The 144179-nt window shown below is 40.0% G+C and overlaps 1 protein-coding gene across 1 annotated transcript; it reads right to left on the reverse strand.

Moving 5' to 3' along the window:
• Window positions 1–836: 836 nt before the first annotated feature.
• On the reverse strand, window positions 837–69426 carry PELI1 (pellino E3 ubiquitin protein ligase 1). Its single transcript, XM_081315357.1, has 7 exons — window positions 69040–69426; window positions 18462–18603; window positions 16456–16585; window positions 12714–12815; window positions 4874–5071; window positions 4568–4756; window positions 837–2738 (listed from the first exon to the last, which is right to left on the reverse strand). Exons 2-7 carry the CDS (start codon window positions 18530–18532, stop codon window positions 2172–2174), a joined length of 1257 nt encoding a protein of 418 aa, XP_081171483.1. The 5' UTR covers window positions 18533–18603; window positions 69040–69426; the 3' UTR covers window positions 837–2171.
• Window positions 69427–144179: the final 74753 nt, after the last annotated feature.

Raw genomic sequence — 144179 nt, forward strand, 5'->3', positions numbered from 1 at the left:
GGCTTAATTAGCTGATTAGAGTGGGACACTTTGAGCCTAGAATATTGCACCTTTTCACAATATTCTAATTTTCTAAGATTGTGGATTTGGGGTTTTCATGAGCTGTACGCCATAATCATCACAATTATGACAAATCACGGCTTAAACTATCTTGCTTTGCATGTAATGAGTCTATCTCATATATTAGTTTCCCCTTTTAAGTTGCATTACTGAAATAAATGAACTTTTGCACGATATTCTAATTTTTCGAGTTTCACCTGTAGTTAAAGGGGAACTAAGAAGCCCCATTCCTCATTTGGGATATTTTCCATTATGTTCTGTTATGTTCAGCTTAGTATTTAACTTATTATAGGGTTTGGAATTCAGATACCAAAAAGGATTTTTGCTTCCTTTTATAGAAGTAAAGTGGTTTATTCTTCAGCAGGGAATATCCATGTCTCTCAAAGTACTCCGTAAGTTTGGTGTTAATATTGCTTTGCAATTATTTAAAAGGAATAGACATTAAGCAAATAAGCTTATAATTTTTATTCTGCTGGCATAATAGCCAGCCTTGTGAAAAGAAAAATTCAAGAAACCTCATATATTTGTTCTGATAGTGTTTCACTGCTATCAGTCATTTATGTAGAACACTAATGGTTTACGTTTCTTTAATCATGTGAATATTGGGATTATTCAACAAGAAGACAAACAAAAATGTGATGGGGTTTTAGCAGCTCCTGGTACCTTACTAGTGCTGCATTGGCTTAAAATGTGTATATTATAACATGGCTGTCCAACCGTTTGGTTTGCCTGGGCCACACTGAGTGAAGAAAATTGTCTCGGGCCATATATAAAATATATCTTTTAGTTAACATATACAAATATTGCTAAAAATCATATGATAAATGTTTACAATCTTGTGGGGCTATATGCGGCCCGCAGGTTGGACTTGCCTGCATTATAACTTGTGATGGATTATGTCATAAACAATGTGGCTTCCTTTATAAAATTTACTTCCTCACCTGGAATCAGACCCACTGAACAGAATACAACTTGCTTCTAAATCTGTACCTACCTTTATTTATATCAATTTATATTTTATTTACATCCTAATCCCAGGACTTTAGGAAGTTTGCAAAATATCAACAAAACACATTACACTGGTCAGCTACCAATATAATGTACAGAAGCTGACTATATATATACTTTTCCTAATATTGCAGAAAAACAACAACCTCAGATGCCTTGGTTATTTTTTTTTATTATTTAAATAAACATAAACCCTTCTGAGTTGAAAAAAGGCAAAACAAAAACTAAAAGCAAAACGAACACAGAATATTTAACACAGAGGGGGGAAAAATAACTTCATTGAGGGTAAATTGCATATTCCAAGTATCAGGTAAATGTTATATGACCAGGTGTTACATTTCCATCAGACAGAGAAAAAGAAACACCAAAGTGTTTATCTGTATTATCTGATTTTTTAAAAAGCATATAAAAGCAATATGCTTTTGATTGATTTTTATAACTTCCTGCTTAGCCACCAGCTCAATAGTGTTCTAGACTTTTACAAAATAAAGCTCCTTCACCATGTCCCCTTCTAACTTTTCTCACCAAGAACTAAGCTACACATCCCATCAATGGATGTAACAACACTACCCTGCTACTCTATCCAAATCCTCTAGGATAATTACTCATAGTAAAGATAAATATAAAAAGGAGTTAATATACAGATTGCTCTATTTTACATGTTTGCATCCAAGCTGTAAACATATGTCCTTCTGAACTGATCACTTTTACCCTCAGATATGTACTTACCAAAAAAAAAGAGAGAGAGATTGTTTAGATATTAAAGGCATGTTATTCAAAACGTTACAATGAAGGCAAATAATTTTTATCAATTCCATCTCAAAAGAACAACAACAAGAAAAAAAAAGATGAGCTGGAACTACCTCCCATTTGTCCTACTTACCCGTCACCAGTCTTTTCTACATAGCAACTTCTTTCATTATCTACAGAGGAACTTAACCACTGAAATGATGGTGATAATATTAATAAAAGTATTCTTCATCTCAAAGTAAACTGTCAAAGCCCAGAGAAGAAATAGAGTTGATTTTAAGACAACAGTTCATTTGAAATCAGAATTCCTTAATTTACGCATTTATATGCAGTCCTTGAATAACACGTGTACATTAATCAAGAGGTCCTTGGAAAATAAGTCTTATGTAGCCTTGTTCACCAGAAAGCTGATGTGCACAGAATGGACATGCTGCATGAAAAGTGTGGGTACCATGAGGAAGAGGGATTTGAGACCAATAGGCTGTTGTCTTTTCTGAGCACACATGTCCACATGGGCTGAATGCATGAGTTGGAGGCCCTGCATCCACATAAAATCCAGCCTCACATCCAAGCCAGAGAGGCACATATGGACCAACAGACCGGCACATTGGACATTCCCGATCCTTGCCATCTCTCTCTTCTTTATTTCCCCAGTTATGGTATCCATGCACATGGCCACAGTTCAGATAAACCCAGGGTTGTTTTTCATCAACAACATCTTTCCTCTTCATGCTGGGAAAGGCTAATGTGTTAAAGCCCACAGGGCATTGAGGCCGGGCTGCATTGATTTCCTGCCTGAGAGCTTCCAAGTGCTTCACTGTTGGAGTGCGTGAAAGTCCTTCTGCTGTACGCCACAAAAGTGTGGCTCCACAGAGATCAATCAGTGAACCGTCCTGAAGTTGGTTGGTTTCATTTTCAACCTGGAATATTAATATAGAATCCATGAAATATGCAGAGCTTTAAATCAAAACAATCTTATTTCAAAAATCCACTGATTTTGTTCTTATGTGCCTTTTACATAGGAAATGAATAGTGGATGTCTAACACGTCTAAAGAAGGGACACGGTGGCTCAGTGGGTTAGGACGCTGAGCTTGTCGATCAGAAGGTCGGCAGTTTGGCGGGTCGAATCCCGAGTGCCACGTAGCAGAGTGAGCGCCTGTTACTCGTCCCAGCTTCTGCCAACCTAGCAGTTCGAAAGCACGTAAAAAGGCAAGTAGAAAAATAGGGACCACTACGGCGGGAAGGTAACAGTGTTCCGTGCGCCTTTGGCGTCTAGTCATTCTGGCCACATGACCACGGAGACGTCCTCGGACAAGCGCTGGCTCTTCGGCTTTGAAACGGAGATGAGCACTGGCCCCTAGAGTTGGAAACGATTAGCACGCATGTGCGGGGGGACCTTTACTTTTATAACATGTCTAATAGTGGAGAAACCAGGTAACAGAACTGAAACCATTAAAATAGCTAGAAACTTCCCTGCAGAGGTCTATACTTAAGAGAGTAAGGGAATAATTACACGAGGGACCCTCCATGAATGAAATTAATAAGCTGCATTTCATAGTAGTGAATGCTCCAGCTATCAGTTTAGTTCTCAATGGGTTCCATATCCCATTCCTTATTTGTCAGAATTCTACAGTGTGATTACAGCAGCATACAACATTAACAAATAAGCCGTTCCTCCTTAGGCATGAAAAGTGTAGGCTTGTGAGAACTCAGTCCTGTTGCTGGCTTGAACAGACAAAACGGGACATCTGTCAGCAATCCAGCTTTTCACATGCAAGCCATCATTCTCCCTGGGCTCCACATCATTGTTAAAATGAGACCATGTGGCCTGTCTAAGCAGAATAGTACCAATCAATATAAGGCTCTGGTTCAATGCATGCAAAGTCAGTCTGCCATAGGGAGCATCACATGGAGGAGTAGAAACTCCCATCACCAATAATCCAGTTTGGGAAGATGGTATTGCCTGAAACTGGAGGCTGTGGTAAAACAAAGGCACGCTAAAAGAATGAAATAAAATTCTAAATTATGCTTCTTGGTTCAGGCTGTCTTCCAGTACACAAGGAAGAAATGAGAAGGGGAAGAGAAGCCACAAAGAGCCAAAGATGCAATTCTCATCCCCCAATGCATTTCTTACCAACCCCCACCCTTACCCCAACTTTGCCTGGGATCCTGACACTCCGTGCAAGACAGCAACACCCTTCTTGTAACTCTCTGCTCCTGGGATCCTTGAAGGGAGTGGATCAGCAAAAGGTAAGGGCTTTTGGAGATTCTCTGCAAGCAAGCATGCTGTACTACCCTCCATTTCCAGTCTCCACTGTCTTCATTGCTCATTCTTTTTCCTGGAGACACCACTCCTCTTCATCACCATTATGCTGGATGCACATATGGTAGGTGCATTTGGGAAAGCCTCCTGCACAGTGCCAGCACCTGCACAGCCCAAAGGAAGCATTTCTCCACACCACCAGCGAGAACACAATGCACTTCCCCTATGTGCAAATCTCACTCAGCCAACAGGGAAAAGGCAAAGTAACCCTTCCCAACCAAGCTAACCACTTCAGTGTAGCTTATAACTCCTGTGCTGAACTAATAAAGGAGGAGGATTCACATCACATCTGGAACAAAGTACTTTAAATAATCCATCTTTGTAGGGTCAAGTTGAAAAAGTCTCCCCTGCTTCTCCAATTTGTTCACCATCTCCCAGGGAGTCATCAAGGCCTGCTTGAGAACCTTGGTCCTTCTTAGACTTACCATTTTGCCCCTCTGCTGAGCAGATCTTGTCTCGCGAAGACTGAACACATTCCCACATACAGATATCTCCCTCCACACCCCTGGCTTTGAGTCTTCGGTGAACCCATTCCGTGGATGCATAACAAGGACTCCGTTCGTGGTTAATCCATCCATTTGTCCATCAGGTGTTTTCCACTTGGCAGCTTTTTCCTAGAGGGAGATAACAAATGTCTAAAAACTGCTTTGTAGTTACTAATATTTGAAGTTTGGAAAGCAAACTGAAAAGTTACATTTGCCTTGAGCAGTAGAGGGAGACAAGCCCCTTACCCCTAGAAAGATATTTTTGGAGGAGTCAAAGCCGGCAGCATATATTCTTGCTGTGAAAGGTGGGTTTCGTTCACATATTATCCTGCAGGCAAACCTTGAGATGGTGCTTTGAACAGACTGAGTCTCTGAATTGCTCGGGCTTCCAGGAACAGTATCCGTTACTACAAAATCTATAGGACTTTCTGTGGATCTCCCAATCTAGCAAAAATAAAGAGAATTTAGATTTGGTTATTAAAGTAATTAAAATATTTGTATCAAGCCAGAATTTAATCTTTCATATACACACTTATCGCAAACATCCAATATTCTGAAAACTACCCATCTGTTATTTTAGCATTAAGAACCAGTTAAAAGAATGCAAAAAATTAATTCTTTCACCCAGTATTCACTGGAGCATTCTTGCATTCCTCAGAGTAAAAAGTAAAATTGATAGAACTTTTCTTTTGCAGCACAACTGGGTGAGGTGATTGTTTTCATAAAATTTCTCATCATTTTTGGATTTGTTTATAGATTTTATATACATCTGCATTCCTAAAAGGGCTCTAAATAGAGTTTATAGAGGCCTCTACTCTGTTTGGCTGAAAACTTTAAGCACTGTTAGTTTTCAAAATATGTTAATGTGATCCAAGACTAATCCACAATAATTTCAGTTGCAAACCGCAATTTTCAATATATGACGGAACAAAATAAATGAACATGCTGTCCTCCAGATGTGTTGAAGTAAAATTTCCAGCCCACAGAGCATAGATCATCATGGGTAAGGAGTGTGGGGGCTGTACTCTAACACAGTGACATCAAGCTCAAATATAAATGGGGGCCATTACATAAAGTTCCTGAAGACCAGTAGTGGGATTCAGCCAGTTCGCACCACTTCAGCAGAACTGGTAGCTAATTTTTTGTTGCCCAGGCCCAGAATGGACTTCCGGAAGCGGCATCTAGACAGAGAACTGGTTGTTCACATATTTGAATCCCACCACAGCTGCAGACCATATGCTGACTTAGAAAACCAAATTTATATATTTCTTTTTATTAATACATCAACATATAAACATCAGATAGGAACTAGATATAGTTAATATGTAAAAAAGAAACAATACAAGTTTGACAGTTTTTTCAATGTGTGTGTATCTCTACCACCGAACTCTGAGGTTCCTCCCAGCTTCCTATTGCCAAATTATCACAAAACCCATCTCCACACCTTATACTCCTACTTATCCCCTCTAATTGTGCATGGAAAATATTACTTTTTTGCAGCTTTTCTCAATTTTGGACTCCTGGCAACTGTTCTCTCCACTTTTCTTGGCAGCACTTTTCAGAAATGACTTGGCAGGTTTTTTCCTCCTCTACTGGTTAGAGAATTGATTGCCTCAAAGTCACCCAGCTGGCTTTGTGCCCAAGGTAGGACTAACTTCACTGTCTTCTGGTTTCTAGTCTGACACCTTAACCACTACACCAACTGGCTCCACACATACATCTTTCAAGATTATAATATAAACTCACTAGTCACTGGTAGCTGCAATCCATAATTTTGTAAACATTTCAATTTCTTTCTTTTCTTGAATTTGGTATCGTAAGAAAATAAAAAAAAGCAAGGCATTACCTAAAAAGCATTTAGATTGCCCCCTCTATTTCAATTCCCTCATTCTTTCTTCTCTGCATGTATTCGGAAATTATATAAGGAGGAGACGGGGCCTAGAAGCGTCGGAGACGGGGCCTAGAGAGCCGTTGGAGGTCCAGCCGATCCGAATCCGACCGGTTGCGACAAAGAACCCACATTAGGTCTTATCTCGCAGCGATGAGGGCGGCGAGGTCTAATTACTTCTCCGCCCTCATCGTGTCCGCAGATAATCGCCCGGCCGCCCTGTTTAGGGTGACCCGCTCCCTCCTTAATCAGGAGGTGAGGGAGGAACCCTTGCAGGGTCGTGCTGAGGAATTTAGTCAACATCTGTTGGATAAAATCGCTCGGATTCGGACGGGTCTGGACTCCAACTGGGCAGAGTCTGACGATCAGGACACGGGCGGTCTTGTTGATGTTATCTGGGAGGAGTTTGATTCTGTGACCCCTGAGGAAGTGGACAGGATTATGGGGAGGTTGAGCTCCACCACATGTTTATTGGACCCGTGCCCTTCCTGGCTGGTTTATGCAGCTCGGGAGGGGACACGAGGCTGGTTCCAGGCGGTTATATCTGCTTCCTTGAGTGAGGGTAATTTCCCCGCCGTCTTGAAGGAGGCGGTGGTGAGACCTCTCCTCAAGAAGCCTGCCTTGGACCCAGCTGTGTTAAATAACTTCCGTCCGGTCTCCAACCTTCGCTTTCTTGCGAAGGTTGTTGAGAGTGTGGTGGCGCATCAGCTCCCTCTGGTCCTGGATGAAGCGGATTATCTAGACCCGTGCCAATCGGGTTTCAGGCCCGGGTACAGCACGGAGACGGCATTGGTCGCTCTGGTGAATGATCTCTGGAGGGCTCGGGACAGGGGATATTCCTCTGTCCTAGTCCTATTAGACCTCTCGGCGGCTTTCGATACCATCGACCATGGTATCCTGCTGCTGCGTCTCAGGGGACTGGGAGTGGGAGGCACAGTTCTTCGATGGTTCTCCTCCTATCTCCTGGGACGTTCGCAGTCGGTGTTGGCAGGAGGGCAGAGGTCGACCCCAAGGTCTCTCATTTGTGGAGTTCCTCAGGGGTCGGTCCTCTCGCCTCTCCTGTTCAACATCTACACGAAACTGCTGGGTGAGATCATTCGTGGTTTTGGAGTTGGGTATCATCAGTACGCTGATGATACCCAGCTTTTCATTTCGACCCTAAACCACCCCAGTGATGCCCTCGACGTGATGTCCCGTTGCCTGGAGGCGGTTCAGGTCTGGATGGGGAGGAAAAGACTTCAGCTCAACCCTGACAAGACTGAGTGGCTGTGCATTCCGGCATCCCGGGATATTCAGAATATTCCACCTCTCTCTATGGGGGGTGAGTTTTTACCCCCCGTAGATAGGGCTCGCAACTTGGGAGTCCTCCTAGATTCGCGGCTCACTCTGGAAGATCATATAGTAGCTGTGACTAGGGGGGCTTTCGCCCAGGTTCGCCTGGTGCACCAGTTGCGGCCCTATCTAGACCGGGATGCCCTGTGTACGGTCACTCATGTGCTCGTGACCTCTCGTCTGGACTACTGCAATGCTCTCTACATGGGGCTTCCCTTGAAGACCACTCGGAGGCTCCAGCTGGTACAGAATGCAGCCGCGAGAGTTGTCTTGGGAGTCTCCCGGTACTCCCATGTTACACCTTTGCTCCGCGAGCTGCATTGGTTGCCAGTTGTCTTCCGGGTGAGATTCAAGGTTTTGGTAATGGTTTTTAAGGCCCTACATGGCATGGGTCCGGAGTACCTCGGGGACCACCTGCTGCCGGTGTCAACTTCCCTCCGCCCTGTGCGTTCCCACAGAGAGGGCCTCCTCAGGATGCCTCCGGTCAGAGAATGTCGGCTGGTGGCCCCCAGGGGGAGGGCCTTCTCTGTGGGCGCTCCGGCTTTATGGAATCAGCTGCCGGTCGAGCTCCAGACCTTCGCTCCTTCCGACGCGGTCTGAAGACCCATCTATTTGAACAAGCCGGCCTGGCCTGATGGGGATATGTTGGGGTTTTAATGGGGATTTTTATATTGTTATCGATTGTTTTAGCTGGGCTACTATTTAATTCTTTTTAATTTTTGTATCCTGTATTTTTTATATGTGCCCTGTTCACCGCCCTGAGTCCTTTGGGAGAAGGGCGGTATACAAATATAATAATAATAATAATAATAATAATAATAATAATAATAATAATAATAATAATACAACAACAACAACAACAACAACAACAACAACTTTATTTTTTTAATAAAGTGGACAACAATCACGGTCATATCAATAGATATTAATTAAACCTTTTTTTGGAGGCTGGATTAAAATAAATTTCAACCTGTTTTGGAGGGACTTATGAAAGGACAAGAGGGTCAGGGCTAACCGAACCTCAGATGGAATGATGATCCTATTTCACAGCAGAAAAATCCCTCCTCCTGGCCCATGTCAGCTGACACTCCTGCCCCTCTTGTTGGACCAGGTGGGATGGTAGAAACAACCTGAGAGAGATTGCCCGGTAAGTAACCTGGTCCTAAGCCATAAAGGTATCTACCAACACCTTGAATTACACTCAGAAGCACACTTTACCAGTTTTGGAAGGTTTTTTTTAAAAATTGCAAGTAGAAGGGAAATGTCTGCAGGAAAACAAATTCAGAGAGCCTCAAGGAGCCCACAGAATTCAACCTGTTTTGCAGAGGCAGGTCCAGAGCAGGCCAGTTACCACTGCAGGGCTTCCTGCCTGCAGTCCTGGTGAAAAAACACAAGCTCACTGCCTAGTTTAATAACTCCAGCAGCACTGCTGCAGCGAAACTGAGAGGGAACTCGTATCACATTGAGCTTTGGGTCATCTGTGCTGTGGCAGCAGCAAGCAATCGCCAGGGCTCCAGCTAAACTGAGGCAACAAAACCTATGCAGAACTCTAAGTTCACTTTATATAAAAAAAAGGTTTTATGGTGGTTGGTGACTAAATTTATTATTAGGTAAAGGTAAAGGTTCTCCCGCACATGCGTGCTAGTTGTTTCTGACTCTAGGGGCCGGTGCTCATCTCCGTTTCAAAGCCGAAGAGCCAGCGCTTGTCTGAGGATGTCTCCGTGGTCATGTGGCCGGCATGACTAGACGCCAAAGGCGCACGGAACGCTGTTACCTTCCCACCGCAGTGGTCCCTATTTTTCGACTTGCATTTTTACGTGCTTTTGAACTGCTAGGTTGGCAGAAGCTGGGACGAGTAACAGGCGCTCACTCTGTTATGCGGCACTTGGGATTCAACCCGCCAAACTGCTGACCTTCTGATTGACAAGCTCAGCGTCCTAACCCACTGAGCCACCGCGTCCCTATAAATTTATTATTTAGTTTTAAAATGTAATACTAAGTATGTTTTGCTTTATTTTGTTAAATATTGCCCAAATACATTTTAATCTGGCTTGCACCCCACTCAGAAGAGCTGTGAGCCACATGTGGCCTTTGAATGTTTGATACCTCTGGCCTAACACACTACCTTATCAAATTCAATATATTTGGAATTTAAAATTACCTCATTGCACCACTATTCTTTAGATCAACGGTGTCAAACTGCCGGCCCGCGGGCTGGACACGTCATCCAGAAGCCGCGCCCACCCCATTGCCAGCAATGGCAAAAACGTCCCGATATGTTGCGTGACATCATGTGACGTCTCGAGTTTGACATCTCTGCTTTAGATAGTATACACAGAGAACATATGCACACTATATAATGCAAGGTAAAAACAACCTTTCTGACTAAAAACAACAGCCTAAGAATAGCTTATTTTTCTTGGCTAAACTCAGAAAAACTCCACGTGATAAGGGAACTATCACTTTTCAATCCAAAACCAAATCATGTGCCTTCAAAGAGAGATCACAAGAATGAAGCAAAGCAGAACTTATTTCAGTGTAACTAATTCAGTTCTTGTGAATTAAAGCTAACTTATGTCCTTATTCCATTGTTAGTGTTGTTGCCAATAAGTTGTTTAAATAGTCTAATATAATTAATAACTTGAAAGGAACAAGGGGGCATTCTTTATAATTCACAAGGACTTGAATTAACTATACTGTTTGTAAACTGTTGCCTTTCACTTTCACGATCACCAAGAAGAAGTTGGAAATATTAGACTATTAGAACTATTAGAAATATTAACTATTAGAACTTTTGGGTAAGTTCTCTGCTATAAAATTCAGCTCTTACCTGCATAGCCTCAGCAATACAATCAAAAAGATTCAAGTGGATATTTGTTTTTAGTAAATATATTGCTTTGGGTTGTGTTACATGGCTTGCTTACATTGCTCAAGTTCCTTACGCATAAAAAATGACTATGCTTAGTCAAGTAAAGCTAAGTAAAGTCCTCCTTTTGCTACTATTCTATATGCAAGGATTTTTTTTAAACCATGGGAATAGATGAATATGTTGAAGGCTGAAGCGATCGATTTCAGGAAAATGTTTACCAGTTTATACTTTACATGGTATATTTTATTAAGCAATGGTATACAGTACTTCAAAACTAAACACTGAGCACAAGAAAATGTGTTTATAACATTAAGTTAGATGGAGTTAGTAAACAGCTAATTCCTAAATAACGTATCTTTACACTAGGGGCCTTCATAGCTGACAAAATTAGGAACCTCTGCAGATTCTTGCCATGACAGTACAATCTAAGATGACTCTATACTTTACTAAAACACAGCTAATTTTCTGGAAACTGATTTTAAAAGACTGTTTAAATGTAAATTGCAACATCTGGGAAAGTATGGGGGGGGGGAAGCACTAGAAAGAGAAAGTAATAAAGAATGTAATAAAGAATCCAAAAGAAATAATATGCATGAGGAATGTATTATGTGAATATATTATGTGAAAACTATTAATCAAATTTTGGATCAGAGATATGTTTTATCCAACTAGAACAATGTTGGAGTCTATTATTTAAAATCTAGTAATATATATATATATTTTCTAGTATATATATCTAGTAATATATATATATGTTTTCTGAGGTTTTTGCGGGTGTTTGTATGTGGATCTTTGGTTATTCGGGTTTTTCCCCACGTAAAATTGAAGGTGTAGGAGCAACGTTTCGACGGAATCCCATCCGTCATCCTCAGGCTGGTGGCTTCAGCTTCCTTCTTCTGGGAGAAGCATGTGGTAGTGGCTGTTTGTTCCTCTTTTTTAAACTGCCAGAGGGGGTGTGTTCTGTGGGTGGAGGTGTGCTCTGATTGGGTGGGGAATTAGGTGTGTTCTGATTGGGTGGGAGTGTGTTTTGAATGGTGGGTGTGTTCTGATTGGGTGGGGGTGTGTTTTGAGTGGATGGGCTGGTCTCAGCTGCAAGCCTTAGACCTGAGCTGGTGAGTTGTGCTGCTTTTGTTCGGCTTCGTGTTTGTGGTGGTGCCATGTTTTTATAGTGGGTGTCAGTTTGCTTATTGTGTGGTTTGGAGGGGTTTAAAGTGGCTGATGTTGCAGCTGTAGTTAGGTTTCTGTTTTGTGGTTGTGCCTCATTATCATTGTGGGTTCGGATTTGCTTTTTGAATGGTTGTGTGGTGGTGATGTCATGTGATGTTATCATGAGTTTGGGTCTGGTATCATTCTTGGTGGTTGGGACTCGTCTGTCAATCAAGGCGGGTTTCCAAATGGCTGGTAGGCAAGAGGTATCATCTCGTTTGTTCATGCTGTGGGGGCGTTTTTCTATCTCAATGGCTTCTCTGATTATTCTGTTGTTAAAATGTTCAATTTTGGCGATAGTTTTGGTTTTTTTAAAATCAATTTCATGTCCCGTGGCTTCAAAGTGTTGGACCAGGGATGAAGTTTGTTCTCCCTTTCTCACTCAGATATATATATTTAGACAGCAAGTTGCTACTTGTTGTAGGGCTAAAGTTTACTCCGAGTTGAGTATGTTAACAGAAAATGTAGACGGAGCATAGATAAAGAAGATCAAAACAAGAGTTCTCAAAAATGTTTTACTAGGTGGATGTTTGTAATAAAAATGATCAGGAAGCACTTCCTTCCTGTTTCTACCAGCCATTCCTAATCTTAAATCCCCAGATCTTTTTACTCTAGTTCAGGGGAATAGAGTTGTGGAAGTTTTATCAGTGGCCCGAACAATGAAGTAAAACTCTTTATTTCCTATTAGTATAACCACAATGTTATGTTTCCAATATACATTTGTGCAGTTTTATCCACATTATTCATCAATTTATAGGATTCCCAGTACACAAATACTTTACATACAGTACCTGAAACATATCAGTGTTGCTGTCATGGGTATACTCAACCACCACTGTTTGCACTCGAGACAAGGTATAAGATATACTGTGCTGGTCCTTGTTGCTTATTGCCTAGTAAAAAGGGAAAAGGGGCTATTTCAGCAATAAAAATCCATAAAATATATTGATTAGTAAAACATTACAGTAGAGTACAGTCCTACTAGGTGAAATAATTCATGATTTGGCATGGTAAATTTACTCCTATCTGATCTACTTCCCCTAGTTAAGATACACCTGAACATATTATTTCACTCCATAAAATAAAATAAAATCTTTATTTTATTAGTAATTATTTATTATTTATAGTAATCCTTTAATTACTATAAAAATCCACACACACACACACACACACACACACACACAATCTCTCTCCCCCCCCTCTCTCCATCCAACTGTGATATTTAAGAAGATGCACTGTGATATTTAAGAAGATGCACAATCAGGGAGTTGTGGCAGCTTCTTGGAAGAAAACTTTTAAGGATCATCTTCTCTCACAGCTAACCCTCAGCTTTTTATGGCTGCTATTCTTTTGTAATGTAACAAAACCAGTCATTCTTTGCATGACTCACTCCCTCACTTTTCCGTCATAAAGGCAGCTGTTCTGAGCAATTCTGCTAAGCATGTTATGGTTGTTACTAATGCCATCTAGCCTAAGTATTTTGGTCTCTCCCCATTTCTCATGCTGTGAAGCAGTCACTCATAAATTGTTGCCCTGCAATATGACTATCATCAATCTCACTCCTGCCACATGGCCACTAGCTGTGATATTATTCACTACATTATTGCCACCCACTTCTGGCAAGTCAAGCACATATTGGTTATTTTGAAGTTCACAGTATTGACAGCCCAAAGCAAATTGAGTTCAGTCTTCTGCATTATAACCCTTCATTTTGCTGATTTTGAATCACTGACTATGGTATCCTGAGAAGCCCATACATCATGCCAAAACTTAATGTGATAGGCACCTGTTTTTAAACTTAATGTATAGTGTGCAAACTATCCAAGGAAGGATCATGTTTTGCAAATCACAGAGGAATTTACAAAGTGTGCAATGTGTGCAATTCTCATGTACCAAAATCCTTACAAGGCTCAACAACCTATGTATAGCCGGAAGGCACCAAATTGAGGAAAACCAATGAAGGGTATCAGGATTCAGACTCCAAAGTAAGTTCCCTGAAAACCATGGATCATGAAATAAATTACAATGAGCATATTTTATTCAGCTATGGAGGAAATGCTATGGCATTACCATCTCCAAACAGAATTCTGTGACATAAACAAAGGAAAGTGAATTACAAACAGGTTGCATGCCATTTACATGTATTCTTGTGCTTTGAGTGCCAGCTCTTTCAGAAGCTGCTATAAAGACCCTTTATTATTTCTCAGTCCAGAACCATATGCAAAGCTTGGATTTGAAATTAGTATTACTGGCCTCTTGTTATGCTTACTGAAACTCAGAACTTACTGATGCTAATTATGTGCAGGTGTGTCACTTCAAAACAATGAACTGTAGAGAAACTTTTTTTTAATGCATGACTGATGTATTCAAGAAAACAGTCCCAACTGGTCCCATTTAATATTTCACAATAGAACATATGTTGCTATGAGATAAGCCCATTAGTCATGGCTACTATTAGCCATATGTTGGCCTAGACACATTGAATGATTAAGATCCTCAAGGCATTCAAATGTCACAAAAATGAGGCACAAAAAGATGAGGCCCTGAACATGATGGGTCAACACTGCCTCTCAGAACACTGGGGTAAAAAGAAGGTTTTAAAGTTAAACAGCTTTTTAAAAATGTGATCAATACATTAATTAGACCAGGGGTGGGGCCGGGTGGGTATGGCCAGGGTGGGCGTAGCCTACTGGGTGGGCGTGGCTAGAGTGTGTATGGCCTACTGGGTGGGCGTGGCCAGCTCTACATCGTTCGCATCAAGGGTGCCTATGGGGGCCTGGGCTGGAGTGGGACAGATCTGAGGGTCTCTGGCAGAAGGAGGGTCTCTGGGCCAGGGCCAAGGCAGTGGAGGCCGTTCCCTCACTGTTTCCAGGATGGCTTCGCGGGCCGGATCCGGCCCCTAGGCCTTGTGTTTGACATGTCTGAATTAGACAAAAAAGGTGTTATTATAAAATAAAGAGAATGGAAATTCCCTCAAAGTGGGGAAAGAGCTACTACACAGATATAGCTATCTGACAGCCTCAAGCTGTATAACTTGGGCTGTGGCAGATATCTTGATTCATCTATAGGTGGTCAGATGCCACCACAGATTCATCTATAGCTGGTCACTGCCATTATGAGTTCAAGCTTATAGTCTGAAAAATGCAGTAAGAAGATGGGGTCTTTTGCCAGTAAACTCTTCTCCTTTCGCAAATGGCATTGAGCTTTTCTTTGAAGAGTTGCCCCATCCAAAATGTCTTCTCCTCTTACCACTAATACTGTACTCATATTGTTGGAGTCCCATTATAGTATACCATAGATTAGTATTCATGCCTCTTTTATGATTATGGGATGGCATAAACACTTAGGATAAATAAATAAGAAACAAGATAAAGGAATAAAGTTATATGGGAAATACGACACAAATCTTTACTTAGTTTAAACATCACTATCCAAAATAATAATCTTCATTCCTGATTTCAGCAGCCAAGGCTAATAAAAGTGAGCCCTTGTATATGCAAAGGTTACTTCCAAGTACAACCAATATGACGTTTACATACTGTATTCATATATATGAAGGTTTTTCTTAATAACGGGATATTTCTTATCTACATATGAAATAATTCTAATTACTGAACTATTCTAGTTTGCAGACATGATCGTATTTATTATTTATTACCTACACTGGCCTTCAAGACTTACACACTTCTCCCTCCCCTATTCACGTACAGTCTGACATCCCTCATGTAATATTTAGACATGGCATGCAAAACCTAAACTGCTTAATAAAGTATGCTGTATTACAAGAAGCTATCTTAATAAGCCATGGCTTAAAACTGTTTAACCACTGCTTTTGAGGTTGAACAATATGATAAACCATACTCAACAAAAGTTAAATTGCTCTTCGTGAAGAAAAGGAAGCAAAGAAACGGGCAGGAATTAGGCATAATTTAATCACAATAAACAGAAAGGTACAGTGAAATTAAAATGCAATATGTACTCGGTCAGCAGTTAAAAATGGGCTTACTTGCTATCAGCATTCCAGAAGTTTGATCACAGTCTGCCTATCAACCCCAGCATCAGAAAAGACAGAGAGAACTGTTTAAAGACAGTGTTTCTTAATCTTAGCAACTTTAAGATGTGTGGCTTTCTGGGAGTTGAAGTCCACATATCTTAAAGTTGCTAAGGTAGAAAAACACTGGTTTAAGATGACCTAGTTCTGGTCTCGGCAATTTTCCAAAGAATACTCTTTTCCTAAGAGTAAACTCTGCCTGTTCTACAATATTAGGCAGGGTACACAATTAAAGATGAATTTCTATTACCGGTAACTCACTGCACTTAGCAATTATATATCCATTTATCCATCATCATCCGACCACAACATCTTCACCCCAAACAACCATCCACGATCAGCTTCAACATAATGTCTGCCTGATACCATCTTAAATCACACACAATACAATTTCATTGATAGAAACTGCTGTTAATTTAGAGTGGTAGATGAAGAAAAAAAAAGTCTGCTATTACTGATGGTACCTCATTAATCAAGCTTACCTTGGCTGCCTGAGGTGTACAGGCAATATGCACTGTACTAGGTTTCACCCCATTTGCTTTAGGTCTTTTAAATAAAGCAAACCTGCTTTTTCTTCTTCCTCTATCTCCATTTGGCAGGGAGCCATTATATCTGTAGAAAACAGTGCAGGAAGAATTAGAGAGATGGGAGGGTTATCAGGTGATAAAGGCTCTGAATTAATTTGTACATAATGCTGCAAAACTGAAGATTTTAGAAATAAAGTATAACTTTCTAAATATTTTAAAATATTACTGCAGTATGCATGATACTTTTTGAACATGTCCATAATGGATGGTAAGAACACATGTCTCTAAAGAAAAATCAAGCAAACTACAAAATGTCAGAAGTGCATAGATCAATTTAAGAGCCAAATATGAAAATGATACAGCACTTTGTATTGCAGAATTACAATTATATTTTCCTATTTAGCAACCAACTTATGAAATATTTGCTAAAAGCCTTGTCAGAAATAGATTGCTTTGATGGTTCACATCCAATGACATTATTATAAAAATTTCTGGGCCAATAAACACTTTTCAAGTTACATACTTTACATGAGTAATTTGTTAAATCTACTAAATATAAAGTCTTATGCATTCCTAAAACATATCATAAACAGGTTCAGAATGAATGCCAAAATCACATATTTGCCTAATGTAATAGGAATGCTGTATCATTTTCAATTAGTTTTCATTCATTATATATCCTGTATAATTTGTAGAATGGGGGAAATTGAGCCACTGTTTCATTTTACCTTTATTTAAAGAATAAAGGTAAACTGCTGACAGGCAGTTTAGCCACAATCTATTGTATTACTAGTATACCAATGGTATAAATACCATTCTAAAGTTAAGCCTTAATGATTTCATGGGGAAAAAACTTAAAACCTGCACTCAAATTTCTCTTAGTGAAATTTGATAAAGCTTAGAAATGTTTGGCTGCATCACATCCAACTCAAAACACTATGTGGGTATGACCTAAACTTAATGCCTCTGATGCTAATGTTGGAACATTTCAGACTGATGCTAATGTGAGTCTGAAATCAGGATGCTAAAACAAGCTGCACCTCAAAGAACTGCCATGTTTTAGAGCAGGGGTGTCAAACTCAATTTCATTGAGGGCCGCATCAGCATTGCGGTTGCCCTCATGAGGCCGGGTGGGTGTGGCCTGGGTGGGCGTGGCCTACTGGGTGGGCGTGGCTAGTGTGTGAATGGCCTACTGGGTGGGCGTGGCCAGCTCTACATCGTTCACATCAAGGGTGCCTATGGGGGCCTGGGCAGGAGTGGGACAGATCTGAGGGTCTCTGGCAGAAGGAGGGTCTCTGGGCCAGGGCCAAGGCAGTGGGGGCCGTTCCTTCACTGTTTCCAGGATGGCTTCGCGGGCCGCATGAAACCACTTCACGGGCCAGATCTGGCCCCCGGGCCTTGTGTTTCACATGTCTGGTATAGGGGGTACCTTGCTCAATAGTAGTAACTGTGAGAGGGATCTCAGAGTCCTAGTGGACAATCACTTAAATATGAGCCAGCAGTGTGCTGCAGCTGCCAAAAAAGCCAACACACTGCTATGCTGCATTAACAGAAGAATGGAATCAAGATCACGCGAAGTATTAATACCACTTTACAATGCCTTGGTAAGGCCACACTTGGAATACTGCATCCGGTTTTGGTCACCACAATGTAAAAAAGATGTTGAGACTCTAGAAAGAGTGCAGAGAAGAGCAACAAAGATGCTCTTGTGTTTAACATGTCTGTTTTAGAGAATCACACTCCAAGGCAACAAAGAAAATCAGAAAAAACACTTTGGTTTGCAGGATTAACTAAAACTGTTGTTTTAGAGCAGGGGTGTCAAACATGCAAAACATCACATGACGTGTCGCAATGTATCGTGACTTTTTTCCATTACCAGCAATGAGGTGGATGCGGTTTCATCATGATGCATCTGGCCTGCAGGCCGGCAGTTTTAGAAGTTCTGATGTCAGAATACTTACCCCAACACAATCAGTTCACCATATTTCACTGGTGCTTTTGATGGATGATTTTCTTGATCAGGCGAAAACATGAGCCTAGTTAGATCCCTTTTCTCAAATTCCACTTCTCTAATCAAGAATCTTGGCACACTTTTGTCATTTCCTAAACAAAAAGAAGAAACATGATCTTAGATTCTTAGATTCCGGTATTATGTAAACAAAATCCACAAGCTAATACGACCTATACAAATTTCAGATGAGATTCCTAAAGTATTTTGTGTTTTTAAATAAGTTAGAAGTGTCTTTGTGTTAATGTTATCACTTGCTAGATACAGGGATCGCACTATATAGCTACATACAGTTGAAATGACAACTCTTCCTAATTTGCTTCAAGTGACAAGATGGTTTGAATTAGTATACCAGGAATCCTTGACTTATCATTCATTCAGCAACTGTTCAAAGTTATGATAGTGCTCAGTGAATGGACTTATAAACTGCATCCAAATTTACAGGTCGTTGCAGCATCTCTGTGGTCCTGTGATCAGAATTTGGGCATTTGGGGGCTTCGGCACCTCTGGACACATGGAGGCAAACTCCGTCTTCAGCATCGGATTTCATCCCACTGGGGGACCCTGGAAAGGGTCTAAAGTCGCCCTGTAGGGGTGACGAGCAAGGAGGGGATCCCTGCTTGTTCGCAGGAGGGCGGCAGCCCTTCCACTTGATCTGGGGCAGCTCTCCAAACTGGCAGGAGAAAGACCGGCCATAGCAATATGGCTTGTCATTAAGCTGCTGACACCTGAAGTCAAAATTACTACCAAGCACCTTTAAAGCAACACGGATGAAACTGAGTGAGATCTGATCTTCTCTTTAAGACTCTAAATATCTTTCCTGCAAAAGCTGCTCTAAGTACTTTTCCCCCGTGAGGAGAGAGGGAAGGGAATTCCTGCCCCACCCTCTAAGAACAGCGGTGACTGACTACACAGGGGAAACAAAGCAATTATAAAAACAACTTTAATCTAATTGGATGCATATACTTTCAAAATTTGGGGATTAAAAAGTTTTCATAAAAGTTTTCTTATTCCTATTTCTATTGGGTACGTTGATTTTTATCTAAAAAGAAAAGAAATAAACTTTGAAAAACTATTATAAAAACGGGGAACTTAAAAAAGTTTTAAATGGCATCAGTGGCATCTTGTGGCAAAGTTTGGTATTATAACTTGTTATTGCCGAAAAGAGACTTGGCTTGAAGCCCAGACTTTAGATAAAACTTTTTCGACTTGATACCACTTGTGAGAAACTCAGCTGTAAAGAGAACTTCTGGGCGGCATAACTGGCCTGCTTGAACTATGAATGTAAACCTTACTGACTTTCAGAGTTATATGTGGGGAATTGCCTTTCTATCTCTTTATTTGAGGAACATTGGTTATTTTATGAGATGATGAAACACCTTGGACTATAAAATCTTACTTGACAAATGACTTCTACTATAAAGACTACCTATAAACATGTGAAATAGAGGTCCCATACCTAGTTATAAAATTATTTTTAACGTCTGATTTTAAAGTCCTCAACTTAACACATTATTAAGAGAATATGGATGAAAACCAGGAAAAGATCCTTTCCATGTTGAAAGCAATACATGAAACCCTTCTTTCAACTTGTGACAAAATAAGACCCAATATAAAAGAACAAGATGCCAGCTTAGATACACAAACTCAAATTTTGAGTACAATCAAAGAACTAACAATGCAGAAGATAACAAAAGAAGTGGAACAATCAAATATTAAGACAGAGGACTCAATTGACCAACTAATACAGTTAATGGAAAATCCAGAAAAAGGAGTGACAACACTGAAAATGGAAAAGACTTTCTATATAAATCAGAAGAAATTTGAAAAAGAAGAACAGACTGAATGGAAGATAAACATATCAGGACAATCATGGGGAACTGGAATAATAGGGAGATGATTTAATGAATACAAATAGGCTAGTCCTTCCCCCAAAATGGCAACTAAATGGTCTCTTATTTCAAATAATATATATATAATAATAGAGGGAGATCTATTTGATGATCTAAAAGCACTAACATGGAAGGCTAGTTGGCAAAGCAAGAAAGCCAGAATAAGGCTGAAGAAAATTGGGGTTTTGATTTATTAGAGGGGATTTCATATTACTAATTAGAGGGTTAAATGGAGAAGTTCAGATAAGGGGAATTTTGGTCACTAAATTTAAAATATTTGGAAACTAGTTGAAAATAAGGATTTTGTTTAATATTTAAAAATTAGACCCAAAAGAAAAAAAATTACTATGAATATGTTTGATTTATTGATTAATACAGACAATATAATGGTTTTTATTTATTAAAGGGGATATTGTATTATTAATTAGATGATTTAATATGGTGGGGAAATAGATAACGTTTAGGAAATAGAACCAAGTATATTCAAATAGATAAGATGTGTATTTTGAATACTAGATTCTATTATGAATTGAGATAAGGGAAACTTTGGTTACCTAAAGCCTGGAAATTATAAATATCAAATGTTAAATCTGAATATTGATGGGAAACTAAAAACTGGGGAAAAAACCAATAACAGGACATTGACTGTCTATAAAGATTGGATGTAAAAGTAATTAAGATATGTATAAGCTAAAAATTTATTGATAAATGTAATAATGATGTATTTACTTAGTTGATATAATAAGAACTGTATTAGCTTAAATATGAGATAGTAGATATTAAGGGAAAAAGAGAGGAAATATTTGATGTTGTAACTTGAGATTTGTACTAAAGATTTTTTTTATGTTATTGAACTATTGATTAACCCAGCCACCATGTTGCTTTTTAAATACTTAAATGTAAAATTGGAAAATTGATAAAATATTATTTTAAAAAACAGTTTTTACTTTGGCATGAATTCAGTATGCATTTTTCTGCTCTCATGTATTTAGAACTAGTTCTCTAAATCACATCATTAAGTTTGAATAAGTAGTTTTACTCTTTTGCTCTGAAACTAAAATCTGTGTACAGTAAAAGCCTGGGAAGCGGAAGGCAGTCTTTTGACATAAATGCATACCATCTGATTCACATGTGTGGTCACAGATTTACACCCCACTTTTCCTCCAAAAGTTTTACAACTGAAGTCAGCCCAAGTCTGAATTGTTACAATCTGTTTTACTGTTGGCTCAAAGAGAAACAAACATTTCAGCCATTATTTTATCTTATCATATAGATCTATACACACCTGTAAATTGATTGCATATGACTTTCTATGTCCATAAACAATCAGACCCTCCCCCCACCCCACCCCGATATTTTAAAACCAGATCGTAACCATTAGAACAGCAGGTTAAAGACAGATTTTACAGCCTTACATACCATAGTGCCCTCAAAGTGGTAAAGTCAAACATTTAAGATTGAGAGAATGACCACTGCTGCAAAAGCAAACAAAAAAATTGTTACGAAAGTGCCACTCAATTTCATAGTGGAATGGGGAAGTCAACTCACATTAATACCATAGCAAGAAAAATTTAGATAAATTGATCCAAACATTACTATAATCTGTTGCAAGCTACTGAAACTTTAAGGACTGGTTGATTTCCCCCCCCCCCCCCAAAATAGTTTTCTGATAGTATTGCAAGTCAGGTTTTCTTCACTTTGAGAGCCCAAAAGTTAGGTATGCAAATATTTTTTTTTAAAAAATGTCCCATGACTTATTTTGCTGACTACATGCAAAAATGCTGACCATTACATAGCATTGAAAAAATGGTAGTTTTCATTAAAATCAAGCAGGGACAAAGAGCTTGGTTTCTGAATCCAGCAGACTTTGGGCACGTGAATGAGAGGCTAGGAAGGAATCTATTATAAATTTCCCCAATGTAGGGTTCTCTAGGTATGCTGAGTTTCAAATCCCATCATTTTCAGTCAGTGTGGTCTCAACCTTCTAAATTATTATTATTTATTTATTAATTTAAGTTGGGGGGGAGCCACTTCTACAAGAACAGAACTACCAAGAATACAAACAGCATACAATACACTCAGATGGTAAGACAGCAAGCAGCATTGCATTTCTCATTTTATGCATGTTCCCTTGTTTACTTGGGTTCAGACATCTTTTTTCTGATATAATGGCTCTACGTGTATATAAACTACTCTGACCTATTCTTTATGGAAAGAAAGGACAGTGTGCAAACAGTAGAACCCGATTTCCATAAATTATACCTCACTATTTCAAAGTAATCAGTATATAAGAGCCTTATGCTAGGGCAGGGGTAGGCAACCTTGGCTCTTTTATGACTCGTGGACTTCAACTCCCAGAATTCCTGAGCCAGCCATGCTGAGGGGAAAGGGAGAGGTTTCCAAGCTGAGCCATGCTGGCTCAGGAATTCTGGGAGTTGAAGTCCACAAGTCATAAAAGAGCCAAGGTTGCCTACCCCTGTGCTAGGGCAATGGTTCGGGGAGCTTACAGCCATATTTGGTTTATAATACAACTTGCTCTAAATATTAAAGTTGGCCTTAACTTCAGGAAATTGGGCAAGTAACTAGGACAAAAAGCAAAACAAACTGTGTTTTAAGAAAAGCCACAGAACACTTTCCAGTTATGAAAGAGCAACAGCTGATCCTCTTCTGAGGAAACTACACATCATCATACATATTATATGTGATGTTCTTGACTTCCCACACACAGATTTTCAAAATTACAAATCTTTTTTGCACAGAAAGGCTATTTTAAATTTGTTAGCATGATTATTATCATCTACCAGTGAATTTTATTTTTGTATCAGAATATTATGGCTACGTGCTATGCTTCAATTCCACCCCACCCCCAGATTAACAATGTCTTTGAACAGTCATGCAAAATATTCTATACAACAATTATTACCAAATGAGAACAAATTACGTAAGGCTCTCTCAAAGAAACGTAAAAGTTCTTTTGGATCCTAAGTCCTGCAAATATAGCTAGATCCCTCTAGAAAGATCAGCGTACATGAAGGCAACAGTCTTCCTTTGTTGTATTTCCCCAGTATGTGAGCATGTGGACAATAATAATGAGCTAGTCTAATCCTTTGACCAACTGACTCATTATAGCTACACGTTGCATCTTGATATTATCCTTCTACTTATTTTCTTGAATAAATGTGAGTTCTTTATAATTCTACAGAATAGTCCTCTTTTTCAGAATATATGGATAATTGGGACTGGAACCTCCATCACTAAGTGATGCTTAGTTAAGAGAGTTGTGCTTGATTTTATGGCCTTTTTGCCATAGCCAGGAAGTGAGTTGTTAAACAATTCCAGCTTCCCCGTTGATTTGTCAGAAACCTTCCGGGAAGGTTGTAAATAGTGTTCATGTGACTCTGTGACGCTGCAACTATCATAAATGTATATTGGTTGCAAAATGCCCAAATTCTGATTACATGACTGTGAAGACGCTGCAGGAGTGGCGTGTTTGTAAGTCACTTTTTTCAGCACTGTCCTAGCTTTGAACAGTTGCTAAATGAATGGTCATAAGTCTAGCTCTATCTGTATCATGTGAATGACATTCATATAATGATATTGGTTAATTTATGAAGTTACCATTCAAATGGATTCATTCTTTCCCTGATGTGCTATCGAATGTGTTATGTGATCTTATGCATCACCAAATTTAGCCCCGTGCGTTTCTATTTGGGAATCAATCTCACTAAAACAAGGGTTTTAATTTGCCCCTTGAAAACAATGGTTCAAATTTGGAATGCTCTGCAATAATAATTCATTGGAAAGAATTCATTTAAGTTTCCTAACAATCTCCTTCAAAAAATAGTTACATCATCATACATCAACAGCATGATAGCAAGAGTAGGCACAAATGTATTTTTCCATTATTTTCCATAGTTCTTTCAGTCCTTGGTTAAGGATAGCAAGCAAGCCCCTTTGGTTTTTTGGGATCCTTTTGGTCTTTTTGATTATAAGGCTGGTCTTCCTGCCAGCTGTATTCCCTTTTCTTTGATATATATAGCTTTCTTTTAAATTCTTTTTTTAACTGTATCCAGCATCATTGGAGTTGGGTGGTCATGAAACTTAATAATTAAATTAAAATCTGATTAAAAACATACTACCTATGAGAAATAATAGTGGGTGGGGTGGGGGGGAGCAAGACATATTGTGATGATTGGATTTGAGAAAGTTAGATGTTACAGTGGAGAGAAACTGAAAATGGAGCTGCACGTTAGTTCTGGGATAAAACAAAAGTCAGAAAGGAAATTACCAATTACGTGTCTTTTTTCTTCATAAGTTATACACATTTTCTAACAGATCTAACAACATGGATTTGGTGTGATGCGATTTTTACTGACATTACAAGAAGAGTCCTAAAGAATGTTAAAAATGAATAGTAAGAGCGTTTGAATTGTTCATTTAAAGCAATCATGAAAAATTCTAAGCATTCAACTTAGCAATACATCGTAAACAATAATGGCTTCAGTTTAAATTTTATTTATTTAGGCTGAATCCAGATTTTCTCAATGCCAGAAGTACTCAGAACCACTGAAGTATATTTTTCAAAGATCCTGGAGCACTGGGGAACTACCAGAGGACTGTAAAAGAGCTGAAGTAGTTCCCATCTTCAAAAAAGTAAAAAAAAAATGGATTCAGGAAACTACAGACCTATCAACCTGACCTCAATACCTGGGAAGATTCTGGAAAAAATAATCAAAGAACAAATCAGCGAACACCTAGAGACAAGCAAAGTCATTACCAAAAGCCAACATCTTTGTTAAAAACATATCATGCCAGACAAATCTTATTGCATTCTTTGACCAGGTGACAAAATTAGTGGACCAGAGAATGCTGTGGATATAATTTACTTGGACTTCAGTAAGGCATTTGATAAAGTAGACCACAACCTATTACTTGATAAGATAGAAAAATGTCGGTTAGACAGCATCAGATGGACTCGTAGCTGGCTGACTGGCCATACTCAACTGCATCTACATGGAGAGAAGTATGTAGTGGGGTGCTCCAGGGCTCTGTTCTGGGCCCAGTGCTCTTCAACACCTTCATCAACGATTTGGATGAGGGGATAGATGGGGAACTCATCAAATTTGCAGATGACACCAAGCTGGCAGGAATAGCCAACACTCAGGAAGATAGGCTTAAGATAGAGGAGGATCTGAACAAACTGGACACTGGGCGCTATCTAACAAAATGAAATTCAATGGTGAAAAAAGTAAGGTTCTACATTTAGGCAAGAAAAACCAAATGCACAGGTATAGTATAGGTGGTACCTTGCTTAATAGTAGCAACTGTGAGATGGATCTCGGAGTCCTAGTGGACAATCACTTGAATATGAGCCAGCAATGTGCTGCAGCTGCCAAAAAAGCCAACACAGTGCTAGGCTGCATTAACAGAAGGATGGAATCAAGATCACGTGAAGTATTAATACCACTTTACAATGCCTTGGTAAATACTGGAATACTGCATCCAGTTTTGGCCACCACAATGTAAAAATGATGCTGAGACTCTAGAAAGAGTGCAGAGAAGAGCAACAAAGATGATTAGGGGACTGGAGGCTAAAACATATAAGGAACGGTTGCTGGATTTGGGTATTTCTAGTTTAACAAAGAGAAGGACGAGGGGGGTCATGACAGCAGTCTTCCAATATCTCAGGGGCTGCCACAAAGAAGAGAGAGTCAAGCTATTCTCCAAAACAGGGGTCCCCAACCCCCAGTCCGCAGACTGGTACCGGTCCACGGCCAGTTAGGAACCGGTCTGCACAGCTGGAGGCATACGGTGAGTCTGCAGGGGTCTGGGCAGGGGTGGGAGAGTGGCAGAGCAGAAGCCGTCTAGCTCAGCGCAAAGGTTCTGCAGCGGCTACACTTGCAACTGGCTTGAAACTTCTGAGCTCAGCGTCCTTCCTCTTCTTCCTCCTCCTGCTTCTTGTGCTCTCTCTTCTTCTGCCTCCTCCTCCTCCTCCTCCTCTTCCTGCTACTTCGTGCTACTTCAAGACAAGTTTGCAAGGCAAGCGCGCACCAGCCCAGCTTGTAACTGGGGGCTTCCCCAAAATTTTGTGGGAGGGGGATCCCCCTAAGGTATGTTTTTGTGAGGGTGCTTTAACAGGATGCAAATAGGGGCAAGGAAAAGCTACCTTTCACTTTAAACACTGTGTCTTCAAGGGAATCTCTCCTTTGCACCTTTTCTAAAACTGCTGAGGTTTTTTTGCTTTTGTTTTGATGGTGCTCCAGGTGCCTCATGTTTTGGCAATTTCCTGCTTGCTTTTCGTGATTTAATTTGGTGTGTGTGTGTGTGTTCACACTCAAGCAGCTCTCAAGTTTGTGGCTTGCAATGGGGGAGGGGGGGAGAAGCTACATTTCTCCTTAAGCACCGTGTCTCCAAGGGAATCCCTCTCTCATCTGCACCTTTTCCAAGGCTGTTGGGCTTGCGCAGTGCCCTCCCTCCTTCCCTCCCTCTCTCATTCTCTTTCTCTCTTTGAATGGTTTTCTCAGCACTTCCTCAGCATGCTGGGTCTTTGGTTTGTTTTGCTGGAAGGCTGAGTTTAGGATTGCCTCTTTTCCTTCCTTCTTAGAAGCAGAAAGTCAGTGAACTAATCTAATACAATGTAATAATAATAGAAATAAAGTGTATTATTTATTTGTTTGTTTAGAAAATTTAGAATATAATGAATCATCCTGAAACCTCCCCCCTACGGGAAAAATTGTCTTCCATGAAACCGGTTCCTGGTGCCAAAAAGGTTGGGGACCTCTGCTCCAAAGCACCTGAAGGCAGGACAAGAAGCAACAGATGGACGCTAGTCAAGGAGAGAAGCAACCTAGAACTAAGGAGAAATTTCCTGACAGTTAGAACAATTAACCAGTGGAATAACCTGCCTCCAGAAGCTGTGAATGCTTCAACACTGGAAGTTTTAAAGAAGAGACTGGACAGCCATTTGTCCGAAATGGTATAGGGTTTCCTGTCTGAGCAGGGGGTTGGACTAGATGACCTCCAAGGTCCCTTCCAACTACTTCTTCTTCTTCTTCTTCTTCTTCTTCTTCTTCTTCTTCTTCTTCTTCTTCTTCTTCTTCTTCTTCTTCTTATTCTTATTATTCATCGCACAGCCAGATGTTCAGACTGGATTTGGCATTTTTGTCTACCTATTGAGTCCTTACCAAGGACCTGGGATAGGCAGATGTGGATGTTTGATGGTATCACAGATATCGTCGCAGGATGGAAGCAGTTCCTAGTAAGGCTGCCTTTTGCAATTGACTAATGGTGAATTTGTCAACGCTAATGGTGTTCAAGTGGTGCTCCAATTGTTTTGGGATTGCACCCAAGGCGCCTATTACTATTGGTACTACCCTTGCTTGCCTTTGTCACAGTCTTTCTATTTCTATTATATTATTATTATAATAATAATAATAATAATAATAATAATAATAATAATAATAATAATAATAATAATAATAATAATATAATGCATTTCAGTTATTTGTTTTTAAAAAGAATAGTGAAGGTATGTATTCAGTTCATTTCTATGCAATGAATTGTCTAATTTCTCTGCTTTCTTTTGTGGTGATGCTGTGCATATTAGAATCTACACAAGACCTCATCTGCCTAAATTATAGGTTCACGGACAGATTCACAATTTTTTTTAGTACATTCTAATTTAATTTGTAATTTAAGAAAGGCATTTTACATATTGTAATTTTTCTTTATGGTGCAGTGGTTAGAATGCAGTATTGCAGGCAAACTCTGTCCATAGCCTGGAGTTCGATCCTGAGGGGGCTTATGGTTGTCTCAGCCTTCTATCCTTCTGTGGTCAGTAAAATGAGGACCCAGATTATTATGAATAATATGCTGACATTATAAACTGTCCAGGGAGTGCTGTAATAGCACTATGAGGTGATACATAAGTCTAAGTGATATTGCTATTACATAAAATATGCCTTATATACAGTACTTTATAATGTATACAGAAAAAAAGATCCTGTGGGATTTTTGGTTTTTTTTGCTATAATTTTCAAGCTTCTGCATACACATGAGCAAATATGATTACACAATTATTCAAGAATAATAATGGCCCTTTTGCTCCCATTACCCTAAAGGCACAATTATTAATGACATATCTCATTTAAGATATTAACACTGTGGCTTCTAAGGTTTCTTCCTCCTTCAGCCCAGACAGCCTCTTTTGAAAAAAGCCTTTTCTTTCAGAAATGAAACTCCCACAGATTTCCATACACCCGTTCCATTCTCCTGCTCTTGTTCCTGAAACAAATACATTCTAGTGCAGAGGTGTCAAACTGCCGGCCCACAGGCCGGATGCATCACCAGGGAACCGCTCCCACCCCATTGCCAGCAATGGGGAAAAAGCTCCGATACGTTGCGCGACATCACAGGACGTTACAAGTTTGACATGTCTGTTCTAGAGTTTCCCTAACTCCAGAACAGAATCTATGTCATACATGCACGTGTGTGCTTAGTTTCTTCAAGCAATCTGTTCGTATTTGCTTTCATCTTTTTCATAAGAGCTAAACTTTAACTAGTTTAGTGTTCCTGTCATACTCGCTCATAGTTTCATCTTGTCTTGGTCATTCGTATACAGCAATTTTCTAGCACATATTTTTTTTATCCATCTAATATTGCGCCTCCCCAATTCTTACAAGAAAGGAAGATTACATGGAAATGATTTCAGCTTCTAAGAATAGGTAATGGATACATGCCCTCCCACCATGATTTTTTTTTAAAAAAAACCTGATGCACATGTCTAATATTGTTCTACTTTTCATAAAATTAAAGATACTGTTAAGAAAATGTACTTGGATCTTCTGGCTAAGAACAAACGAGTAAAATATTCCAAATGACAGCATAACTTTTAAAAACATCAACTGATATTACAAAAATCAACGAGGAAATACGTTTCAAACATTTTCTCAACTCCTGTTTTAAAAGTTCTTCGGCAGTTCCGAGAAATCTCCCCCTCCCCCGGAAAAAAAAGTATACGGCTGTAATCCTAGAAATTATTTAAAATTCATAGCAATGTTAATGGGGTTTACTTGCCACCATTATTCAGTTTCTTAGAAAACAATCTAGAACACCTGCGGCCGGCGTCAACTTCCCTCCGTCCAGTGCGCTCCCACAGAGAGGGCCTCCTCAGGGTGCCTCCGATCAAAGAATGTTGATTGGTGGCCCCCAGGGGGAGGGCGTTCTCTGTGGGCACGCCAGACCTATGGAACCGCTTGCCGGTTGAGCTCCGGACGGCCCCCGACCTTCGCTCCTTCCGGCGCGATCTCAAAACCTTCCTTTTTGAACAAGCCGGCCTGGCCTGATGGGATGGGGTTGGGTTTTATAAATCGGTCTTAACTTTTAATGTGTATTAATTTATTTACGGGCATTGCTGTTTAATTACTTTTTAATTTTTGTATCCTGTTTTTTATTATGTATTGCCCTGTTCACCGCCCTGAGTCCTTCGGGAGAAGGGTGGTATACAAATTAAACAAACAACCAAACAACCAAACAAATAAATAAATAAATAAACAGAGGTCCCCAACTGAGTCCGCAGCCTGTGGGGAACTGAGCCACACAAGCAGAGAGGGTGAGGGTGGAGCGCTCCATTTATGCAAGAGGTCTGTGCCCACATGAAATCATCCCCTCCCCCACCATCACTGTTGCTGCTGGTCCACAGAGCCAGCAAGGTTGGGGACCACTGATTTAGAACACAAATTAGAAAGATGAAATCTGCTCCTGTGCTCATAAACCTTTTATAATCAGTAATGTTCTTAATTTGCCCAGGATCTTTGAGCAAATTACAGAAAACCCTCTTGTGCTGAGAAACCTATTTGAGTATCTTTGGCCCTTCCTATTATGTTCCTGCATATCCCCTATATAAAATATTCCTGTTGTGCCAATGAAAAAAATGGAGTGGAAGGGGAAGTCAGGCATTTTAAAAATAATGAAAGAGAGAGATAAAATCTACACAATTCTCAGCTATGTTCCAGGCAGCTCCAGTCAGTCTTTCTTTGTGTCTTTTACTTTAGCCGATGGGCTTATACATGATGACTTGAAAAGGAAACCAGTCTGATTTAAGCTGGATAAACACTTGGACGTTAGATTTTGCTTAGCTTGATCAAAGCTAGATATCTTGCTTGCCTTCCTAAAATTAATCTCAGATTCCAAAAAGGGAAAGGAGGAAGCAGAGGTTGTAGAATGCAAGTTTCCTAAAGACATAGCTTGTCAGGATTAAAATGCTAGAGAGTGTCTTCTATTTCCTTGTCAGTTTGTGTTATATAACTGTACCAATACACACTACTTGATTTAGCATTTGACACCAGGGGTGTCAAACTCAATTTCATTGAGGGCCGCATCAGCATTGCGGTTGTCCTCAGGGGGCCGGGTGGGTATGACCTGGGTGGGCGTGGCCTACTGGGTGGGTGTGGCTAGAGTGCGCATGGCCAGCTCTACATCATTCGCATCAAGGGTGCCTATGGGGGCCTGGGCAGGAGTGGGACAGATCTGAGGGTCTCTGGCAGAAGGAGGGTCTCTGGGCCAGGGCCAAGGCAGTGGGAGCCGTTCCCTCACTGTTTCCAGGATGGCTTCGCGGGCCACATGAAACCACTTCGCGGGCCGGATCTGGCCCCCGGGCCTTGTGTTTGACATGTCTGTACTAGACAAATGAGCTTTCTTCACTTCCCACATCATCAATGACTCTCTCATGCAGTAGATATTTTTTAAAAGGCAGCAGAAGCACCTCAGGCATTGTGAACCACAGAAATGTAGCATTCATCCATTTCAATAAATATATACATACCTAGTTATCAGAAGCTATGTGTAGGTCCACACTTCATTACTGAGAAACACTTGACTTTAAGAAACTATCCTAAGTGTTCCTGGTTTTGTGGGCTGAATGTCCAGTTTCTATACATCTGATTCTGTACATAGAAGCACACAGAGGAGACTTACATGTGTAGAAAGAAGAGTTGATCAGTGAACTATAGTTCTAAAAGTGTGTGTAGTGGGGTGCCCCAGGGCTTTGTTCTGGGCCCAGTGCTATTCAACATCTTCATCAATGATTTGGATGAGGGAATAGATGGGGAACTCATCAAATTTGCAGACGACACCAAGCTGGCAGGAATAGCCAACACTCAGGAAGATAGACTTAAGATAGAGGAGGATCTGAACAAACTGGACACTGGGCACTATCTAACAAAATGAAATACAATGGTGAAAAAGTAAGGTTCTACATTTAGGCAAGAAAAACCAAATGTACAGGTATAGTATAGGGCAGGGGTGTCAAACTCAATTTCATTGAGGACCGCACCAGCATTGCGGTTGCCCTCATGAGGCCGGGTGGGCGTGGCCTGGGTGGGCATGGCCTACTGGGTAGGCGTGGCTAGTGTGTGAATGGCCTACTGGGTGGGCATGGCCAGCTCTACATCATTCGCATCAAGGGTGCCAATGGGGGCCTGGGCAGGAGTGGGACAGATCTGAGGGTCTCTGGCAGAAGGAGGGTCCCTGGGCCAGGGCCAAGGCAGTGGGGGCCGTTCCCTCACTGTTTCCAGGATGGCTTCGCGGGCCGCATGAAACCACTTCACGGGCCAGATCTGGCCCCTGGGCCTTGTGTTTGACATGTCTGGTATAGGGGGTACCTTGCTCAATAGTAGTAACTGTGAGAGGGATCTCAGAGTCCTAGTGGACAATCACTTAAATATGAGCCAGCAGTGTGCTGCAGCTGCCAAAAAAGCCAACACACTGCTATGCTACATTAACGGAAGGATGGAATCAAGATCACGCGAAGTATTAATACCATTTTACAATGCCTTGGTAAGGCCACACTTGGAATACTGCATCCGGTTTTGGTCACCACAATGTAAAAAAGATGTTGAGACTCTAGAAAGAGTGCAGAGAAGAGCAACAAAGATGATTAGGCGACTGGAGGCTAAAACATAAAAGGAACGGTTGCTGGAATTGGGTATGTCTAGTTTAATGAAGAGAAGGGCGAGGGGTGACATGATAGCAGTGTTCCAATATCTCAGGGGCTGCCACAAAGAAGAGGGAGTCAAGCTATTCTCCAAAGCACCTGAAGGCAGGACAAGAAGTGACGGATGGAAACTAACCAAAGAGAGAAGCAACCTAGAACTAAGCGGAAAATTCCTGACAGTTAGAACAATTAACCAGTGGAACAACCTGCCTCCAGAAGCTGTGAATGCTCCAACACTGAAAGGTTTTAAGAAGAGATTGGACAGCCATTTGTCTGAAATGGTATAGGGTTTCCTGCCTGAGCAGGGGGTGGACTAGATGACCTCCAAGGTCCATTCCAAATTTATTATTATATCTTCATAAAAAGAGATATACTAGGAGACCGGCTTTTCCCAATCTTGCATCTTCTGATGCCAGTAGGTAAACTAATGAAGCAAAGCAAAAGTTGTCTTGAACCTACTACCAGTATAAATAGAATTGGAAATTGGTCCTCAGCATTGAATAATACTATTTTTTCAGATACCATTAAAATGGTGGAGTTGCATTAAGATAGCTACACATCTACAGAAATGTAAAAAAAGAAAAATTTTGAAAACCTTCTTGAATGCATTTGGGTTAATATAAAAGGAAAAAGCAATGATATTGTCACAGCAAAATAGCACTAAAAGAAAGAAAGAGATCCAAAAAGAAGCCACCAACCACAGTTGCATAAGACAAATATAAGAATTAAAAAAGGAACACATAACTAAGGCAGAATTATCAGCATAGGCAAAGATGAAGTCAGGAAAGCCAAGGCTCAGAGTGAACTAAGACTTGCAATACATGTCAAAAATAATAAAGTTTCTTTCAACATGTAAAAAAGAAGAAAGTCAAGAAAACAATTAGTCCACTAATGGGAGACGATGGCAAGGAAGTGACAGGCAGCAGGGAGAAAGCAACAGTGCTTGCTTCATTCTTTGCGTCTATCTTCACACAAAGTAAAAAGCAGCCCAAACTACCAAAAGCAGAACCCTAAAAGACAGACTAGGAATACAAGCCAAAATAGGCAAGAAAAACACCTGTCCACTCAAGATGAGTTCAAATCTCAAGGACCAGATGGATTACATCCCAGAGTTCTGAAGGAGCTGGCAGACATGATATTGCAGGGGTGTCAAACTCAATTTCATTGAGGGCCGCATCAGCATTGCGGTTGCCCTCAGGGGGCCGGGTGGGTATGGCCTGGGTGGGCGTGGCCTACTGGCTGGGCGTGGCTAGAGTGCATATGGCCTACTGGGTGGACGTGGCCAACTCTACATCGTTCGCATCAAGGGTGCCTATGGGGGCCTGGGCAGGAGTGGGACAGATCTGAGGGTCTCTGGCAGAAGGAGGGTCTCTGGGCCAGGGCCAAGGCAGTGGGGGCCGTTCCCTCACTGTTTCCAGGATGGCTTCACGGGCTGCATGAAACCACTTCGCGGGCCGGATCTGGCCCCCGGGCCTTGTGTTTGACATGTCTGTGATATTGGAACCAATGCACCATATCTTTCAAAGAACCTGGAACACTGGGAAACTACCAGAAGACTGGAAAAGAGCCAATATGTTCCCATCTTCAAAAAGGGGGGGGAATGGATCCAGGAAATTACAGACCAATCAGCCTGACATCAGACATCAGCCTGACATGAGAAAGATAATCAAGCAATGGATCTACAAACACTTAAAAGCAAGCAAAGCTACTACTAGAAGCTAACATGGATTTTATCACAACCAGATCACACCAAACAAATCTTATTGCATTCTTTGACAAAGTGACTAAATTAGTGGACCAGAGAAATGCTGTGGATATTGCATACTTGGATTTCAGTAAGGCATCTGACAAAGTAGACCACAACCTACTTCTTGGTAAGACAGAAAAATGTGGGATAGACAGCATCCACACCAGATAGGTTCATAGCTAGTTGACAAACCACATCGTGTAGTCTCAACGAAACTACATCTACATGGAAGAAAGGAAGCAGTGGGGTACCCCAAGCTTCTGTCATAGGCCCAGTACTCTTCAACATCTCCATAAATGATTTATATGAAAAGCTAAGTGTGAATAACTAACACTTTAGAAGATTGGTAAAGAGAGAAGAATCTTGTCACACTTGAACACTGAGTCCTATCCAACAAAATTCAATTCAGTAAGGTTTCAACATTTTGGCGAGAAAATTAAATGCACGGGGGTAGAATAAGTGGCCCCTGGCTCAACAGCAGTAGTTGTGAGAGGGTCTAGGAGTCCTAGTGAACAACCAATTAAGTAGTCCCACCAGTGTGCTACAGCTGCCAAAAAAGCCAATGCAGTCCCAAGTATCAAGATTACATTAAGTATCAGTACGGATTTATACTGCCTTGTTAAGATCACACTTGGAATATTGCATCCAGTTCTGATCACCATGATACAAAAAAGATGCTGAGACTCTAGAAAGAGCAACAAAGATGACCAGGGGACTGGAGGCTAAAACATATGATCAATAGCTGCAGGAATTGGGTATGTTTAGTATAACAAAGAGAAGGACTAAGTGTGATATGATAGAAATCTTCCAATATTCGAGAGGCTGTCACAAAGAAGAGAGGACAACCTGTTCTCCAAAACATCTGAGGATAAGGTAAGAAATAACAGAGAACCAACCTAGAACTATGGAGAAATTTCCTGACAGTGAGAACAATTAATCAGGGGAACGGCTTGCCTTCAAAAGTTGTGGGTGCTCCATCACTGGAGGTTTTTAAGAAGAGACTGGACAGCCTTTTGTTTGGAATGGTATAGGGTCTCCTGTATGGGCAAGGGGTTGGACTAGAAGACCTTCAAGGACCCTTCCAACTCTTGTTATTCTGTATGGTTGGGTCTCAGGTAGTTCCAGCGCCAAACAGTGGTCTCTAAATCCATAGGATTCAAAGCTGAATGTAGAGGAGATAATTTTGAAAGCATGTAAGGCTCAATCTTACACTACACTTTAAAGCATTATGCATCAATCTCTTTACTTGGCATTGAATCAAGCATCAGGGAAACAGAATTGTTGCTACTTCTGTAACCTTAGACATTTGTTGCTGATTCCTTTTGAAGCCTTGAGGAATCATTATGTTTTTATCTAGAATAATTCTGAACTCCATGTCCTTTATTTTTCTTTTTGCCTTTTGTTCCAGTCCCATCCCATTAATATTAAGAAAAAATTAGGACCATTCAATAAGCTCTACCCTTGGTCTTTAAGTCAAGTTCAGCCAGGTTTAACAAGATGTCATTTTTTACTGTGGGCACAACGACACACATCAAAAATGAAATTTAGTTGCCTGCTCGCAAAGTGAACACATACATGACACACACCTAAACATACTATATACATCATATACGTACTATATACAACAACTGTATCTGACCAGCTATATAAATACATAGTGAGGGCAGAAAAAAGGCTGCTAATTTTAAGTATAAGCGTAGAAATATAAGAAGAATTCTACATTAATTACCACTAATTCAGTGGTCAAAAGCCTTATCATCCTTCTCAAAATACTCAATACTTTCCCCCAAAGCAGAACTAAATGATCTAAATCACAATGGAAGTAACTATTGACTATTTACAATTGATGTACTATAGTTGATCAAAACAGTAGAGAAACAAACTAAAATAGATATGTGACTTGATATATTTGATTTAAATAGAACACCCACAGGCAATAAAATAATGCTTTCAAAATGAACCTTTTTGAGAATTAGAAAGAAAGTTTGCATTCACCAGTGTGGCAGAAAGGTAACTGAAGAGCTAAAATATATTTTATTTCAGAAATAATGTTAAGAAGTTTTACAACAATTCAAAAGGCAAAGAATGAAAGCTGAAAACAGCAGTAAGTAAAACTGCTGGTACAGAACTTTCCCTCTGACTGTTTTTAAGAAAACGTTTTATACAGAAGCATTTTTCATTGCAAAACAAAACATGGACTGATTTATTTTGACCATTCACATTAAAATTCATGCAAATTTCCAAAAGACTGAATCTTGTTCGCTTGGAAGTATGAGGTCCTACTGTTGCCGAAATTTTTTAAAATCATTTCCAAGGTTCTTGAATAAGAAGTTGAGCTTGTGACACGGAATGCCTTATGAAAACAGAAAATGTTTCAGAGGAGCTCAATAGGCTAGACCAGAGGTCCCCAACCTCGGCAACTTTAAGACTTGTGGACTTCAACTCCCAGAATTCCTCAACCAGCTTGGCTGACTGAGGAATTCTGGGAGTTAAAGTCCACAAGTCTTAAAGTTGCCAAGGTTGGAGACCCCTGGGCAAGACTAATTCCATGAAGGTCAGTTCTATGGTCCTACATACTCCAAATGCACTGCTTAAACCTACAGGAAGTTTTTATATGCCACCATCAAACTATTATGTTCATATAGCAACTGAATGGCATGCTGTTCAGCTGTCATCAGAAGCAGGAATTAGTGAAGTTTTTGAAACAGACAAATCTGTGTTCCTACTGCCAGAAGACTGAGTCAAGCATGCCTCATTTCTAATATGCAGTAAAGTAAAAACTTAAAGGACTATTTTTATTGACAAAAATCGAACAGAACCTAAGGTCACACTATGACTTTATCAGGAGAATAAAGCCACTGTTCTTTAACTTACTTATGTAAAGTTTTTATTATGTTTTCTGGACTGCAAGGACTGTAAGAACATTGGAAATAATATCTGAGGGGTGGCAAAAAAAAACTTGGGGGAGGGGGAATGGAAAAGATTTCAGAAGAACACACATGAAAAAGCATACTCTGTGAGCTAATGCACCTGCTCTAAAGTTAAATACAATTTTCAGAATTGTTACCATATGACAAAATGGATACTGATGTAATTAAAATTACTGTGAAAATAGGGCAAAATGTGAAAGGAAAGGAAAGGAAAAAGGAAAGGAAAGGAAAGGAAAGGAAAGGAAAGGAAAGGAAAGGAAAGGAAAAGAAAGGACGCATGGGATAAAAATTGTAAGTGAAAAGCTCCAAAACTCAAAGAAAAAAGAAGCAAAGGGGCACATTTTTGAAATTCTAATCTAACAACACTGGATGATGAATCAACCCGTGGGGGTGGGGTGGGGAGGATATGTGCCAAAATATGACTTTGCCTAAGCATCAAGTGACGCGGTGGCTCAGTGGGTTAGGACGCTGAGCTTGTCGATCAGAAGGTCGGCAGTTTGGTGGGTCGAATCCCAAGTGCCACATAACAGTGAGCGCCTGTTACTCGTCCCAGCTTCTGCCAACCTAGCAGTTCGAAAGCACGTAAAAAATGCAAGTAGAAAAATAGGGACCACTATGGTGGGAAGGTAACAGCGTTCCGTGCACCTTTGGCGTCTAGTCATGCCGGCCACATGACCACGGAGACGTCCTCGGACAAGCGCTGGCTCTTTGGCTTTGAAACGGAGATGAGCACCGGCCCCTAGAGTCGGAAACAACTAGCACGCATGTGCGGGGGAACCTTTACCTTTACTTTACGCATCAAGATGTCTACTGCAGGTTCTGAATGAATGCAACAATGAGATAAACTGTGAGCACCCACAGCAAGTGGACCTGCACCTATTAATAGTGATATCATCATAGAATTATTATGACTGATTCTTTGACATTTAAAAGCAAAATCAAAAAGGTAAAATCAAAGCTACTCTGATTTTCCTTTCAAGTTTTAATTCCTCCTCCTCCCCAAAGTTTTTTTTCTGTAATGAAAGGAGAAGGCTTCCAAATTATTCTGAAGCCTTGCCAAATTCCTCACCAGAGTGCTTACTGGCCATCTCCCGGTTCTTTTTACTTTGAATTCTCTGCATGTACTTACTAGCTATCACCATTTTATGTGCTGTACAATTATGAAATTAGATATCTAGAAGCATTTACTTTCTTGTTAGAGCAGCTTGAAAACTTCTTCAGGCTAGAGTCATTATGGTTTAGTATATCACAAAAATAGGCTTGGGTTAATTTCCATTAGTGCCTTCAATTCCAGCAGACTGTGCAGTTAATGATCTACCGCCAAACTAGCTTAACCAGCATTTCCAGAAAACTAACTTATATCATTTGCAAATACGTATCAAGTACCAGTCTGACATGTCTGCTGTTTCAACATTAGTCAATAAATGTACCATTATATGAGTAATGTGAAGCTCCAGTGCAAATGCTGTGGCTTCAGGGCAGTGCAAAACACAGGTTCAAATCAAATGATTGTGAACCTCACCAGGAAGCCCCAGGCAAGCCAATCTGCTTTATTCAGCACCCTTTTAAAAACAGCTACAACTGATTCCATAGTACTAATCTTTAGTGCCTCCCTTAGTACATACCCTACTATAAAGCAAATCCCCTTGTATTAACATGTCACTTGGAACACACAAGATACTTATGAATAACAGCACAGCATAAGTTATCGTTTGTCATAAAAGCCCCAATAGTCCCAGTTGGCTCCCTTTTGCTGCCTAATATATGTGTCCAATAGTTGAATTAAGGCTTATTGTCGTTCAAACTAGGTCTCAGGATGATGAATTGGATGATACATGACAGTTTTATGTATCTTAGAAATTCTACATCCCTTTTTCTGAACATTAGCCTTCCCCCCCAAGATCTTTTAATGATTAGAATATCAATTAGAACATCCAATATTTAAGAAAACACTAGGAAATTTTAGGATTCAAAATTACTTTCGCCTTCCTATAAAAAGACAGGCACATAACTTTTCCATTCTTATCAACTTCATGGCAATATCCTTCTTTAAACTGTAGGAAAATGAGAATAATCAAATTCAACTGAAGTGAAGTGAAAGAAAAAAAATTAGGAGGCATACCTTATTGCAAGTACATAACTCTGCAAGCTTTCTTATCACCCGATACTTAATGTCTAAAATAATGTCTGCTATTCAGAACAAATGCCAACCTTGCTCTCAAGGATATATTTCAAGTCAAGGAATTTGACCATCTCAGATAAACAGCTACCTAAAATTTGGGTATTTACGGTAATTTAGATAATTTATGTAGCTACCCATTTTTCATACATAAGCTGTAATAAAACTTTAGATCACGAAATGCAGAAAAAGTTAAAGTAACTGTAGCACAATAACCAATACTATACACTGTAACAGATTTACAACAGAAGTCCACCTAAAATGGGCTCAAACTAACATTCTAGTCTAACCTAGGAGAAAAGCCAGTTCTTCATGGCCTTCTAGAAAGCCATGACTGGTGGGGCCCTTCAGATCTCAGAAACACTGCCCAGAACCATTGGTTTTTGTCCTAAATTGTGGAGAATAAATCCAGTCTTTTTCCTCTGATAGTTCTTAAAGTATTGGAAGACTATTATGTGTGACCATGGGACTCTTCCACATGACTATGGGGAAGCTGCCCATAGTCTGTTTGTAGCTACTATTTGTTCAGCACTATCGTAAATTCAGCCATTGAATGAAGCACAAATAACTTGTATTAGCTTTCCCCTTTAATTATGGCTAATTATGCACATTAGCCATAAAATCATAAAAATTATTAGGGTCTGAGATAGCATTCTTCTGAATATTAGTTTATAGAAAAGGGCAAACTTCAGGAATGAATAGCTGGTTTCATGTCCTGAGAGAGGCTAGTTTGTTTGCAACAACAGGAGGGATCCCGGAACGATGCAGCAGAGTATCATAAATCCTCATTTGAACTTGATTCAGACACTTTTAGCACAACGGTATATCAGCAATATAATTGTGTTATCAAATCAATGTCAGCTCTTAGAGACTAAATATAGGTGCTCTTGACCTATGACAATTGAGACCAGAATTCTGTTGTTAAGCAAGATGGCTGTTACACCCAATTTTATTATCTTTTTGGCCACAGCTGTTAAGCAAATCACTGCAATTGTTCAGTGGATCATGCAGACGTTAGTGAATCCAATTCCCCCTCCATTGACTGCTTGTCTGAAGCAGGTTGGGGGGATTGCAGATGGTGATCACATTATTACAGGATGCTGCAACTGTTGTAAAACTGATAGCCATCCCTTTAAAAAGCAGTATTTGTTATCCTTCCCCCATACTTTTCATATTGCTTGAATCGAGGGTTACCTTAAACAATGAAAATTAAATCAGAAACTGAAATAAATGTGAGTAGCAATTTAAGGTATGTCAGCACAGAGAATGCTTACGCTTACACAACGTTGCTGGAAACCGATACTTTGGGAAGAAAAATCCTTTCGAGTCAACCTTTTTCCCATCCAGGTTTCATAACCTGTGGGCAATATACAGCCAGAAATAAACTCTTTCAATCCCCTTCTCCTCAGGGGCAAACTTGGAATGAAAAACAAAAGGCGACAGCCTTACCTGTAGGGAGATCCATGGGTGTCCTTAACGTGATCCGCTCTATGCATTCAGCCTTATCAGAAATCCCAAGAACTCACAAGTCCAAAAGAGCACAAATGATCCCTAAATGTGCACTGCACGATTCCCCACAATTCTATTTCCACCAGCTCTCTCCACCCACTTCTTCAGTATCTCTACAGAAAAATTCCCCAGCAACTGCACAGAAGGAAAGGCCTACACACCACCTGCTTCAAGACTGTTCATCAGTATGAACTCCCACTCATTCCTGAAGCCTGGAGGTTTGTGCCTCTGGTTCCTTTTGCTACTAGCTTGCAAAGCATCCTTTGGAGCAAGATGAAGAAAGGTAGCACAGCTTTCATAACGTGAAGACAAAATTCTGATGTCAATGTGTAACGGTATCCCAAATCAATAGACAGCTTCCACAGTTAATGTTATATAATGTATATACTGAATTCCCAGTCTGTTGAAAAAGGCTTCCTCACCACAGGTATAAAAGGAAAAATGGAGGTAGCACACGACTGTATTGCACGCATACAATAAACTTTTATTGTGTTTATCAGCTGACAGTAGGATCTAGCAGCACAGCAGATTCCTTCTGTCTTCATAATTTCTTTCTAGAGTCCTTAGTCTCTTTCTGGGGCTGCAGGAATCTCCACAGCAGATTTTGTAGACATGCAAGTCAGAGCAAGGAAAAGTTTGTTACAGAACAAGAGCCAAAGCTAACATGTGCACTGTTGGATGTAACCTCTGGTTTTCAAACTGTTTCAGAGGAATGTAGCTTAAGATTTGTCAAAGGGCATTAGGAGCAATTTTATTTATCTGTACACTCCAGAGATGGTAAGAGATTCCACAATCTCCCAGGTTCTAAACAAAGAACACATTCAGCCCAAACCATCCTTGTTTAGGCTTTGATATATTTTAAAGAGCTGTTGTAATGCAATTTGAAAATGTTTCTTCTGGCTCTAATTTTCTTAAAATAATTTAATAATTTAATAATTTAATTTGTATACCGCCCTTCTCCCGAAGGACTCAGGGCGGTGAACAGGGCAATACATAATAAGAAGCAGAATACAAAAATTAAAAAGTGATTAAACCATAATACCCGTAATAATTAATACATATTAAAAATTAAAATTAATAAAAATTAATTATAAAAATCCCAATCCCATCCCGTCAGACCAGGCCAGTTTGTTCAAAAAAGGTTTTGAGATCGCGCCGGAAGGAGCGAAGGTCGGGGGCCATCCGGAGCTCGACCGGTAAGCTATTCCAAAGGTCTGGCGCGCCCACAGAGAACGCTCTCCCCCTGGGGGCCACCAATCGGCATTCTTTGATCGGAGGCACCCTGAGGAGGCCCTCTCTGTGGGAGCGCACTGGACGGAGGGAAGTTGACGCCGGCCGCAGGTGTTGCCGTAGGTAATCCGGACCCATGCCATGAAGGGGCACAGACCATTAGAAAGAAAATAAAAGACTCAATAACTGGGTTCATACCTTGCACTAAGCCATGATTTGTCTAAATATGGTTTATTGAATAAATAAAAATTGACCAGATTTAGACAGCCGCGGGCTAAATCAAAACCAATTATTATGACTTAACCCAATCTTCATACCAGATCAATGGCTCTGCTCAAACATAAAGCAAAAGTATGATTTAGCATTATGTAAATGAAACTGGGCAAAATTTCTTCTACACTACTCTTCTTTTCAACAAGACGCTTACATTTTGAGGAATTACAGTTTTAGCATTATATCCAATCCTAGGAAACCAGTGAATTAAAAACTATGATTAGGTAATTAATTAACTAGTTAATTAATAACTCAATAAATCAGGTTCAAACCATTGGGTCACTGGTTGGTTTGTTTTGATAAATCATTTATCAGTTTACAAACACTTTGCTATGCTGCTTAGTTCTTCCATATGTACCTGCTTTCTACATCTCAACAAATATGTTACATTGACATTAAAGGTAAAGGTTCCCCCGCACATGCCTGCTAGTTGTTTCCAACTCTAGGGGCCGGTGCTCATCTCCGTTTCAAAGCCGAAGAGCCAGCGCTTGTCCGAGGACGTCTCCGTGGTCATGTGGCTGGCATGACTAGACGCCAAAGGCGCACGGAACGCTGTTACCTTCCCACCGGAGTGGTCCCTATTTTTCTACTTGCATTTTTACGTGCTTTCGAACTGCTAGGTTGGCAGAAGCTGGGACGAGTAACAAGCGCTCACTCTGTTACACGGCAGTCGAGATTCGACTTGCCAAACTGCCGACCATCCGATCGACAAGCTCAGCGTCCTAACCCACTGAGCCACTGCAAAACAGATTATAAAGTGAAGGAAATGCTCACACCAAAAACTTCTCAAGTAACAAACAGTACTATGCATTCTCAAATGTTTGTACTGCTGCCTACATCTAGATAATAATATGAGCATGAAATAAAATTTGACATACATTCTTACACTGTGGGTAATATACAGAATGAATATATAAAAGAAACCACCATAATACAGTTATAATAGTTCTAAATGTTAACATGCACAAGGAGGAATGTGTTTAAAAGGAGGTTTCTGAAGATATCAGGTCCCCAATCATTAAAGAGCTTTATAGGTCTAAACCAAAAATTCAGAAGCCTACTGGAAGCCAGAACAGTATCACTGCACTGAAGATGTGTGATATTGGCAGCTCTTGCATTCTGAGCCAACTTGAAAGTCAGCTGTGTGTTTAATGTAGTATGTACTGCATTATAGTTGCCGGTCTTGGACTCCATACAGTCATGGATAACCGGTGACAGTATCTCTGACTTCAGGCAAAGTGTACTAGCTAAAGTCAAACAAAAGCCCAAATAACCATTTGCTTGTCTAGCAACCATGAATCTTGGAGGGCAGACTTGTTCCTTCAGGAAGAGCATTATTTCAAAAATTTATTGACAGTGTCTCTGCCTTGAGGGATTCCAGTTACACTTGTATCTTCCCATGGAGTCCTTCACAGCTTCTAAACATGCACTCAGAACCTCCCTTACATCTCTGCCCTGGCCTTGCCTAGAGTCGAGATGTATATCTGAGTATCAACTGCATTTTGATAATACCTCACACTGAACTGGTTGATGAACATTTTTGTATTTTTAATAGTAATTTCATTAAAAATTACAAATGGACATTCCCTCATATCCCAGAGCTCTAAACCCTCTGGAGACCCCTCTCTTGCAGTCTCTTTCAAAGAGGAACTGTCTGCAGCACTTGTGGGCAATCTCAAATCATCTTCTTGTCCAGAAAGGAATTATGAAGAGCTGGTGTACTTACCACTTCTTCATTCTGCTATGCTTGGGGTGGGATGGGGCAGGGGAGAGAGTACATGCTACAGCATATTCCAAGGCAGTAACTATTGCTTTGATCTCCCCTTCCCACAACTAAAATTGCCCACTCAAAGTAAAGAAGAAGCATTGTAATGCTCTGTTGTGTGTGCAATTTGTTTGCTAGGCAAGCTCAGATATTCAATCCACATTCTCTGAGTTTGAGAGTTGGCTCTTAATTACATACCAAATCAGATTACTCCAGTCCCTCCTTCTGCTGAATATAGAAAAAAAGATTTATTCTGTTTTAAATCAGAGGCAAAGCCATTAGCTGAAGCTGGAAATGAGTAAAGTTTACCATCTCAAAGCAGCTTCCAATTAAAGTTTGGAATTTCCCAGAGTTTGGAAATCCAGGAAAACTGAAGCAAAGGAACAGATGCTATAGGTACTGTTATTTCAGAAGAAATAGGTAAGTCTAGACAGGAACTTGCATTAGGGTCTTAATTTATTCTGTGTTGTGCTAGTTTAATATTTTTATTCCTCTGAACAAATTATGAAATTAAGAATGTTACCTCAATCTTTCTTTCATTCGTCAGGCTGTGTATGGAGACAAATTTTCTATGAATGTTACTGTATTTGCTAATATTAATTTGAAACTTCTATCCATCATCATTTTAATAATTTGTAGGAAACTAGTCTAATCTTGTGCTCTGCCTGGAGCATTTTCTTTTCTGTTTCTTTTAACCAATTGCTTTACTGGCATGTGAACAGCTCTGGAACTTGTTCTCTTTCCCTTTGAATGTTTGCATTTTCATACTCTGTTTAATAAGGGTTTTATGTATTATGTTTTCTTCTGTTTAATAAGATTTGATTTGTTGATCTCTGGTGATATTGCTCTATAGCCCAAGGAAGCAAGGAAGGGTTGAAACATTTAGTCACATACCTCTATGCTGCACTGTTGGGGGCTTACACTACTGAAATGTTATTTTTTTGGCAGCACAGATTATAAGACTTCTATAGTCAAGCTATTGATAGCTCATTTCTGTATACCCAAAAAATAAAGTTCTCATGGAGGCTTCTTTATTCAGACTTACTGAAAGGAGAAAAGGATTAAGGTGGAAAAAAAACATTTCACAAACCATTTTATTTTCCAGTTTGCTAATGTTGGAAGTTCTCAGGGTGGGCATTCTTTTAACCTATGAGAGAAGTGCCCAAAATGGGAATATTTCTCCAGCTTAGAACCTACCTTTATGTCTAGGTTATGGGATGGAGGCCATGTAAAATGTCCCTTGGAAGATAGGATGGGACAACCGGAACTACCAAGCCATTATCCCAAAGCAGGAGGAATGGTGAGGATGTGAAGATCCATAAAGGTTAGGGTTCAATCAGTCTGCTACAGTCCCTGTTCCCAACCTTTGCATCATTTAGCTCTGGTTGATGACTTAGAAGTCTAAAAGGACCAAGAGGGATGCAATCTCTCAGCCAAGTTCCAAGAAAGATCATCAACCAGAACAATTAATGATATTTCCAATCTATGATCAGAACTGAATCTTTACTACTGAAAGGGGTCGAGACAATCCTCCTCACCTAGGACGCAATTGCGTTCCTACCGCTTTCTCAACAATCTTTTCTAATCTTTTCCAGCCTTACATAAAATGACCAAAAACAAAAAAAGGCTTCTTTAGGCAGAGTACATCACCACTTCTTTCAAAGTTATTTGATTATAGCAGAAGAAATGTTTTGGACAAGAAAAAAAGACCCCTTGCTTCTGTCTTAGATGACATTTGCTAGCCCATCTTCAAACAATCATCAAGAATCAATTTTTACCAAAAGGTTTATTTTTATTTGTGTTTAGATATTTTACAACACTGTAGTAATATAAATACAGAAAATCAAATACTTATAATACTAGTCTTTTCTATGGAAAGTTCCATTGGACACAAAGAAATGTATTCCAAGTAAGCCCACAGCGATAAATAATGAAATACATAAAGCATATTCTCAAGTAAAAAGCCTGGAAAGTAATTAGAGATTTGATCCCAATGGAGTTCATGCAACAAATTTAATTATTCCCTCTAATCCTTTTAATACTGATTCATGTCATCTCTGATATCGTGTACATCCAAATGGGAGGTGTCAGCAATCAGAGTAACCACGAATAGCAGAATCAATAAATAAACACAAGTAGTCCACAACTTAAGAATATTTGTTTAATGACCATTCCAAGTTACAATGGCACTGAGAAAAGTGGAACGGAATGGAATGGAATAGAATAGAATAGGACCTTGGAGGTCTTCTAGTCCAGCCCCCTGCTTAAGCAGGAGGACCTATACCATCTCAGACAAGTGACTGTCTAGCCCACAGGCCGGCAACCCACGGCTCCGGAGCCGCATGTGGCTCTTTAAGCCGTCTCCTGCGGCTCCCAGTCGCCCGGTGCGCACGCACCTCTCTGAATGGGCGGAGGTGCATGTGCACCACTCCCAATGGGAGGAGGTGCGCGTGCACCTCTTGGAACGGGCGGCGGTGGTACCGGTTTGGAGACCTGCTGCCGCCATTTGGAAAGCTGCCATGGCCTGTTTACAGAGCTACCGCCTTCGGTAGCTCTGCAAACGGGCCGCGGCAGCTTTCCAAACCAGTGGCAGCAGGTCTCCAAACGGGTTATCAGGCGGAAGTGCGCACGCACCTCTCCAAAGGTTTGGAGAGCTGCGCGCCCACCTCTCCGAACGAGCGGCAGTTTGGAGGTCCCGGGGGGTGGCTCCGGCAGCACCCGGGGTGAAGGCGGCGCCGCAACCCAGCGCCCGTCACCAGGGAGACCCATCGCCGCCGGCGTGCAGGTGCGTCCACATAAAAAAAGTGGGAGCCGCGCGCGTGCATCCACGCACGTGCATGCGCAAAAAACCAAAACATTGCACGCGGCTCCCACTTTTTTTATGTGTGATGGAACCGGTTGCCAGTGGCTCTTTTGCTTTTTCAGGTTGCCGACCCCTGGTCTAGCCTCTTCTTCAAAATCTCCAGTGATGGAGCGCCCACGATTTCTGGAGGCAAGCTGTTCCACTGGTTAATTGCCCTCACTGTCAGAAAGTTTTTCCTTAATTCCAGGTTGCTTCTCTCTTTGATCAGTTTCCAACCATTGTTTCTCATCCTTCCCTCTGGTGCTCTGGTGAATAGCGTGACTCCCTCTTCTTTGTGGCAGTCTCTCAAATACTGGAATACTGCTATTATGTCTCCCCTATTTCTTCTTTTCTTTAGACTAGCCAAACCCAAGTCCCGCAGCTGTTCTTTTTATGTTTTAGTCTCCAGGCCTTTGATCATCTTAGCTGCTCTTCTCTGCATTTTTTCCAAACTCTCAACATCTTTTTTGTGATATGGTGACCAAAATTGGCTGCAGTATTCCAGGTGTGGTTTTACTAAGGTTTTATAAAGTGGTACTAATACTTCGCGTGATCTTGATTTTATGCCTCTGTTTATACAACTCAGGATTATATTAGCTTTTTTTGGCTGCTGCTGCACAGTGCTGGCTCATAGTCAAGTGATCGTCCACTAGGACTCCAAGGTCCCTCTCATGGTTACTGTTTTTAAGCCTGGTCTTGCCCAATCTGTACTTGTACCTTTGATTTTTCCTGACTGAATGTAAAACTTTGCTTTTCTCCACAATGAAAATTATTTTGTTGGATAGGGCCCATTCTTCAAGTTTGTCAAGATCTTTTTGGATCCTGAGTTTGTCTTCTGGGGTGTTGGCTACTCCTGTCAGTTTTCGTGTCATCTGCAAATTTGATGAGTTCCCCTTCAATTCCCTCATCTAGGTCATTGATGAAGATATTGAAGAGTACTAGGCCTAAGATGGAACCTTGTGGTACCCCACTGTTTACTTCTCTGCATGTAGTTGTGGTGCTATTGAGACTACTCGTTGAGTACGGTTTGCCAGCCAGCTACAGATCCATCTGGTGGTGATGTTGTCTATTCCACCTTTTTCTAGCTTACCAAGGAGTAGGTTGTGGTCTACTTTGTCAAATGCCTTACTGAAATCTAAGTATACTACGTCCACAGCATTTCGCTGGTCTACTAGTTTAGCACTTTATCGAAGAATTAAATAAGATTCGTTTGGCATGATCTGTTTTTAACAAACCCATGCTGGTTACTAGTTATAACTTTATTTGCTTCTAGTTGTTCGCAGATCTGTTTTTTGATTATCTTTTCCAGGATCTTCCCAGGTATTTATGTTAGACTGACTGGTCTAGTTTCCTGGGACTGTTTTTTTTCTTTCTTTCTTGAATATGGGGACCACATCAGCCCTTTTCCAAAGTAACTTATGATAGGTCCTTGCACTTATGACCATTGCAGTGTTCCCTCAGTCATGTGATCACAATCTGTGCGCTTAGCAATTGGCATGTATTTACAATAGCGGCAGCATCCTGGGGTCACATGATCATCATTTATGACCTTCCTCAAGGGCTTCCAACGAACAAAATCAATGGGAAAAGAAGGATGCACTTAACATGATTTACTTAACAACTGCTGTAATTAGCTTAACAACCATGACAAAAACAGTACTAAAATATGGCCTGATTCACTTAACAACTGCCTCATTCAGCAATGAAAGTTCTGGTCCCAACTGTGGTTGTAAGTTGAGGATTACCTGTACCCTTGGAAAACACTGTCTGAAGACAAACCTTGCTCCATGGGGGGGGGGGGACCCTCTACTTTCCAATATTTATCCAATGGCCAGGAATAGAGAGTAAAAAGGGTGTGAGCGTTTTGGGGGTGGGGGGAAATCAAGCAACAAGTTTGGATTGGCATTTTTTAAGCACTGCGGGAGAAGAATGTTGGATTAGACAGGCTTTTCGGATGATGTTGTTAACAGAAACAGATGTATAAAGGATAGAACTTACTATCTGGAACTTACTATCTTACTACAATGGAAGGCACTGGGGAAGACCAAAAAAAAAAAAGGATGAAGCCTGTTCTTCCATCCAAAAATCAGAAAATTAGAATCCCTTAGCTTTAATCAAATCCCCAGGCATATCACTATTACATTCAGGGAGGAAAGTTAATTCTATTGTAGTGTGTCCTTCAAAAAGCAATCTGAGTCGAAATCCCACCTGCACTATGACATTTTGGGTATGGAAAACTTGATACTTACTACTGGAATGAGTTTGTGAAATTTGTGTATGTACAGTAAGTCTATATCACTGAGAAAGTCTATGTTCCCTCTATAGGGAAGCATGATATCTGATCTGTACTTAAATTGTAGCACATGGACGAAGTTGTTCATCCAAATAGTACAATATTCTTGTCATATGAATGACTATTTAAAGAAGTTCTACTTTTTTCCTTAAGTATAGCACTATATACTCGTGTGAATAGTAGTTGGACTTCTATGATGTGTTTTTCTGGTTTCCAGAAGACGGAATCAATATGAAATTCCATCTCCTCAAGCTAAAAGGCAGAAACTTAACTGTCCTATGTTCAGTATACTGAGTTCCTGGAAAACTGGACTGGAATTAAATTAAACAAGAAGACTATAATCTAGAACAGACGTGTCAAACACAAGGCCCGGGGGCCAGATCCGGCCTGTAAAGTGGTTTCATGCGGCCCGTGAAGCCATCCTGGAAACAGTGAGGGAACGGCCCCCACTGCCTTGGCCCTGGCCCAGAGACCCTCCTTCTGCCAGAGACCCTCAGATCTGTCCCACTCCTGCCCAGGCCCCCATAGGCACCCTTGAGGCGAACAACGTAGAGCTGGCCACGCCCACCCAGTAGGCCATACACACTCTAGCCACGCCCACCCAGTAGGCCACACCCACCCAGGCCATATCCACCAGGCCCCCTGAGGGCAACTGCAATGCTGATGCGGCCCTCAATGAAATTGAGTTTGACACCCCTGATCTAGAACCTTTGACAAGAAGATTCATTGCAGAAAATGGCCAAGAAGCCATTACAATAGAATTCCGGTAGCTGCTAGCTTTCAAACAAAAATCTTATCTATAAGGAAATCAATGTTCACATTCTTGCTCATCTTTCATCAGCCCAAGCTATGCAATGACATTTTCTTTACAGGAGGCCCAATTTCCATCTATCTCTTTGTTTTGGCATCAAATAGATCTGGTACCAGATTGTGTTCCTCCAACTATGTGGAAACTAACTCTCACACTGGGAGAAGTTGACATTTTTCAACCAATCTACTAATTGTGAAGCAGAAAAACTCATTTTGCCTGATTTCCCACTTGATAGTCTATAGGCACTTTTTCCTTTTAAAGGAAGTAGATGGTCAGAATCTTCCAAACCTTCAACCTGAGCCACCTCTGTCCTCTAGGAAGGACTGAGTCTAAGATAAGCTGAGAACCACAATCTCTTGTGCTCAGTGAAACTGGAACTGAACATGAAGTAATGTTTTTTAAAACCATTTTGTCCAGATTGACCACAATGTATACTGTATCTCTCCTGAAGGTGCCCTTAGCTTTTTAACTCTCCAAATCAAAAGTACAACCATCAAGGAAGCAGTCCTCTGTTCATGGTAATGGAGATCTTTCTAATAGTTTTGAAGTAGGGAAGTCACTGAGGCTCTGACATCATGGCAAGTCCCACGGGAAGAAACCGTGAATCACTGGAGGTGAGAGGAGCACACCCTTAAGAAAATGGTGCAGGTGAAAATACTGCCCTTTGCCCCTCAAGAGGTACAGAATCTAAACTGGCTGCCTGTCAATGCAGCAGGTTTGCCTCTATCTCCTCTTCAGGTTGTCAGCCCTTTGAGATAGGCCAATCACAAAATAAACAACCATTTGTTGTCTATTAGAACATTATTAGAACACCATTTTATTGTTATAGAGAATAACATCAGCATTTTGGAAGCCTTCTGGAATATTCCTCTACTACCCCCTCTCATACCAAACAGAATGAAGGCAGAATTATCTTTATCTTTATTTATATGTATTCCTTTATACAGCCCTGAAACCTGTAAATCTGAAAAACAAAAGTTTTTCTTTCGTAGCACTGTTCAAAATATGCACGTAGTTAACTGACAGAAATAGTTCCTTGGGATTAAGATAGACTCTATTACAAACTTGGAAGATCTGTGTTCAGGAATTGCTCAAAGAGTCTGGATGCATTGTTGCACTCTGGATTAGGATGTTTTGTCATTTCTGTAAGGAGCATGGGTGTTCCTCCCTCACGTCCACTGGTGTGATGAATCAAGCCCTCCAAGGCCAGAATGAATCACCTATCCATTGTGCATCTTACTTCGTGTTCCACTTGGATAGCACTAGAAAAAAACAGGATGTTACAGAGCAACCCTTTTGATCATGGTGCCATTACAACATTGATCTCATTTGCTCTGTAGTCTTGGGGTAAGGGGAAGAAATCCCTGTTAGTTGACTACTGTTCTAAATATGTCAACTAGAGAGGTAGTCCTTCGCCTGATTAAAATCTTGGGGGGAAAAACGCTGCTTTATCTCCCAGTTTAAAGAGAGCTTCAGAGATAGGAAAGTCTTTTCTGTGCCAATGAAGGCCTCCTGGTGAAGAATCTACTTTGTTCATGTCAGGAGTGCCCCTATGCTCTTGGTCAGATTTCTGAAAGAAGTAAACTATTACTTTGGAACTGTTAACTGCTTTTCTGATAATGGGCAACTATACTAATACTTCCGTGCTTCCGTGGACATTACCGCTGCTCAAGGGACACCCAGTTTGGGGCTCATTTCATGTCTATGTGAAGTTGCCTTTATCTACTCATGGTCACCCACTTTCAAATTGCTGGATTGGGAGGAGCTGGAGGCCGGGAACTCACCCCAAACTGTGGCAGCAATGGGTCTCAAAAACGAGTCTACCAATTGTCAACCCAGCATTCTAACCCCTACCGAGCCATCATGCTCCTTGTGGGCAACTATGAACTCTAGATAGATGTAAACCTAGCGCGCAGACCACCTATATTCTTAAACAGCCCACAACCACCACCATCCTCTTGATGAATATTCTTAGATTGTAATGGGACCTCTATGAACTGACACTAATCATTCCTGGTGAGCTTTGTTGGGTTATTCTGACTGGGTATTTAAGTAGGTTTCTGAGAAATCCCTGAAACTACGTTGTCCAACAGGATAGCTTCCACCTACAGTGCATTCAGAAAGTATTCAGACCCCCTTCAGTTTTGTCAATTTTGTAATGCTGCAGCCTGATTCTACAGTTGTTAAAATTCATGTTTTTCCTCCTTAATCTACACTCAGTACCCCATAATGACAAAATGAAAACAGAATTTGCTTTGTACCAAAAGCAATGATTGTCTCTTTCTTCCCAAAAAGAATATGAGGTTAGATTTTGATGATGGTCCACTTTCCAATTCTGAAGATTAATAAACCTATCATGACACCAGTTCCAAAAGTGACAGGTTTGGAAGCAAACAGGAGGTTCCCAGCTACTACACCTGCCACAATTTCTCTTGTTTTGGCATCTTTCTTGATATCATATCTTAGGAGCTAATTGTCAACCAACACTTCTGGGAGAAGATAATTTGAACATACCAATGGGAGTCCAGAGAAAATAGCTGCACTCTTGAACTCTCCTTTGCTCAATGAGTTCTATGAGCACCTCTGATCTTTCCAGAACTATCAATTTTGAAAGTTAGTCTCTGGATAGGTATCACCAGCTATTCCATAGTTCCATAGGTAGAAGATATAATCTGCTTTCCACTAAAGATGTCATAGGCCATTTTCTACCTTGGTTACTTGGGAAATGGAGTATGAGAACCGAACATTATCATCATAGTAAGGAAAGCTTCCTGTTGCCCCTTGGGATCCTGTAGACACATTGATAATTGGACTATTGGATGTGATCATCCAACTCTTAAGTGGAATGGTTAGTTGGTTAATTAAGGATCACATAAAATGATTAAAGTATGATAATTTGAGCCTGTCATGTATCCACTGAGAACTCTGGATTGATTTGTTTCATGATCCATTTATTTGTTTTCTTGGCTTTTCATGATATTCTCAGGAATCTTCTCCAAAACAAAATTCAAATGTGTCAATACTCTTCCTATTCTGCTTCAGCATAGTGCAGGTTATTGACGAGTTTTCCCCAATTTTAAAATCATGTTAAACTACTTCCAACTGTTTCCTTTAATGTATATTTAGCATATAGGTTGAATAAACAAGGGAAGAGATTGCAGCCTGGTTTCTCTAACTAGAAAAGATGGAGTTAATCCTTTTCCTATCACTTTGATCTCCCATGATCAAGAAATAAACTTGCTACATTCAAATCTAGTATACATGGTATTTAAGTGTACAAATTTTACTGAGAAAATATCTGAAAGCTAAAATAATATAAATATTCCCACCCCACAACTATTACCATATCATTTACCATCTTAAAGGCTGATTCACATACCAAGAGAATATAATTGAGAAGGTTGCTAATCAGGTATATAAAAACTCTATTATGGGAATATTCTGACAAGTACTTCAAATACTTCTAAAGTTAACATTTTCATAATTGTAGCCTAAACAGTATGAGTTTAGGCTCTAGAATTTTCAAGATGAGTTACTTGCATAGTGGTAGGTAAAGTGTCGCTTGAGTGCAGCTCACCTCCTGATGACTACACGGACAAGTAAATGAGATGTAAACATTACAAACATACCCATAAACATATTTCATCCAGTTTTATAAATGCATACCTTCAGTATTAGCCTCCCCCAAAAGAAATGTCAGACTAAAAATAAGTTTACAAAGTTTCACCTTCAATAAAATTCTGTAATAGATAACACTGTCTGTTAAATGTTGACATACTGCTCTGATTAGGATAATTACTCTGCCATTGGAAATGAAAAATAAAACAGAAACACTCATTTTCAGCCAAGTCATATTTGAATGTATTTAGCAGCAAGGTTTTTTTTTTACCTTCAATAAATTTTTAAGAAAAAAAAAAGAAAAGCAAATTCTAAAGGCTTAAAACAAACACAGACAAAAGCCGGTCTTAAAGTCAAGGTAATGGTCTATTAGGGACGCGGTGGCTCAGTGGGTTAGGACGCTGAGCTTGTCGATCAGAAGATTGGCAGTTTGTGCTGATGACTTGGTTGTGACAATATCCCAACCGTTACAGTCGGTTATAGACTTGATGGAAATTATAATCCAGTATGGTAAGGTTTCTGGGTTTAAGGTGAACAGTAATAAGACTAAGATATTATCCAAGAATTTATCTATGAGTGAAAGGGATATGTTATCTGAATTAACAGGTTTTGAAATAGTGAAGAAGGTTAAATATCTAGGAGTATATATTGCAGCTTCAAATGTAAAATTGTATAAGAATAATTATGAAACACTATGGTTGAAGGTACAAAGGGACTTAAATAATTGGAAAAAATTACAATTATCATTACTGGGAAGAATTGCAGTTGTTAAAATGAATGTTCTACCAAAGTTTCTCTTTTTTGTTTCAGATGATACCTATATTGAAAAAGGATGCCAACCTTGATCAATGGCAGAAGGGTATTAACGAATTTATCTGGGCGGGGGAAAAACCAAGAGTTAAATTCAAGATTTTACAAGATGCTAGGGAAAGAGGGGGACTCAAGGCGCCGAACTTGAAATTGTACTATGATGCGGTTGCCTTGACCTGGGTTAGTGATTGGCTTAATCTAACTAACAAGAGAATACTGCATCTTGAGGGATGGGATTTGGTATATGGATGGCATGCATACTTGCTTTATGATAAGAAGGTAGACAGGGCTTTTAAATCTCATATTCTTAGAAGTGCTTTATTGCGTGTCTGGAAAAAGTATTACTATAAGTTAAATTATAAAATACCGATTTGGGGAATTCCTGGACACGCGATAGAGGGTGTATCTATGGGAGTGAGTATGGATATGGTTTCTTATAAGGAACTACGTAGATTGCAAGGGAATGATTGGCAACTTAAACCAGTAGAGGAGTTAAGACAAGAAAACATAAGTTACTCTTGGTTTCAATATACCCAATTGAAAGCTAGGTGGAAGTCAGATCAAAAGGTTGGCATCACAACTACAGATCAAAATTTAGTAAAGCAAATTAGAGATTCAAATTGTGCACATATAAAGAGGATATATAATGCTTTAATTGAATTGGATTCGGAAACGGAACTGGTTAAAGACTGCATGATAAAATGGGCACAAAATATTCAGGAACCAATTTCGTTGGACACCTGGGAGATAATTTGGGTTAGAAATGTTAAATTTACCCAGGCTCAAAATCTAAGAGAAAATTTTTATAAAATGTTTTATAGATGGCATCTGGATCCCAACAAATTGTCCAACATGTATCCTAATCTACAGTCTAAATGTTGGAGGTGTGGTAGTTTAGAAGCTACCTATTTTCACACGTGGTGGACTTGTAGAAATATAAAAGCTTTTTGGATTAAAATTTGGTGGAACATTCAAAAGATTTTTAAGAGAAAGATAAAGTTTTCCCCGCAATTGTTTTTATTGGGCATTGTTGTAGATTGTGATGTTAAAGAAACTAACTTGATGTTGAACATGATAACAGCAGCAAGGTTACTGGTGGGACAATATTGGAAGAAGGATAGTTTGCCCACTGTAGAAGAATGGGTGTTTAAAGTTTCGAATCTTGCAGAAATGTCTAAGATTTCTGCTTATCTAAAGGATCATTCACAGGAAAGATATATTTCAGTTTGGAGATGGATAAATTATATTCAAAACAAATATGGGACTAAAAAGTATCATTTAGCTTATGAGTAGATTTTAGTGGGATATTGTTATTGGTATGTTGTTTGTAGTTATGTTAAAAGAGAGTTAAAGCGCATTATGAATTTGGTTAATTGTATATTATGCATAATTTTATTTAGAATATGATTACTGTAACTATAATCCTGTATTTAGCTCTGGGAAGTGGGGGGGGGGAAGTGGGTGGGTTTGGGGTGGGAGGGATTTGGGGATATATTGTAAAATTTTGTTTTTGTAAAACTCTTTAATTAAAAAGAAAAAAGAAGATTGGCAGTTTGGCGGGTCGAATCCCGAGTGCTGCGTAGCAGAGTAAGCGCCTGTTACTCGTCCCAGCTTCTGCCAACCTAGCAGTTTGAAAGCACGTAAAAATGCAAGTAGAAAAATAGGGACCACTACGGTGGGAAGGTAACAGTGTTCCGTGCGCCTTTGGCGTCTAGTCATGCCGGCCACATGACCACGGAGACGTCCTCGGACAAGCGCTGGCTCTTTGGCTTTGAAACGGAGATGAGCACCGGCCCCTAGAGTTGGAAACGACTAGCACGCATGTGCGGGGGAACCTTTACCTTTACCTTTAATGGTCTATTAACAAAACAGAAAAACCATGCCAAAACCTTCCAGAAGTTATTCAGTGATACTTCCTAGGATGCTTATATATGCTTCAGCTTTTGGGCAGCAATTGTGATTTGGTTCCTGTGATTCAACTATTGGGGCATTCTTATTATCTCCAAATGGCACTAGAGATGGCACTGACACAGCAGAGGTTTGTTAAGTTTCCAACTCTTATCTGCTAATGGAATAATAATTGTCCCTGCACAGAAAATCTGGAAAAAGCATGATTAGGAGATATTTGGGACAACAGTTCATTATATTTACAAATACCTTACTTTTGAACTTCTACCAAACGCTGAATATCTTTCCACAACATTTAGACTTGGCCCAGTCATTTCACTCAAATTTCAATAACTTCCTCTGCAAGCTTGCCTATTTCAAATCAAGATAGTTAAAACATTGCTAATTATAAATGCAAACCATTAGTATTTGGAATCCAGAGGATCACAAGATCCTCAGTGTTGGCCATGGGCAATATGAGGTGCATTTGCCTGAGAAATCAGTGGCCCCTGTTGTAGCCTATTGCATTGCGTAGAAGTCTAAGTGACACTAGTAAAGAATTCTAGTTTCCTGGGAACAGGCACCACCCTGGGGCGCCATATCTATTGCATTGGGCATAATTATTTAATTTTCTTTTAACTTTTGTACCTTGTATTTTCGATATTTATTGCCCTGTACACCGTCCTGAGTCCTTCGGGAGAAGGGCGGTATATAAATCAAATAAATATATATATATATAAATATAAATTAAGGCTCATGTTTAAAAAGAATAAAATATCAAGCCCAACTCTGTACCTACACAGTTTTCTTGACAAAGTTACTAAAATGATTCGCCATTGCCTTTTTCTGATTTTTTTTTAAAAATTAGTTCATATTATAGCAACAGCACTAGGTTCCCAGCCTATTCCCCCATCCAAGTACTAACCTAGCTGATTCCTCTTAGCTTCCAAAACCAGTGAAGGTTACTATCTGCTACCACTTGCTCAATTATAATACTGTAGATCACAGTAGTATAAGTAATCAGTAATCACAGACATTTCCACAGGAGTTTTGAATTGAAAGAGGTTTCCCCCATTTCCTTCAGAACCGTACCGATCATTCCTGCTTTTCTGCATCAAGAAAATAGTCACTTACAAGCAGAGCTGCTCAAAAGAACTAGAGTCTTTCTTTACAATAAACTTGCTTATAGGTGGCCAGCGATTGGATAGGGAGATATTTTTTGCCACCATAGCCATAAAAAAGGCCAATCCTGATCATCCCTAGAGAAACTTTCTGCTCTCAGACATCCTTTGATTGGTAGGAGAGAATGGGAAGGAATACAATCCATCAAAAAACACGGTGACTGGACACCATCAAATTTGACAGCAGAGCCTTAAAAAAACCTCAAAGTACAGGCAGTCCTCAACTTACAAGAGTTCGTTTAGTGACTGTTCAAAGTTACAACAGCACTGGAAAAAGTGACTCTCAACCATTTTTCACACTTAAAACTGTTGCAGTATCCCCACGGTTAATGATCAAAATTCAGACGCTTGGCAACTGATTCTTATTTATGATGATTGTAGTATCCCGGGGTCACACGATGACCTTTTGCAACCTTCTAACAAGCAAAGCCAACGGGGAAGCCAGATTCACTTAACAACCGTGTTACTAACTTAACAACTGCAGTGATTCACTTAACAACTGTGGCAAGAAAGATTGTAAAATGGGGCAAAACTCACTTAACAAATGTTAGCAACAGAAATTGTGGGTTCAGTTGTGGTTCTTAAGTCAAGGACTACTTGTAGTGCAAAACTGGAAGATGTGGAGAGACCTGGCCCATTGAATCGCCAAGAGTTGGACACAACTGAATGGATAAGGTCATCATCATCATCTTCACAGTATGCAGTGAGGAAGCCACAAGGCTTCTTTTTCCCATTGCCTTTCTCTCAACAATTCTGAATGGGGAGAGAGTAAAAAGGGAGATAGACGGCAGATTGCATGTGCACAGGCACACCTACCAGCCATTAACACATAGAACATATGTACCTTTAAAGGCTAAAAAGATCAATATATGTAGTCTTTTCTTGGTCTGCTCCAAATTGTTTTGGATCTGGCTATTCCTTCCCTGAAATTTTGATATGATTTCTTCTTGGATCAGCAGGTTCCCGTTAATTGCACATAAGACATAAGTCTTTGTGACTTGCTTAGGTAGGTGAATAGTGGAGGTTGAACGAAACAAAGTCCAAGATGTAAACTACAATGTACCTAGACTGAAATTCACCAATACAGAACTAATTTATAGTCATGCTTTCAATTATTCCCACCCCCCATTCTCTTAGATAAGCAGTTGTCTTGCCTGTTCAATGAGCTTCCTTATTCTGATATACTTAGAAAATTATACATTTGGTGTTTTATTGAATATTCTGTCTTCAACTTCTTTATATAGATTCCCTTATAATTAACATTATGTCTCCAGAATAAAACTCTTGCCTTTTATATCCTTAACTCAAGTTTTTATAGCCTCATCAAGAGTCTTCTGACTGTAACACCAGTTAGAAAAAGTTCCATATACCCGTATATACTTGAGTATAAGCCGACTCGAGTATAAGCCGAGACCCCTAATTTTACCCCAAAAAACTGAAAAAAGTTATTGACTCGAGTATAAGCCGAGTATAAGTATAAGCTTGGCCCCTTCTTAGCAACATATCTATATTCTGTGCCACGACGAGCCGCTCGTTGACTCTGGCAGCATCCCGGAGCTGGCTCGGCCGCGGTTCGCAGGGTCCGCTCATCAGGCTGCCAGGCTTCCTGGCAGCACATCCCGCAGGGAAGGTCTGCTAGGGAGGCGGCAGTCAAGCGTTGTTTCCCTCCTCGTGCGCGCGTGTGTGTGTGTGTGTGTGAGACCTGCGGGAACGGCTGGTAGAGGTGGCGGCAGTCCGGCGTTTCCCCCCCTCATGCTGCTTGCAGGGCTGGCAGAGGTGGCGGCAGTCCAGCGTTGTTTCTCCCACTCGTGCGTGCGTGTGTGTGTCAGACCCACGGGAATGGCTGGTAGGGAAGCGGCATTCCGGCATTCCCCCCCTTCCTGTGTGTCGAGCCCACGGGGCTTGACACACAGAGAAACGCAAATGCCGGACTGCCGCCACCTTTACTAGCCATTCCTGCGGGTCTGCAGAGGTGGCGGCAGTCCAGTGTTGTTTCTCCCCCTCATGTGTGTGTGTCAGACCCGCAGGAATGGCTAGTAAAGGTGGCGGCAGTCCGGCATTTGCGTTTCTCTGTGTGTCAAGCCCCGTGGGCCCGACACACAGGAAGGGGGGGAATGCCGGAATGCCGCTTCCCTACCAGCCATTCCCGTGGGTCTGACACACACACGCACGCACGAGGGGGAGAAACAACGCTGGACTGCCGCCACCTCTACCAGCTCTGCAAGGCTCTGCCGCTCCCTTCTCTCAGCAGCCTGTTCCGAACGAAGGGACAGTTCTTTTTTTTTTGTTCACTGGAGTATAAGCCGAAGTGGATTTTTTCAGCCCAAAAAGTGGGCTGAAAAATTCGGCTTATACTCAAGTATATACGGTATTTTTAATTATGGTTCATTTAAACAAATTCTAAGTTTACTACATATATCTTTACTCATCATATTTTAGATATTGAAACATTTAAAAGGAATTTTTGAACTATTGATCTGGAACACAGCTTTTGAAAAATAAATTACGGTGTTTTGAACAACTTTCAACTTAACATCCATTTTGACTCTAGTGACATTTTCCAATAATTTCCCTGCGAAAATATCTTGTTGCTATTAAAACTAAAGAAATGTTTTTCCTTTAGTTTGTCCAAGGGCAAAATCAATATTTATAAATTGTTTATTTTTTATGGTATCATTTTATATACATTGAGCCAGCCTGCGACATTTCTCTGCCATGTTATTGACTATTCATTTTCATATGCACTGCAGAGTTCTGGAAACAAATTACATATTTTTTATTCTGGAATTTGATTACATTTCACATTATTGCCTTCCAAATTTATTATTTTACTTCAAGAAATTTTGTCAAGAACAAACTTTCTCTTTTGGGGGGGAGTAGAGTGACTAGTTTGATAGTCAAAAGGATTAATATCTTAACCTTAAGGATTAAATTAATCTTAAGGATTAATTTCTTGACCCCATTAAAATGGTAAGGTTTTTCATGATAACAGGTTAGACAATACAGTAATGTAACACCAAAATGTCATTCATAAAAGGTTTAGCATTGTCTTGGAGGAGAGTAATATATGAGGTCCCCCGAGGATCCATACTCATTTCAGTGTTATTTAACATCTTTATAAATGACCTAGAGAATGGAATAGAAGGCAAGGTCATCAGACTTACATATAATAATATTTTAAGGAATAAAAGCACAACTTAAAATGATCTTGACAAGGTTGCTCAATGGATAAAATACAATACTGTAGAGTGCTCAACTGTGACAAATATATGGCCCTATATCTGAATAGAAAAAAAATCAAAACCACAGATTGAAAGGACCTGACTTGGCAAGCAGTATATGTGAGAAGGATTTAAGAATTCTAGCATATCACCACCATGAACAAGCAGTGTGATGCAAGAACTAAACAAAGCTAATACAGTCTTGGGCTTCATTAACAAAACTTTTGGGTCCAGAACATGGGAGCAATAAATCTATTATATTTAATTATTATGCTCAATTTTGGATACCACACTTTATAGTATGGTGACTGTTAAAATAATGGAACAACGTGCCTAAACCAGGGGTGGACACCCCCTCATTGGAAGTTTTCAAATAAGGACAGGATATGTCAAAGTTGGTTAAGTGGGTGATTGAATCATGTTTTACAAGAGCCAGATCTACCTATCTATTCTATCATTTTAAAGGAGACTTTTTATCCTTAGAACAGTGCCTTTCAATCCAAGAATAGAATTTACATGACCTGGAAGAGATAGGTTCTTCTCCCCATTTTTCTACACTATTAAAGTTGTTTTACATTGTGTGTAAGAGATAGCCTTGCTTTCTTCCTATATTGCATAAAGAGGCAGAGGAACCCAGAACCCCACAGTGGCAATGTAAGCCATTCAATAAAACTGAACAAGTTCTGATTTGGATGTTTTCAGTATGTATAATACAAAACTGGTCCCAGAACTACTGAGTGCAAAATGCTTGCAGATACTGTCTGCCAAGAACCAATAATACAGCAAGTATGACTTGAAGAACAAAACAGACTTACTTACTGTTTCCATATGAAGTATTTTTCTAAAAAAGATCACAAATACAAGATAACTCCAAATGCTTTACAACTTTAGAGTTATCTATAGCTTTATGAAATCCTGTACATAAACTGCTACAGGTCTGATAAATGTGATTTTGAACAGTCACAGAGGTTATAAAAAGCTATTAAAACTTACAAGTTTACTGTTATCCTAAATTGCATAAATCAGGGGTCCCCAACCCCCCGGTCTGTGGACTGGGCCACGGCATGCCAGTAACCAGTCCGCATAAACAAGCAAAGCCCCATCGGTGGGATGCAGGCAGCGCACCAAACCACGTCCCCTCCAGTCCACAGAGAAACCTCTCTCCACAGAACCGGTCCCTGGTGCTCAAAAGGATGGGGACCTCTGGCATAAATGATCTCTAATATCACCATTCCCTCTCTTGTCCATGTGACACTACAGTAAATTTCTGTAGCCTAATGTCATTGAGATGCATAGCATTAGAATGCCTATTACCCCTGGTCAGAATACAGGCCAAATGATAGGCTTCAAGAAGAACAATATATTTAACAGGAAGTACTTCTTCTATACTGATTTATCAAACTGATTCTTACACTGAATTGCTACTTGTGTTTTTCATGCAGTTCATTGATTTATAAATATCAGTCTGTAAGCATTCAAATGCACACAAGTAACACAGCTGAGTGGTACCATAAACCTTCTTTCCCAAGTAGTTATTCTGATTTCTCACGTAGACTTAAACAATTAATCTCTTTTGTTTTCATGTGACCAGAGGTGTTCATTTGGACTAAAGGGATGAAACTGTGTTGAATGCATTCTCACAATAGAAAATTTGGGATTGCACAGCAAAGTGGAATTGAAAGCCAATGACAGTTCACATTTAATGCCATCTACTCTACATGCTTCTGAGGTTACTAGGCAAGGTTTAACGAAGAGAAGGGTGAGGGGTGACATGATAGCAGTGTTCCAATATTTCAGGGGCTGCCACAAAGAAGAGGGAGTCAAGCTATTCTCCAAAGCACCTGAAAGCAGGACAAGAAGCAACAGATGGAAACTAGTCAAGGAGAGAAGCAACCTAGAACTAAGGAGAAACTTCCAGACAATTAGAACAATTAACCAGTGGAACAACCTGCCTCCAGAGGTGGTGAATGCTCCAACACTGGAGGTTTTTAAGAAGAGACTGGACAGCCATTTGCCTGAAATGGTATAGGGTTTCCTGCCTGAGCAGGGGGTTGGACTAGATGACCTCGAAGGACCCTTCCAACTTATTATTATTATAACAACAGTTACCTTGATCCATGAAATACAACAGATTTCTGAAGCAGGCACTTTAATTACAAAAATTTCATCCTATATGCCAACATCTATTAGAGAAAACATACATTCTCATAAATCAGTTTAAAAGCAGAGAGGAACCAATGTTACAGCACATGATGGGAAATCAAAGATACATTTTTAGAATTAACAACATGCTCCAAGTGATATAGTACTGAAGTACAAAAGCTATGGCTTGTTTTGAAAGAAAACTGATTCTTTTTTAGTAAGCACACATATGTAACATGCCAAATGTTACTACAACTATGTGCTATTTCAACATACTTTCTCCTAGAACTTAACAAGTTTGAATACTCTTAGTTCAGTTTATATTGATATTAACTCTGAAATAATTGCAGCTTTTCATTCCATTAGTTTCACAACTGAAGATTTAAGTCAGCTGTACTGTAAATACTGCATTCAAGACAAGTTTGATAATTTGAAAATGTTATAACTGTTATTGGACCAATAACAGCTCATTCACACATGTAAATAATCTCCCAATACTGAAGATCAAACAAGAAATAGTAAATCACTTCAGAGTATTTGCCTAATCCCAACTAAGCAATCAGATTTTAATTCTGTTTGAATGTGGGAGGTGTAGACAGCAGACACGCCAACTTGCTAGCCTGCTTCACCTGTCAGCAGTAAGAAAAACTTCAAAGAGGAAAGGAGATGTATCCCAACATATGCAAATCAATTGAATATTTGTATCTTATCATACAATCAAAATTTACTGATTAGATCAACTAATCAAAAGAGCCTTGGTGGAGCAGTGGGCTGATGCCTCCTTAAGTAACACCAGCTGCCTGCAATTAGTGCAGGTTCGAGTCCCACCAGGCTCAAGGTTGACTCAGCCTTCCATCTTTCCGAGGTAGGTAAAATGAGGACCCAGATTGTTGGGGGCAATTAAGCTGACTTTGTAATAATGCCGCTTGGGGTGTGTGTGAAAGCCCTAACAAGCAGGCATATACATAGAATGAAGGCTACTGCTAAGCTTGTAAGCCGCCCTGAGTCTTCGGAGAAGGGCGGGATATAAATGGAATTAAAATAAAATAAAATAAAAAAATAAACTGAGATGCCTCATGTGTCAATGTTCGCAGCACTGACATCACGCATCTTAGACTGTATAGAAAACTTGCATGTTTTCCAACTCTTCCAATTCCAAAAATACTTGAATACTTTCAAAAACATAGAAAACTATAGAAAACTTAGAAAATCTAAAAAAATATGATCACTTAAATTATATGGATGCTAATTTCATTTTAAAGAAATTAAAATTCACCTTTTCAAAAATATATTTGTATAGGACTAAAGGTCTTGGTCCGAACACATTTTATATTGATGTTTATACCATAATCCTCAAATCAACATTAGGGATATTCACAAAATGAGTAGTATATCCATAAAAACGGCAAGAACTTTTTTATATTTCAATTACCGTACCATCACATATATGTATGCTACTGAATTATACCTTGAGATCCAGATGTTGATCACTGAGATCTAACACATCATTCTGATGTGCATGCATTCATTCAAAATAGTAGCAAATGTTTCATTTCCCTATTTAGGAAAATAGTACGCAACTTTACTATTTCCTTAATGAACACTTTTTCAGTGGTTTTTTTTTTCCATTCCCAACTTCCAAAAGCAAGAATAAAATTCATAGAACTGATCAAACAATAGCTATTACTTTAAAAATGCTTGGATTATCTGAACTGTCTAATGCAGCCTTCCCAATTTGTTTCTCCCCATATGTCTTGAAATCTTGATTTTTAGCGTTCCTTTGTCTTGGCGAGGAAAGGTATGGAAGGTAATGGAACATAGAAGGTCTTAGCTTGCATTTATCAATTTACTCAGAAAAGACAGGTGAAGTTTACTCTGTAAGTAACTCACAAATGAAGTTTACTCTGTAACTAACTCACAAATTCAGTGCATCAGTTCAGAATATATATTGTGACATGGGTATTGAGACTGAATGTAGAAGGCAACTTATCTAATAAAATATAAGATAAGAGTGAATCAAAAGAAAGTGTGTGAGCTTCTCTTATAGATATTACTTGTCAGTATTTAATGTTACTTGACACATCAATACTTTGGTGTCATTTCTGTTTAGGGAAGTATTTGTGCATTTAGAAACTGTGGCATAGGCATGTTAGAAATCAACAAGGTGAATTCCTGATGTTCCTCAAATCAGAGTAATTACTATGCTGATCACTGACCAAAATAAAGGAATGTATGTAAACATTACAGCTTCAAGTACCAGGCAACTAGTGCTATTTTTAGCGTTGAGAAACACAAATGATCTAGTGTGGGAATATATGCATTTCCAGGATAAGATGATTGGCTTCACTACGTTATGCAGTAGTGAAGCATAAGGGGCAGAAATCAAGGGCAACAGTATATATTAATTAGCTAGGCAAGCTAAAATTGTAGAATAAAGACTACCAATTAAATATATCAGGAGTCTAAATATTACTGGTAAGACATAACCTGATGTTATATATATTGGGCGTATATGACTGATTAAAGAAAATTGAGGATGCCTTCCAGTCAAGATGAACAACATGTAGATTTAATAGCAAAAATAAGGAATGACCTTTTCTGGATGCATTTTCAACTTCCCACTCTAGTCCAAAGCACTTGAACTTTCTGGTGATCTCCCATTCAACACTAACCAGGCCTGATCTTGTTTAACACTTGATTTTAAAGCAGGCCAGGTACTACTGTCTGACTGGGGCATCACTGGTTGTATAATATAATTCACCTTTTAACTCCTCAAGCAATATGAATAACTATGATAAATAGCTATGTTTATCAAAGAACAGAACAAGTTTTAAATAAAGCAATGGTAAATTCACGAATGTTGCTTTTTCTTTTCCTTATTTTGTGTGTATGGGATATTGAATCATCCAAAAGCTGCATTAAAAAAATCAATACTGAAGGCCATTTAGACATTGTTACAGCATTTTTGTGGGTCTTGTAGTCCTCCATTAAATGGACAATTTATGAAGTCAAACTAACTTTACTGAATTTTTTGGCATCTTAACTGGATACAGGACTGTAGCCTTAAAATCTTTAATAAAATGTAACTATTAACATAATATAGAAGGAGCCATGGTGGCTCAGTGGTTATAATGCAGTATTGCAGGCTAAGTATGCCCACTGCTGGGAGTTCAGTTCAGTTGGGGCTCAAGGTTGACTCTGCCTTCCATCCTTCCAAAGGGTGGTAAAATGAGGACCCAGATAGTTGGGGACAATATGTTGACTCTGAAAACCGCTTAGAGAGGGCTGTAAACATTATGAAGTACTATATAAGTCTAAGTGCTTATTGCTATTATTCAGAATTTTTAAGTAGTGAATTAAAAATATATGATCAGCATAAGCAGATGTTCTGGGTTAACATAGGGCTGTATTTATTTGCATTATAATATTGTGATAAATATGTATACTTTTGTTTAGGAAGCATCTTTAGACAAATCTGATCTATATTCTTGACAAGATATTCATCAAACCACACAGAACAGTCCTTTTGCAGATTTACTGCAAAAACAGTTTTATTATATGCATTACAAAGCTACAATAGAATCAGTATTATGATTCTTGCGCACTTTGTTTTATATGTAAATTGGGGGGAAACAACAGGAAGTGGTATTTGTTTTAGCACAGCAACTTGAATAACATTAATATCCTTTCTTGCATATTGTTAATCTAGTAATGTGTGGGATATTCTGATACGTCGTTGCTGCAAGATTTGGCATACAATCAAGCAGTCCTATGTTTACACACTTTAAAACTTTTTGGTCAATTTTATCAACTTTTTGGATGACATTTATTTATACAATTTATATGGCTATCCCACTCGGGAAATGTAACTCTACACTAACATTGGAGTTAAAACAAAACTAAGACTGATGCTCATTTTTCTTTTTGCTGGAGTAAATATTTCTGTTGATGAAATAAATTCCTGGAAATACAATCCCTATGTTATACCCAGCTTTGATCAATCAAATGGAACACATTTCCTTATTTATATAACTAGCATCCAGTACATGGATTACAAGAGAATTCTGCCTCATATGATCTACACTCTTAAATAGCCTGCTAATACTGCAACCAGTCGCAACCTCACAAAGCTTAAAATGCTAGTGATTCACAACAAATGTTCTAATTCAAACATGCTCTAATTCAAAATGCAGGCTCCAGTCTTGTTACTAGCTATTTAGGACCAACGAACCAAACATGAAAGGGAAAAGATGTAGAATTATGTTATCAGTACTAGGCTTCCAGTGATAATGAGCATTATAAGAATTTTTTATATTAAAAGGATAGGTCCTGCTAAGCAGTATCGGTGGATTCTCTATCCTTGCCTTTAACAAAAACTGTGTGTAAATACACTGTGACTAAAGATATATTCCATTTTCAGTCTGGATTGAGAAAGCAATGCTGTCATAGCAGAAAACAGAAATTTCTAACTTGTTTAAATACATTTTCTTATGGTTTTCACTGAAGACAATAAGTATTCAGAAACCTTGAAATGCCAAATTAATTGCAGAATCAAATTTACTAACAGACTGATTTCAAAAGCTGCTAATTTAACACCCAAAGAAAACATGTGTTACTTCTGCTATGAAATAACTTAACCAAAGTTATTAACTAAATAACAAGCAACAAGCAGCCTTAAAATGTCAATATTTTTTTTCATATTCTTTAGTTTAAAATATTAGGAGCTACTTAAAACCCAGGCTGCATTACTTTTACTACTACTTTTAAAATAAAACAAATGTCAGAGAAATATTTTTAGCATTGGCTTTCAAGTGAGCAGAGAAATATTAATATGAAATGAGATTACGACATCTCAAGTATCCATAAATTACAACAAGATCTTTGGAGAGAGCAAAGTCAGCCCAAACGTAAGTATACCAAATACAAAGCAAGACTTAAATACAGTGTATTCTGTGCTACTGCTTTATGTTTATGAGATGCAAACTAAAGTCAGTGAAATAGATTTCTGGCTCCTCCTTCCTTCCTGTACAAATTCAAGGTAAACATTAAGATAAACCTATTACTGCATAACACAGAGAATTCGGGAGTTTTGCTGGTAGGAAACCAAGAAAATTACTACTGTGTCACAAAGATTGCAAAAGTAACCAGCTAACTAGCAGCCAAGACAAAACAGGCTGTCTGTAAACAATACACTTCATTGGAAAGTACATGATTACATGCATCTCCTCGTGGAAATACTCTATGCTTTACAATGAATAATTGCAATACAAAATTAAGACACAATTTAGCAGTTACCGTCCTCAAAGGCATTCTTTCTTAAGTAAAAGTGTGGTCTCTTTGGAGGCTGAAATGATTTAATACTGAAAATAAAAAACCAAACAAAAAACCTCAACCTCATCTTCCATGAAAAAAGAGCAGAAAAAAACTAACAGTTACTAATATTCCCTGCAGTAATTTAGCCATTTGAAGCTAAAGGCTTTTGAGAAAATTACCTAATTAGAAAAATAGAGATTTGTTACAAACGCGTCAGATTAGGAATATTTTTTACAGAATATGATGGGCAGTGAAAATAAAAATTCTAAAACAAAGGATAAAGATCACATTATTTGAAAAATGTATTTCTTTTAATGATTAAAAAAAGGATGGTGAAAAGGTAACCGGACTACCGAAGAAATCAAGCTGCTGTTGTTATACATCAGCACAAAGGAGTCAAGATTCCTTTGTTTTACCCTCTTTTAGCATCACTTAACGTTTCGGCCTGCTCGCTCACCTCGGCAAATTAGGAAACGCATTCAGAGTTTCAAGAAGCACGTATCTTTCCGTGACCTTTCACACGCTGCTAAGGCAAAAAAAGGAAAGAGGGGAAAAAAAAAGAGGCAGATTTCCCATCCGAAAGCCTTCCCCGATCACGCTTTTCGCTAAAGGAAGATGAAGACAGGATGTGGAAATATTCACCTCCGACGCCTGAGCAATTTCCATTTTGAAGAAAGAGGACAAAGAACGTGCAAAGGCAAAACCTACACAGAAACACAACAGGAGGCTGAAAACAAACGGGGTGGTGGTGGTGGTCGTGTGGACGAGGAAGGAGAAAACGGCGGGGAGAGCGGGGGGGGGAAAGCAATTCTTCCTGCTCTAAAAATTTCCTCTCGTTCTTCCTCCCTCTCTTCCTCACCCCCCCCCTTTCCCCGGTCCAATAGATCCATTCTTACCTTGTACGGACTGAGAGCCGGGATAGTGACCCGGGATGAACTGGTGGCGTTCCTCGCTACCGCGCTCTCCTCTTCCTCCTCGGCTACACCAGGTACACGAGACACCGCCGTTGCCTCTTGCAAAACGGCGGCGGCGGCGGCGGGGAAAGGCTGCAAATCAATCACCTCCAGGACAAACAAACCTCACCCAAACGCGAGGGAGGCAGGCAGGGAGAGCGGGAGAGCAATTCTGCAGCGGAGCTTTCGGGTAATCCTGCCAGCGGCTCGCGCCAAAGAGCGGCGGCCGCCGCGCGCCTGCAAACCCTGGGAAGGGGCCGGGGCCAAGGAACCAAAGTAGCTCGCCGCCTTTGTGGCTGGGAACGAGTACGGAAGGAAGACGATTCCCCAATCCGACCAACCTCGAGTCTAGAACCAGCCCTCTGGGTGAGCGGTAGCTCCGCCACACATATACATAAAAGAGGGCGGGGATATGGTGACCTCAGAAAAAACGCACCGCCCTCTTGAAAGGAGTATGGGAAGTGTAGTTCTTCAGGCTGGGGTAGACGCGCCGCGCGTGAACGGTTCTGCGCCGGCGTGGCGGGCGCCTTTAAAAAACCCGAATGTAGCGATTAATTCGAACGAGCTAGCTTGGCTCAGGTGCAGTAAAGCAAAGGGAAAAAAGGGTTGCGAAGGCTTACTTCACAACGCGATTCAGCTACACCAGGGGTAGGCAACCTCGGCTCTTTTATGACTCATGGACTTCAACTCCCAGAATTCCTGAGCCAGCCAAGCTGGCTCAGGAATTCTGGGAGTTGAAGTCCATGAGTCATAAAAGAGCCGAGGTTGCCTACCCCTGAGCTACACAATATTAACTGTAAGGCTCACAAAAATTTTGAAGATCATATACGAACCGTGACCAGGGGAGCTTTTGCTCAGGTTCGCCTGGTCCGCCAGTTGCGACCCTACCTGGACCGAGATGCTCTACGCACAGTCACTCATGTGCTCGTGACCTCCCATTTAGACTATTGCAATGCTCTCTACATGGGGCTGCCCTTGAGGACCATTCGGAGACTACAACTGGTGCAAAATGCGGCCGTGCGAGTTGTGATGGGGGTTTCCCGATACTCCCATGTAACACCTCTACTCCGTGAGCTGCACTGGCTTCCGGTTGCCTTCCGGGTGAGATTCAAAGTGCTGGTGATGACCTATAAAGCCCTAAATGGCTTGGGTCCGGGATATTTGAGGGAACACCTGCTGCCAGCATCAAGTTCCCTTCGTCCAGTGTGCTCGCAGAGGGAGGGTCTTCTCAGGGTGCCGCTGGTAAAAGATTGCCGGCGGATAACACCCAGGGAGAGGGCCTTTTCTGTGGGTGCGCCTACCCTCTGGAACCAGCTGCCCGTGGAGCTCAGGACTGCCCCTGACCTACGCTCATTCCGCCGGGACCTGAAGACCTGGCTCTTTGAGCTCTCTGACCCAGGCTGAGAATTTTAACTGGGGTTTTATTTTCAGAGATAATTTAATCTTTTAATTCTCTTTTAACTTTGTACTTATATTGATATGATTTTAAAATGCCTTGTAAACCGCCCTGAGTCCTTCGGGAAAGGGCGGTATATAAATCTAATAAAATCTAAATCTAAAATCTAAAACGTTTGGATGTATGAAACGAAATATTGCACGTGTGCAGCATCGTTCCTCCCATGACTTTTAACTTTTTTTTTTTTTTACAAAAAAAGCACCATGTATAACAACGTTGTAAAAGGGATGCTGCGGTATGGGACATATCCATTTTGAGAATATATTATCAAAGTGGCACAGTTAAGGCATATGATTCCATTTATTGTGGAAGAACCTTCCAAACAATGGATGCAAGTTGGAACTTTGTTTTTATTACATTTTTGTCCCACCTTTATTGCTGTATAAGTAAGTCAAGGTGGCGAACATATCTAATACACCTTCCTTCTACAATCCCCACCATAAGAACCCTGTGAGGTGGGTTGGGCTGAGAGAGTTACTGGCTCAAAGTCACCCAGTTGGTGTTGTGATTCAGGGCCAGCCTGTGGGTCCGGCAGCCGGCTCGGATGTCTCGGATGACTCAGACGAGGGGGAGGAGGAGGGTGTTGAAGACGAACTTGCTGATGATGGCTTGGAGGCTTTGCAGAGCCCCCAGCCAGGGCCCTCTTCTCAGCTGCGCGAGCCCGACAGTGCGGATGATGATGACCCACAGCTGGCCCTGTTCAAGGACGCCCGACGCAGGAGGCAGTCAAGCAGGAACAAGCAGAGAAAGGCTGTGGGACTCCTCGGAAGGAGGCACAGGGAGGCCACGCCCTGAACTCTAATAAAGGGAGTGTTTGGGGAAGGGCTGGTTGCTGAAAGCAACCGCTCCGTTTGAGGATCACAGTTCCAGTGTTTTGTTTCTTGTTCTGTTGTTTGTGTAATAAATCTTGGCAGACGCCTTCCAGCCTCAGACGCTCTCCAGCCTCTGCCGTTTGTACAGGGGTTGCCTTTCTGCAAGGCCGGTAGCAGGCTGGTTCAGAACAGTTGGCTTTCATACCTAAGGTGGGACTAGAACTCAGTCTCCTGGGTTCTAAGCCAGCAACTTCACCACTACATCAAATTAGCGCTCTTTATATTATAAATTACACACACGACATAGTTTATATAGATCTATATAGAAATTATATTAGAATCAAAGAATTTAAATCAGTGGTATTTTCAGCCCTAGCATGCTACAGACTGAAAAAGTTTTCACTAAAGTAGTGCTTCAAATTTGGAAAAGTAAATATGTAGCTCTGATAAAGGATACCTCTTTTAACTCCTTTGATAACATAGACAGGTAGTCCTTGACTTACAACACTTCATTTAGTGATCATTCAAAGTTACAACAGCACTGAAAAAAGTTACTTATGACCATTTTTCACATTTATGACCGTTGCAACATCCCCATTGTCACATGATTTACATTCGGACGCTTGATAACTAACTCACATTTATGACTCTTGCAGTGTCCCATAGTCATGTGATCCTCTTTTGCCACCTTCTGACAAGCTAAGTCAATGGGCTAACCAGATTCATTTAACAACTGTGTTACTAATTTAAGAACTGCAGTGATTCACTTAACAAATAAGGCGAGAAAACTCATAAAATGGGCCAAAACTCACTTAAAAAATTTCTCACTTAGCAACATACATTTTGAGCTCAATTGTGGTCGTAGGTTAAGGACTACCTGTATAATTCAGGGCAGTCACTGTACTCTGGTTAAAATGAAACTTTTGAGAGAATGCAAACATTACAGACTAAGCGATTTTAATAGCAATAGGAATTAACAATAAATATCAGAAAAAGCAACAAGTAGATGAAATGTTAGGATGGTGATTAGATGGTTCTTCTGGTAACAACTCAAATCTCTTTTGGGCAATAGGAATATTAGAGCTTCAGCAATTCAACCTTAATATTAGTATTCAGAATTTAATACTTAACTACTTAGAACAATCTATATCAGAATTATTCTTTCAAATGTTGGAGAGGTTATAAAAAAAGGTTTTATTGGTGATGATATACACATTATACCCTTTTTGATATTAGGCAAAGGTAAAGGTTCCCCCGCACATGCGTGCTAGTCGTTTCCGACTCTAGGGGCCGGTGCTCATCTCCGTTTCAAAGCCGAAGAGCCAGCGCTTGTCCGAGGACGTCCCCATGGTCATGTGGCCAGCATGACTGGATGCCAAAGGCGCATGGAACGCTGTTACCTTCCCACCGTAGTGGTCCCTATTTTTCTACTTGCATTTTTACGTGCTTTTGAACTGCTAGGTTGGCAGAAGCTGGGACGAGTAACAGGCGCTCACTCTGTTACGCGGCACTCGGGATTCGACCCGCCAAACTGCCGACCTTCTGATCGACAGGCTCAGCGTCCTAACCCACTGAGCCACCGCGTCCCTCTTTTGGATATTACTAAATAATAATTATAAATTATTATTGTTAAACAAATAATTGAATGCTCCCTAAAGTTAGGCTCACTGCACTTATTTATAGGAACAAATTTAAGGCTTAAAAATAAGGAATTTATTATTTACTCAATTTTAGCAGCTGAAAAAATAATTGTGAAAAAATAATTGCCCAACACTGGAAAACTCTAGATAATATAACAGTTGTGATATAGTTTAATAAGGCCTCTTTAATTGTTACATTAAAAAAATCATCACAAAATTAAAATAAGGGAACATCTGAGCCAGGAACTAAAAGTTTATCAAATTTGGGTAGATTTTATAGTATTATTTTAATAGCAATAAACCATAATATGATAGATTTGTATGTGTATTGTATCTGTCTTTTTATTTACTTTTAAGTAAATTTGTTTATATTTTCTATATCTTATTTCTTTATGCATCACAGATTTATGTCATTTAGTTACTTGATGTTATTTATTAATCATAATTCAATTATTTTTAAAATTGTTTGAAAGGAGGGTTTATATAGTGAAATCAGTGATTCAGCTTTCAAGATTCTTATTAGAGCTTAGGTAAAGTTTAATATGTTAAAACTGAAAATGGGAGCTATTCCCAGATTTTAAAATTAAGAGAATTTCTGTTTTCTGGCTAGCACTCCTGAACAAAGTTGCAGTTTGGAGTTGCTCCTGGATCCATCATTTTATTTGATTATTGGGTGACCTCCTTATAGTTATACCCCGAACGTATATATTCTTGAAAACCAGACTAGCTGCTGTGTTTTAGGCATTGGCAAACACAAGATTAGATTTCTGTAGTGTGTTTTATTCAAAGGTATGAGATCAATTGGGGTGCCGCGCTACACATATACGGTATTGTGAACTGGTGGCACATTGCTGCCAAGCCAGCTTCAAGCTCTCCAAACTCTTAGCGACTCAGGATTAAGTTATTGCATAAACCATCTCAGTTCTGCATTGTTTATATACTTTAGATGAGACATGTCAATCTCGCAACGTCATGTGACGTCGTGCAACGTATCAGAGCTTTTTCCCCATTGCCGGTAATGGGGTGGGCGTGGTTTCCTGGTGATGCGTCTGGCCTGCGGGCCAGCAGTTTGACACCCTTGTTTTAGACTTTCTTGGCAAGTGTGTTAATAGCTAACTCATTCATCTTACATAAATACTGTTTTTAACTGTTACTTTATAGCAGCTTTTCTACTATAGGAAGTGGAAGATTGATATATTTTGCATTTTGGTGGTAGTTCTTCTTAAATATTTGAATTGTTTGTTTATTCATGTCAGAAACATCACAATTAAAAAAAAACTAAGTTATAACAATGTATGGGTATTTTAATAATATTTATCATAGAAAAAACTACAATCTTAGTTTTTCAGGAAGAAACATCGAGATTTATATAGTTACATTTTATTTTCTGTGCTTGTAAATTTGTACAAGTTTATAAGTTTATTTAAGCAGCTACTGCTCAAAACTCTTGAACTGGCAATGTTGATTTGTTTTATGGATATAATAAATTATTAGGCTTATCTCAAAGTTATAAATTCAGTCCAAATTTCATAGACACATCAGCATACACACCAGGTAGTCTGTGGGAACACACATAGAAAAAGCTCAAAGATTCAGCAAGTCAAATCTGAAGAAAGATCTTTGCAACTAGAAGTCCCAAGCTGTGACAGCACGACATATATAACATTGTACGTAGCTACTCCTTGCTTTAAAAAAAATGAAAAGACAAATTTAAACACAGAATTCTGATTAAGAAATCTTTTGCTGGGATACAGCAATCCTGTACCATAAATTACTCTTGGCTGTTTTGTTTGATGAAGGCTAGCTATGTGGAAGCTGTATCTCTTCTCATGTTGACCTACCCTTCCCATCATCCCTTATAATTGGCTCTTTGCCCTGAATGTGACTTGTTATTAAAGAATCACTTTAACAGAGCTATCCCATTTTTCTAGTTGTACAACCCCTCACCAACACTTTATGTTTGTATTTCTAAGCAACAAATCTAAGATGTTGATATTAAAAATAGTGACTCTTGGAGAGGCTGAAAATTGTTTAAGATGGTTATTAATTACCATGCTGCTTTTGTATTCCATTTTCTATACAGCTGTGTCTACTGGGAAGTATCTTTAAGAACATACACAAATAGCCATAGCACTTAGACTTTTATACCACTTCATAGCGCTTTATAGCCTCTCTTAGCAGTTTACAGAATCAGCGTATTGCTCCCAGCAATCTGGATTATCATTTTATTGACCTCGGAAGGATGAAAGGCTATGTCAACCTTGAGCCGGTGAGAATCGAACTGCGGGCAGTCTGCAGAATTAGCCTGCAATGCTGCATTCTAACCACTGCGTCACCACGGCTCATATGCAAAATACACCAGGTTTAACCACATCTATTTTGATTTTATATTTGGTCTCGATTTAAAAAAAAAACAGAAAAACTTCTTAAACACTTTGTAGGCTCATCCTCATGTCTCCCAAATTGTGGGAAAACTGGGATAACCATTTGTAATGCCCTTTCCTTCATTTTATCTCCAGTCCATAGCAGAGACAACTTCATTTGGCTGTTCCAATTTTCAAGTAAAAGCTTTTCTTTTGAACAATTTATACTATGGATACAATCTAGCACACCTCATTGATTATGTGGTTGTGATGCAGTGGAAAGTGAAGGGCGGCACACGTGGCCAGCATCATTATAGTGAGACAGTAAGGCTCCGTGACTGTGGCAGCAAACTTTTGGCATTTTTTTATTATGAAATTTATATGCAGCTCATCTTACCAAAAGGCAAGTTAGGTGGCTTACAATAAGTAAAAGGAACAAAATAAAAAAATAATAAATATTAGTAGAAAAATTAACCTTAAAATTGACAAAGTTGTAGAGGAAGGGAGCAAGCTACACCTGGGTTGGAGGTAGAATCTTTTAGTCTATCCCGTTTGGAGGCTCAAGGACTGGTGGATAAACTATCCATCTGGATAATTCCCTATGTGTTAATTTCCTCTGAACTGAATTTACTGGGCCTTAGGTTGCTGCATGATTAAGTTCTAGTAAAATCCAGTGATGCTTCTTTCACATGCTAATCGTGTCAGGACATGTGAAGAGAATGTAAATGAAATGATCATGAGCTGATGAATGAATGCAGGCTTGCAGTCTGATGTACAGGCGAGGAATCTAAAAGGCAGTCTGTTGTCAGTTATGATGTGATATCTTATCATCCGTATATGTGACGCTTTACAAGATAGCACCAATAAAAAAGGGAACCTTTGATTCTCCAAGTGCTTTTATCTAAATACGTACAGGCAGGGCTTTTTTTCTCATAGAACGCTCAGAACGGAGTTCCGGCACCTTTTTTGGATGGAACCTTGTAGGATAGGCAAGGCGGGTTGTATGAAATGTGTGAGTTCTGGCACCTTTTTCTTTTACAAAAAAAGCACTGCGTACAGGTATAACATAGGGGAAGAAAAAAAGTGGAGAGGGGAGCAGAGGAAAAGGATAAAGGTGAACAAATTCATAAATGAATAGAGGTGTCCCAATCACAGAGGTTGATTCTTAAAGTATCGAAGTATTTTGTATTTTTTGCATTAGTGGATTCATTTCCATTAATGTAGTGGCTGAATGTAGACTGCCATTCCAGACAGCCTACATTCAGCTCTTTATTTAAATATATTCACATGGAAAAGAAGAAAATATTTACACAAAACCAAAAATGTTTAATGTGCTATTCAGTTATTCAATATGGGAAATATACCAGGTATGACTTAACTTTAATCTATTATCTTTGTAAAATTATTAAGAGCTGTTAAAATTGGCTCAGGCCATTTGTTAAGATAACACATGGCAGTCCAACTTACTTTCTTGTTTGATAGACTCAGATCTTCAAAAATGTCTGCTTTAACAGACATTTGCACAGTAGGCATGCAAATGCTGGAAATGATTATTTGGCCAATTTTGCTAAAGCTTTGCAGTCTTTACAGCCATGGAGGAAGCTTCAGATATATATTTGGCATTTCTTATATCAGTTTACCAAATCAAGAAGTAGAAATGAAACCATTTATCACAGGTTTAACTAATATTTATTATATTATATTATATTATATTATATTATATTATATTATATTATATTATATTATATTATATTATATTATATTATATTATATTATATTATATTACATTACATTACATTACATTACATTACATTACATTACATTATTATATTATATTATACTATACTATACTATACTATACTATACTATACTATACTATACTATACTATACAATATTATATTATTATATTATATTATATTATATTATATTATATTATATTATATTATATTATATTATATTATATTATATTATATTATATTATATTATATTATATTATATTATATTATATTATATTATATTATATTATATTATTATATTATATTATTATATTTAGCCAACTTACATAGTCTCCCTTCTTAGCAAGCAATTCTAGGTAGCGAACAATATTCAAAATCACATCTACAAAATTTAAAATATATAATAGCCAAGAGAGATACAAAAATCACTACCACAACCAGGAGATGGGTCTCTTCATACACATGGGGCTCAAGACCTGGGCAAAAAACAACATCTTTAGTGCCTTACAAAAGACCAGCAGAGCCAGAGCCAATCTAATGTTTTGAGGGAGAACAGTTATTATAGCTAGTCCTTGTTTAACAGCCACAATTGGCATTAGCAAACGGTCCCTATATAAGGCAGTCATTAAATGATAATGATCTGTATGATTTTTATCTAAAATGTTTTTAAAGTTAGAATTAGAATAACAGAGTTGGAAGGGACCTTGGAGGTCTTCTAGTCAAACCCCTTGCTTAGGCAGGAAACTCTAAACCATTTCAGACAAATGGCTGTCCAATCTCTTCTTAAAACCTTCCAGTGTTGGAGCATTCACAGCTTCTGGAGGCAGGTTGTTCCACTGGTCAATTGTTCTAACTGTCAGGAAGTTTCTCCTTAGTTCTAGGTTGCTTCTCTCCTTGATTAGTTTCCATCTATTGCTTCTTGTCCTGCCCTCAGATGCTTTGGGGGATAACTTGACTCCCTCTTCTTTGTGGCAGCCCCTGAGATATTGGAAGACTGCTGTCATGTCACTCCTAGTCCTTCTTGTCAGAATCCATTTATATCACATTTCATAAAAGTATGGGTAGAATATTGTGTTTATTCTGGGGATTCTGCCATCTCTCCGAGGTGGGGGGGGAAGAGGATGGTTACTCAGATTGCAGTAGGCTGTGTTTCAAAGACCAAGGAAACTTTTGATCTGGGGGGGGGACAGGGGGAGAGAGAGATTGCATCTCCATTTGCAGCTGAAAAGGAAGAAGCAATAACAATAAAAACAAGGAGAGTTCCCTTTCCCACAGAAGGGCCTGACACCTAAGTAAATGATGTGAGCCTGACCAAATGGATGAGGGGAGGGGGCTGAAATGGGAATGCTTTATATAGGATTGAAATGTAACTGTTAGATCCCGTCTTGTATTGCCACAATTGATCCCATCCTAGTAAACATTTCCTTTTTGGACAAACTTTCATCCAAGAGTTCTTATTTCCTAAGATGTGGATTGAGGTGGGTCCTGACACTTCTCTTCCTTAAGCTAGACATCCCCAATTCCAGCAACCATTCTTGATATAGTTTAGCCTCCAATCCCGTAATCATCTTTGTGGCTCTTCTCAATACTCTTTCTAGAGTCTCAACATCTTTTTTACATCGTGGTGACCAAAACCGGATGCAGCATTCCAAGTGTGGAAGGCACTGTAAAGTGGTATTAATACTTCGCGTGATCTTGATTCTATCCTTCTGTTAGCGCAGTCTAGCACTGTGTTGGCTATTTTGGCAGCTGCAGCACACTGCTGGCTCATATAATAGAAATTATATTTACCTAAAAAGAATGGTTTTCACACACCAGAATTGCCAACCCCAGCAGGACATGAATGTGGTCAGCGCTTCTTCCTCTCTTTGTGCTGCCACCTTCCTTCTTCAGTCTCCTCAAAGCAAAGAGGAAGGAAATCAGAAAGTTGAAGTCTTTACCCTTTTCTGTTAAGAAAACTAATCTAAGCCCAGCAACTGGTAATGAGTTTGTAGAAGACCTGGGATATGTTACCAGAGCACATTCTCCAGGACACAAAGTGGCATCAAAAATATCTGTTTTAAATAGTATTTCCTTTATTCCTGTGTGCAACAGTGCAGAGAAACATGGGTAAGTACTCAATTTAGAGAAAGAGGACTGGACTCAAAGACTAAACCAAAGAAGAATGGAGAAGCTTATCCAAAATGGAGACTAAATTTTATGGAAAAATAGTGATGAAAATAATGGGTCAAAGCTTTGAGCATATCCAGAATAAATTCCAAACTCTTGCCCAGGTAATAATCAATTACTTTAGGGTACAACTCAACAACCACATTAACATGCAATGCATCAGTCCTAGAGCCAAGAAAAAAAAACAATAAGCTGGTGGAAAAGTTGCTGCCATGATGTCCAGTTCTGTTCTTCCTCAGTAATCAGCCCAATCAGTGGTGCTATTCTTACAGTTTAAATGCCTGCAAGTTACCTACTGGAGGTTCCTCCTGGCTGAATTTCTCTTCCCACTAATCATAATCTGCTGGTAGAAAAAGCAACTACTCACTGCTTTTCCTAACCTGGGGCTGGAGCTGAGGGAGGAGGCTCTGCTACGGGAGCTGCTAGCCCTTCCCCAACTCACAGAGCAGAGGATGGAGATCCATGGGGTAGTAGAAGCTTCCCAAGAAAGCAGTGGGGAGAAGCCTATTACAGGAAGTCTGTGCTGTTTTCTACAGATAGCATTTTTTTCCTCAGCATGTTTTTGAAGGAGGGTGAGGATTAAAGATTTTTTTCCCCCACAGACCGCACTGCTCCAGAAATTGCATAGCAGCAAATAAGCAATGACCTGTCACAACGACATGCCTAGGAGTCCTAGCACATCCTTGTATAATGCACAGATTCACTGAGGTTCATTAGTTATCCAAACATGTAAAGAATCTAATGATTTCATCGTCCTTAACTGTGTTTGTGCTCCAAGCTCTTCCTTTGATTGCCTGAGTGGCAAGAAAAACACTGGAGTCTGATTAATGGCACACAAACAAAGTGTTGGACACCTCTTTGTTTTGTTTTTTTTGTTATTGATTAGTTCTTACACATTTATGCTTGGTAGTTCATCTTCAGGGTTTTCATACAGAAGATGCACACAGTGATCAGAGGTGGTAGAATGCTAGATATCATAAACTATGATATAGATTCCTCATGATTTCATGGAAAATAATAACGATAATAATTTTAATGCAGGACCAGTTCCATAATGTTACACTTTACAAAAGGACTAAATAACCTCCTGTCTTAATAGTCGTGATTTCTCCCAACACTGTATTAATAAAAACTATTTCTTGATTTGAATATTTATGTTTCAGTCTGTATTCCTCTTACATCATGTCTTCTATCTGCCATTTTAAAATTTTCCCAGAAAACTGTTGGGAAAGAAAATTACTTTATGTCTTTTTTTTAATGTAGGAAGTGTTTATTATTGCAGCTGCATTTGATGCACACTCTACTTTGATGATGTTTGTCTACTTGAATGATGATATCTATGGCTTGTAAAGATAATAGCAGTATTTTCAACTAAACCATGCTTAGAAGATCAATATGGACCAGACATTTTATCTGCTTCAAAGGCACCTGATGGAATCCATGACAGAATTAAAACCTATAGGATATAAAAATGTTTTTAAAGTGAACATTTCTGGGATATTCCAAACATGGACTAAAGAACTAGAATCTCCAATAAAGTCCCATCAATGGACTCATGTCCTTTAAAATGTTTAAATGGTATCAATACATCTGAGATTAAGGTTGATTCTTCCAAAAATGTATTTAGGTCATATTGGACACCTCAAATAATATTTTTGAAAGGATGGGAATCAGATTTTGTTATGCTGGATGTGAACATATTTGAGAGTTCAGTGAGCCATCTGATATGGTTATTTGCTATATTTTGGGGAGAATGTGTTAATGTACAATATATAAGTAGATTTATGGGAAAATCTTTAAATGTTAAAGATGTTAAGTTGAACTATAGGTGGTCCTCAAGTTACAGCTATTTGTTTAGTGCTCATTCAAAGTTATAACGTCACTGAAAAAGTCACTTATGACTTTTTTTTCACACTTACTAACATTGCAGCATCCCCGTGGTCACATGATTAGAATTCAGACAGTTGGCAGGTGGTTCATATTTATGACAGTTGCAATGTCCTGGGGACATGTGATCACCTTTTGTGAACTTCTGACATAGAAAGGCAAGGGGGAAGCCAGATTCACTTTACAACTGTGTTACTAATTAACAACTGTGGCAGGAAATATTGTAAAATGAGGCAAAACTCACTTAACAACTGTCTCACTTAGCAACAGAAATTTTGGACTGAATTGTGGTTATATTTTGAGGACTACCTGTATATACTAAAGTTTTGGGATATGAATGTTGATGAGGAATCCTGACTATATTGAGCATAGGGTAGCTACAAGAATCCTATTTAGAAATTGGAAATGTGATATTATTCTAGATACCAAGGAATGATTGTCAGAAATGTATAATTCATCTGTTGTGGAAAAAGCCATATTTTCTACTAATCAAAGGATACGGCAATATAGTTTACAATGGCAGATAGATTTTGTGATATCTTACAACAATATTTTGTACTGTTATAGTAGTGAATTCATTAGTAAACCAGTAACTATTTATAAGTATAAAACATAATATAGATTTGTCTTCTTTCTTTCATTTTTCTTTTGTATTTTTAGTTAGTTTTTAAAAATTCTTTTCTTTAAGATTAAAGACTGCCTTGCTAACAGTGTATACCAGGGTTGTCAAACTGCCGGCCACAGGCCAGATGCATCATCTGGAAGCCACGCCCACCCCATTGCCGGCAATGGCAAAACAGTCCCGATACATCTCGCGACATCACGTGACGTTGCGAGTTTGACATGTCAGGTGTATGCATATTCTAAATATATGGCTTACAATGATATGGGATATTATCTTAAAATACAATTCAGTAAATTAAAGATAAAAATCTGTCTAAGTTTTGTCACTGTTATATCAATCAACATTTAATGTAGACATGCTGATAGTTGGAAATTATAATGATCTTCAATTAACAAAGTCTATGAAAAGCTCTTTATAGTTATTATGAGACAGACTCACACTTCTATCTAATTATTCATATAGCACAACATCATATTCCTTTGTTTCACAATTGACAGTATTGCTTTTCTTATATAGTTATGCATGTTGGTAGCATTATTATTATTATTATTATTATTATTATTATTATTATTATTATTATTATTATTATTATCTCCTGATTATTATAGTTTGATGACTATATTTCATAGGGGGTCCAATGGCTCAGCAGTTAAAGATGCTGAGCTTGACATCTGGAAAGCTGTCAGCCTGGGTTTGAGACCCAAGCGCTGTGCAGTGGGGTGAGCTCCCGTTACTTGCCCTAGCTCCTGCCCACCTATCAGATCAAAAGCATGAAAACATGATGAGATAAACAGGTACCACTTGGGTGGGAAAGAAACAGTGTTCTGTGCACCTTGGCGTATAGTCATGGTGAACACATGACCACAGAAACATCTTTGAATAATGCTGGCTCTCTTGGTCAAGAAATGGAGAATGAGCACTGCACCCTGTAATTGAACACAACAGGACAGGGAAACCTGCTATATTTCAGCAAAAAATAAAAATTACATTTGCCTTGATTTAGTAAGGATTGTCTCATTGTTTTGGTTGGCCATCCTAGGATTCAGTAGGAGGTCTGGGCAAATATTGCTCAACATATGATCACTAATTGATAAGGTCCCATATAAATTCAGTTTGTACCAGTTTTTGTTAGTTTAGTTTTCATTTATGTATCAAATTTAAAAACTGCCTATCTCACTCTTAGAACAACTCTGGGGATAGAACAATTAACAGTTAGAACAATTAACCAGTGGAACAACCTGCCTCCAGAGGTGGTGAATGCTCCAACACTGGAGGTTTTTAAGAAGAGACTGGACAGCCTTTTGCCTGAAATGGTATAAGGTTTCCTGCCTGAGCAGGGGGTTGGACTAGATGACCTCCAAGATCCCTTCCAACTTTTTATTATTATTATTATTATTATTATTATTATTATTATTATTATTATTATTATTATTATTATTATTATTATTATTATTATTATATATTTAAACATTTCCCTGGACCTACTAGGAGAATTTGAACATTTTGGCTTCACTATGATTTCAGTACCAATATGATGCTCAAATCTAACAGTTTTTTCAGTTTAAAGAAGCCGAGTTTCCCATCAATATCTAGAAGTGGAGATATTCTTAGATGGCTCGTTTTAGTTCTTTCCATGTGGTTTATATATTTTAATTTTTATAGTGTTTTTAGTTTTAATGATCTTTATATTTTTATAATTGTTTTTAATACATTGCTATTTTACTGATTGTTGTATTCTGTCCAGAGTTTTTTTTGAGAGAGAGATAGACAGCCATATGCGATAAACAAACAAACACATAAATAATCTGATATCTATGAAAAGCTAAAAGTAAGCTAATCAGTTGAAAGTTAGAGCAAAAAGGCAAAAACGACTCAGCGAGTGTAGAAAAGTTGCTTCTGTGGCAGATTTAGAGCCGGTTTAGAAGTGCTCCTAGGTTTGGTTCTGCTTTTTGGTGATTGGATGATGGCTGCAGGTGGAAAGGTTTTGTGTAATTTAGCCAGAGGTACCCGCTGTACTTTTTGTGGTTTCTTATCACAAATTGCTTGCTCAAATCCAGCTTACATTCTTGAAATTTGTGGGAGATGAACATGCCATGGGAAAAAAATTACAAACTTGTACAGCCCCTAAAATTGTTCCTAGGTTTACACACACACACTCATATCAGTTTGAGGCCTGTTTCCAAGGACAGTTTCATATTTTAGTATTTTCTTACAGGTGAGCAACCTGTAGTAGACTGTATAAATCTGACTGCTTGTACTCTAACTCCTTGCACAGCCCTTTGTTCCCAGTAGGTTGACAATTAGTTGCTTGATGGGCTCCAGGGGAACCCAATGACACTGGGAAAGAGACTGTTCATTTCCTGATCTCAGCATGCCAGTCTATTCCCAGAGCTCATCAAATTGCTAGTCAGGGGGTAGCTGCAAGTGATATAGCAATCTGTGGTTCAGTAGTCCTATGATTAGAGTACAATAAGATTGGTTGAAACATTGTCTAATCTCTCTTTAATAGATTATGTTGATTAGGTCATCACTTATCAAATAAACTTGAACTCATCTGTTCTGCTCTGCAGTGAAAAGAAGTTAATTAATATGTATGTTTGTATACATACCCAAGTACACTGAAATATGGCGAATGGCTTTTCGGGGGGTGGCCTTTCCAATACTAGCCCCTTCCCCACCTTTGGAATGTTCTCCATTGTCTTAGCACAATCCTTATTGTCTTTTTTTATTTTATTCTGCCAGGGCTTCTTATCGTGGGCTAATGTTGTGATATTTTTAAGAATTGTTCCTGTTTTTATTTTCTCTAACCAAGTTAATGTTGATTTTTTGAATAATGTATGTTTGAGTAATGTTGAGTAATGTTGACTTTCATTGTGCATTTTGTAAAATGTCTTATATATGTTTATTGTTCTAGCTGTTTTTAAATTATAATTGCCATGCTTAATTTGCAAATGTTTCTTTGGATAGGAAGCAGTATTAAAATGTTTTATACAAAAATAATTAAATAAAATAAGAGTTTTCTCTGATGTGGGTTCCTGAAAATATAACTCCCTCCCTTGGGACTTCCATCTGCTTCATGCCTCACTGGAATGAATTAGAATTGACAATAATAATCCTTTCTTTCTACTGATTTTTTAAATTGTGTTTTTTGAAAAGTTTATAATAAATCAGCTACCTCAGGAATGAGGTATTTGAGATATGAAAGCAAATAATAGAATAGAATAGAATAGAATAGAATAGAATAGAATAGAATAGAATAGAATAGAATAGAATAGAATAGAATAGAATAGAAGAATAGAATAGAATAGAATAGAATAGAATAGAATAGAATAGAATAGAATAGAATAGAATAGAATAAATAGAATAGAGCTGGAAGGGACCTTGGAGGTCTTCTAGTCCAGCCCCCTGTTCAAGCAGGAGAACCTATACCATCCCAAACAGGTGAATGTCCAGTCTCTTCTTGAAAATCTCCAGTGATGGAGCACCCACGATTTCTGGGGGTAAGCTGTTCCACTGGTTGATTGCAGCAGAATAAATAAAGATTACTCATTGCTCCTTAGCAAATCTCTTAATTGAGAGCGTAGTATTATACCATGTCTTCAAATATTTTCTTAAAGCTGTAGAACATTTACTACTCCTATTATGGAGATACTATCCAAAATAGTTTCCCTTTATAAGTGATAGCCCATTAGGATGAGTTGAACAAAACGTTGCAGTGTTCTATTTGGCCATAATGGATCTAAAGGTTTCTAAAGCTCCAATGGAATTTTGTTAATGATGAGACATTTCACATGACAAATGTGTACAGTAGTCAAATCAAGCAAATATTAATTATGGACAGCTCACACTTTCTGGTATTCCATGAAGGTGCAGTGACAGTGACATGCCATAATCAGAATTAAAAAAAAACAAATGAAGGGGGAGTTCCTGAATTCCTAGTCCAGGAAAACAGTAATTAGGACGGCAAGGATTACTAAAAATTTGAATTTTACAAAACTATTGAAATATTTATGTTGATGTTTGTTTTCTATCCTGTTACTTATGGAGCTTTAGTGCAAAAGGGGATGCAAGACCAATAAAAGGGAGAGGTTGTGCGGGAAAGCCTGAGTAACAAGGAAGGAGAGATGACCATAGTATCAGCACAAGGGGTGAAGTCAACGGGCAACTGTGGAGAGGCTATTGTTGGAAGGTACAGTGGGAAAGATTACAAGGAGAATGTGGGGGAGAGTTGGAATGTATTGTGGGTACATGTGAGCATGCACAATAATGGAAATGGGTACCAGGAAGAAAAAGAAAAGAGCCAAGAAGGGATAAATAGGGGTGAAAAGGGAAGGGTGAGATAATACATAGGGGAACATATGAGACCACAAGGACTACATTACCTATAATCTTCCCATCCACCCAGGTGGCAATACTGAACGCCACTGAATAGAAATGTTACGAATGTTTTCCCAGTGATTTTAATGGATCTTGGCAGACCACATTCAAGGCTGCTATTTATACCAGAGAAGAGTCCATTTTGGCAGATCTGTTCCCTTAATATTTTTGGCAGATTTCTTTTACATCCCTTTAGCAATCATCAAGGAGATTAGTTTCACTGTGATAGGGTTGTACTGACATACAAAAAAAGTTAAATGACCGTATGTTTCATGACTACCAAAACATGAAATATTCAAAGTATAAGGGAGCAGATCAAAGAACAGCTCGCTTATCCCCTGCTTTTTCCTTGTAGGGATGCTTGCCTTTGCTCTCCTGATAACTGTATCTTATTTAAGGGCAGTGTTCTTTCTCAGGACACACATCTTAATCTTACTTGACTCATCATATAGTCAGACATATTTCACATGTATCTCATGCCAGACTCATTCTGGTGCAGAAGAGTGATTCAGAACCACAGCTCTTTGAGAACTCTCTGTTCACCATCACACAGGCCTAGGAATAAACATGTGCCATGGTATATAGCTAGCATTCCCAGGTGAAGCTTCTAGCTCCATGGGCGAGTCATGGGGAGTCATAGCAAGAATAATAAGGTCCTCAGGTGCCATTAAAAAAATTAATATTAGGGCAACGTATGAGATGAGATAGGGAAAAACATAATAGTCAGTTTCCCTGTTCTCTTCCTTCCTTCCTCACCCTGTATCTGCTCAAAGAAGTTACTAATTGAAGAGTAGAATAACATAATTCAAATGTATAATTTAAATATAGAACATAAGACTCCCCCTCTTAACTATTTAGAAGCCAGCTGTAAAAAGCTAATCCCCAAAAGAGGATTTAGTCTAGGATTTTGGCACAGTTCTTACTAAGAAAACAAACTGATTATCTAGGGTACACAGGAATTTTTTAAGGCTGGGTTCACATGATTTAAACAAAAATCAAGTTAAAAGTATATCTAGAAAAAAAAAGAAGGGGCAAGGAGAAAAATTTCATGGTTAACTATGGGAAAAGAACTTCCTTATGTCCTGCTCGGTGAGTTTTACATTAGCATCCATTTGCCATTGTTTGCCAAAATGCTATCCCAGGTATGGCAATGATTTGGGTCAGCAGCATCCTATTCTTATCTTCTTAAATTAATGAATGGTTTTCTAAAAGTCAAAAGTGTCCAAAGCAATCAAGATACTGATGGGGCAAGGGGAATAGTTCTCACCACCACTGTGGTACTGATTTGAATCCATCTTGCCTATCATTTGACTTGGAAGACACAAACACAAAACTGAGCTTGTCTAAGACAAAAACCTTTGCTAGTAAAAAGTGGTATCTATTGAAAATATCTCTATGACAGACATGTCAAACACAAGGCCCGGGGGCCAGATCCGGCCCACGAAGTGGTTTCATGCGGCCCACGAAGCCATCCTGGAAACAGTGAGGGAATGGCCCCCACTGCCTTGGCCCTGGCCCAGAGACCTTTCTCCTGCCAGAGACCCTCAGACCTGTCCCACTCCTGCTCAGGCCCCCATAGGCACCCTTGATGTGAATGATGTAGAGCTGGCCATGCCCACCCAGTAGGCCTTAAGCACTTTAGCCACGCCCACCCAGTAGGCCACACCCACACAGGCCATACCCACCCGGCCCCCTGAGGGCAACCGCAATGCTGATGTGGCCCTCAATGAAATTGAGTTTGACACCCCTGCTCTATGACACTGATGTTCAAAAGCTGTACAGAAAAGTGGGCAATTCTTTCCACTAAAAGACCAAACAATGACATGTTGAAGACTGCTCTCCCAGAGTGAGTGGGATCAGGGCCCACTTGGAAAACAGGTACAGGTTAGGAGCTTTAAGGATAAAATGTGTGTTTTAAATATCTGCAGGCTTAGGAATCTTTTTCCCCTTAAAGTCTCCTTCCAACTCTCAGAATAAATGTTTTTGCTCCATCTGGTTGGAGAGGCTCTGAAGGCCACAGAATGGATATCAGGGGCTCTGCGAAGGTCCTAGACCACATTTTTTTACATCCTGGCTCTACTATTCAAAAATCCTATTTGCTTAATGACAGGTTTACTTTTCATGTGTCGGTAAAGTTCACGTTAGATACTCTCTAAGTTTAGCTATAAATCATTAAATGTTTCTGAACCATTAGTTGTGTAGGAAGTATTCAGCGTGATTGGTTAAGTCATTCTGGCTCCCAGATGGTATACCTGAATCAGTACACAGTATATTTTGGTGTATTAATTTGGCTGCATTCTACATCCTGCCAGTGTCACCAAAATGGCATGCAGGAAATTTAAAACCAAGTGGTATAAATACTGTTTAACACAGAAATGAAGAAGAATGTATCTCTGGCAAAGGTTGTATTAAATATCCTCAAGGTAAATTTTTACAGTGCAGTTCTCTGAGTTAAAAAGGGATGCAAACAGTATAAAGGGAGAATTTTTTTTTTATAGTCTCCGTGTCTGAGTATGCTTTGTAGGACAGAAGACATTTTTACTTGGGGGACAAATTTCCTTTTTAAAATTTCTTCCTTCCTTTGCTTTTATGATTACTTTTCCACAGCAACAGCAGCAACGGTAGCAAACTTTATTCAGATGATGGCTTTTCCTAGAAGAAACATTGCTGCTGCAAGAAAACAGAACAAAAAAACAGATCAAAACAGCAAGAAACAGAGAGATAGATCTTTAAAAAGAAAACATGTGACTGTGCTAGATTACTGAGTATTTTTTATTACAAGTTTTATTGGTTTTTTAATATTTACATATACATGTATTTGTGAAGCAATATGGTGCTTGAGTAGTCAAAAGTAACAAATAACAAGTTGTTTGTAAATAGTTCAGGTTGCATCAATAAAGATTCCCTCTCTGATTTCCTTAGTTTTCACGTAGTCAAAGTAATCAAGTTAATACATTTCTAGTTGTGACCTAGTCAATTAATAAAATTTTCAATATAATTTCACTAATACATATCAAAATCCTGTTTTTAAGTTTTACCTAATTGCAATAAAATATTCTAAAGTAGCCTATAATATACAGAAAAAAGCTTAATTTTTGGATAACCCACAATTCCCTATTTCAATAAAGAGTAATTCTCTTGTCTACAAAAATTTACATTGTTCATTACAAAACGTTCTTATGATTTACCAGTAAAGTCTAATTTTCATCTTAACAAATCACCAATTATTAAAAAAATATTTTTGTCTTAACCGTTCAACAATTATTAAAATACTATCTTTTGTTATAAGATACTAAATTCTATAGTATAGTTCAAAATTTTATTCTAAAAGCTTAATTTTGTTTTCCTTTAAAGATCTAAAACCTAAATGCAAAATCAGTATATATATATATATATATATATATATATATATATATATATATATATATATATATATATATATATATATATATATTGTATATATATAAGATTCCCCTTAGTCCATCAAAAGAGATTTTTTAAGCTCTGTCCTTGCAAATCCCAAAAAAGAGATAAGTCTAAATTTTTAAATCTAACTCTCACCTTCCTTTTGTGCCAATCAGGCTTCCATCTTAGTGCCTTTGAATTTTTAAATGTGTCTCCCTTTCTTCCTCCACCTCTTATTTGAATCCGAGGAGACCATCCAAATGACAGTTTTGCCAGGCTGGTGTCCCCTTTATAATCATTGAAATATTGCTTCAATAGCTCAGTTTTTGATGTTTGATGTAATATAATTGTCATTAATTCAGTCTGATCTTTTTCTTCTTCCATTTCCATCTGGGTTAGGTAAAAAGTAGTAGCTAATGTTGTTATCATTTGATTAGCTCAATCCTCAACATACTGTATTTGAAGGCCTTTGATCTTCACTCTTAATGTTGCTTTCTTTGGGTGTTGTTTTTTGAGTTGTAAGTTTTGTAGTTGAAGTTGGAATTTGGACTTCAAGGTTCTCTGTAGGCTGCGTTTGTTGCTCTTTAAAGTCTCCTATTTTGATGTTCATTTCTACTTCTATTTGGTTTTGAATTGTCAGTTCATCATTTAAGGTCAAAGTTTGGTTTAGTGGCTTTAAGTTGTCAGGTTTATCATGCAATTTGGCTTTAATTTGCTCAGTTATAGCCAAGATTGTGTCCAATATCAATTTGTAGTTAAGTGGTGGGATATAGTCATCCATTTCATTGGTATTTACAGCTAAGTCTTCCATGGAGGCTATTTTAATAAGAGTCAATAATTTTCCACCTCCAATGCTCCTAAAAGTTGTTTTCAGTGCCAGGTGTTCCCACACATATCTTTGAAGATAGTATCAAGGACAGCTCTGTTATTCAGTCAGCTCTCACAATAAGCCAAAGGTTTACTTGCAATTCCAGGTTTAGCCACAGGATGTCATCAATAGCATATAGAATAAGTTGTAAAGTTCTTCCCCCCCCCAAATTAATATGAAGCTTTTGTATAATTAGTCCATTCTTTTTTCCTTAATTCACATCTTAAACAGAAAATAGGGTAGTAGATCCCCACAAAAATAGGAGCTTTTTAATGAGTAGAAATAAGATTGCTTAATTTCTTTGCTTAATCAGATGATTTTTTTTCCTTCCATGCTTTAAGGCTTAAAATGTTATTCCCCAAGTATACAAATGCCGTTGTTTAAAAAAAAAAGGGGGGGGAGAAAATTTTCAGAAAAGTCCCACAGGCAGGCAGTTAGGGGGATAAGAAAGGTAAGGTTTCACCCAGGTCCTCCAGATTGCTTCATTGTGCTAGGTAGTGCTTTTGGTTTTCGGCAGGGAACGGCTTAATGATCGGCCATCTTTATGGCCGGTCTCTTCTTCTTTGGGCCAAAAGGAGCTGCTCCGGATTCAAGCAGAGGGCTGCCACCCTTCCACGATCACAGGAGGGCCTCCTTGCGGTGGTCACCCCTCCAGGGCGACTTTCAACCCTTTTCAGGGTCCTTCAATGAAGAAGGATCAGATGGCAGAGAGAGAGCTTTTTGTGCGCGTCCAAAAGCGTCGCGTGCACAAACCGGAAGCCTAGATTACTGAGTATTAATAACCTAAATCCTTCCCAGAAATTATGTATTTTAGCCTGGAGAACATTCATCCTCTAATCTCCATATATAGAATTCCAGGGACTGTGCATATCAATAGGTTTCCACTAAGAATACAGCATTTCAGAAGTGGGACAATGATCGGTTAAGAAGGCCTGTGTGATATCATCTGCCCTTCCAGAATGGTTTTGGTATTCATGCAAGTCTCAAGACTTCTTGCAGAGACTTGAGAACTGCCTCAGGCCTTTGTGAATTGAGCATCAGAGAGTACAGTAGTTGAGAGCCATTCATTAGTCCTTCGTAAAAGCCATACCAAGCAGAAAGCTAAATAATTTCGTCTTGATCTCACAAGGGGAAAGTGAGTAGACATTTGCACTTTTACTTTCAAATAAAATCAAGCTTCATTATTGCCATAAGGCTAGCAAGAGTCTTATGTTCTTTGCTCTCGCCAGGATACAATGGGAGATGGGATCAAAGTTTATAAAACTATATGTGTGTTAATGCCTCCAGTTAAGGATTTTATTTCCTGTAACATAGTTTCTGTTGTTTTCTTTTTTTTCTTATTGTAAAATAACAGTTAAGAAGCAAAAGAGAGGTCATCATTACATAGGGCACTTTGATTGATAGCAAAGGGAGCTACAGTATTTGTCAGTATCTGTCTGTATCCAGTATCTGGAAATACCCAAACAGATTCCTTCTTTCTAGCAGTATTAGGATCTCAACTAACTTAATAATGCCGAGTAACAGGAAATCAGCCAAGAACACAAATGACTTTGCAAAAGAGATTGAGTGAATTCACCTTTCCTTTCTTTTCCAAAGGGAAAAAACTTCCAACATGTTATAATGCATATGTTTTCAAAATAACTACAAAACCTCCAATAAATTGCTTGGAGGTAATTGAGGTTCTTACCAACCCACTGTGTAATACGTATAGGCTCTCCTGCTCGAGCAGGGGGCTGGACTAGAAGACCTCCAAGGTCTCTTCAGCTCTATTCTATTCTAAACCATAGGAGGAGAGCTGTGGTAGTCTATGGCAGTCAGAAAGAAGAATTTGTCACAAAACTAAACTTTTTGTCTCCCCATTGAAGAGACCATCAGATTCCAAAGAGGACGGCCCCTTCACTAAAACTCTTTAACAGCAGGAATGGGAAGTGAGCCAGATGTTGAACTGGGGGCACAGATTCTGTAATCCACTTAGCCTTCTCAGTCATTTTTTCCAAGTTCTGCTTGTTTGACAAGCCAAACCTGCTATTCCAAACCTGTAGTCCAAGTATTTATTTATTTATTTATTTATTTATTTATTTATTTATTTATTTATTTATTATTTAGACTTATATACCGCCCTTCTCCCGTAGGACCCAGGGCGGTTCACAAGGCGATTAAAACAATATAACAATACAAAAGTTAATAACAAATTAAAATAAATTAAATTATCCTTAATTAAAATCTAAAACCCTTAACTCTAATTAAAAAACCCAATTACAATAGGTTAAAAATTAAAAGTTCTTAGTCCTGGCCAGAAAGCTCGAAGAGCCAGGTCTTCAGGTCCCGGTGGAATGAACGAAAATCTGGGGCAGTCCTGAGCTCTACGGGTAACTGGTTCCAAAGGGCAGGCGCCCACAGAGAAGGCCCTCCCCCTGGGTGTCGTCCTCTGGCAATCCTTTGCCGGCGGCACCCTGAGAAGGCCCTCCCTGTGGGAGCGCACAGGACGAAGGGAACTTGATGCCGGCAGCAGGTGTTCCCTCAGATATCCCGGCCTTGGTAAGACCACACTTGGAATACAGCATCTAGTTTTGGTTACCGCGCTATAAGAAACTTGTTGAGACTCTGCAAAGAGGGCAGAGAAGAGCAAGAAAGATGATTGGGGGGACTGGAGGCTAAAACATACAAAGAACAGTTGTAGGAATTGGATCTGTCTAGTCTAGTGACAAAAAAGGCCTGGGGTGATGTGATAGCAATGTTACAATATTTGAGGGTCTGCCACAAAAATAAAAGGGTCAACCTATTTTCCAAAGTACAATAAGGCAGGACAAGAAGCAATGGCTGGAAACTAATCAAAGGAGAGAAGCAACCTAGAATAAGGAGAAACTTCCTAATCTTGAGAACCATTGAAATGGCTTGCCTCCAGAAGCTGGGGGTGCTCCATCACTGAGGCTTTTAAAAATAGACTGGACGGCCACCTGTCTGAAATGGTATGGGGACTCCTAGTTGAGCAGGGATTTGGACTAGAAGACCTTCCAGGTGCCTTCCAACTGTGTCATTCTGTTATTCTGCTATGTTATTATATTTGTCCATTTCTTGTATTTGAATCCTTGACTTCCTTCTTAAGGAGCTTTTAGAAACATATGAGATGCATAAGAAGGAAATATTAAAGCAAGAGGTTTAAACCTGCCCTCTAAAATTTGAGAAGAAGATTTTTACTTCTGGACTTTTCAATAATGACCATGCAGGTTGGAGAATTTGGAGAACTGGTGTACACCTCTGCAGGGCACTCAAGTGGAGGAATTCTGATTTAAGCTAAGCAAGGGACTTGGCTGTGACCTTCAGAGACTCAACCAATATATTTTAAATTAATTTGGCATTCTTTCATCAATCATTGCTACATTCTAACAGAATTCAGCAATTACTCCGCTTTGCGCTAAGTAGTTTTCCCTTCTGTTTGTTTTTTTTCTCAGCAATACTGGAGACTTTTCCATGTGACTCAGAAAAAAATGAGTTGAAATAATATTAGTAGCAAAAAAATAAATAAATCACCACAGCAACAGTTGAATAGATAGAAACAAAAGAAGCACAGAGGAAATATGCTCAGAACAAATGTGAACTTTTTTCCATAGGAAATTGATTCTCCTGTTACTGACAGGAAAGAGAAATTTAAGAATTTACTGGAATGGCACACATCCAGTTGGCATACAATAAAAATAAACTCTTGATTTTGGCTTGTTAAGAAAGGAACAAGTAGAGGATTCTACTTAACCCTGCAACTTTAAACAAACTGTAAATGGAGGTTTCCTTAAGTGTTTGGCTCCTATGGATAAGAGGAGCCAAACGAGACTAACCAAACACTGTAGTATTTATTTCTCACTGTGAAGCTGGTTTTACAAAATAGTTTTAAGCAATGCTGGAATTGCGTGTTTCACTGTCTAATAGGAGTGCTAGATTATGAATTATGCTAGATTTGGTGCATTAGTACATTTTGTCTATGCTTTGTTATGGGCATCATTGGGTTAAATGGCTCAAGGATTATCCTGTTTCATCAAATTTCCTGTAAACTCAAAAAAAGATGTTACAGTACTGAAAAATCTGGTTTTGTTGTCATATGTAACTGTTCTTTATATGTGTATTTGAAAAACATGCAACTATGCCTAAATAGAAGCTTTTTTTAAAAAAAAATATCACCTATCTCTAGTTAAAATTATTTTTTTGAAGGATGTATCTTTCAAAAATATATTGTACCTACACTTGCTTTACAATAAAAATAAAAGATACTATTACACTATATACAATACTATACTATACTCTGTGGAGATTTATTTGTTTGATAACCCCCAATTCAATCTCTGTTTTCCAATAATTTTATTAAAGATTAAAATATGCTTATACAATTACAGAATACATTAAAAAAAGAAAATGCAAATGAAGAAAAAAATAAAAATAAAGAATAGAAAAAGAAACTTCCCCCTTCATCTCCAGCAAGTATAATCAACATTAAGATAAATCTATACTGATGGAAAAGAACTTTAAAAACTATCTCTTCTTTGCAAAAAGAAGAAAGAATGTAAAACTGATTTATTTGGCCAAGATTAAAATAATGGATTGCTGTTATGGGAGTTGTTTAATGGCTTCTTGATCAGGACTAGATGACAATGATTATTTCTGGCAATATTTGTTTTTTGAGTGGGTATTTTGATTATTTGAAAAGAGAAATGGGTGGGGAGGGGCTGGAATTTGTTTAACAGAAAGGGAAGGATTCCAATTGAGTGTCATAGATGCAATTTGTAATATGTTGTTGTTATTCTGTAATTCTGATAACCCTTGCTGGACTTGCTATTTAGTAAGGAGACACGAGGTTTTAGAGATGAGTATACAGAAACTGGAGCGAGATGTGGAGTGAAGAGATGATTGCTTTTTATTTTAAGAGAGAATAACACCTGTTTCAATCACAAAGAAATTTCATAGGTTTCTTTTGCTTCTTCAGATTCTTACCCTGAGATCATCTGAAGCCAGATCTTACTAATTTATTGTATTTCTAAAATAAGAAGTTTCTCTATCTAACTAGGAACAAGGAAACATGGGAATGTCAAAAGATAGATAAGACTCCAAAACAATTGTTTTATTTGTCATGTACTCATGACATTGCTTTCGTCTCATCTCCAGTTCATGAGTGAGACAAGTATATGGGCCCCCTCTTCTCCCTTACTTTGACTGGCCAAGAGAAGTTTCAGTGTTTGTGAAATATATTAAGCTTTCTCACTCATTACTTTGGAGGGAAGTAGGTAGTTGGCAATGACTGGAAAGGGGAGCAAAGAGGCAGGATAAACTTTGCAAATGGGGGCAACAAAGTTCCTGCCCTGCATTTCTAAAACACAACATCCTAAAAAGTGTTATTTTCTCTTATGTTTAAGATGCCTGTGTTGGTTTCTCAATTTTACTAACTAGAATGTATGGTTTGTTTTATTGCCATTGGCTTTTATTAATTGTGATTTTTGTTTTGGTTTCTATGCTTAATTTTCTCAGTTGACTTTGAATGATTTCGTTATCAAAATCATCTTTCCACTTCCATTATATGAGGCCGTAGCTAATCTCTCTAATCTTAAAAAAGCTAAATCAAAATAGGAAATGATTAGTAGTACATACTGGAAAGAAAACAGAAAATAATTGGAATAACAATCTAGGCATCTGTTACCGTTTTTAGATAATACTCAACCTGTGCGAGTTGTATAACTCTTGTTCAGTCGTCCTGAATTAAAATGTTTGTGTCATGGTTCTGATAGATGAGACCAGAAGAAATACAAACTCTGAGGCATTTGTTTTCCTCTAAGAACAATTTTAATGGCTACATAATATCAGCATGAACATAGATGAAACCAAGACTGGAAGTTCCCCCCCCCCAAAAAAAAGGTTACAAAGTAAAAGTTAAAGTCCCTACCCACTAAATATGTAATAAATCATATTCTCCAATTAACACCTTTGGCGGGCTCTCTAACAGTAATTCTAGCCCACCAAACACTTGAGCAATTTGACCTTGGTTCCCGCAAGAAAGTTATTGTTTTGAAGGAACTGGAAGAATGCATTTTCCCTCCCCGCATAGCTGTGGCAAGCCGAAAAAACAGAAGAAAAAGGGCTGTAACCAAAAGTAGTTTTGTAGGTTTGACAGTTTGATGGACTAAAAAAATATTCACACATTTTTCATTGTCTTTAGGTGGAATTCTCCAAGAAACAATAAAATGGGGAATGCCAAGAAGAAAATTCTGATAATGTTAGTTTTCAGTACTGTAAACAGCTCCTGTTTGCACTCTGCCCTGACAAATCTCCAAATTTCAAAGATTTTAATTTAATTTAATTTTAATTTTAATTTATTATCATTTCTATACCGCCCTTCTCCCGAAGGACTCAGGGCGGTGTACAGGGCAAGAATAAAACACAGAAATTTACAAAAATTAAAAAATAATTAAATGCATGCCCGATTAAAATACAATTGATACATAATAAAAACCCCAATAAAAATGATAAAAACCCCACCAATCCCCCCTCAGGCCAGGCCGGCTTGCTCGAACAAGTATGTTTTCAGATCGCGGCGAAAGGAGCGCAGATCGGGCGCCGTCCGGAGCTCAACCGGTAACTGGTTCCATAGCTCCGGGGCGCCCACAGAGAAGGATCTCCCCCTGGGGGCCACCAGACGGCATTCTCTGACCGGTGGCACCCTGAGGAGGCCCTCTCTGTGGGAACGCACAGGGCGCAGGGAGCTTGATGCCGGCAGCAGATGTTCCCTGAGGTACTCTGGCCCCATGCCATGGAGGGCTTTGAACGCCATTACTAGCACCTTGAATCTCACCCGGAAGACAACTGGCAACCAATGCAGCTCACGGAGCAGAGGTGTCACGTGGGAGTATCGGGAAACTCCCAACACAACTCTCGCGGCTGCATTCTGTACCAGTTGGAGCCTCCGGGTGGTCCTCAAGGGAAGCCCCATGTAGAGGGCGTTGCAGTAGTCTAGACGAGAGGTCACGAGCGCGTGAGTGACCGTGCATAAATCATCCCGGCTTAGATAGGGCCGCAACTGGCGCACCAGGCGAACCTGGGCGAAAGCCCCCCTAGTCACGGCCACCATGTGATCTTCCAAGGTAAGCCGCGAATCTAGGAGGACTCCCAAGTTGCGAGCCCTATCTACGGGGGGTAATAATTCACCCCCCATAGAAAGAGATGGAATATCCGAATAGACCCGGGATGAAGGTATGCAAAGCCACTCGGTCTTGTCGGGGTTGAGTTGAAGTCTGTTCCTCCCCATCCAGACCCGAACCGCCTCCAGGCAACGGGACATCACGTTGAGGGCATCACTGGGGTGGTTTGGGGTAGAAAGAAAAAGCTGGGTATCATCAGCGTACTGATGATACCCAACTCCAAAGCCACGAATGATCTCACCCAGCGGTTTCATATAGATGTTGAACAGGAGAGGCGAGAGGACCGACCCCTGAGGAACTCCACAAACGAGAGACCTCGCGGTCGACCTCTGCCCTCCTGTCAACACCGACTGCGAGCGTCCCTGGAGATAGGAGGAGAACCACTGTAAAACCGTGCCTCCCACTCCCAATCCCCTGAGACGCCGCAGCAGGATACCATGGTCGATGGTATCGAAAGCCGCTGAGAGGTCCAATAGGACTAGAACAGAGGAATGACCCCTGTCCCGAGCCCTCCAGAGATCATTCACCAGCGCGACCAATGCCGTCTCCGTGCTGTGCCCGGGCCTGAAACCCGATTGGTACGGGTCTAGATAATCCGCTTCATCCAGGACCAAAGGGAGCTGGTGCGCCACCACACTCTCAACAACCTTCGCAAGAAAGCGAAGGTTGGAGACCGGACGAAAGTTGTTCAATACAGCTGGGTCCAAGGCAGGCTTCTTGAGGAGGGGCCTCACCACCGCCTCTTTCAAGACGGCAGGGAAGCTACCCTCACTCAAAGAAGCTGATATAACTGCCTGGAACCAGCTGCGTGTCCTCTCCCGGGCTGCATAAGTCAGCCAGGAAGGGCACGGGTCCAATAAACATGTGGTGGAGCTCAGTCTCCCCATAATCCTGTCCACTTCCTCCGGAGTCACAGAATCAAACTCCTCCCAAGTGATATCGACAAGACCACCCGCGTCCTGATCGCCAGACTCTGCCCAGTCGGAGTCCAGACCGGTCCGAATCCGAGTGATTTTGTATATTGTGATATTGTTACTTCTCATCTTGTTAAGGCCCTGGAGTTCTTGCAATAATATTTTACCATGTTTGGGCAAGTCTCAGCTGTATAACAAAGCTGTGTGTTTTGTATGCTGTTAGCGGCAGATACATGGAAAACTTGTGAGATGAATGTGTTTCAACAGGCTCCATGTGCACAGCTGAGTGATCATAACCTGTACTTGAATCCATGTGTAATAGTCCAGTGGGCCTATTATTTGTCCAACAATGCAGGACGACATCACTGTTAAAGTTACTGCACTGCACTGGTTACCAGAGCACAGTTTAAAGTGCTGGTCGTCACCTACAGCTCTGTATGATGTAGCATCAGGTTACATCAGAATCACTTCAATAAGTCAGATCTGCCAATCCAGTAAAGACACAGTGAGATGACCTACTAAGAATCCCAGAGGACCTCAGCCAGGTGGCAGGCCTCTTCTGTGGTGCTTCCACCCTCAAAGCCTTTGAAATTCTTGCCTCCAAAGTTGTGTACAGCTTCCTTCTCCTTGGTGTTTTGTGAAGACATCAAAATTACTGTTCCATCACGCTTTTAAGCAGAATTGATTGTGCAGTTATGACCATTTTATGGGCAGTTATGAACTTTTACACTTCTTATTCTATTATAGGTCACCCAGAAACTACACATTGGGGTAGCTTAGAAAAGCTATAAAATCCATAAAGCCCTGAAGCCACAAAGAAAAAAACTGAGATGTCAAAAATTTAGTCAGGAGTTGATCCATGTAAAGGATATGCTGTCTTAAATAAACTGGGCAACTTGAAAGATTTTTTTTTTAAAAAAATCAGGATATTATAGAAGTCAGAAGAAGAGTAAATTGATTAAGTTTCTTCTTAACCAATGCATGTTCATGAAGTAGGATTCGAGAGGTTCTTCTTCAAAGAGACTAAGGAAGTATGGGATGCTTCATACCAGAGTGACATTATTTTGGACTGTTACTTACAGTGCTTTTTTTGTTAAAAAAAAAGGTGCCGGAACTCACACATGTCATACAATCCGCCTTGCCTACCCTACAAGGTTCCATCCAAAAAAGGTGCCGGAACTCCGTTCTGAGCGTTCTATGACAAAAAAAAGCCCTGGTTACTTAAACTGGGGAAAAAAAAGGCACAAGTGTCTCTGGTGGCCTAAGCAAATTTATTGGTGCTTGCTGATTAAGAACTGAATAATCTACACTGCTGCTTATGCTGATAAAAATTACAGAGCCCCTTAACTGCTAAATCAAATGTACTGCCATTTTAAAAAAATCACAGCCCATTCATCCTGCTTTATGTCTCTTTTACCTAGCATATGTGGTTTTGTGTGTGCGTATACACATATACGCACACATATACATACATAATTGTACATATACACACACTCAGAGATACTCTGACACTATCAAACTATTTTTAGTTTCTTTCTGGGTATGTTTAGAACAAGCTTTTACTGTTGCCATGCTGCTATGGTGACTGTCTCCATGTAAATTGACATGTTTATACTTGTTTTAAACACTTTCAAGGGCAAAGGCAATCAGCCTCATAGCTTTTAATGTTACTAGTGTTTTTTAAAATATTATTTTCAATTCTGCTCCCTTTAGGAGCTTTCTGAGCTGGGTCACAAATGATTTGGGAACTTGCATGCGAAGGCTCTGCTTTCTGGTAACTGAGTGTCTGGAGAGACAGGAAGATTTGACTTTCAAGATTGAACCATGGTTGAATAGTGCAATAAATGGGAAATCCACTTTCCAGTTTAGTTCTTCAACAACAAGCTATTAAACAACATGCTGGGCACCTGGAAGATTTTCAAACACTAGTTTAGCAATTCACAAAACCCACAGAGCTTCATATGCATTGCCATTAACATGCACTTGAACGAACATTGAATGATTTCCCCAGCAATAGCTTCTTCCAGAACTGTTTGTGTTACTTAACAGTATTTGAGCCTGATTTGATTTTCAGGCACTGCTGAATCCTAAATTTAGATACTAGACACCCTGAATGATATACGATGGGTCATTTTCCCAGTTCTCCCTAGCAACCAACCTACTTCTTTCTCTTGCTAGGAGTGGTGGCAAAACACACAAAAAAGGAAGAACAAAGAACATGATGTGTCTTTTCTGTTGCTATTCTAATAAGGACCTTGGTTAACCCAAAGTATATTTACAACTGTTACACAATCTTCAGCAACATATTGTATTATGTGGTCTTCATTAGTCAGGAAGATGCTCTGCTTAAAAGTTTATATGGAATGCTCAAAATTCTTAAAAGGAGGATTTCTGGGGAAGAAAGGGTGATTTTATATCTCAGGGTGAGTTGCCTTCAATCCTTAGTGAAAAAAGTTTGTCAAAAACAGATCATGCCAGACAAATTTTGTTGCATTCTTTGACCAGGTGACAAAATTAGTGGACCAGAGGAATGCTGTGGATATAATTTACTTGGACTTCAGTAAGGCATTTATAAAGTAGATCACAACCTACTACTTGATAAGATAGAAAAATGTGGGTTAGACAGCATCACCACCAGATAGATTCATAGCTGGCTCACTGGCCATACTCAGTGTGTGGTCCTCAGTGGAACTGCATCTACATGGAGGGTGCCCCAGGGCTCTGTTCTGGGCCCAGTGCTCTTCAACATCTTCATCAATGATTTGGATGAGGAGATAGATGGGAAACTCATCAAATTTCCAGATGACATCAAGCTGGCAGGAATAGCCAACACTCCAAAGATAGGCTTAAGGTACAGAAGGATCTGGACAGATTTGAACACTGGGTGCTATCTAATAAAATGAAATTCAGTGGTGAAAAAAGTAAGGTTCTACATTTAGGAAAGAAAAACCAAATGCACAGTTATAGTATAGGTGGTACCTTGCTCAATAGTAGTAACTGTGAGAAGGATCTCAGAGTCCTAGTGGTCAGTCACTTAAATACGAGCCAGCAGTGTGCTGCAGCTGCCAAAAAAGCCAACACAGTGCTAGGCTGCATTAACAGAAGGATGGAATCAAGATCACGTGAAGTGTTAATACCACTTTACAATGCCTTGGTAAGGCCACACTTGGAATACTGCATCCAGTTTTGGCCACCACAATGTAAAAAAGATGTTGAGGCTCTAGAAAGAATACAGAGAAGAGCAACAAAGATGATTAGGGGACTGGACGCTAAAACATATGAAGAACAGTTGCTGGAATTGGGTATGTCTACTTTAATGAAAAGGGATGCGGTGGCTCAGTGGGTTAGGACGCTGAGCTTGTCGATCAGATGGTCAGCAGTTTGGTGGGTCAAATCCCGAGTGCCGTGTAACAGAGTGAGCACCTGTTACTCGTCCCAGCTTCTGCCAACCTAGCAGTTCGAAAGCATGTAAAAATGCAAGTAGAAAAATAGGGACCACTACGGTGGGAAGGTAACAGCGTTCTGTGCGCCTTTGGCATCTAGTCATGCTGGCCACATGACCACAGAGACGTCCTCGGACAAGCGCTGGCTCTTCGGCTTTGAAACGGAGATGAGCACCGGCCCCTAGAGTTGGAAACGACTAGCACGCATGTGTGGGGGAACCTTTACCTTTACCTTTACTTTAATGAAGAGAAGGACGAGGGGTGACATGATAGCAGTGTTCCAATATCTCAGGGGCTGCCACAAAGAAGAGGGAGTCAAGCTATTCACCAAAGCACCTGAAGGAAGGACAAGAAGCAATGGATGGAAACTAATCAAGGAGAGAAGCAACCTAGAACTAAGGAGAAATTTCCTGACAGAACAATTAAATCAGTGGAACAACCTGCCTCCAGAACCGGTGAATGCTCCAACACTGGAAGTTTTTAAGAAGAGACTGGACAGCCATTTGTCTGAAATGGTATAGGGTTTCCTGCCTGAGCAGGGGATTGAACTAGATGACCTCCAAGGTCCCTTCCAACTTTATTATTATTATTATTATTATTATTATTATTATTATTATTATTATTATTATTATTATTATTATTATTATTATTATTATTTACAAGTTTAAGGAGATACACACACACACTATATACTATATAATTGCAAAATGATGGTTTGAGATCTGATTTTGGAAAGTGAAAAATGGACTAAGAGTCTAGATGGATCTGAAGTAAGATTTTGGAATGAATTAGAAGCATACTTCCCATGGGAAAATTATTTTGATTTGATCTCTCTTTTTAAAAAAATGATAAGATGAGACTTTGAAGGTTGGAACTAGAGAAATCTAGAAAGAACTGAAGATTACTTTTAAAGAAGTAGAACAGTTAAATTTGTTGTACTAACACAAAATGGAGCAAAATATTTTAGGACTGGATATACTGAAGGATATTTTGAACAATGGACCCAGAAGTTAATTTTAACAGTGACCATCTCTGTAGATACTATGTTGAAAAGTTGCTATGGAAGAGGAACAGGTTTAACTAAAGAAGTCTTAAGACTGGTCTGAAAGTCTATTTACAAAGGACAGGCTCCAAGAATAATATGGAAAAAGATTCTGCACTGGACATACAAAATAAATTGGTTCACGTCTTTTTTTCATTATTAAAAGGGATATATAAAAAACAGAGTGACCTAAATAATTTTCCTATATTGAATTTACAAAAGAGACTTGTTAAAGCTTTGAAGAATTTTCTAAGAAGGGACAAAGGAAAAATAAAGGGACTAAAGATCAAGATTGTTAATAGAAGGAATATAAAGTTGATTTATTGGATCAAATTTAAAATAGAAAGACTGTTATCTCTGTAGCCCTTAATGGTTTTTTGCTGATCAGGACTGAAGCTGAGACCTTTAGAGATTTCTTTATAGATAAGAGATGGGATATGGGAAGAAAAGCTCATTTGTTTTCTGTTAAGAGCTGATAATTTGCTAAAACTGTTCATACTTTTTGTGATGAAGAGGGAAGTCATTTCTTTACACGTTTCTTTTTCTTGACTATATTCTTATTTTTACTTCCTTATATTTTCCTTTCTGCACTTGCTATTTTATTTTTTTATAGTTTTGTTTTCATTAGTTTTTATCTTTTTAATTTTAATTAATGGAATTGTTATATAAAAAAATTTCAGAAGAGAAATAGAATCTTTACCAGAAGAAAAGGAAAATATAATTAATTTAAAATAGAATATCGACATTTATAAACTGAATAATGCCAAGACTACAGTCATAAAAACTCAGAAATCCATTGAACGTAATAGGATTTATTTTTGAATAAACTCGCATAGACATATGCAAACATTGTACATAGACAAGCAGTATTGTTATTAATAGGTCAGTTCCTACTACAAAATTAAACCCCACTTTTCAAAAGTTCATAATGAACTTGTCTAAATAGCTTTTTTAAATTCCTGGGAAGGGTCACCATAGGGCTATGATCTCTGTACACCAAGAGTTCTCACACTGGAGTATGTGGGCCTGAACAGAGGCTGTGAAAAAAATCTGGCGGGAATGAAATATTGTGAAATTTTTTTGGGGAAAATGGCTTTTAAAACTGTAAACAAAATTAGTGCTTGTCAAGAGAATAATCTAATGGGCTAGGAAGATGGAAGAGAAGGCAAATTCATCTTACTTTTATGTTAAATTACATTTTCATTAATTTGTATGTATTTTAAATGCAAATTAAAAACTATAATCTTCTCTGCTTTATGATTTGATGTTTTTGTTAAAAGAGGGATTGACTTAAGTGAAGTGGGAAGGCATGAAACTTAAAGGGGACATTTCTGCTATTAACACCTATTTGAAATCAGTTTATTACAGCCATATGGCCAGAAACAGTAAAATATTCAGTTGTAGACTACTTAAATACAGTACATACATATATAAAAATGCACTGAGCATGATTAATACCTATTACAAATGACATTCCTCTTCCTATTCTTTCTGTGAATGTCTAATATGTCTAATATGGAACATCCTGTATAAACAAACTAGTTTGGGATTGAATTAAGTTGGGATTGCAAATATGTGGAGACTCTTTGTTCTCTTAATATTTTTTGTTCTCCCCCCAAAAAAAACAAGGGAGCATGATAATAGGAAAGTTGAGGTCAGTAATTCCAGTATTAGTGACCTTTAACCTGTGGTTCCAACACTAGAAACTGAGAAAGGGACGAGAGATTTGGTTCTTAAAGCCTTCCTTCCTTCCTTCCTTCCTTCCTTCCTTCCTTCCTTCCTTCCTTCCTCCCTCCCTCCCTCCCTCCCCTCCCTTCCTCTTCAATTATATCTGAATATAAGCAGAGTATTCACTCTTTAACCAGGGTTAAAATGAAACAATATTAATAATTAGAAACAGTACTAATAATAAAAAAATCCTAATTTGCTGAGAAAGTCTTTTTAATATAAAATGTGGGCATCTCCACTTCAGTTCCAGGTTTCTTGGAACAGCTAGGACTCGATGGCCTTCCGTTATTCCAAAATAAATTAACAGTAAGCAATTAGCATTCTTTGCCAAAATGGTGTCCATTATGAGACCAAAAGATTAACTTTAAGAATAATATGCTAAAATGAACATACAATCAAAGATACGGTATACTTTTACTGTTTGATCACAGGAGAAGTAATTGGTCAACATTTTTCTATTGGACTATTACTGATAATCCAGATATACAGTGCATTCAGAAAGTATTCAGACCCCCTTCACTTTTCTGAATTTTGTTATGTTGCAGCCTGATTCTACAGTTGTTGAAATTTATTATTTTCTCATTAATCTACACTCAGTACCCTATAATGACAAAGTAAAAACAGAATTTTAGAAACGTCCAGAAATTTATTAAAAAGAAAAAACTGAAATGTCATATTGACATTTAGTATTCAGACCCTTTACTCATTACTTTGTTGAAGCACCTGTGGCAGCAATTATAGCCTTGAGTCTTTTGGGGTATGATGCGACAAAAGCTTTGCACACCTGGATTGGGGGATTTTATGCCATTCTTCCTTGCAAATCCTCTCAAGTTTAGTCAGGTTGAATGGTGTTGTCATGTTCGACAGTGAACGTTCAGCCCAGTTCAGTGTCCTGAGCGCTGTGGAACAGGTTTTCATTGAGCATATCCCTGTACTTTGACCATTGGGTTCTTGGTCAACCCTCTTACTAAGGCCCCTTTCCCCTTATTGCTCAGTTTGACTGGGCAACCAGCTCTTGGAAGAGTCCTGGTTGTGCTAAACTTCTTCCATTTTAAGAATTATGGAGGCCACTGTGCTCTTAGGAACCTTCACTGCAGCAGAAATTTTACTGTAGTCTTCAATAGATCTGTGCTTTGCAATAATTCTGTCTCTGAGTTCTGCAGGCAGATCCTTTGACCTCATGGATTTTGCTCTGTTACAGTATGCATTGTCAGCTGTGAGGCCTTTTATAGAGAGGTGTGTGCCACATTTCCAATCAATTTAATTTACCACAGGTTGATTCCAATCTAGGTGTAGAAACATGTCAGCAATGATCAAGAGAAATGGGAGGTACCCGAGCTAAATTTTAAATGTTGTTGCAAAGGTTCTGAATACTTTTGCCAATATTTATTTTATTTTATTTATTTAATTAGTTTTATATACCGCCCTATTCCCGAAGGACTCAGGGCAGTTTACAGGGCAAAGTTTAAAAACAATATAAAAGTTAAAATAGAAATAGAATTAAAACAAATTAAATTAATTACTAGCCCAACAAATTAAAACAAAGTTTAAAACTTAAAACCCCTCAGTCCAGGCCAGATAGATCAAAGAGCCAAGTTTTCAGGTCCCGACGAAACGAACGAAGGTCGGGGGTGGTCCGGAGTTCCACAGGTAGGTCATTCCATAGGGCAGGCACGCCCACAGAGAACGCCCTCCCTCTGGGGATCACCCGCCGGCACTCCTTGACCGGCGGCACCCTAAGGAGGCCCTCCCTATGGGAGCGCACAGGACGATGGGAAGTTGATGCTGGCAGCAGGTGCTCCCTAAGATAATCTGGGCCCATGCCATTTAGGGCTTTATAGGTCATCACCAGCACCTTGAATCTCACCCGGAGGGCAACTGGAAGCCAATGCAGCTCGCGGAGAAGAGGCGTTACACGGGAGTATCGGGAGACTCCCATCACAACTTGCGCGGCTGCATTCTGCACCAGCTGAAGCCTCCGAGTGGTCCTCAAGGGCAGCCCCAAGTAGAGAGCGTTGCAGTAGTCTAACCAGGAGGTCATGAGCACATGAGTGACTGTGCGTAGGGCATCTCGGTCCAGATAGGGCTGCAACTGGCGCACCAGGTGAACCTGGGCAAAAGCCCCCCTGGTCACGGCTCCTATATGATCTTCCAAACTGAGCCGTGGTCTAGATAATCAGTTTCCTCCAGGAACAAAGGAAGCTGATACGCCACCACGCTCTCAACAACCTTCTCTAAAAAGCGAAGGTTGGAGACCGGACGATAGTTGTTCAAAATAGCCGGGTCCAGAGCAGGCTTCTTGAGGAGGGGCCTCACCACCACCTCCTTCAAGGCGGTAGGGAAGGTACCCTCTCTCAAAGAAGCAGTTATTACTGCCTAGAACCAGCCTTGTGTCTCCTCCCTAGCTGAATTCACCAGCCAGGAGGGGCACGGGTCCAATGAACACGTGATGGAACTCAGTCCCCTCATGATCCTGTCCACCTCATCCAGGGTCACAGGATCAAATTCACTCCAAATGACATTCTCAAGACTGCTCAATTCCTCCCTGTCAGTCTCTGCCCAGTCAGAGTCCAGACCGGCCCGAATCTGAGTGATTTTGTCTGCAAGATGATGACTAAACTCCTCGGCCCACCCCGGCAAGGGCTCCTCCCTCACATCCTGATTAAGGAGGGAGCGGGTCACCCTAAACAGGGTGGCCGGGCGATTACCTGCGGACGTGATGAGGGCAACGAAGTTATTAGGTAAGACCTCGTAGCAGCTCTCAACTGCAATCGGTCAGATTCAGATCAGCTGGATCTCCAACAGCTCTCCAGACCCCATCTCCGACGCTTCATCTCCCGGAGCTCCACAGAAAACCATGGAGCCCATCGGGATCTGCGCCGGATCAGGGGTTGCAAGGGTACAACCCGGTCGAGTGCCTCAGTGGCAGCCCTTTCCCAGGTCTCCACCAAGGCATTGGCCGGGCTGTGAGTGAGGGAAATTGGTATAGACCCAAGCGCCGTCTGGAACCGTTCCGGATCCATTAGGCACCTGGGGCGGAACCATCTGGTCGGTTCCACAGCCCAGTAACGAGGGGTGGCAAGACGGAAGACCAACCGCAGGAGATGATGATCGGACCATGACAGGGGGACAATAGTTGGCGAGCCCCCTCTCAGATCATCAATATGATATTTCAGTTTTTTCTTTTTAATAAATTGACAGGTATTTCTAAAATTCTGTTTTCACTTTGCCATTATGGGGTACTGAGTGTAGATTAATGAGAATTTTTTTTCAACAACTGTAGAATCAGGCTGCAGCATAACAAAATTGACAAAAATGAAGGGGGTCTCAAAACTTTCTGAATGCACTGTATATCATATATATTTATATGACACTGTGTATATACTATGTTTCTCTTGTGGAATTTACATGAATGCAGTGAAGGTGCACAGGTTAAATAAATTTTCAAAATTAACTTCAATAACTTGGCATCTTTTCTCAGATACTAAATCTGCTTTCTTAATAACAAAACCTCCAGGAAGTTGCACACTTAGTATTACTGTAGGAATTGATTACATGTTTATATATTCATTCATTCTAATGATTTCTGAAATGTGTGACTAACTTGTTAGGAGGCGATAGCAAGCAAAAATTAGCCATAAGCACATTTACTCTACAGTTTATTAGTTAATTATTTTGAATTATTTACATGTTATGATGTACACTAAACTATAAGAGCAATAGACCTCAACAAACATATTTAGAATTGATGCACTTTGTGTAGGAATGAGGAAGTTGTCTGCTGTCAACAGAAACAGCATGTTTTAAAAGAGGGAAAGAAAGACATTCAGGTTCTGCAGATTGTTAGAAACGACACGTCTTCCACTAGGAAACTGTATGCAATCTTCACTGAAATTAATAGTAACAATATCAGAGTATGAATAAATATAAAAGCATTTCCATTTGGACTGAATTTCAATGACACTTAAGCATGCTCAACTAATGAACATGGAAGGTAATTACTTTAGCTGTATGTAAACATTTTGTGTTTAATTTGCCATATACTGTATCTTCTTTTAGAGCTGGCATAGCCATACTCCACTCTGTATCAAGGCTGGAGCTGTGGAGGTGGTCAACACTATCAAGTATCTGGGGGTGCAGATAACTAACAATCTGACTTGGTCTCTCCACACGTCATTCTTATTGATGCATGCAAACCAGCGTTTTCATCTTTTTGCATCGGATGAGGGGAGCACATCTTTCTCCTTCTGTCCTGGCCACTTTTTACAGAGGCAGGACTGAGAGCGTCTTAACAAACTGCATCACTGTTTGGTTTGGTGGCAGCAGTGCCTCAGACAGAAGGGCCATACAGAGAGTGGTAAGGACAGCCCAGAAGATTATAGGAAGCCCACTTCCCATTATTCAGGACACTTCTTATAAGCTCAGAGCATTGTTAGAGACCCCACACACCATAAAAAAGACTTTATGGTCTGTTTCTGTTGCTCCCCTCTGGGGGGAGGTTTCAAAGTATTTCCAGCAGGACTACCAGATTCTGTAACAACTTTGTTCCCTATGCCATCCATCTGGTAAACTCGCAAGATTCACTTTTCTCGCTGTGTACATGTATACATCTGAACTAGATTGTGTTGTTTCTCTGGGTCATATGTGTGTGTGGGGGGTGGGTATATGCATAATTATTTTTTTGCCATGTTTATGTACTGTATGTTGGAGGTGGTGACCCTTTGAGAGCTGTATGCAATGAAATTTCATTTTAATGTATGCTGATTATTGTACGTTCAAAATGACAATAAAGTTATTCTATTCTATTCTATTCTATTCTATTCTATTCTATTCTATTCTATTCTTAATATGAAAACTAAATAGAAGTTGAAGGCACTACATTTTGAAGATAAAATGAATAAATGGTAGATTGAATAAAATAGATTAGCAAAGATTGAACCCAGAACTTGGTTTTGCCCTAAAGTTACACTTTCCTTTCACCTTAATTTGGGTAGTCTCCTTTTATCCTCCCTTTACAGACAGACAAAACCAAGTATATGATCCTATTCTGGAAGATCCAGATGAGGGTATTAAAATGATGGTTTCTTTATTGAGATAATCCTTGACCTACAACCATTTGTTTGATGGCTGTTTAAAATTATGATGGTGCTGAAAAAGTGACTTAAGACTGGTCCTCACACTTAAAACTATCCCAACATCACATGATCCCAATTTGGGCACTTGTTAACCAGCATGTATTTATGATGGATTATAGCACCCTGGGTCACATGATCAGCTTTTATAACCTTCCCAGGGGACCTCTGACTCACAAAGTCAATGGGAGAAGCCTGGTTTGCTTAATGACCTGGGATTTCCTTAACGACTGTGACAAAAAAGATCGTAAGATCAGGTGTGACTCTTTTAACAACTGTGTTGCTTAACAAAAGAGGTTCCAGTCCAAATGTGGTTGTAAGTTGCAGAATTTGAATTCTGAGGGGTCCATAGGCTGGTTGTAGGTACAAAAGATACATTTTTCATCTGCTTTCCCAGATTACATCTTGGAAACATCCATTGCATTAAAGCTGATAAAAGCAAGTACTTCTTTATATAACACAAATAAATGGTGAAATTCAAAGGCAGCCAATGTGGTCTGAAAATAAATTGGATGGTGTTTAGCTATACAAATGCATGGAAGCCAGAGCTATCAATAGTGACTGGTTTTATAGGCTGTTTAGCACTATCTGAATCATAGATAGAGAATACCTTAAATATGAGTTAATAATGAGCAACAGTAGAAAAGGGCTATTTGTCCTATGTTCAATGTGTGAACTTCCAGAATGAATGTAGTTGAATACTATCTTATGCTGGACTGGAAGGATCATTTTCTGAGGCACCAAATTTCTTCTTACTTTTCCCTATTTCCTCTAACATGAGAAAATAAAACTATAGTTGTCAGAATCTTTTTCCTGTGGGGCACAGTTACAACTGCACAACTGTGAATACACAATCTTTATTTTTAAATGCTTAATCAGGAGAAGTGTACGTGAAGTTACATGATATAAATGATAAGGCAATAAATAGCAAACAGAAAGATAACCTAAGTCTCTGACATTCCTGCAGTTACAATGCTATACATGCTATAGGTAACTTATGGCATGTATTTGCAAATGTGACATTATTTATTCTATATAGGACACTTTGCACTGGGTATGTTTTATTGAATCTCATACAGCAAGTACTGTATTCGCCTTCTTTAAGATATAACCATCAAGTGGTAAAAAAGGGAGTCTAATGTAGATTATGCTGCAATATTTGCTCTTCTTGGTAAACAAGACCAGAATTTATTTTCAGCATGTGAATTCAATTGCCATCTGTTTATTAGCAGAATTTAGCAGCTTTGTTTTACTCACATGCTTCTGATACCATCATATGAGATTATGTTACAAACAACTATTCAGGCAGATACTGCATTATTTATTGGAGAAGGTAACTAACCTTCAGATATCTGGTGAAGTTACCTTGATCTTGTAATAAACAAACTCAGGAAGACAGAAATATAAGACTAATAGCTGTGAAAATGGGTTCAATTGAGTTGAGTGGGCTCAAAGTTTCAGAAGAAATATGTAAACAGCCACTGCAAGCTTCTTTGTTATGAAGGCATAAACCTGGAAGGTTTCTAGAAAGAAAATCAGAAAGTCTGTCCTAAGGCAGATGGTAATACATTGGCTGTGAATTGATAGTAGTTCAGCTGATAGAATTCATCTCAACAAATCTTCCTAAAAAAATTCTGTGAGAATTCATTGGAGAGAGAATCTTGCTTTGAAAATAATCACCTTTAGTTTTAGGCAGGTGCCAAAAATCCTGAAAACAGACCTGTGGAAGCAGACCCATTGTTATGTATGAAGGCACCTGCATAGCAACAGCCACCAGGGGGCGTTGGCCTGAACGGTTTTTGGCGGGAAACCCAGTTTCGGCGGGAAACCTAGGGCCAACCCCATTGGCTGTCCGCTTACCTGGCTAGGTATTTAAGGAGGCCAGGTAACCCTCATTCCCCAGTGGGACATCCCCTCCAGTAAAGAGCTGAACTCACACTCTGGCTGGCATCTCTTCCTTGCGTCAGACCCACTACACAATAGTGGCGACGAGGATGGGATTGCTGCCGACCAAGAGCTGAAGTCACTGGGGAAACGCTCCGCGATCTGAAGGGAAAGGCATTTTCCTTCCCTCTGCCCCCACAACCGCCAGCCGACCAGCCGACCAGACCACGCCGGTCACTGCATCCGAAACCGAGACCGCACACCGCACCAAGACTGAGACCGCAACCGCACCGCCATGGCAAGAGCCGGACAACCCCGCGAGTTCAACACCCGCCACCCCGAGACCTGGGCCCGTTACCTGGCTCACGTTGAACTGTACATGCGGTTCAACCAGATATCAGAGGACGGTGCGAAGGCGGCAGCACTGCTTTGCCTCGGGGGGCCAGCGCTGTTGGAGATCGCCGCGAACCTGTTCCCCCAGGAGGCCATCAACACCGTCGCGTACCAGGACCTCGTGGCCAGACTCAACACCCATTTCAAGCCCCGGCGCTCCAAGGTGGCCGCGCGGTCACAATTCGGAAAAAGGGACCAGCGCCCCGACGAGACTGGTGCCGATTTCCTTGCCGCCCTACGAGAAGCCGCCGTCGCCTGCAGGTTCTCGAACTTGGAGGAGCTGCTACGGGACTGGCTGATCTGCGGCCTACAGGACAGGCGGCTGCAAGAGCGCCTGTTCGAGAAAGAGGAGGTTTCGCTCCAGGAAGTCGAGGACGTGATCCTCGCCCACGAAGCGGCCTGCGGGGCCGTCCAAGCCTGCCAGGAAACCCGGTCCGGCAACCAGGCGACCAGCGTTCACCGGCAATTTGCCATGGAGGAGGACGACCAGAGCATTGACCTCCTCCAGCAGAAATCGACCCCAGACCAGCGAGCCAGATGGCCAGACAAGCCCAGGCCTCCCAGCAACGCCGCCAACCCTCTGAAGTGTGCAGGGTGTGGTGGGAGCCACGTGCGCAGCCTCTGCAAGTTCTGGTCAGCCACGTGCCGGGCCTGCAAGAAAACAGGCCACATAGCTGCAGTCTGCCGTAGCCGCCACCCCCGAGAGGAGATCCACGAGCTGCAGCTGGAGGAATCACCATTCGAAGGTACTGGGGCCCCGACCAAAACGCGAATTGGCTATGTTGAGAGCCGGCTGGCCATTAATCACACGGGTAGCCGCCGGCTACTTAAGCCTAAAATTAGATTAACAATCCGCTTGCAAGGCATCCCTTGCAGCATGGAGCTTGACTCCGGATCAGCAGTCTCGATCATTTCGGACGAGACCCTTAACTACATAAATAGCCGGAGCAAGCAGCAGATTAAATTACGGCCTACAAAATTAACCCTGACCGATTTCCAGAACTCACCGGTCAAGGTAAGAGGGGAGGCCACCGTCTCGGTGGGGTTTAAGGGTCGCGAAGAGCACCTGGGGGTTGTAGTAGTAGAGGGCCGGAGAGCCAGCCTAGTCGGCCTAGACTGGTTCGAGGCCCTGGGAATCGCGGTCACCGGGATCCACCTGATCCAGGGGGACCCCGTCAAGACCGTCTGCAAGGAGTTCGCAGACGTCTTCAACGGGACACTGGGCAGGTACACCGGGCCCCCATATCGTTCAAGCTTAACTCAAACGTTCCCCCAATTAGGGTCCGGCCGCAGCGAGTCCCCTTCGCGCTCAAACAAAAAATAGAGCACGAATTAGACAAGCTAGTGGCCCAGAGAATCTTAGAGCCCGTTGATGGGGGGAAGTGGGAAACCCCAATTGTCACCCCCCTCAAATCCAACGGGGAAATTAGGATCTGCGCCGACTACAAGTGTTCGGTTAACCACGCCCTAAACCCGCACGCTTACCCGGTCCCCACGGTCAGCCACGTTCTTGCTTCCCTCCAAGGCGGCGCCATCTTTGCAAGGCTCGATCTTACGCAGGCATACCAGCAACTCATGGTCATGCGGGCTACATTCAAACTATAGTAACTAGGACATTGAGGAACGGGTCAAGGCCTGTTACACGTGCCAGAGATCCAGACCGGAAATGCCACACGCACCCGTGCACCGGTGGGAGGCCACACACACACCCTGGTCTCGCATCCACATTGACTATGCAGGGCCATTCCAGGGCCAGCTATTCTTAGTAGTGGTGGACAGCCACTCCAAGTGGTTGGAGGTAGTCCCAGTGCCCAACATGACCTCAGGGAGGACAATCCAGGTGCTCAGAGCTCTCTTTGCCACACACGGCCTCCCCGACGTAATTGTGTCTGACAATGGGCCTCAGTTTACCGCCACTGATTTCCAGGCGTTCTTGAAGGCGAACTGGATTAGGCACGCCACCTCCGCGCCTTTCCATCTATCGACCAATGGGCAAGCCGAACGGATGGTAAGGACGACCAAAGACGCACTCCGGCACATCATTAGTGGGGACTGGCACCACAGACTGGCCAAATTCCTACTCGCCCAGCACACTACACCATGCATTGCTACCAGTAAGAGCCCAGCAGAACTGCGATGGGGACGGCGCCTCATCACCAAGCTGGACCATTTACACCCAGACCGGGTAGCAGCCGAGATGGTTAGGTCACCACCACCATCAGCATCACCATCATCTTCATCGTCATCATCACCTGCACACAGAGTCCTCAACGTGGGGGACCTGGTCTGGGCAAGGAACTATGGGGCAGGGCACCCATGGGTCCCAGGAACAGTGGTTGAAATAACTGGACCCCTCTCCTACATCGTGGGGGTGGAGGGGGACAGACACATAAGGCGACACATCGACCAGCTCAGAGGAAGGGTCCCTGAGCGCACCACACACGCCCAACAGGAGAGCCACACCCCAGGAGAGGCCAGCCCAACCGGAAACAACACGGGGCAGGAGCCAGAGGAGGAGGGCCTCCTGAACCCAGTTCTGTTCAACCCAGCACAGAGGCCTCAGGAACCAGCCGTCCAAGCCCAGGGCCAGGCCACACCCAGACGGTCCACCCGGCCCCACAGGACACCTGCCTACCTGGTGGACTATGTGTGCAAATGACCCTTACACAGTTGCATTGTTTTTTTCTTATCATTGACACGCAGTGTATATAGTTATAGTTAGTTGCAAGTTGTTCATTGTTATGTGGTTCTTCTCTAAGGGGGGAGGGGTGTTATGTATGCAGGCACCTGCATAGCAACAGCCACCAGGGGGCGTTGGCCTGAACGGTTTTTGGCGGGAAACCCAGTTTCGGCGGGAAACCTAGGGCCAACCCCATTGGCTGTCCGCTTACCTGGCTAGGTATTTAAGGAGGCCAGGTAACCCTCATTCCCCAGTGGGCCATCCCCTCCAATAAAGAGCTGAACTCACACTCTGGCTGGCGTCTCTTCCTTGCGTCGGACCCACTACACAATACCCATGATCCATCTTAATCCAGCATTTTGTTTCTCACAGTGGTCTGCTACCTGTATGAAAGTTCAGAAAGTGGAGATCAACACCCCTCTTGCAATTGTTCCCTGCACATGGAAGGAAATGAAGGCAGGCAGCCCTCAGTTATCAGGTGATGTCAAGACTAGTTATCTTTAGTAGATCTACCTCTTAAATTAAGAAAATTAAATTATGACTGCCTACCTAAAGTACAGTACAGTACATGCATTTGTTTATAGAGAAAGAGGTAGGTTACAATTGGTCTTTATTGGAATGGCAGACTGGAACAAAGCAATCAAGTTAACTAGTAGAGGCATAACAAGGCAGTGGTAGCCATTATCCTCCTCCCAAGAGCATAAACTGTTGAACAGAGCATTGTTTTTATTATAAATAGGGCTTGCATTTTATACTTGGCACTTTAAGCTCTTCTAGTTTTTCCAACAAATGTAATGAAATATTTCTGTCTGGATCTTTGCCTTCAAGGCTTTTAATTCTGCCAGGATAATGTCTGACAAGTATTGTTAAGCTAACTGAATTACAGCTACTAGATCGGGGTCACCCAAGTTTTTGCAGCCCAAATGTAGTAGCCCCAGAATGAAGGATCATGAACACACACAAATGATTTTGATAGTTATCTCTCTTCTGGAGATGTTACAAAAGCAGATGGAAGTGGAAGAATGGAAACAGAAACAATTCAGTCCAATTGATCAAATGTGAGGAGACAGCTGCAGATACAGTTCTGTGGGGATTTTTCAGCAGATACCTAGGATTGTACAAATCGTGATTTTTGAAAAAGTAACAAACATCAAACTTTGTTTCAGGTCAGTTTTCTAGCGCTTTTTCATCCTCAGTGATCATACGATTATTCTGACATCTATCTGCAACCAATAAATGGAATGGAAGACTTCACATTTGCTTTTAATATATGCACAGATAATAAGTAACACAGTGAAATATGTATATTGTGCTCTCCTGAGTGTTAATGTTTATAGCTACATTATTTCAAAATATGGCAAGTTGACATTGACATTTTGCCTCATTATTCTCAGTATCACCCCTGATGCTGGCCCCAAATCTTGCTTTTTCAAGTTTCTTAAAAAGATATAGCATAATTGCGGGTTCCTTTTATGGATTTTAGATTTTGCCTGTCGCAATGACTCTTAAAATGGAACATGTATATGGCATGAAAAGATTTTTGAAATTTGTCTTGTATATGTTGAACGTTGTTGACAGTTAACCTACATAACTATAAGATTATTTAAAATATTTACAGTTGCAATATGTCCATACATCTTGTTCTGTGCGTGCATGTGTGCATTCCCTGTGCTAAGTGACAGCAGTGTTATCGGAATGAGTCATACAAAACCTTCCAGTTTTGGTGGGAGTTCAGCAACAGGATACCAACTAAGTGGTATTCAAATGAAATGGAAAATGGAAATTTCAAGCACTTAATAGCAAATCATAAAACAATGGCCAGCATGGTGTGTTTCCAAAATTACACTGTAGATAATCTGTAGATAGGCAGTTATATATTCAATTATAAATTGTGACAGTGAATTCTATGAATCAGTTATACATCGCATGACATTCTTTCTCTGTTCTGAATCTGCACAAATTATTTTTGTGTGCTGTTCCAAAGTTCTAATTTTGTAAGTGAAGAAAAACATTTCTCTCCTCCACTGTTTATACTTTTGTAAACCACAAGCAAACTCCTCTGAGAATATTCTCGTTTATAGACTTATAAAAAAACTGTAAAATGATTTAGCATTTCCTGCTAAAGATGCTCTTGTTCCTTTGGATTAGGATTTTTTTCTGCTCCTGCTATAAATGGGAAGACTAGAGGTATATTTTAGTATATACTTTATTAGTATTTTAGATGAAACTGCCTTATAGCACTATTATATCAAGGCACTGGAATATTTGGCATTTTATTTCAAGCCCTCTCCATCCATGGGCCTTCAACAAAATCTTGAGCTGAATCATCACTTTCTAACAGGATTGTTCTTCAGAGGCCCTGCAAATTCCTCTACCATCCTCTACTACATCTCCAGCTGTTCTTCCTTCTTTTTTCCATTTTTGTTTTTCATTAACACACAACATCCCATAATTATGGCAAAGGCTCAGTTTCCATATTCTTGGGGTATTTTGTTTCTATGTTGATGGTTTTGCTCCTAAGGGTTTTCTTTTTTTAAAAAATTTGTTGCATGCTTTGATATTTTCTTGATCATTCTTTAAGAAAAATAGATATTCCAAAGCAATGTATATTTGTGTGATATCAAAATATTTTAATAACGCAATGGAAAAAATGAAACAAATTTTGATCCTCCTTGCATACATATACCTATAGTGGCCAGATAAGGGATGCTGTGAACCTCCAGCATCCCTTATCTTTGCTAGAATGGTTGGGGCTTCGAAGAGCTGTGATTCAATATTATATGAAGGGCCACTGATTTAACATCCCTAACTTAGGCAATGTAATATTTATTTATTTAAAAGATTTTTGTGGATATCCATATCACAAAGTAGGGTTTTCCTTCATACCTATAAGAGATGACCAGGCTGAGCCTGAGAGCAGGGTCAAATGCATCCTCATGTTGGAGACCAGCCTAAGTCCAGCCCACCTTGAAGTGCGTTGACTCTTATCTGGCACCAATTTGCCTTGACCATTAATAGATCAGATTCTTGTGAATAGGTAGCATGAAACAAACTTGTAGTGCTTTCAAACTCTATCCTGGCTCCTGGGATTGTAAAGGTGGCACAGAGGGGATTGTATAAATGAATGATGCAATTGATGGATTTGAATTTCTTGAATTTCTATTGCTTGTGTTTTTATTACTGTTGTGATGGACCCAACGGTTCTGTCCAATGATAAGGGATGCTAGAGGTTCACTGATTTCCCAGCTTTCCATAGGTTAAATGGGGGCAAGCTAGGAAAATTATGAATTTCTTCAACAACAGTCAACAGTGACCATCATGCTCATTCCAGCAATTATTTGTATGGTCAGCTGTTAAGGCTCCAAAATAGCAAAGCAGAATTTTTCCAAACTGATTCTTAATGCATCTATTGTTTTCATGGATGGACTGGAGTAGAGCAGACATGTCAAACTCGCGACGTCACCTGTCGCCGCGAGACGTATCGGGACTGTTTTGCCATTGCCGGCAATGGGGTGGGCGCGGCTTCTGGATGATGTGTCTGGCCCATGGGCTGTCAGTTTGACACCCCTGGAGTAGAGAAATGATAGTTGGTCCCATAAAATCAATAACCACATTTATTGATTTTTGGTGCAATATATTATATCTTAGGTCTGCCAAAATGTTGTTGCTCCTGTTCCTACTACTTCTTGTCAAAAAGGGGATTACCTTAAAAATTCAACTTGTTTTTTATGGTTTGATTAATTAGAACATTTTTCCTTCAAATTTTAAGATGACAAGTTTGCCTTTTCCTTAATAAATGCAGAGAGAATCTCACAACCCCACATCATAAAAGAGAGATTTTTTTAGGATTTGTGTGGGAGAATTTCAATCTGTAATAACAACTTTAGGGTGACACAAAGTGATGGCAGAAAAAAGCAAGGTGGCAGAGAAGGCTGAGTTATCCAATCTTTCATATATTTTAAAGAAGAAATTGAAAATATTCACATCAATTTCTCACACTGAGGACTATAAAATTTTCTGAATTGCCAGATATCTGATCCCTTTTCTAAAATGAGAATTCACTATGGATCACTTAAGATGTTTCTTCATGTAGTGCAAGGTGTAGCTTGTGTTGTTTTCAACACAAAGCCCAATTCCTGAAGTACTTTTTCTTCACTTACTCCATTCATGAAAACAGTATGGAAAGGAAATGCATTTAACTTACTTCTAATGCAACTTAAAACATTAATCAGGGTGAGTAGAGTTAAGATCATTATTCCCCATATACTTCACAGTTTTCCACTTCTGTTATTAAAAAATAAACTCTGAATCTTCCTTCTGGAAGCATGGTGGAAGGTTGCATGGGAGGGGGAACATGCTGCTTTGAGACTACCATACATGTTAGTTAATTAATTTGTATGCTGCCTATTTGTTGTGCATCCCTGGCTTAAACTAATGGTTTGTTGCAGGGCCCACTATCAAATTAGGCATTCCTGAATGTTTTCTGATTGATCCATCCATCTGTTCCTTTTTCTGCTCTTCTCTTAAAAAAGAAAGTGGTGGAAACAGAAGCCAAGTTGAAGAAGTCTATAAGAAAAGATGTTTTTGACCAGGAAATGAAACTGAAAATGATGGGTATTGGAAGATTTTCTGGCCTGACTGTTCCATGTGCAAGAGAAGTCAAAAGGCCCCCTTCATTAGGCAAAGTGATCAGCAGCCAAGAACAAGACAGACGGTCCTGAACTCTTTCTTCCCAGCTCTTAGGTGGCTATGCTGCAGATGCCACAGAAATTTATTTATTTCAATTTCAATTTATATGGATGCCCATCTCACTTAAGTGTCTCTGAGCACCTCACAAATTAAAGAATGATGACAAACTCGTACAAATAATTGAAAACAATTAAAATAACAAAAAACGTAAATATCCCATTGCCAGCCATCATGTCCATCCCTCTGCCAATGCTAGGGGGAAAAGTTAACCACCAATCCAATCTGCTTATATACATACTGCAGGTCCCAGTCCACAGTCAGAAAAAATATCTCAGACATGATTCAGGGCTTCACCTGAAAGGAAATAGTTTTGAGAATACCTAAGCTACTGTACCTAGGATATGAGCAAATGAATCAGACCATGCTGACATGGACATAGAATTTATGGTTCTATCACAGTTTCTGTGATATTTTTACATATGTCTATCTGTTTAGATTTTAACTATAAGAATCAGTTTGGGGTAATAATTAAGGCACCAGGGCTTTACAAATGAGGAAACTGTGAGTTCTACTGCTAACTTAGGCACAAAGCAAGCTGGATGACTCTGGGCCAGTCCCTCTTTCTCAGCCCTAGAATGAAGAAGGCAATGGCAAGTGACTTCTGTGGTTTTGTAATGTATTGGGCTTTGTCTTGTTAAGGGAACATCACGTGGGTAATTGCTGGTAGGTTGTTTAAGCAGGGAAGCTGGCTAACGGCTCCCAGCTCCTCAGACAACCCATCTCCAGCACCGCCATTGGCTGCCTCTAGGGCGGCAATAGGTTGCTTTAAACCTATTGGCCACCGCCTAAAGGCCAGGGTATAAATTGCTGCATTCGCAGCCCTGTTTCTCAGTTCAGTTCCTGCAAGCAATAAACAATGATCTTTGCTGAACTCACTCACCTCGTCTCGTCATTGAAGCCACAAACCCAGTATCTAACACTGGCGACGAGGGTGGGATCCTGCTCCTCCAACTGAGCTGAAGAGTCACTATGGGAGAGGCCGAGCAGTGCCTGGCGGGAAAAGCATTTTCCCCCCTACGGTCGGCCTAGCACAGCTACGCTAGCGACCACACGCCCAGAGGACCAGTCCCTGGGCAACGGAGGAGCAGGACGTGAAGACATCAAGCCCCAGCCGTGAAGACCAGCAGAAATGGCCAAGGTCAGAAAGCTGGAAGAATTCGACATAACTCGCCCAGAAAGATGGTCCTTGTATCTATCCAGGGTCGAGAACTATCTTTGCGCAAATCAAATTGCCGAGGATGGCCTGAAGGCCACCATGCTCCTGTGTGTGTGCGGCCCAGCCACGTTCAACATTGTGGAGAACCTGTTCGCACCAACGCCATTGGAGTCCATAACGTTCACAGACTTGAAGAAGAAGCTCGGAGACCACTTTCAACCCAAGCTGTCGGTAATCGCTTGGCGCCATGCAATCGAGCAGAGAATTCAGCAGCCAGGTGAAACAGCATCTGAATTCATCGCGGCCTTGAGGCAGGCCGCACACCTGTGCCAGTTCTCCAACATCGAGGAAAGGCTACAAGACCGGCTTGTCTGTGGTCTCCGGAATCGAGAGTTACAGCAAAAACTCTTCGCTAAAGAGACTCTGTCGTTCCCAGATACACTGAAAGAAATCATGGCAGACGAAGCCGCTGTCGGGGCCATCTGAGCATGTGGACCGCCAAAACAGCTCAACTCGCGGAAGCCATCCACCACGAGGACATTGAACACACAGAAGACCCCGATGATGACACAGAAGTCGACAAGCTACAAAGACACAACGACCAACAGTGTCACAGCGAAAAGCAACAAGGGGCGACTTACAAGGCAGATCCCTTCCTTAGGTGCCCAGGGTGTGGCAGCCGCCATCAATGCTTGGATTGTAAGTTCCGGACAGCCACGTGCTGGGCCTGCAGAAAGACTGGCCACATCGCGTCCGTCTGCAGAGGTCGCCAGAGGAACCGGCCATCGACTCGCCAGTCAGACATCCCGACCAGGAGAGGTACCGGTGCCCCGGGACAGTATAGTGTGGGGTTTTGCTCCAGCTGCAGAGGCATTTGCCGTACAGGAGCTCGCCACCCCATTAAGCCGAAGTTTAGACTTCAGGTGGACTTGCAAGGGGTCCCCTGCAAGATGGAGCTGGACACGGGCTCCACCGTATCTATTATTTCACTAGAGACATTTAATTTTGTCTGTAATCACAGCAAGAGATGGGCCAAGCTAAGGCCTTCTGACATTATACTAACTGATTTCCAGAATGCCAGAGTCGCAGTCAATGGTGAGGCCACAGTAGCCGTTAAATTTAATGGGTTTTCTGGGCACCTGGACATTGTCATAGTAGGGGGTCAGCGAACGAGCATGATCGGGCTCGATTGGTTTGATGCACTAGGCATCCAAGTAACTGGAATCAACGACGCAAGTCACGAGTCTAGCGACAGTATGCGAGGAATTTGCAGATGTGTTTGATTCAGCTCTGGGAACATACACGGGCCCGCCAATAACATTTAAACTAGATCCTACTGTAGTGCCAGTCAGGATTAAACCTCGTAGGGTGCCATTTGCTCTTAAACACAAGATAGACGCTGAGTTAGATAAACTTGTTGAACAGGGCGTACTGCAGCCTGTAGATGGGGGTGAATGGGAGACCCCAATCGTAATGCCACTAAAAGCCAATGGGGACATCAGAATCTGTGCCAATTACAAATGCACAATTAACCATGCACTCAAACAGCATGCATACCCACTGCCGGTAGTAAGCCACATCCTGGCATCTTTGCAAGGTGGCACCATTTTTGCAAAATTAGATTTGGCTCAGGCCTACCAACAGCTCCCTGTTGATGAGGCCACAGCTTTGGCACAGACAATTGTAACCCACAGGGGGGTGTTTAAAGTAAAGCGCCTGCAATTTGGGGTCAGTGTAGCACACGGCATTTTTCAGGGCATTATGGAATGGACACTCAAGGGCATTCCGGGGGATTGCCCCTATTTTGATGATGTGCTCATCGCCAGTGAATCCACTAAGGTGCTTGCAGGGAGGCTAAGAGCCATCCTTCAAAGGCTGCGTGAAGCAGCCCTCAAGCTTAAAAAGAATAAGTGCAGTATTGGCAGTGGCGTAGCGTGGGTTGTCAGCACCCGGGGCGGGGCAAGGCAACCGGAAGCGGAAATAGAGGGGCGGGCGGGCGGTGACGTCACGGCACTGCTGAAAAGACGCGCCCCGCAGCGGCGTAGACTTTCCAAGAAGAGTCGCGCGCATGCGGGATGCTTCTGGGTCCCTCTCGAGGGCGGCTGGGCGGGGCTCCGACCTGCAAGAGCCGCTGCATTCAAGCTCGCACGTGAGCCCCGCTAAATAAAGCCACGCATGCACACGAAGCTAGGCCGGCCGGCCAGCGGGTCCGTCTTCGCTCGGCCAAACCTGCCAGGGCGCCTGCGGGGCGCTTGCGGTTGGCCTGAGCCTGGGCGGAGAGTTGGCCGCTTCTATTTATTTTATTCAGTTTATGTGGCCGCCCATCTCACCTGCCGGACTCATTTCGCTTTGCAAGAAAGAGCAGCTCGAGAGCGGAGCCAAGCCAACTCTGTGCAGCCCTTGGGGCTCCCTGAGCAGCTCAGTGCGAGCGCGCCCCCCCCAGATGTTGCGCCCGGTGCGGCCGGCCCCCCTGCACCCCCCACGCTACGCCACTGAGTATTGGAGTCCTTTCAACTGAGTTCTTGGGTTTCCATATAGATGCTGACAGCATCCATCCTGCCGAGTCTAAAGTAAAAGCCATTCAGATGGCACCCAGCCCCCAAACAAAGGGAGAGCTGCAGGCATTCCTAGGCCTCCTAAATTTTTACCACGCGTTCCTTCCTAACAAGGCCGCAGTGGCAGAGCCGTTACACCGGCTCTTGAACAAAAATGCTGCATGGAAGTGGACTAGTGTTCACGAAAAAGTTTTCAGGAATTGAAGGCTCTTCTGTCGGTCAGTTCCACGATCACTCATTTCGAGGAATCAATGCCAGTATGCCTAGCGTGTAATGCGTCTCCATACGGGGTGGGGGCAGTCCTAACCCAGTATCTAACAGGTTTTATTTTATTTTTTCCTTTTTCTTGCCAAAAATCTGCAGGGACTTGCCCAGGTATTCATCAGGAGTCAGCGATGACTTGAAAAAACCAGAAATAATTAAGATTTTAACCAAACTCTGTTGCTCTTTAAACACAGCCTTTTAAAAAGCTATGTAGTTAAATACAATTATTCCAATGGGTCTGTGATATATTTCATAACGGATTTTTGCTTCTGCTTTCTCCCTTGCAATTCAGGGTTGGACCACCTGGAGCATTGGGCCTCCAACCTGGTGTATTCCAAGATGTGCTAGCTAGGAAACTAAAAAACCCAGCATTCTCAGCCAATAAGACTGAAAGTGAAAGTGTGTTGCAACATATTTAGAGAACACCAGGATGGGAAGATAGGACACTGCCCCTCTTTTGCTCTGATACAACCTAAATATACGTAAACATACCGGACAGGATTCCCATGTAAGACTATGTGGAAGAATAAATCAGCATGTGCCTAATGTTCAAGGTCAGAGACTTTCTCTTCGTACATAATGTGGAGGTGGATGATGCTGAGATGTGAGGACACCATTTGGCTAACCATCTGAAGAAACAAAGTGCTATTTTCCCTGATTCCTTAGTCATTTATAACTGCTAATGCTTAATATGGGGTATATGTTTGTGAGTGAGTCATCCTTAAAATGCTAGAGAAAGCAGCAGGATTTTTCACAGAGCTTAAGTGTTCTCTCCCCTCCCCCCCAGCTAAATTAATCTGGCACCTAGTAGGAGCCAGCAGTACTTAATAATCACATTATCTTTTAAAGCTGGAGATACAGCAGAGACAATAGATGACAGTTAAGGATTCAAAGGTCAGCAAATGCCTGCCCTGGCTAATTAATACCTTTGTCATTTGTGTTCCCCATTTTAAAATTTAATTAAGTACTGGGCCCTTATTCTGTTTGTATTTTTCAGTGTGTGAAAGGGGTTCTTTGGAATAGTTTTTCTGCACTTCTTTTGGAGCTAATCCTCCAGAGTTCACAATCTAATCTCCTCTAAATCCAAATTTTGTGCCATCTCACCCCATGGGTGTCATGGTTAAGTGAGGATAGGGACATGCTGAAATTATAATCTTGACACTTTAAATAGCCTGCTTTCACATACTTAGGGATTAGAAATTTATCCTATGTTGTAAATGATCGCATTATGTCTACACCTTCCCATGATCCACATTGTTGGTTGTAACAAATATGGTCAAGTATGAGTTTTAGTTCAAAAATATTTATTTACTTATTTGCAATAACTGATAATATAAGTCCTTCTGTGACAAATGTCTTATCTCCCACAGCTTCCTTATCTCTAACTGCTGGAGGCTTCAAGAAAGTTCCAGATAACCTACATGTCACCATGAGCCACACAACGCCTTCAATAAACACCATAAAGTCAGAAGACAATTTTCAAGCCATTTGTACAATACTTAGTGTAATGTAGGTGTTCTTGTTGTTGCTGTTGTTGTTTTAAAAATACTTTATTAGAATTTTTTCAATGCGGTAAAAATGAACAAGCAAAAAGAAAGTCAAAAAAAGAATGCAGAAATGAAAAAGAAAAAAGGGAAAACATAGAATTATGCCTTCCACTCTTTCCTCTATCACATAATTGTCATCATAATCTTTTCTCCATTCTCTTCATCCACTTTTAGACCCCAAAGCCTGAAATCATCACTTTGATCTCTAAACAAAAGACCATATAAGGTTAACAAAAGAAAGCTCTTGATCTATATCCAATATCTATACATATTGCCTTAAATGACATTGCCAAATCAAAAGTTAGGCATGTGTTTGTACCACTCCTCGTATTGAACTGATTTGGAAAGCAATCAGGAAATTAGAGTGAGATGTTAACTTTTCCCTCACCGACTTATATTATCCACTCAAAATTATATTCTGGTAATAGATTGAATACGGGCCTAATTGTAAAATGTTGTCAGCATAACAAAAATGCATAGTTCTCCTACTAAAATTAATCTTATAACTTTGAAACAGCTTATTTGAGTAGAATAAGAGAATAGTTGGGAGAATTAAATTAAGGTAGAAATAAAAGCTTATCCACCAAGGTCTCTTGCTCCAGCCCTCCCCTTTAATTATCCCAGAGCTTACAAAGCTGGGCCTCAAATTTCAGCACTACTCCTTCTTGTGACATCACTATATTACTAGATGATTGCTTGGATCCTTCTGGAAAGTTAGGTGAAGGAATTACAACTGCAAGCTCTCAAAAGTTGCCTATCCATCCCTGGAGCGCAAATAGTCCTTGCTTAATAACCACAGTGGGGACTTAGCAACTCTGTGACTAAGAAAGACGTGATGTGACTGTAATGTATTGGGCTTTGTCTTGTTAAGGGAACACCACGTGGGTTAATCGCTGGAAGGTTGCTTAAGCAGGGAAGCTGGCTAACGGCTTCCCAGCTCCTCAGACAACCCGTCTCCAGCGCCGCCATTGGCTGCCTCTAGGGCGGCAATAGGTTGCTTTAAACCTATTGGCCGCCGCCTAGAGGCCAGGGTATAAATTGCTGCATTCGCAGCCCTGTTTCTCAGTTCAGATCCTGCAAGCAATAAACAATGATCTTTGCTGAACTCACTTGCCTCGTCTCATCATTGAAGCAACGAACCCAGTATCTAACAGTGACCACAGTGGATTTACATCCTTACTTTCACTTGACAGTTGGAAATGTAAGAAAGAATCATAAGGTTGCTTTTTTCAGCCCTGTTATAACTTTAGACCGTCCCTAAACAGGGCAGTCATTAAATTGGGCCTACTTATCTGTTGCTCAGTTTGGTCCAGTTTGGGCTAGAAACCAGGAGATTGTGAGTTCTAGCTCTGCCTTAAGTATGAAACCCAACTGGATGACTTTGGGTCAGTAACTCTCAGCCCTACCTACCATAGAGTTGTTGTGGGAAAAATAGGAAGAGGGGTATTAGGTATGTGTACTGCCTTAAGTTATTTATAAAAATAATAAAGGCAGGGTAAATAAATTAATAAAATTAGCTATGGGAATGATTTTATATATTACATGGTCATGTATCCTTGTGACAAAATCGCACCTACCTATTTTAGCATGGATATTGGAACACACTGACTGCTTAAGTGTGGAGTTTGGAGTAAACTAAATTTAAAGTTGCTTACTGGTTTTAAAAAAGGAACCCAAACAGTTTCTGTGTTCCTTAACAATTACAGGAGTTTTCAATTCCAGGATTCCTCTCCTGGATGAAAGGAGATGAAAAAAGAATTTGGCACGAATCTAGGAAGGCATTCTTTTTCCGTTAGTAATAGAACCTAAAACAGCAAGTGATGCTTTCAGCTTGCTTCTTAATTCTGTGATAACTTTATTTTAAATGGAGGCCCCCAAAAACCAAGAATGACACACTGTATTATTTCTGAGTAGTTGTCTTTACTATTCCTCACCTATAAACAGAAATCTTGCCAAACTAAAGCAATTACTTGTATCGTTAAAGATATACTCTGAGAATTGCTAGGGAAGAGCCGTCTTAACTCTCTTTCTCCCAACCAAATTACCTAAATTTTGCTGCATCTTCACCCCCTGGCATGCAGCCCCTCCATGCTGGGAATCCAGACTACATTCCACCACATAGTTAGATGTTTAATAGATTTGGTACAAATATGGAATTCATATTTCTTAAAGGGTGAGTAATTAAATTTTCACCTATAGGCATCAATTTCAATCTGGACAAAAAAAAATTAGTTTCATCCCTCTTGATGTTCTAGAAATCCTTCAAGAGCTAGTATTGTCTTGAAATTGGAAACAAGTTTAGATGACTCTACTATTAAAGTGTATATATTCTTTCTTTTTCTAGACTTTGTACATATGTTTTAATTTTAACTAACCTCTGATTTTTTTAACGTCTTTTTATATTTCAAATGCTCATTTTTAAATATTTATTTTTATCATTTTGATTACTGTATGCCTTCCAGAATCACTTCTCGTGATATGGGTGGCTATATAAATTTGATTAATAAATAAAAAATAAAAAATACAGAGAAAGTTTCTTGGATCAGAGAAAACTATGCTTAGTTTGATTAATGGTAAAGACAGAGGAACTCTGGACATTTTGCTGGAAGACTCGGTGGCAGTTTTGACTAGAAACCGCAACATATCAAAATGAATGGCTTCATTTAACCCAGTATGGTCAACAAAACACATATACTCATAACCAAGTATTGAAAAGATTATTGTCACGCATTCTGCAGCTGATATCAATGTGATACATATATCAGAAGTAAGGAATAGACAGAAACTTCTTAGATGGAAAGATCAATGGCAGGAAAGTTTGCATAGAGTTAATATTAATGAATATATCCCGGAGGTTTTTTGGCGGAGGAGTGGGGATATTCCTCTTTCTTGGAATATTTTATTAGCAGCCCTAGCTCTGTGGTTGCTACCAGTCAGGACAATACCCAGACATGTCCCCACTGCATCACTAAGCAAGGCATCCCATTTTTGCCTGCTGTTAGAATCACAAGGACATCCTGCCATCTTTGGCATGCTTGCCATGGCCGTTGGAGCTCCTGCTTGTTGGAAATAGACAAGATTTTGCCTTAGAATTAAAAAGTTGCTATTTAGGTTTTGTATCCAATGTGTCCTGAGAGGTACTTCTTTAAATTTCAGTTGCTGCCTTGTGGCTATTCTCTATGAATACATAGCTATAATGTCCAATTTGGCAGGAATTCATCTGTAATTTTTTTTTTGGTGTGGAGTCCAAATCTCTAGCATATAGTTTTATTCATTTATAACATAAAATGTGGAAAATACAAAAGCAAATAATAGGGGACAACAATAGAAAAAGGGAGAACAAATAAAGTGTGAAGAAAAGGGTGGGGAGAAACAAAAGGCATTGACTTCCGATTCTCTCTGTTGCAGTAAAATCAGACGTTAAAATCAAATCTCAACTTTTTACATTTCTATAGTAGTATACAATAGCCATTTCTGTATCGGCAAATCAGTCTAATCGGTAAAACCCGAAATCATAATATCACTTTTTCCACCTCAAGCACAAAGTCCAGAAGCGGTTTCCAAGTAGAAACAAAAGTACTTATATTCTTTTCTTTTATCAGCACAGTCAATTTGGCCGTCTCTGCTAATTCCATCAGCTTTTGTAACCATTCGTCCATGGTGGGAATCGAGGCATCCTTCCACTTTAGTGCATAGAGCAGTCTTGCTGCCGTCACTATATACAAAATCAGAGTTCCAAATTTTTTTTCCAATTCTCCTTCCATTAAGCCCAGAAAGAAAGTTTCTGGGTTAATCTTTATGTTCACTTTAAGAATTTTCTCCATTAATATATGAATCCTCCATTTTAAAATATATTTTTATTTAGATTATTTTTGAAGCACTTTTTTCTCCATACATGCATCTTGATTTCCTTAAATTTCCCTAAAACCCTGTGCTTGTCAGGGTTTATTCTGCCTTACTGTGTCTTACTGTTATATATTATTATTATTATTATTATTATTATTATTATTATTATTATTATTATTATTATTATTATTATTATTATTATATAATATTATATATTATTATAATTATATATATAATAATAATAATAATAATAATAATAATAATAATAATAATAATAATAATAATAATAATAATAATAATAATAATAATAATAATAATAATAATATTGGAAGGGACCTTGGAGGTCATCTAGTCCAACCCCCTGCTCAGGCACGAAACCCTATACCATTTCAGACAAATGGCTGTCCAGTCTCTTCTTAAAAACTTCCAGTGATGGAGCATTCACCACTTCTGGAGGCAGGTTGTTCCACTGGTTAATTGTTCTAATTGTCAGGAAGTTTCTCCTTAGTTCTAGGTTGCTTCTCTCCTTGATTAGTTTCCGTCCATTGCTTCTTGTCCTGGTGCTTTGGAGAATAGCTTGACTCCCTCTCCTTTGTGGCAGCCCCTGAGATATTGGAACACTGCTATCATGTCACCCCTCACCCTTCTCTTCGTTAAACTACACATACCCAATTCCAGCAACCGTTCCCTATATGATTTAGCCTCCAGTCCCCTAATCATCTTTGTTGCTCTTCTCTGTACCCTTTCTAGAGTCTCAACATCTTTTTTATGTTGTGGTGACCAAAACTAATTTAAATGTATAAATTATAATTCAAAATTCTTTAGATTTTTTTTAAATATAAGGGATGAATGCAGTGCCAAGATTATCCTGGATAATATTTTGGGACCTGCTTACTCTGCTGAAATGAATTTTGGGGAGGACATACCAGCAGCCACACACACCTTAACCTTGATTTCCACATGCAAGCTAACTAAGAAGAAAAAGGGCACCAGTGCTTGGCAGTGTCTCTCTCTCCAACAATCTATTAAAGTAGGTATTCAAACTGCAATTTGAATCTTACTCATTGTCTGTGTAAGTGGTGTCAAACTGCCAGCCCGTGGGCCGGATGCATCACACCAAAACTGCACCCACCCCATTGCCGGCAATGGGAAAAAAGTTGCAATGTGTCACGACACGTCACGTGATGTTGCGAGTTTGACACCCATGGTGTAAAGTGTAGCTCTCACACATTCGTATGGTTATATAGCTACATGGGATTTATGATTCTTCCTCAGGCTTATGGAAAGGCTGATCCAGCCTTTTATTTACAGCTATAAATTCATTATGGGTGTTTCCTTAGGAACTCATTTAGGCTACCTCCTAAAATCAGGATCTTGTTAATCTAGTTCAATCTATTTCCTCTGTTTTGGGGTAGTTTCTGAAGAATAATCCCTTAATTGGAGGTATATCTTGCCTTAAAAATGGCTGAGTTCTATAACAGAGGGCACCAATTTTTAGAGACTGTGGACACATGGAATCTTATCATGGAGGGCCTTAAAATCAATACTATGATGAGTATGGTGTGTGTGTGTGTGTGTGTGTGTGTGTGTGTGTGTGAGAGAGAGAGAGAGAGAGAGAGAGAGAGAGAGAGAGAGAGAGAGAGAGAGAGAGAGAGAGAATGGCTTAAATATGTGGGTGTATGTTTATTTACCACAGCTAAATTGGTGAGGAATCGGATGCTCCCCACTAATCCCTGAAACTGCCAGAATAGCCTACCACTTCCTTGCCTGGACACATTTCCAAACAAAGCAGGGGACTCCAACCTCTCTCCCTCCCCAATTTATTTTCTAAGAAAGTCTTAGTTCCCAAGCGATGTTCAGAGGTATTCCTGGAAATAAAAGTAAAGCTGAAAACCTCTGCTTTGTATGAGTAGCATGCCATTTTCTTGTTCTTTAATTGTATTTGTTCTTTAAAAAATCTTGAGAGAGTTTGGAAGGTGCCAAGGCATTTTGGTGCCCAGAGGCATTGGGCTGGGGATCCTATGACAAATAATTCCTCAAAACAATAACGATTGCATAGTTATCTATCAAATGTGCACAGCTTAGCTGGATTATTAATCACCACAAAAGCCTGAAACCGAAGTAATTTTGCATACACAAACAACTTTTGAAATCTATGCTCTTTTTTTTGGCTTGTGAGTGCAGCTTTAATTTTGGTAAAGTACCACAAATCTGATAAAAATCATTTCATCATCCCAGAATTCACCAGCTGGTAAGTTTTGTGTTAAGCTGTATCTCTGAAGATGTTAATCATATAATTTCCTTTATTGGAAACAACTCAGAATATTTTCATTGTCTGTTTTCTCATGATGAAATTTTGCCAGCAGTAAACATGTTCCACATTATTTGAAATCATGGCAGGATAGAAGCCTCAGACAATAGCAAGGGGTTGGGGGAAGGGGGCTTAACAACTGGCATAATGTATAGAAATAATCCTTTTCTGGAAAAGATTTGAACAAATGTCGGTGTTATGCAGTGCTTTTTTTGTAAAAGAAAAAGGTGCCGGAACTCACACATGTCATACAACCCGCCTTGCCTACCCTACAAGGTTCCATCCAAAAAAGGTGCAGGAACTCCGTTCTGAGCGTTCTATGACAAAAAAAGCCCTGGTGTTATGTACATAGGGGATGTTACACAGATATAAGCCACTGACACCACCAGGTGGCAGGGTGCTCTGCCCGGATTGGCAGGGTAGTCTTTGGCGGGAAATCCAGATATTGGGATTGGTTCCAAGTATACCTGGCTAGGTATATAAGTGGGGCAGTTGCCCCTTTGTTCACCCAGTCTGTGCTACATCAATAAAGTGTTGGTATGCTGAACCCGGGTGTTCTGAGTCGTCCATCTTGGCCATGCGGTCCAGAGCCCACAATATAACAGTCAGTGTATTTGTTCCATTATGTAGGAAATCCTTTTGTTTATTGCCATTCAACTCCTGATAAAGATTCTCTATAAGTATGGAACACCGTTATAGAATTACCACTGCGATGAAGATAAGTAACACAGTACTTATTGTATGTCTGTAATTGTGCAATAATGTAAGAGAATAAAAATTTCTTTTTAGACTCCAATAAGCTATGCTATCAGATAATGTCCCCTGCAGAATTCAGACAACAATGCATGGGAATCACAGATTTTGGAATGTCACAATGTAAACGAATGATGTAAAAAAAAAAGTTTTTAAAACAGAGCAGACAAAAGATGCCCCGTGGCTCTTTTGCCATTTCCTTTCCATTCTCTGAACCATCCAAGTAATGACATCACTGGCTCCATGCCTTTCTGCAGAGAATACATTGTATGACATGGATGTACATTTTCTGGAAACCAGATGTTTTGGTTTGTGTAAATAGCCATTTGTGTTTCTGTGTTTGCATCAACAACCTACTATCTGAACATCCTGTGAAGTCACGCTTGTTTCTTAGCAGCTTTGATGTAGAGGGAGTTAACTAATTCACTGACTAAAATATTGAAGTGAATAAGATTTTACTAAAACTTGCTCTTTATTCTTCAGGATACTTAAGTCTTGAAGAATAGTTAAGTCTCCTTCAGAAATTATTCTCCTATACTTCAAAGAAGTAAATGAGATTCAGAGAATCATATGAGTAGCTGCATGACAATAGTTACAGCATATTGGGTTAAGTCCAGCTTTCTGTTTTAAAGTTTTGCACCCTAGTGAGCAATTAATAATGCTACAGTAAAAATTTGAATAGAAGCTTCTAGTTAAAGGAAACTCATTCATTTAAACATACATATATTGTGGAACTTTTATAATTTTAATAGGCGTTATGCATTTGCAGAAGACTTCCAGATTTATTTATGGAACCATGTAGCTTGGAATACCATTGGGAAACTGCATGAATGTACTGCTTTGGATGGAATGGCCACTTTATCCCCAGAAAGGTCCATTGTCGTCGCTCAATTATTTAGGATTTGAAATCTCTTCTGTGCTTAGTTTTCCTGCATGCAATTTCCTTCATTTGACTGAAATTCAGCAGCTGCATAGAATTATAGGCATATCGGCATTTCTTGTTCAAAATGCTCTGGTCCTACTGTATACTCATGCTGGTTTCACTCCAAGCCAGTTTAAGAAAATCCAGTATGGAGTGAAAATTTTTGGCTACAGCTTTCAAGTTATTAATAGCTGGCTAATGTGTTTTCCTAATAGACAACTTCTCTGTAGCTGTGTCCTCCCACTTTTTTGTCTAGGGAGGTAAATGCTATCTGGGAGATACATATAGTTGTGTGTGTGTGTGTGTGTGTGTGTGTGTGTGTGTGTGTAATCTATCATAAAGCCAATTGCATAAAGTGAGATATTTGAACCAGTGTAAAAAAGGAGGCTGTAGGATATGGAGTCAATTTGTATCCATGTGTTCATAAAATTGTGCAGTCTTGTTGTGCTATGTTACTCAAACATATTTTCTTCCATGTCTCATGTTCTGTGTGAAGTGAAAGCTTTTTATCTAACTTTTCTATAGCTGGATTTCGAATGTGGATGGTTCTCATGCAAGACCAAGAGGTAGAATGCATCACAGCACTACAAATTATGTTATTATTGTGTTGCACACAGTAGACTTGCCAAGGTTGAAAACTTGGGCCTGAAAACCCTTCCCCAGCTTTGGTGTCCAATTTTGTTTCTGATATTAGAGGCGGTTTTTTTCTTTCCATTAATCATTCTAAAAATGCAAATCTTTGCATTGGCAGGAGATGGTACCTTATGTCAATGTGGCTCAGGGGCCATATATCCTCCAGCCATTTTTTGGACAAAAATAATCAGTCACATAATAGTGAATTCATATAAGTGAGAACACCCGGTATGTTTATGGCTTTGTGGCATGCAATACATTCCCACAAACTTACAAACATATGTAAAATTATATTGAATTTATATACCAAGACAAAGCATCAAAATGCAAATACATAGAGGTACAATAAGCTGCTTTTAAGAAATCGTTTTATTCCCTGTTTGTTTCTAATGCCTTTAGAGTACAACTTCTAAAATAGCACAATGGTTGTAATTCTTACTTTGTAAATAAGCTGCGGATTCAAAACCCAGCAAAAACTGGCAGTTTTGTAGTTGTGATAATTCCTTTCTTCTTCTTCTGAGTTTTCTGTTTCCCTGTACTTACTTTCTTTCTTTCTTTCTTTCTTTCTTTCTTTCTTTCTTTCTTTCTTTCTTTCTTTCTTTCTTTCTTTCTTTCTTTCTTTCTTTCGTTTCTTTTCCTTTCTTGCTTTTTTCCTAAAAACCTCCAGTGATCTGCAGTTGCATTTTCCCCCAGTCAGTTGAGGTAGACATGTTTCATCCCAGCTCCCAAACAGGCCCTAGTATTATGCCTGTGCTTAGCACTTAACACCTTCATCTTCTGGTATCCCTAAATTTCTTTTAAATATATAAAAAAAATATTTCAAAGAATGCATCTCAGTTAAACGTCATGCTAAGCCTCGATTCATCTAGTCATGGTAAAATGCTGTTCTGGCCTTGGATATCATAGTAAGGGATAAACCAAGATTTATACATTACCTGGGTTAATGCAATACATTAAGCCAAAACTAAAGAAACCACCTTATGCCTTAAACCACCTTATGTGTGGATCTAATTTGGATAACAATGCTGAACCATTCCACAGAATTAAAACATACTTTAGCTCATGCACTAATAGGATAACAGGTTCAGATTCAATCTAGGCAAAATAGAGGGGTTGTTATTTCTGAAATCTACCATATATCTACCAGGATTGTATCATTCCGGACTCTTGATAAGGCTGTGCCTTTTCAGAGAGAGCTGGCTTGCAATCAGGAGTACTCCTGGGCTCACAGCTTCAGATGCAGGTGGAAGCCTTGGTCAGGAGAGTCTCTGAACCTTTGGCTGGTACATCCAAAGTTTGAGTTCTTACTGTTAACAGGATACACTAAGGAGACTTAGTTATGCCCTTCTCATCTCTTGCTTAAATTACTACAATTTACTCTACACGGGACGGCCCTTGAAAATCCAGAGTGCAATAGCTGATAAGCCTACTGGGCAGTCTCAATACTGCCATGCCACTTCACACCACTGTTGTAGGAGATGCGTTGGTTGCCAGTGTATTTCCAAATGCTGTTCAAGATAATAGCTGGTGGAATTTCTAGAGCTAGGAAGCTGGGTGCCTAAGAGACTGCCTTTCCCAGAGAGATTCTGCCTGTCAAATTCAGATTACCAGAGAGGGCCAACCACGTATCCCCATCTACCAGCGAGTGAAGTACAAAGGTGACCCAATGCCAGGCATTATCTGTGGTAGCACCCCAAGGCAAGGATGGTCACCGCTCATAGAGTCTTCTGGAAGATGGTCTTCTGGCTTTTCCTGAAGGTTTTCAGGGGCTGAGCGTGAAGCTATATATTTGCTATATTAGCTTTAATATTTTACTACAAATATATTACTATTGTTGTTGTTGTTATTATTATTATAGCAAAAGGTATTTTTAATTTATAGGAATGTTAATTTAACAAGTTCTGTGGAATAATTTGTGAACAGATCATTGCACAAAGGAGTTTGTGTTGAATATGCATCCAGAGACAAAATATAGACTACTAAGGCTTTTAAGTTTTGGGTTAACCTAGATGCTCTGGGAGGCACTGTTGAGCTGCATCAGTAGGAATTTATTACCTGAATACATCTTAAAATATTTGTAAGATAATTGCATCTATGTGGAATACAACTGTGGAATAGCAGATGACTGCTTAGCTAGCAGACGTCAGGTACAATTTTATCAAATTGTCAATCATTGAAAAGAATGAACAGTATTGGGCACCCTGATCTTGTACAGTACATTTGCACACATTGGATAGAGCAAATAGGTGAGGGATAGGACGATGAACGAAATCCCGTTTGCGGACCTGACCTAAAATAAATAAATAAAGGTTGTAAGAACTTAGGTTGCTTTACAGATAAGAAAGGAAGTTCAAATGCCTCAAAATGGTTATTCTGACCATTCTGTTTTGGGACAGATTAGACCAGTTTGATAACTTTAGGTGTAGGTAGGTAGTAAGGAAGTTGGTCTGCAGTGCTTCGTAAGTTAGTTTTACTTTTTTCTGCAGAGATGAGACAGTTAGGATGGATTCCAATTAAAATGGTTGGCCAAGTGGTTAAAATTAGCTTGGCAAAGCAAGGAAGAAAACTGAACACTGTGGCACATGGTTGACACATGGGAAGATGGTGGGAAACATTCAGAGTTGCTTCAAAAAAGCAGACAGTGTAGTTAGGAGCGGATTCTTAAACTGCAAATCAAATCAAAGCTATACTGGACTGATTCTGTCTCCTCTGTGTCACAGACATGCTTACAGAAAATAATCTTCAAAGGAGAGGAGAGAAACCGCTTTACACTTATTCATCTTCACATAATGTGTTGCTGCGACAGAGATGCTGAACTGTTGTTACAAGACATAAAGCTCAAAGACATTAGTATACTTCTTGGAAATAATTAAGAAATCAAATAGCACTCAAAAATAAAATATTAAACGCACACTGGCACAGGCTCAACACATTTGATGTGTACTTATGAGGTCATTTTTAAATACAATGTGATTGAATGCTTGATCATCCCAATATCGCATGATTTCAACACCATCTCCAGTCAGAATTTTTCATCCATTCTAGTGTTTCCAGTCCACTGCACGAGGAACAATACTTTGGCATTTAATCAATCAACTTTCATTCCTCAGGCAATAAAAATAATGATAATCATTAATACTCCAGGGATCTCTGAATGAAAAGGACATTATTCTGAGTAAATGTAGAAATATTTTAATCATGAAGCTAGTGATTGAGATACAGTTCTCCAATATCGTGTTTTATGTGAAACCACTGTGGCTGTGCATATTTGGAAAAAATAAATGAGCAGAAGTGTTTCAGCTCTTGCTTGAGCAGAGCAACTCTGCCATTTGTTAAAGCATCCTTCCTTTTTGTGGCTTTTGTGTGAGTCCCCCTCCCTTTTTTCAGTCTCGCATGGAAACCAGCAAAAGGAGAGGCTGCTTTAACAAAGAGCCAAGATGTGCTAGCTTTGTAGAAACATCTGAAGCACTTCCTAATCATGTTTCCAGCGTGCAAAGCCCTGGAAACCATCATTCCAAATGGCTATAAAAAAATAATCACGGTTCTAAAGTACCTTAATAGAAGAGATGTTGTGTCCATAGTTAATGGGAGTGGTTTTCCTAAGGCGGGAAAACCTGGTGCAGTTATTGGTTGTTACATTCTCGGCGGGAGATTCTGGGCCGGGGATTGGTTATGTTTAAAGGCACCTTAGTATATAAGATAGGGTTCAACGGCTGCTAGTCAGTTGACCCATGTGCATTCAATAAACGTTCTCTTGTTCAACCTCGCTGTCTACGCTCGTCATTCCGGACTTAACAAGAGAATTTTATGAATGACCAGTATTTTTATTTTGCTGCATTGGTTTTGTTATAAAAAGGACACACATTTTAGAACAATACAGAACAGTAGAAGCCAGAAGAGAGTCAAGGCTTATCCACACTGTCTGGATGCCCTGTCACCAGAATAGGATGGCAACCATTTTTATGACAAAAATGGGCAATAGCATTTACTCACCTCCCTCTTACTGGAAACTCAACCTTCTGAATGTTTTTCTGCTGTGGTTTAAAAGGAGTCTTTTCCTCCTGAGTGCTCTTGCCCATTTTGACCAGACTCCTTTCCTTTGGCTACTTCACAGGTGAAAGAATGCCTCTTCAACTTAGCCAATGCCTACCATTAGCTCTAGTATACTTCTGATCTTGTCATCACCTTAATTGTTGCAACAGCACAGTCAATATAACTTTTACTTTGTAAGTCAAAGGATGCTGATTTGAAATCCATCATCATCATCGTTGTCATCATCATCATCTCCTCCTAGGTTTTTCTCCAAGTGTTTTATTAGTCATTTAGTACGGGCAATTCCAGTTTCAGCATTTTTTCAGTCTCCTGAGATAAATGGGTTTCACTTCCAAATTCCCAAATAGCCCCAACATACATGGAGGAATACACACCTGTATATGTATAAAGATATACATATACCTATAAAGACCCACCCACAGGGTGGAAAGTGATTGGCAGTCACAGCCCAGGAAGAGACAGGTGGAGGAATTGTCAGATGGGGAGGTTGTTCTGATTGCACATTTTGCAAAGCAATTGCCCAGTTGTCTCATTTGGGACAGGATTTTACTTTAAAGCTGGGTTCAAAGTCCAGAAGAGCAATTTAAATGGAAGCAGGCCTATGCCCCCAAACCCTTTTATTCAACTGTGTTATTCAATGCAATTGGACTGAATTCTTCTTTGGGTGTCCATTTTGTATGCTATAGTTTTGGCATTTGGCTGACATAATCAAGAGCTATTTTCCATTATTCATATGTTTATTTATGCTTCTTATCTGTTGCTCCAAAGACAAGACAAGAAAAATAAACACGTAATATAGTACAACTTAGAAATAAAACGTGAATAAATAAGGGCTGTCCAATAATCATACTATGGACAAAAACCCTGTCAGAATAAAATAATCTTCAAGGCCTTTCTAACTGAATGGAGACTTTGGGCAAATTGGATGTAGAAGATTCCAAAGTGCAGGGACTATTGAGGCCAAGTTATCTTGTCTCAAACCCAGGAATCTCATGAGAAGATAGGATGCTCTCAAGATACCTGGACATAGAGAAGTTGAAATGTTTTTCAAATACAGAGGACCCAGAATGTTTTTGTGCTTTATTAGATAGCATTTCAGTAGCAAATCATCCAGGAGAGAGGGGAAAGTAGATTGATGTAGTGTACCATCCAAACTGATAATAATAAAATCACAATGACCATAAACCTTATTGCCTTTCCCTTGTTTTAATGCATATTGTTATATTGATAGTATTAAATGTATGAAGAAAGTGGTTGACCAAATGAAGTTCATTTTGAGATTTCGGTGCAAGGGTATGTTTCTTTATTCAACTTCACATCAAAGCAAAACTCTGACTTTAATCCTGAATCACTGGCCAGCTAATAGGAAATGCCAACCATAGACACTAAAACAACACCACCACCAAACCTTTAACCACTTGTGGGAATGTTTTAATCCTGCTAAGCTCTTTTTTTGCTATTGTATTGGATTTTATTCTTCTAGCACGGTTGCTTCTATAAACATCCTAGAAATATTTTAATTAAAGGGTGGGACATACTTCCATCAAATAAATAAACAGACATTCCAGCCAGTATTCACAAGGTCAACAATGTCGCTTCAGTGACTTGACTATTGCTCACAAAAGAAACACTACAAAGCCAGGGAAGAATGGCAGCTCATTCAAATAAGGTCAGCTGAGAAGTCCTGAGAAAACACAGAACTTTAAATGATCCCTCTTTTATCTATCTATGAGCTAACAAAACATATTACTTTGTTGAACGTTAAAGCCTAAATGTTAGTTAGGGCTGCACTGTTGGAATCTTTTCAAGGTAGAGTTGGCACACAAAAATCACAGGAAATTTGTTCAGTGGTCAGATTTATGACCTTCTATGCCCTTATTTTTTTCTTTTTAACTTCCAAAATAAAATGTTGGCCTAACTACTATTTTATGAATGGCAGAATGCCATATGTGGAATATCCAGTGCTTTTTTTGTAAAATATAAAGGTGCCGGAACTCACACATGTCATACAACCTGCCTTGCCTACCCTACAAGGTTCCATCCAAAAAAGGTGCCGGAACTCCGTTCTGAGCGTTCTATGAGGAAAAAAAGCTCTGGGAATATCACACAATACACTGATGTCATAGGAAAGACCTATCCCTCCCAGAGACAACATGGAGTGATGTGGGCACTTATTTTTCCCCCAACAAATATAAAGGTGGTTGCCCGTCACTGTAAATTTCTACTTCCTTGATTATGGAATAGAGAAGAAACACTGTAGGCAGATACCTAATTTTCTCATGCTGGGATTCCTGCATACCTTATTCTCCCTGCTTGGGGTTCATGAGCTCTGGCGTTAGACAGAAGACGTTGTAACAGGACTCTGGAGCTATGATTCAGAAATAGCATCTTGCTGGCTGACGATTCCATTAAAGCATATATAGTATATTGGTAACCTCTGGAGTATTTCAGACAGTTTAGCACATAGGAAGTAAAAAAAAACCACCCCCAGAAAATATAAATCAGAAATTAGATACTGCATTTTTAATGGGGGTTCTTCATTATATTATCAGTTTAAATGATAATGAGTAAGGATTATATTTTAGCTATCCAATGCCCTTTGACCAGTGTGCTTTACAAATGAAATATATACACCCAGAAATAAGTGCCATAGTGTTCAAAAACACCCCCATAGGTTTACAGCCATGATGATCCTAATAATATAGGTCTTCAGCTATGATTATGCTTTCCGATTGCAGGTATGTACACCCCATGTCGTAATGACCTTCTTCATTCTGAAATTTACCTCTGCCTATATAAAATTGTTCCAATTTGGCTTAAGAAGCTAGACCAGGACTTTTCAACCTTTTCACCCATTGTACCACTTTTAGGATATGGCACCATCCAAGTACCACCAGTCACCTAGCAAGGTGTCAAAAACTTGATGAGCCTACCCGCCCGGTGGCGCTCTTCCTCCTGTCTGAGGTTTCATTGTTGTGAGCATTTCTGTTGAGGATTGGCAGCGAGGGTGGGGTGGGGGGTGTTTGGTTTTTATTCCCCCTGTCTGCTGGGTGGTTGCAGCAGGTTTTGGTCACTTCACATGACCCTGGGACACTGTGACCGTACATTCCAGCTTACCGGCACTTCTTCTGGGCTCAGCAGAAGCGCCAGGATCAGCGCTGAGCTCCAGTTGGAGCCTGGCGCTGATCCTGGCACTTCCGCTGAGCCCTGACAGCCCTGCAGCTCCAGCCATCTCTCGCTCATGTTTTGCGGTGCTGCCACGGGTTCAGCTCATTCCCTTCCCCCGCTACCACTTTTCTAAGATGGTCACGTGCCACCTGCCAGGTGCCAATGTACCACAGGTGGTACCCATACCACTGGTTGAAAAGCCCTGAGCTAGACTGTTTGATTGCCCTAATAGAAAACCAGTATAAATGTAAAGCCAGGGTTGGCTGGGAATTTTTAATCTGTTACCTTTTGGAGAGCACCAGTTTAGAGAAGACTGTTTAGAAAACAAATGTTTTCTCTGATTTCCACCAGTCTTGGATGCAACTGCTTTCCTCTATGGTTTAATAATTTTACATTTTAAATTCCTTGGATAAGGGCTCATATTTCCAGAAATCAAAGGTGCAGTCACGTATAAGAATATTAATCCAACATTCTGCTGAAGGGGTGTTGGAAAGAATAGGTGAGTTATTCCACTGATAGGATAGCTCTTCTTTAAACTGGCCAGCTGCGAAACCTGATCTCAGTTAGCCCACGATAGCTTCCATCGTCCTGGAACTTTGCTCATGGCATGTCCTGAGAATATGTCAGGAAAAGCTCCTCCCCCATACCTTATTTTCCCTAAAGGTAAAGGTAAAGGTTCCCCCGCACATGCATGCTAGTCGTTTCCAACTCTAGATACTCTAGATATTTTCCCTAGATACCCACAAATGGAGCTGCAAAGTTCACCAGATGGTTGATCCTCTTGCTTTCAATGGGAGATGAAAGAAAATTAACATATGGGTGAAAAGACAAAATGGATCCCTCTACTTCTCAACTGTTCTGGCTGAAGAAAAGTATCAATATTTAAAAGTAGAAGCTCATTCCACACCCACCCAAATTCTGATACTAAATGTGGGGCGGATTCATATGTTACTACTGTAATCTTGAGCTTATCATTATTAGGGTCCTCAGACAAGATGCTTGCAGAACTAAGAAACTGCTTTTTGTCAGATTTTGGATCCTCAGCTTTTGGGGGTTTTTATTAGCCAGGGAAGTATTATACAAGCAAACTAACCTCTGAGTTCCACACTCTAATTCAACCTTTTCAAAAACAATGTATTCCAAATGTGTTGCTTCACGACTTATAATCACAGTCAGCACAATTATCCTAGCTCTAATTGCTGAAGAGTCAGGCACCAACACATCTAGAAGGCCAGGTTGAGGAAGGATGACATAACTATTTCTTCGTTTCAGAGACTGTGAGCTTTGCAACCAATCACGAGAATTTTCCCCATTTTGGTAGTATATAATTAACTTTAATATGCTGTGTTAATAGCTGGAGGCTTGTAATTATCTCTTTGTGACTGTTACTCACTCCACACTCATCCAGAGAATGCAGCTCAAAATCTTGCCAAGGCAGCTTTTTGTGCAGGCCTTTATAAACTGCCCACGTTATGCCCTTCATTGTCTCTACGCAGTCTTATTTCTGCAGCAAAAAGGAGTCAGTGATCATTTCATTTCATTTAAATTTATATGCCGCCCTTCTCCCTGAGGACTCAGGGCGACTCACAACAATAAAAATTAAAAAACATAGAGTAAAAAATTTAAAAGAGAATTAAACAATAAATGAAAAATTACAAGACAATTTAACCCAATAAAACCAAATTTAAAACTATAGTCAGTCCAGGCCCGCTTGTTGGAACAACCACGTCTTCAGGTCACAGCGGAAGGACCGAAGGTCAGGGGCCATCCGCAGCTCCGGAGGCAACTCATTCCAGAGGGTCGGCGAGCCCACAGAGAAGGCTCTCCCCCCCCCGGGGGTCGCCAGCCGGCATTGCCTGGCCGAAGGAACCCTGAGGAGGCCGACTCTGTGGGGGCGAACTGGGTGATGGGAGGTTGACAATGGCAGCAGGTGGTCAGAACACTGTATGGCTTTTTCCTTCTCCATTTTTCCTGATTTCTTTCAATAAACTCAAAATGATCCACTGCTTTGCTTTCAAGCAAGTTTTCAGGGAGAAATGGCTTATTAAACATAATGACCAACATACATAACGGGGAGTGGGGGGAGAGAGAATATACCTTACAACTTCCTTGCATTTCTTGGGACTAGCACAATTTCTTTTTTCAAATTGTAACCATAACAAATTCGGCCCTACAAGAGTCTCAAGCCCCAAGAGCTGGACGCGAAGGCCGTCCACATCCTCTTTGCGCCACCCCCAGTCAGCTCTAACTGCTCATCTGGAGACAGGAACTAGCTCCACCTCAGTTTATTTGAAAGTACACCAGAGTCCTGGACCTTTCCTTGAAACACGGGAGATTGTGGGCAGGTTTTCTATTGGCTTTGCTTTCTTGCTTTGTCATGCAATGCGACTCTGGGGAGCGAGAGCAGTCATGTCAGCAAAGCAAACATAATCTTTCTACTCAGTTTCTCAGTGTCTGTACTGAAGGGGGAAAAAAACTGCCTGGGTTTGTTTCTTCTCTTCTTATAAGCAACATGGGCTGCTCATCCTGCCATTCGGCTCCTGGGCTCAGGGAATCTTTGTCCTCCCTCACCCCTTGCTCTATAATGCAACCTGCAACAAGTCAGAGCTATTGTAAAAAGTGCTTGGTTGCAAAAATGCTGTGAGCAGAGTGGTCTGTAGGATGGATTGAGCTGGTGGTGGGGAAATGACAAAACTAGCATTGCATCATTGTGACACAAGGTTTGCCCCTTTTATACATGTGTCGTGAATTAGCATGCATTTACAAAAGAAGTGGAAGTTTTACTGACATTGTGTGATGATGCTTTGGTTATTTTTTGATTAAAACCTCCAGTCCTGCAGATGTCTTTTCTTCCCTAAATGTAAAAGTAAGGTTCTACACTTAGGCAAGAAAAACCAAATTCACAGATGTAGAATAGATGGAAACTGGCTCAATAGCAGCAACTGTGAGAGGGATCAGGGAGTCCTAGTAGACAACCACGTAAATATGAGCCAGCAGTGTGCTGTAGCCACCAAAAAAGGTGGCTGCATTAACAGAAGGATAGAATCAAGATCACATGAAGTGTTAGTACTGCTTTGGTAAGACCACAGTTGGAACATTGCATCCGATTCTGGTCACCACAATATAAAAAAAACACATTGAGACTTGAGAAAGAGTGCAGTGAAGAGCAACAAAGATGATTAGGGGGCTGGAGGCTAAAACATGAAGAACAGTTGTAAGAATTGGGTATGTGTAGTCTAGTGAAAAGAAGGACTGGGGTGACATGATAGCAGTGTTCCAATATTTGAGGGGCTGCCACAAAGAAGAGGGAGTCAGGCATCTAAGGGCAGGACAAGAAACAATGGATGGAAACTAATCAAGGAGAGAAGCAATCTAGAATTAAGGAGAAATTTTCTG

This window comes from Vipera berus (assembly GCF_964194415.1).
Source record: "Vipera berus genome assembly, chromosome: 1".
In the NCBI taxonomy this organism is placed as follows: domain Eukaryota; kingdom Metazoa; phylum Chordata; class Lepidosauria; order Squamata; family Viperidae; genus Vipera; species Vipera berus.

Bases quoted from the DNA above. Each gene is read 5' to 3' on its own strand.
- PELI1 (XM_081315357.1), bottom strand. From the start codon at position 18,532: ATGTTTTCGCCTGATCAAGAAAATCATCCATCAAAAGCACCAGTGAAA. The intron at 12,816-16,455 runs GTAAGCTTGATT...CCTTTTTACTAG, and splicing joins GTACACCTCAGGCAGCCAAG to GCAATAAGCAACAAGGACCA. The intron at 5,072-12,713 runs GTACTGTATGTA...TATTTTTGCTAG, and splicing joins GCAACACTGATATGTTTCAG to ATTGGGAGATCCACAGAAAG.